Here is a 144,179-nt window from a genome sequence, read left to right on the forward strand (position 1 = left end):
ATAAAATAATTTTTTTTTTCTTTTTAAACTTGTACAATACCGCGTTGAAGCTTTTCCACAACATTGTGCACAGGCAAGTTCTCTGTCCATTTTCCGCATAATTCAGTTCTAGTATAGATTGCAATGGAGTATTGTCGTGTATGTTCGTTTTTGTGTGGTTATTATTTTGTTTCTATTTGTTTGATTATCTTCATTTATTTATTTATTTATTTATTTATTTGGTTATCTGTCGTGTAGTGTTAGTGGGATCGGGAGAAAAACAGTTTCCATCTATACGGTATAGGCCCTTGGATCTGGGCTTCTGGGGATATTGTAAACGTGATTACAAGCAAAATATAACAATGTGAAACTAACAACAAAACAATTATCAAATATTTGTTAAAGCCGAGAACAGACGGCAATAAATATAATTTAGGCAGACAGGACGACCTATTCAGTATCTACCCTGACCATGTTGAGCAAGCAAAAAACAATCATGTTTTACGTGCTAAAATCACCTTTGATCATGTTAGAAAACTACCCCCAAGATATTTTAGTCATTTTTATCATTTTGTTTCCACTTTACCCTTACTACCTATTACATTCACATCCATCCCAGTTCATCCACATGGTGACCCAACCCCATTCACCTTCTGAAAATATACTTAATATAATTGCATAAAGACTATAAGAGTACAGAAATTTATTCAAATACCTTGTTTTGTAGCATAGTAATATTAATTTTGCTATCGTTTACCATAAAGGAATCAGAAAGCTACAGTGAATATTTTAAAAATTATGAAGGAAAGAGTTCCAACATCGGCCCGGGTTCCCCTTATACTGCCAAAATGAATGAGTAAAAAATTGGTCAGCTAAAATTAATACATTGATTTCGTCGAATACCGTGCAAAACATTGCACTGCTATCATTTGCCATATAAAAAAAGAATTAAAAAGTTACAGTGAATATTTTAGAAGTTATGAAGCAAAGAGTGCCAATATTGTTTTTTTTTTCGGTCCAACTTCAATCTACGCTCCCCTTATTCTGCCGAAATGAATGAAAAAGAAATTTCGCAGCTAAAATACAGGAATTCCTTCGAATATATACATTGGTTCATAGCATTGCATCATTTACTGTCATTTACCACAAAAGAATTAGAAAGCTAGATTGAATATTTTTGAAAATATGAATCTAATAGTGCCAATATGTGGGACTTTTCCTTCCAACTTCTCCCCCATGCACACTTCCCGAATTGCGAAAAAAAATGAATGAAAACAATAGGTGCAGCTGAGATTCAGTGTCTTTTGTTGCTTCTTCAGGTATTATGGACAGCTGGGGGTCCATTGGACAAAGAAAATATTAGATTAATATTTTCTTTGTCCAATGGACCCCTTTTGTATTACAATCAACCTTGATGCAATTTTATTCTGCATTCTATTGTTAGATCATACATCCCAAGGGGTCAAACTATGTTCATGTCTATTATTAATACAAAAAAAAACTTCTAGACTGGGGTTCTAATAGACAAAAAAATGAAGCAGATGTCCATTTCTAAAAATGAATGCACAGAAGAAACTATGGCTTCATCGCTGCCTTTGATGCTGGCACATAAGCTGGTAGTTTTGTGGGAAAACCGACAAATTATATTTTGGAATGATTTTCTTTGGGGTAAATGATTGTTATGAATAGTACATCCTTAATGTTGATAATAAACTAGATTTTGACCACTTGGTTAAAACAAAGCCTCATTGCGCCAAGATATTTGCTTGTCAGATTTTATTATTAAAGGGCCCCTACAACCACAATTCAATTTGATGCACAGTACTGAGTACATCTTGGGTGTTTCTATTTAAATCTCCAGAACTGTCTCTTAGATACATGTAATTGATGTAAAATGTAACTTCGGAACAAATACTTTCAAACTTGATTACGAAGACGTCTCTAGGCCTACGATGTTTCTGATAGACGTGTCCTCAGTCTCGACACGATCTCTGTAACGTTTTCTTGTATAGTGCACAACATTGTCTCTGTAATGTAATAATCTCTGCACCTGATGGAGATGTCGAGGACTGGAAGCTGCTCGAAAATAGCCTCCGAAAAAAATTCGAACATGTTTGAATTTCTTGCTACTACTCGGATACCCCGTAATTACCAAGGGAAGTCTCGGACACTTCGTGGAGGCATCTCTGCACTCTAAAAAAAGTTTACCCAATATTTGGTACAATGTGTGAAAATGCATGTTTGTTGGGTGAAAAGATACCAAATATTTTGTAAATTTTACGCAATGTTGCGTTGAAATTTACCCTTCAAACATGCATTTTCCCCAATATTGAGGGAAAAAATTACTCACCAAACATGCATGTTCCCTTTCTATACCCAATATTGGGTAAATATTTACTCTCTGTTTTTAGAGTGTGTGAAACAGTTTCAACCCCTTTGAGATATACAATTTTAGACGAAAGTACAGAGGGAAATTGGAAAAAAAAATCCTGAAACATTCCTTTATATCCGATCATGTCGATGAAGGATTTGTAGTTATCGGCCTAAATGTGAAAAATAGATTTGTATTAAACTTAAAAAACATCAGTCACAGATCTGCGCTTTAGACAAAAGCAAGTAAAAAGTGAGTTGCAAATTAGGATGTTATTGCTTGGTCGCTCCAAAAAAGATGTGGAAGAATGTAATGTGCATCCATTTTGCTTTTATTTGAATATTGTTGGGATTTTTGTCCAGGGATGTTATTTCCACGCCTCTAAAAAAAAAAAAAATGCCTGAATAATCATGGGTGCCAGTGCTAGACCCCATCTCAACATGACTGTAATGCACTCAATGATGTAATGCACTCAAAGGACCCCATGGAAGAACAGCGGCATTATGTTAATGCCGCTGAAATGGGCAATCCTCCATATTTCATTTGACGATTTTTCTTTTTCTTCTTGTAATTTGATTATGTATATAATTTTGTTTTATATGGAAATAAATACAAACAAACAAACAACTCATGTATAGGTTCACATCCAAGATAGATGGATTAAAAAAAATGTGGAATTGCATTTTCTGCTTACAAAAAAATATAAAATCTCAGGTCTAAATTCTTGTCAAAGTACAAAGCAAGCAATCTCTCATCCCAAAATTAACACAGAAATGGGTAAGCAAATTTATTTTCTTTTTATGGTACAGCAATTTAGGCTATTTTAGGGCCTACTTATTTTATAAGAAAATGCACAGTCAGACTCAGGAAGGGAAGCCAGACGTATCTACAGAGGAAAGATAATTTAGATCATTAGACATTATGTTTAATATTTAGAGGCAACTCTCTGTAATATCCGTATCTCATTACCCATGTTAACCATTTGTCTATAATATAATATCAAACTTGAAAATGGTTTTTAACAATAAGATTCGCCAGACCTCCACCCAAACGTATTTAAGCCATTGAATGGCACGATGCAGTGGCTCATAAATTTACCAGCCTGCCTTTAGAAATTGGCAACACTAAATTTCTGACAAAATGCATATTAGAGCCAAGTCCGGGCGGTGGAGATGATGGAGTAATAACATGCATGCATCCAAATCCACCAAAATATGTTATTAACATGATAACGTTTTTTTTCTACGTCCATAATGATATTCATAATTGTGCTACTTTTTATTTAAGAAAGAAGGAACATTAAAAACTATTATTTATTTATTTATTTATTTATTTATGTATTCGTGTCTCCCCCTTTGTTTTACTCTCCTACTCTTTTTGTCATATTGATATTCGTACGAGACTCTCGCTGCATATTCATAGGAGCCTTCAACCAACAAGCTTTGCCTTTTCTTTGGTCTCCCTTATATCTACATCTCTCATTTTCTTTTTGTCATTATATTTTAGAACCAACTACAAGCATGACAAGAATACTTTCTAGTTCTTTTTTATCGCTATTTAATTATGTATACATTTCATATCTTACAAGGATATTTATACGTGTTTTTTTATGAAAATCTGCATCATCTATTATTACTGTTTGTATTGAGTTGTTGATTTCTGAAAATGCAAAATGTTGATATGAATAAACCTTGAACTTTGAACCTTGATATTTCTTAGAAAAGAGAAGAAATGCAATTAGTTTTCCTTTATATAATTTTGTTTGTTTCTGGTCATTGGTCATTTCTGGTTGTTCTTGTCTCTTCTGATTTTTAAATAATTTCCCTTTTCATGCATTTTCTTACATTTTCTTGTAAATTGTTATAAGTTATTAGAAATTAAATATGAATTGACAACTATAACGATTTTATTTCACAATTATTTACCATGAAATTATCCTATCTAACCCTTATCTTTTAGTCCATCTTACCATGTTTACTGATATACAAATTAAATGCAAACTCCTTTACAAACAAAATGTTTTTTAGTTGCTTGTTTATCATAAGTAAACCAAGCCTATAAAAAATTATAGCAGGCCGCCAATGAAAGTCTTGAATAATAATTTCAATGTTGTCAAATTCTAAAAAATTTAACCAACTAGCAAATAGATTTATATGATCAACGAATTAAGAAATAAATCTGCCAAACATCAATGCCAGCGGGAGAGTGAAGGTATTGAGCAAAATATGTTTTTGTGCAAGTTGGAGAAATGATCTTGAGTCTGTGTGTGACCAGAGTGAAATGACAAATTTCTATTACCAAACTTGATTGATTCATTTATTAAAAGTACGAAAATTGACTAATCTAACCGATTTTAGAAAAATTGTTTGAAGTTATAATATAAAGAAATGCATATGACAATTTCTATAATTTCTTTTTTAGTGAACATTCTAATACCCCAGTTCTGGCCCCTAGTAAGCCACTGAGTACAATGAAGTATAATATTATTTGTGTTAACATATTCTGTCGTTCTCGTAATATTTATGGTAAATGAAATATCGCATTGTGTGATATTGTTTAAAATCACTATTGTCACGCAAGGTCGGAATTCTACTTAGGCGCGAAATAAATCAAAATGTTCTTCAACTTGTTAACGGTTTCTGAATAAGGAAAATAGAACACATAGAAGGTCGACCTTTCACTGGCCATGAGCTGAATGATGGGCGTATGCGGTCATTTGGAAGCTAGAAAAGTCGATCTAGACAATAGAGTCAATTCGGTCTATGATTTCTATATATGTATGCCAGATACCAGCTTATTGACAAACCTCACACGATAGAACATGTAGAAGAACTAGGTATATGAGTCATCATGCATGAGTCATAACTTTCAGCTTAGCACGTTCAACGCGTCTCTTGCGGTTACTTGACTTTATTAATGCAAACAGATTTTGTTTGGGAATTCTGCGTAAAAATGATATTTAACCCTGGGAATTCACAAGAAAATATGTTATTATTTTTTAAATAAGCAAATGGTATAATCGGAGAAGGCACCACAATGACACTCCCAGGAGTGCCTAAGCCCATAAATGAATAAGATATGTGAGACCTAACATTTGGAATTTACTACTCTTAAATATAACAATATTTTATCATTCAAGAAGAATATGAAGGATTTGTGACTCTCCAAATACTGTTATGATATTTCTCTAAATTACTCTCGTGATTGAGGTGCATGATGATTGTTTATGCTATTTTATTTAGATGTGAATGATGTCTATATCCTAATATGCTATAGGGGCATTAATATAGTTATTATATTAATCTAATTTTTGTTCTGGTTTTTATTAATGCTTATTTGGAGCCATGTTTTAGTCAAATGAGTTACATACATACGATGTTATATAAGGGACTCTGCACCTCAAACATTTTTGTTTATGCTTAGTTCCTACTGTGTATTATTATTATCAATGTAACATTATATTTTTCAATTTATTTCTTGTTATGCATGGTGAAAAATAAACAAACAAACAAACAATAGGGGTGCCGCTATGATTTTTCACATGTGGTAAAAAGTCGAGGTAAAGAGAAGAAAGGAGATTATTGAAAAAAGAGGGACGTGTATATATAGTCAAAATACGATTTCCGATCTTTTTCACTGAGGGAAAAATGACGTCACTTATATGACCTAGTGCCCATAAACACGGGGACAAAAAAAATAGGCCTACGTTTACGCTGGCTTTTCACACTGCATTTCCTTAACCCCATACTATCCTTAACCCCATACCATCTTTTTTTCGATTCACACTGTCTTTCTTAACCCCGTACTATTTGCTTAGCCGGGGTTAACGCCTTAACCCCGGGCAATCACACAGCTCATAAATATTAATGATTTTACCATACAGAGCGCGATTAACGTGCAATTTCGACTTCTGTGATTGGCTAATGCTTAGCCCCACTTTTGCTTAGCCCTGTTTCGTTTTACACTGCATCTCTTAGCACCACAATAATCCGGCTAACCCTGCTTTTTTGCAGGGCCAGATAGTACCGTACTATTTACCGTGCTAGCCCACTTTGCTAAAACGTAGTGTGAAAACGAAGTGGGTTAAGGGAAAAAAGTGCAGTGTGAATAGCATATCAAGACAGTGAAAACAAAAATATGGCAGGCGTTATCATTTTGTCTATAATCGTTATAAAATGACAGACATAATGCTGAGATGATAGTCGTTAGATATATTCCGTATTTTCTTTGATACTATGTGATGTTCTTTGTTGAAAAATATATTTAGAGCAAGAATTAGATATATATATATCTATATTTGTTTGTATCAATTATTCCTATATTGCCAACATGCAGTATTCAATTAGATATAAGTACAGGGAATTTCATGATTATAACGAATCACCAGGAATGAAAAAAGGCCCAATTTTTAACCATCACTGGGCAACCTATTGTCCACACAACTATTGGTTAGAATCTGGCCAAATTGGGTAATAAAAACTAATATTGGGTAATAAATTTGCTCAATTGGATAATAATTGCCCAGAATATATATATATATATTTTACCAACATGCATTACCCAACACAGTGGACAGTATATTGCCCAACATTCTAAATGTGTAATGAACAATGTCGAACAGGCGATTTCTAAAGTAGTAACACAATTAAAATAATCTGAGAATCACCTGGCAGTTGCAGTATAAACATAGTACTGAAAATATACTATAAAACAGCATATTGTACATATTTTCTCAATATTCATTAATTAATAAATTTATCAGGCTTGTTAGCAAGTACTCTATGTGCTTAAACTTATTTTTTATTTTTTGTTTTAATTGTCTTCAAATAAGGTACACAAAGCTGGCATTTGAGATGATATAATTGGGGTAACCTTAAACACACAAGGCAGTGCACTGTCGCGAAATATTGATAGTAAAAATACAGATGAGAATTATTGGCTGATTTAACGAAAATCACATAACGTATTTTACAATTAACACACAGTTACGTTTAAAAAATTTAGTATTCATGCATGGTAGTGGACTGCACTCTTAAAAAAAGGTTTGGTGACATACTGTCCACACAATTTGTTAAAACTTTTTCCAATTCTGGGTAGGGTGAAAACTACACAGTATGGACATGATGTTGCCCTGCCATTTAAGTGTGCGAAACGGATTTTGAAAGTGGGGGCTGAGCCAATATTTGGGGCGGGGCTGACCATGCTTTTTTTTTCTGTTTTGTAAACATTTCTTTAAAGAAGCAGGGGTGGTTCCCGGGGTGGTTAAAGTCCCCACAGCCCCCAGCCCGGCTTCACGTTACCTGACAATGACAGATAAATATGCATTACAAACACGCATTATAATTTACCCCCGAATTTTTATTCATATGCAGTTGTTTTTAAGACAACATGCCATACACATGATACAGTAGGTAGATTAGGGCCTACTATATTAAGCCAGATTGGTTTAGACTGTGGTATTACTATCCATCTTGGCAAAAAGAAAATAAGGCTTAACCATGCATTCATGTGCTTTTGGTTTTGATTTGAAATCTGACCACCCACTTCCAATTCCCGGCACTAGTGTGGAAATTATATTGGTGGAAAATTCCCAAGGATGGAAATATTGCGCAATGTACATTTTCAAGTGCTTGAAACGATATAGGCCCAGATGCAAAGCAAATTACACGTCGCACTTGTAGACGTCATTCATTTTCTTCCATTCATCACTGCATGCTCTGTTTATACTGCCAGCAGTTATACTTTAGTTTAAGTCCACTTCAATCAATCACACTGATTCCTATAAAAATGGGGGTGGGGGAAATAATCTAAATATTTGATATATCAAATTTGAAATTAACCTAAATGATTTTAACACTCTAAAAAAGGGTTTACCCAATATTGGGTAAAAAACCTTTAAAACATGCATTTAACCCAATATGGTGTAAGAAAAATACCCAGCAAACATGCATGTTCCATTTCTACTCAATAATGAGTAAAATTTTTTTCAGTGTTTTTAGAGTGAAACAGGGACCAAGCAAAATCAGATTATCATGATGATTATTGAAAATGTAATACATGCCTATTGAATAATTAATTGCTCTCATAGTACAGTTTATTCATCTGAATTTTTGTTTGGTCCACAAATTCACAATTTACTCTTATAAATATAGACTTTTGTCAATGATGAAAACGATGCTCTATTGAGTTTACTAATCATATATCCCAATTGAACCTACCACCAGGATATTGCTAGAGAGATTCTTTGATTTAACATATAGAAGTATTGAAATTTAGGTTAACCTAACAGCAAATGTATCTTTTTAAACAAATTTTATTGGTGGAGCCTGGAGGAATCAATAATTAAAGAATACATAATATGTGTAGGCCTAATTATCACCCTCTTTCACATAGACAAGCGTGCATGGTCAAATTAGGTGATCAATCGCCGAACTTAAAAAATGTCCTGCCTTGTCTCTGAATATTGTAGGCCTGTCTACGACACTGTTATAGAGTGGGTGGGTGGGGTGGGGGGCGCTGCTACCCTCTCAAGAGTTCCAACACCAATAGGCCTACCCCCCACACACACACATACGCACATATACCCTATTAAGAAACGAAAAGGGGGGAAAAATCTAATGATTTTGAAAGAGTTAAATGATTTATTTTTCGATCAGATTTTCATCTTGGAAATTGAATATGTTATCTTTGAACAATTTTTGTATCAGTGATAATTCTGATTTTAAATGTTATTGAATTCATTCATTCCGAGTACAGAACCTAAGTTACACTTTTATCTTTTATGTATATATTGTTATTTTATGTTAACAGGACCATGCTGAAAAACAGTCAATCTGAGCTTGTTATCCTGTATAAAGATATTTTAATAAATAATTAAATAAATAAATAAATAAATATCAAAATTACATTAGATTTTGGATGATATTTCGCTCGCTCGCGATATACCTTTTTTTTTAATTCATATCCATCCGAAAGGAAATGTAGGCCTACGTCAGGCTATGTCTCCTCAAAATTTGTGGCTTATAGTGCCACTGATTTGCAATTCACAAGTTTGCACCGAGCGCTTCCCCCGAGCCACTCCCGACAAAAGTCATCAAGTTCCAGATGAAAGGGCACCACAAGTTAGCATGAAATAAATTATGCTGATCGGTGCGCACTCTTGAGCCGCCCGCTTTTTTCGGCAGAGAACACTTTCAGTGTCCGTACTGCTGTCCGTTGCTGCATTAGAACATCGTCATGATCGTATAATTATTTCCATTAAAAAAGGACTGTCTTTTGAACTTTAAATGAAAGGCCCCCGTCAGTGGACTTATTATATAATAATATATGTTCATTCATATTGTTTTATTCATTATGTATGCCTGCATGATTTGTATGATTTATAGGGAAATCATAAAATGCTTTTCGAAGGCACTCTGCAGATAAATTTCCACCATTATTTTATCATGGACCCTGCGACTAATGGACCCTGCTACTAAATAATTTATACAGGCCTTCATGAAGATACAAAATACATTTAACGATAAGGTAAAATAAAAACAACGCGGACAACAAACATTGAGAATGGACAAGTGTTAGTATAAAAAGTATAAACATTGAATCAGATATGTAGGCCTAGAAACTGAATAAATATGACTTTGCATATTGTTTTTTTAATTAAATGAAAATAAGGGATGAGGAATTTTTGACATTAAACAGGGAGTATGCAAAAACTGGCTATATGCAAACTGCTTTAGTTTTTTCAATCAATTTCTTGAAATATCAAGAAAAAAATAGAGAGGCATGGGTCGTATTTTCTTTAATCTTGTATAGTCCTACTTTACAAGGCAAAACATAGTCAATAAAATAACAGGCTCGATCACAGAATTCAATATATAGTGACTTGTTGGAATCTTTCATAGTCAATGGTTACAAATACATCCATTAACTATTGCGATTTTGTTTGACGGTGTATATTTTCGCTCCCTTTTCAAACCACGTTTTCATCTCATTATTCCTCCACCCCCCGCCATGAAACCCCTTCAGCGAACAGTTCTCGTGTGCATGGTACGGCTCCTACATTAGGTAGGTTTTTTTAAATATATATTTTCTTTGTATTTTCAATTTGTATTACGTAATTTACTCTTCATTTTGTGAATATTTATCTTTTTATTTATTATGGGAATATCATAGGGAAAGGTTGAAATCATCTTTCTATTACTAGTATAATAAATAAACAACAACATGTGTGGTGGAGGGCGGGGCTTAAAGAAAAAAAAAACAAGAAAATTTCCTTTTACCAATGGTTGGTACTCGCTTTTAGAAATCTAAAAACTCTTTAAAAAAAGCTATTCGAATAATAACTCGTTCAGAATATAACGCTCATAGTAATAATTTCAATCTATAAAAACAAACATTCTTCCAGCTTAGGAGCCTGTAACACTAAATACACTTATATTCATGTTTAATTTTCATATTGGTAATATCCCGAAAATCTTTAAAAATATGTTTGTAAACAATTCTCTCATGCATATGTAGAATTCAAGGCAAAGATTTCTATTACATAAACCTCGCGTACGCACTACCAAAACATTGAATTCATTTTAATATTGTAGGTTTAAGCAAATGGAATCGGGTCAAGTTCTACTTGGTCAAGGGAACTTTTCAGAAGTAGTCATTGTCAATGATTATATTTTCTGTTATGTACAATGTTTGATTTATTTTCTCTCTCTCTCTCTCTCTCTCACACACACACCCACACACACACACACACACCTTTTCTGTCTTTTTCTATCTCACTTTCTTTCTTTTCCTCCGTTCGTTCTCTCATATTACGTTTTCTCTTAATTTCCGTTATCCCTTTTCTGCATGATTTGAGGTTGATGTGAATGTGTGCAAGACAGGCTGTGTGCTTAATGGACGCGCGCGCGCGCGTGTGTGTAAAATTATGGCCAGCAAAGTTTACTTTTCACCCTTTATTTGGTATATGTTTTGTAATGCAAATTCGAGAAGCATTGCTTCTCGATCAGGGGCCCAAACTTTTCATTTATTTGTATTGCATTTGTGTAAATATTTTGTTGCATTTTTTATATGATTGGTTGAATAAACTTAAACTTGAAACTTGAAGTTCTCTTTGTCATTTTAAAACATTTTTTTTCACTCATCATCCATTGATAAAGTGTTCGAATATATTTAAATGAACAATGGTTATTAACTCAAATCGATAAATCCACTTTTTACTACCGACTTATGATGCCCGTATTCTAGAATACATTTATGAAACACAATATATATATATATATATATATATATATATAATATATGTATATATACAGTAATGGAAGGAATTTTCCTAGAGCCATAGCCAATAAACACTAATTAAATCACTAACCTTTATGCATGTATGCCTACATAATTGTAAGTAATTAATTTGGGCCGCGTGTCATATTGTACACTTACCTGCTTACAGTCATGATGAAGATCGTAGATAGAAAGCTTGACAACCAAAAAAGGAGGACATTAGAATCTACGACCGTCTCATAGCACATTTATTATCATGATTATACTGTATGCAAAACGATTGAAATAAAATGTAAAGATACAAAATGCCCATTTAGGACTTGTCGATATTTTATAAATTTATCTTAATCTTGATCTGTATAGGTCCTATCAATAAACAACCAATTCTTGAACGATTTTGTCATTAATAGTGCTCGAATTACCCTTGATGATGATATTCAGCATTAATTCTGGTAAACTATCCCAAATGCACTTGTTCAGCGCAACCACCCTAATGAATCTACATGTAGATCTATGCAACATCCAACACATGAAAATTCGGTAAAATATCATTTTTGTAACCAAAAATACTCAGTTTCATACAGTTATGATTTTTTTTGTTTCATTGGTAACGAAGGGATCATTTTTATTCACCAGAGCACTCACAAACATTAATTTTTAGCATATTTCTGTGTGGCCCTCTATTGGTAGAAAATAAAGTTCGTCTGAATTTTTATTAAACAGTCTCCCTTTTTAATTTAGATAAAATAATTTGTGTACACGGTTTTGGGAAAGAGTGGGGGGGGGGGGGGGGAGGGGGCTGAAGCCCCTCCTCGCTTCCGCGGCCCCTGTATAGTGTACTGCAACTTATCATTGTATAGCATATTGGCACGTCTACTTTGATATTTTCAGTAGGTTTGGATAATTGATAGGGTTAGGCCTACATTTTTAGGACCCGATTTTAATGCAATAATATTTATTTTTTTATACAGAACAATTATTGATACAATTTATCATAGTTCTAGAGTTCTAGATTTACACTCACTACCAAATGCAATGAAAACATTTTAGTGAAACTTGACCGTTTCCTTATAGGAGCCTTAACCCAAACAAACAAAACAAAAACCCAAGACATGTCTGGACTTGTCTGTATGAAGTTTACATGATTAGTCTGCAAACAAGACATTAATTGACACCATTCGTGTAGAGCTAGTTACGCTTCGCATTTTGTTTTTTGGTTACACTGTCACATTTTTTTATCCATTCTCAATGATCATATCCCATTCTCATATTGGCTCGGTGCCAAAATTCAGCCTTCCGGCTATCACCGAAACATGTATGATCACGTGATTGACAATGGCGCGCTTTTCGCAAAGGATGCATGACTCGATTTTTGTGCAAAATGTGGGCGTGGTCACATGTTAATCATAGGTGTGTGTGGGTGTGTGTACATGTGAAAGGAAAAAATACAGTTCGATCGAGGGAAGAAAAACTTAAAGAAAAATGAAAGGTACATCGAAATGGAGACAGACCCGGCCATATGCCCCTCTCGCGTGTGGAATGATATCTCCTCATACTATACGAGTTTCATTCGTTATAGAAATAGACGCCGTGTGTACAGCTGCTCCCCCAGGGAAGATGAACGTAAGATCGAGAAGACAGGTAAGTTTAATCATCAGTCTTTCGTATCGAGGCACTCTTTGAATAAAACAAAGGCATTTTTAGACAAGGTAGATCTGTTTCATTTTGCCTGTTTCGTCGTTAAAATGCTCAATTGGGATGTACACACTATATTAACAGTGGATGGTGTTAACAGCTAGCCCCATCTTACGTTCCCTTCGCGTGTCGTGAACCCAACTAGAATCCTTCCGTCAGCTCACGGTCTTATCTGGAGAAGGCCAGGGACCAGAGGCATGCAGCATGCCAGTCCTAAGCGAAAAAAAAACAACGAATAAACATTCATCAAAATTAGTTGAAAAAAATGTAATATTTGTACAAAATAGGCTAAGTTACGCTTCATGATTGAGGAGATAGTGGGCCTGGGAAGCCGCCGTGCCGGGTGTTGGGGGTTTTGCCTGTCAAACTTATCTTGGATGAAATGTCTACAATTCTGGATTGGTGGCCCCCTTTTTTGGTTGTCATTTTTTTGTTTATTTATTTATTTTTTTTTTTTTATTAAAACCATCTTCATTTAGGAGTGAAAACTTTTTTTTTGCTTGTAAAAAAAATGTCACCCCTCTTTTAAAATAGTTCTGTCTCTGCCTATTATACAAGAGTTAGGATTGCTCCCATTATGCATGCTTCAAGAATGCAAGAAATACGATGACTACTGATTAAATCCGTGTAAGACCAAAAAATTATAGGCCCAAATCATTACAAGAGAAATGTCTATAAGCATAGAAAGTAAAATGTTATTCTAAAGAAGTAAGGGGGAAGTTTGAATGTTACATTTTCAATTAAATAATTGCATATTCATATTCATGATGACCTGCATGCATAATTCCCTAAATTAATGCATAGCTTTAATAAATCACTGACTTTTTTATCCTCATGTATAAGGCCGCTTATTCAATGTTTGCTTGTTTAAATTTGCAGTTTTGTAAAAAATGCATTCTCAGTTTTTCAGCCCAAATTAGTCATATCTAGGTTTTGAATATCACCATTCAATGCCATTGTTTTATTAATTCTATATTCCAGTAAGACTTGCCCGTTTTACTATAGAACACAGTAACGAATTCCGAATTAAATGAGGTGTTTATGATGAAAGCAAAGTGAAAAAAAGTTACTGAGTACACAATATTTTTATTATAATATAGGGTATTTATATTGCGCACATATCCACCTTGTTAGGTGCTCAAGGCGATCCTATATTACCCGGCTAAGCTAGGCGTTCATAGCGCACACAGCTTCTTGAGGAATAACTTCCTACCGGTTTATTATTAATATATTCCGATTCATGTTATTGATTTCTTCATCGCAATGACTTTATCTTTTTTATTTATTTCAGAGTTTACTCAATATTTTATTCATTTAATTGTGCAAATTATTTTAGCAATCTCAAGTCAATTTTCACATTTGTTTGATTTAAAATGTTAAACACTCTCTAAAGCTAAGAAACTTAATTTATCTTACTGGTTTGGTAGGTTTCCTATACTCTATAAATTTCCAGAAGTTTAAATTTAAGGGCACTTTTTGACTTCCACTTCACATAATTATATGGGAGCTGAGACTTCATTTCCGCCGAGGATTGCAATTAAACTTTGTAAAATCTGAAATAATTTTAGTTTTACTCCAATGATTTTGTCAATTAAACCAACCCTGTAAGACGTTTAAAATAAGTGTCTTTGGGCTTAAAATAAGTCCTAAAATTATTAGGAATTAAGATAGCATTGTTTCACTTTTTATTTAGACATTTTGGGGCAAGTCCAAGGTAATGTTCCCTCAGATGTCAAAAATTCATCTTGACTTCATGTACATATCATTGCTATGATCTGATGATATTGTAGCCAAAGAATTAAAGGCTCTTTTTCCAGAGATGCAATATTTAAATTATACAAATTTATGCAAAAATTGATGCCCTCAATTGCATATTTTTTTTTTATTACGTGTAACATTGGAACCGTTGTCCAGATTCTCGTGAATTTGTTTTTAAAAATTGTGCAACCCTTTGAAGAAAAAAAAAATGAAATGTCACAGTGAAAGCTTTTTGAAATGCAAACTTATCTCGTGAAATGTTGAAGGGTGCACACATACAATATGAGCGTAAGATAAGATTTTAATTGTTTGTTAATTAATTCTTTAAAAATGGCTTCAATTTGGTTCCATAAATTGGAAGGTGACCACTCATAAGTTCATTTATTTCTTGCAAAGTATCATTTCATTATTTTGTAGAACTGGATATAAAGCTATAAAGAAATTCATCATTACATTCATGAGCGTACCAGCTCATTGGGAACAACCGTCCCATACATAAGGTGTACTTTTTGTAATAAAATATACATCAACAAAACATGCCTTATTCTTTTTTAACTAAAACTTTACTGAAATATAGCACAGTATTGTACCTTCACATCATTCTGAACAAAGTACACTTTCAGAGAATTTTTAAATTGAAATCTATTTTCGAAAATCTTATTTTTTCTGGTCCCATACGTAAGTTGGTACATTTTTGTTGATAAAATATTTAATCGACGGTCAAATGTCATCCAATTGTAAAACAGTACTCTATGGAGTTACACTCTAAATTCCAAGGATTTGAAATAAATCCAGATCAGCTGTGAATAGTGACCAGCCGAATTTTGAATTTATTTTAAATCTAATGGATTAACTTTTAAATCTCAAAAGATTTAAATTAAAATCCTTTAGATTTGTGACATAGAAAAGCCAAATGCTCTTTAAATATTTTTCAGAGCTTGAAAATCTCTCAATGTCCCATGCGTAATCTGCGCGATATCTTGGACTTACCCTTTTTGTAATAATTTCAATGGAGCGAGACTCGATAAGATTTAATTACCTTTTATATTATTTATGTTGAATAACTAATATAATTGTATAAGTTTTATGTCATAATCCCTCATTGTTGGGGAATCTTGTGATTTGTACTCACTATGTTGTAATTGTTTTTACGTGTATTTTTATCAAATTGAACTAAAAGGAAGAGTGGTGAAAAAAAAACTTAGATCATTTGATTTGCAAAATCATGTGAAATTAATGTTTAATGTGTAGTTTATCATGCATTTCATTATGCTATTTTAGATGGTTGTAACAATTTTTTCTAAACTTATTATTTTTTTCACATATAAATTTTTTCAAGAACTATATTTTCAAGGAGATGCATAATTAGTTGTGAGTAGCATCCCAGTCATGTTGATAATTGCGTATTTCATGTGCATAAGCCTATTATCACGATTATTGAGAAATACGATATTGAATATCACACTCTTAAAACATATTTCCGAAATGAATAGAAGAAGGGGTCAGTTTGTTCGGAGCTATTGTTTTAGTTATGGATATTTGAGTATTTTAGTCACATTATTTTGACGAAAGCAGTCATCCTGCATGCTTATGAATAGAATACAGTACGCAATATAAATAGACATATCAGTTGCATCCAGCTGGCTATACTGATCGAGATATTTTAACTAGTTTGAGTTTTTTTTTGATAGAGTAGAATTGCCATGTATCTTATCTCTTACATATAAATCGTGATGCATATAACTATGAAGAATATTTTAGGTTGATTAGGCAACAGCATTTCGAGAAAATAAAAATGGGTTGGGTCCTTTTATATGATCGATGACATATGAGTGATAATTGAAATTCTCATGTGCATTTGATCATATTTAAGGCAAATCTATATCAGCTCAGCATCAATTATTTTGAAAAAAACTGATTAAAAAAAAATCCAGCAGAAGGTGACACAGGTTTGTATCCATGTTTTTTTTTATCAAATGCAAATAAACATTTATTTTCTTCCATTTCACAGATTTCTACATTTTTCGTAAACATGAATTCATACAAAAATCAGTTTTGTATCCATACTAGAGATTTAACACAATTATTTCTGATTTGCAAGTTTTACTCGAGATTCACTCTGATGAGACTTGGATTTAAGATAAATCCAGGTTGGCTATGAATATTGACCAGTCATGGGGATTTGATTTGTTTGCTAAAGATTTGTTTTAAATTTTAAGCGATTTTTAACATTCAAATCATAATTGCGGCTAAGGCTGCATTCATAAATTCGTATTTTACAGATTCGTTCTAAATCCAATATTCGGCTGGTCACTCTTACAAAATTTATTCATTTTAAATCCATGAAATCTACAGCGTAATCGTAAGTGATTTAGTAGTGGATCAATATATTGTGACTGAGAGTCACGATAAAAAAAAACCAATAGACAAACATCTGCGCAGTTCCCGCGTTGACAAAATTTAACATGTTTAAGTCATGTAAGTGAAAAATTCGACGACTGAGAGTGATGATTGGTGTTGAAAGACTTTTCTCTCTTTATAACTTGTTCCTAATTTCCTACACTCTAAAAAAAATATTGGGTACAAGCGCTACATGAGGGTAAGTATGTGTCCAACCAACATTTGGTGTTTTTATTCATCCAGTGTGGTGAACATTTTGCCCATTCTGAAGTAATTGCTGCTTATTTTTTTAACCTTACTGGACAATATGCTTCCCGCATTGGGTAAAATACTGCCCCAAATTGGTTGGACACGTAATTCATTACCCTCGTGGTGGTAAAAATTTTACCCAATATACCCAATCGTGCCATAGTCTTATACAATTAAACTTAGGCTTACAGGATATCGGCTTTGGCAGAACATGAAGAACATAATGTAGAAAATTCGACAATAGAGAAAAAAAATTAGGGGAACGTATTGGTCACTAATAATAATTGACACAATCATATTAATTTTTTTATATTGGAATTAATGTGTTTTTCCATTCCTGTTGGTTCGCATGGTTCTTGTAATTCTTCTAAATCCCTCTGATATAATTTAAATCTACCATCATGTAATAGGTTTTTCATGAAAAATCAGGAAAATATGGTTGGATTTCGATCGGTCATATAAGTTAAACGGGTTTACTCTCCAGGCAGATAATTACATGATTTCAACAAAAGTTTTTAATGGATTAAATAGGTTAATAAATAAAATGCCGAAGAAAGGGCGAGGAGATTACACTACCAGCTCGCCTATTGCACGTGCATTATAACATGAAAGAATAAAAAAATGCAACATTTTAAATGCCACATCTAACTTTTGTCTGATTTTTAAGATGTCATTTTCATGTTTTTATTTAATTTTCAGAAATAAATTTCATTCAACAAGCAAACTCTTTATTCAAATCATATAATTTTCAGCGTGCCCGTTGAGAGTTGAAAGAGTCACCGCATGCAGATCTCTCCCTCTCACGTGCCTGATTTCAAGTGACCGGCACCGCTCAGATCGGTTGATTGTACCATTTGTAGTATATAGGTCCATGATTGTACCAGGGAGCTAGCTATAATAGCTCCATGATTGTACCAGGGACTTAGCGCACACCGGTGCACACCCTGGGTCTCCTTTCATTAAGAATTTTGTAATAATTATCAGCCAATTAAATTGGATAATTTCAATAGCTTATAACTGTAAGCGCTGATTTTGGTACAATAACAAGTTATGTGAAACGGGCCCCGTTCATGCCTCTGCCTGCAATCAGGTGCCAGTTTGTGTTTTATTTATTTATGACAGAAGATTATAGGCCTACATCAGATACGAACCAGGGGTTCCGGAATGCTTTTGAAAATATGTGTGTGTGTGTGTGGGGGGGGGGGGCTGAACATGCCTAAAATCCCATTTTGATCATGTTGATAGTAATTTCCACGTTTTTGAAATATCTTCTTTTTTTTTTTTTACAGTACCAGAAATGTAATATGCGGCGGGGTCGTCGGTTGAAGCCGCCCCCGATTCATCTGCCTGTGAGATATTTACTGTGAACGGCTCCGTTAGGTCATCACTCTTTCAATTGTTTTTGAATTGTTATATCAGTTGCACAATAGTGCCAACCCAACAGGCCTATATTTAAGCCCCTGTCTATTTAACGAAATAAAAAAGAACAATTTTCACCCTGGGATCGAGTCTGTTTAATACCTTGGTCACATTTGCTCTACGGCGGCCGTACGGCGAGTCGAAATCAGCCGTTTTATTGTCTCGCCTGCATAGCAGAGCGAGACTATAGGCGCCGCTTTTTCGACGGCGGCGGCGGCGGCGGCGACGGCGACGGCGTCGTCGTCGCAAACATTGAAATCTTAACCAAGGTTAAAGTTTTGAAATGTCATCATAACTTAGAAAGTATATGGACCTATAGTTCATTAAACTTGGACATAAGGGTAATCAAGTATTACTGAACATCCTGCTTGAGTTTCAGGTCACATGACCAAGGTCAAAGGTCATTTAGGGTCCATGAACTTAGACCATGTTGGGGGAATCAATTTCGAAATCTTAACCAAGGTTAAGTTTTTGAAATGTCGTCATAACATCTAAAGTATATGGACCTAGTTCATGAAACTTGGACATAAGGGTGATAGTGTATAACTGGAGATCCTACCTGAGTTTCAAGTCACATGACTAAGGTCAAAGGTTACTTAGGGTCAACGAATTTGACCATGTTGGGGGTATTTGAGGAATTGTCATCATAACTTTGACATTTTATGGATCTAGTTCATGAAACTTAGACGTAAGAGCAATTAAGTATCCCTGAACATCTTCTGCAAGTTTCATATCACATGATCTAGGTCAAAGGTCATTTAGGGTCAATGAACTTTGATAATGTGGGGGGGGGGGTATTGGTGGAATTATCTTAACTTTAAAGTTTATAGATCTAGTTCATGAAACTTGGGACATTAGAGTAACCATGTATCACTGAATAACCTGTGCTTGTTTCTGGTCACATGACCAAAATCAAAGGTCATTTAGGGTCAATGAACTTTGGTTGTGTTGGGTGTATTTGTTGAATTTGCATCATAACTTAGAAAGTGTATGGATCTACACATGTAGTTCATGAAACATAGACATAAGGGTAATCAAGTATAAGTGATTGTTTTGAACATGTCTTAGGTCACATGATCATGGTCATAGGTCATCTCGGGTCAATGGACATAGTATTCTTTTGTGAATAATTATTTAATAGCTGTTTTCAAAGTCAGCACTGCTGCTATTTCGAATTGCGTAATGCAGGCGAGACTGTCAGAGGCGTTCCACTTGTTGATTTTTATTCAAACCACCTATATGTAGTTGGACAAAAAAATGTTAAAACGGCTGTTTTCGACTCGCCGTACGGCCACCGTTGAGCAAATGTGACCAAGGTATAAATAACAGCAGCGAAATAAGAGAAACGTACATGCCTGAATGGAGGTTTGTAGTATATGGTAATATCAGATATTATAGATCAAATCCATGACGTCATCAGGTGGAACCCCCCCCCCCCACTCGTTTGTCGTGATATGTATTTCATCAAATGAAATTTTCTCAGAAACAAAAATAATTTTACCGACGTATTCAAATCAGGTGCAATATTTCATTTACGCCTCTCTAACAAAATTAATTTCAGTCATTAACCATTAAAAAGCAGGAATTTGTGTGTGCCAGAAATTATTTATCATGGGGCATCTGCTCGTATGTAACGTCACGAAGTAAAAATAATTCCAAATTCTGTTAGAATCTGGTGGGTTCATTTTTTTTTTCATTTTGTCTGATTTAGAATTCCGAATTTGCCTATGAGGGGTCGCATGAAATACGGAAGGTCTATATAATTGTCAACCTGTGTTTTTTTACAAAGGATTTCTTTGTTAATCATGAATCATTAAAAAGTTGCGGCGGACAATCGGTCATTAAACCGAAAAAAGTAGCTTATACGTATTAACATACAGATACATATTTTTTTGTTGTTTCTTTCTGCACAAAGTGATTTGACATGATAGATAACATCCGAGAATACAACGAAATCTGTTATAAGTCAGTCAACTGTAACTTGAATCGACAATCCTTGAAATTGAAATATTTCTTTTTAAGCGATGATAATTACACTTCCAAAATTCCTTCGATTCATGAATTTGATGGTATGCCCTTTGTGAACGCCATTAAATAAACAGGTAATCTGATAATGGACAGCATTTAAAGGGGAAGTTCACCGTGATGAAAAGTTTGTTGTGAAAATACCAGAAAAATAATAATAAATATTAATAAAGGTTTGCGGAAAATCCACCAAAGCTTAATAAATATATTGGAATTTGAGGCTTTTGATTTGTGACGTTGTGAACGAGCAGCTGCCCCATATTATGTAATATAAAGTTCATAAATTTGCATTTATGGTGACTATTTTCTTCCCATTTCTTTCACGAGGGCTTGTTGCTATACTGAAGGTACAATAAAAACCATTTTCTTTTGTTGAGAAAATGTAATTTTATTGATTTTTACTGCACTAAATGGGGAAGCAATTGCACATGACGTCACAAATAAGGAAACGAAGATTATAAAAACTGTTAAAAATCTTTGATGGATTTCTGCACACCTTCACCAATATTTTTTCTATTATATTTTGTTGTTGCTATTTTTTCAATAATTTTGTCAAGGTGAGCTTCCCCTTTAAAGGGAGGGGGTGTTGGTTATGTCGCTTTCATACATAGTTGTATTTCCGCTCCTCACTTTCTCTCCCTCCCTTTCTCCCTTAAATATCTCTCATCCCTTCTCTTGCAGGTTGTGAGATTGATGATATTCGCAGAATGTGTTTTTAATGGTTATGATATGATTATAAAATACAGACTTCATAACATTTAAAATATACTGTGAAATATATTGTCTCAATATTGAGTGAAGAGGGAACGTAAAATCACGCCAAATGATGAGATGAGCAACATTTTTTCAACCAAATTTTTAACTAAAACAGTTAGCCTACAATCCGACAAATTGCAAGTTTTCTTTTACCTAATGGTAGATAATTTTGATACTAGACTTTACAAAATTATATCACCGATGATAGATTTATGAATATACCCTTCATACAGGTACAATGGAAGTATGAAGTTCAATGTTTACTAACATGACAGTGAATTGGAAAACACTATTACAATTAAATCATGGAAAAGTGGAATCAAACATATACTAAATTTACTGACAGTATACGTACCTAGTTTACACTTTCTTGACACCAATGTGTACTGCATGCTATAAGAAACACATGAGAATAGCGCATGAGAAATAGGGGCAATCTGGTGAGGCATATTAAATGAATACTAATTTTGTATCCAGGTGGGTGTTTCACAAAGCTGTTCTTAAGTCAAGAAGTTAAGAATGACTTTACACACGTCTGGTGATCCTTCCTTGGGCTAAACTTTATATCCGTATGTAACTAATTCAGCACCGAAGAACATGTTCCAATCGTGCGTTAAGTTGTGCGTAACTTTAAGAACAGTTTTATGAAATACCCAGCTGGATACAAAATTAGTATTCATTTAATATGTGATGGTATAATGTGATACCTAGATATTACCACGTGACATTTGGGTATAAGCAGTATGTATCAATGTTGGAACTCGACTCGAGCTCTGATTGGGAAAGGCGAATGTGTATGGTTTTATTCCTGTTTAGAAATGTTAAAATGCTATATATATATATATATATATATAAGAAAATTGACCTTGTTACACCTTTGGGTGCCTGATAAATTTGAGTCTATATTTATGTTGTGATCATATAGAAAACGATAGAGTGAATTGAAAATATGTTAAAATGTATTACATTCCAACTACACTCTATAAAAGGTTTACCCAATATTGGGTAAACAAGGAAAATGTATGTTTTTTGGGCAAAATGAAACCAAATATTGTGTAAAATTTACCCAAATGTTTCATTGAAATTTACCCATAAACATTGCATTTCGCATAATATGGGGCAAAATCTTATCCAGCAAACATGCATGTTCCCTTTTAACACAATATTGGGTCAATTTTTTCCAGTCCAGAGTTTTAGGATTACAAAATTCATTCCATACTTGCATGTTGCGTTCTTTTTGTTGTTGTAAGCGCTTTGGGCCATTTTGGGGAAAGCGCAGTATAAATAATAGTAGAAGTAATAATAATAATGATAATAATAATTTGTACCCAATCTTTTTTTTAGAGTGTAAATGCTTTATTGTCACATTATTATTATTTTCTACAAATTTGTTTTTGGTTCTGAGTTCCATGACATCGCTTTTCCGACGTGATTAAAGCATTCTTTGTGTTAATGGAAATAGAATTAGGACTAATGATACTCGAGAGAGTATGATAATTACTGTAAATGTAAGGAAACGGATGATGTTAGTCGAAGTTCCGACCCGAGGTTCAAGAACAACAGTTCTCGATTGACGATAGGCAGACATGTCACATGTCACAGACCAGACTTCACAACTCAACATCATGCATGGAAAATTCTATTCTAATTCTATCTCGGTCAGGTTTTATGATTGAGGAAGCAGATGTAGCTTTTCCAGAAACACCTGCACTCCGTCATAAAGCCTGAAAGAGTTCCTATAACAACCGGTGTGATCGGCGGCATACATCAAAGCGGAGGACGAAGCTACCTGCATGCCCCAGACGAAAATGCCATCATCGTCATCATCTCGCTCCAATGTCAAAGGTCACCGTTTCTTTTAGAATGACATCATCATACCGGAAGAGGTGCAGGATCAGTTGAGATCATAAGAAAATTTGGATTGTCTGATTGAGATCTGTTACTCAAATCAATGTATTATTGAAATATATGTCTGCATTTACAACAAATTAATTGTTTATCAACATTTAAGTAACACGACTTATTTACACATTATTTCTGGTATGACATTTTAATGTTGGTAATCTGTTTTTTTTTAATCTTGAATCCAAATGATAATTATGATGCTATGCAGGCCCTTATGATTAAATGACGGCAATAAGAATAGTAAGCTTGTAATTAACCCTGACTCGCCACGTGTTTATATCTTTTTTTCTCTTAAAAAAAAAAAAAAAAAACAAGAATGAGGGATTATGTTCAAATTTGGTATGGCCAAGCATGAAAATGATGGCGATTTACTTTTTTAAATTTTATTTATGAGATGATGGTGATTTACTTGTAAATTGAATTAGAATTTTGATTCAATTTTTGAAGAGCAACAAAACAGTTTGTGTGTGTTTAGGATGCAGAGAAATTGATAAGAGCACACAGCTGATCAATATATTAAGTATGTATAGGGTCATTTCTTTTGCTCATGTGTCGACCAGAGTCGACAAAAGTGAGTCTGTGACCATGGTGACGGTGCACGGTTGTTGATCGTCGCTGTGAAATCAATTGTCGAGCACGTGATTATAATTGCCTTATGGATAAAGGTCAAAATGCTGTCAGCCCATTATCATAATTCAGAAGTTATGCTTTTCCTCCATGAGAAGGCTGTTCAGTTAAGTTATTCTTTTTAAAAGTTAGTGTGCCATGTCATGACATAACAAATGTCCATTTAACGATTAGGCCATATGATAAGGCCTATGTAATTATGATTATCCAACTACTTTGATATAATTAGAATTTTTATTCTTTCGCAATGATTTTGAGATCAATATTTATTTTCTTATTGTGGAAATAATTAAATGAATATTAATTATATTCCGAAATTTAAGAGGCATTGCAAAACCAAAATTGTAATTAATTACAGTTCCATATTCAGCTGGAAACATAATATTTGATAAAAAAAACAATTATGGAACTGTCGTTTCAAGTTTTAGATAGAAAATAACTTATATATATTTACGTAAAATAAAAACAAATCAATGTATAACTAATAAACAAAGCTATAAAATCTCCTATAATTAGAATGAATTATGGCCCTTACAATACAAGGAAATGTAGTTGTCACATTATTTAACAAATTATTGGATTTTTCTTCTATATTTGAATTATATCAAATTGATTTTTTTTGTGAGACGAAATTCATAAACTGCATTGATTGTACCTTAAATGTAATTTGATTGGAATAGGAACCCATTATAATGTAATACGTTGATTTTACAACTAGTATATGCCATAATTGTAGTTTCTTTCATGATAGAAAATAATACAAAAGGTGATTTGAAAATGGTTGGTGATATCGCAAAACTATACTGCTATTTCGATCGAATTGTTTTAGAGAGTGGCCGAGTAGTCAAAGGCGCCCGACTACATTGTGGAAGTCCGGGGTTCGATTCCCGACAGGGCCCTTGAGCAAAGTATTTTATCATGGCCATTTTATCTTGCATCAAATAAATTGGAATGCTTTTATTATTACCAACGTTAACCAGTGATTATTTATAACAGAATGTAAATTGGGCTTTTGCCTTTATCAAAATCGAAAGTATTATTATGTGATTTTTTTTTTCGCAAAAGTATCTACAAAAATGATTATTCACTTCTCTCTAAATAGAATATGAAAGCTACCAAAATTAGATGTCCACCAAAGTCATAATACATGTAGTTCAGCCTTCCATAGATTTTGAATGCTCTCTTTATAACTTCGTGTCCTCGACGTTCACTATTTTCTCCGATATATATATATACTGTATATATATAATTGTATCTATATTTATATATGTATATATATATATATTATATATATATTATATATATATTATAATATATATAATATATATATTATATTATATATATACAGTATATATATATATATATATATATATATATATATATATATATATATATAATTGTATCTTATTATTTGTTTTTTTTTAGGGGGGATAAATGCATACAATTTTGGGAATTTCTTCTTATTCAAATTGCATGTTTTTTCATCTGCAATAAATACATTGTGGTCTTCTCGAAGTATAAATTACTCAGAAATTTTACATATCGTGTACACAGCTGACTGCGATCGTGCAGATCGGAGGCCTAGCTGTTCAGAGTATTCCGCAAACGCATATTCGAGTGCCGAGGAAATTCAGACTGGCTTTTTATTTGTTGAGACTCACGTTTAGCTGGCGCTATCTCCGTTTGAAATACCTTATGATCAATTAAGGAAAATCATGAACTAGGATGTTCAAACACGAAAATTCTGTACGTAAGCAGATGCAGTACCGCGCAAGGAAATTTGTTTGAAATGAAGAAGAATAAATTCAATCAATCAAGGCCCGTGGGAAAACTGATTTCATGTATTTCCCTACAATCGTCTCTTTATTTCCATGTCATGTCAAACAAAGGGCGATTTATAAAGACTATTGTGATGGATAGGAATACGAATTTTGAAAAATGAGGTTTACCTTGTTGGGGGTATAAGCTCGCAGGGAAAGATAACGAAAGCGAAAATTGGAAATATTGTTTAGAGAAAACAATAGTGTTCCACGTGTGACCATCCAGGGTAGATGGTAATTATTCACAATGTTATGACATCTCAGTTTCATCTCAGTCTTTACTGTTTTATTCTATTGAATTCGAACGGTCGTGAAATGAAAATTATGTTCTTTATCAATAGAAATATATGAATGCATCACGACCATTATTAGCGAAACAGAACAATCCTGAGGTCAGCGCATGATCCAAGCATTGACAAATAGGTCGCTCCCCAAAGGGGGATAGATTTTTTCCTTTTATTCTGAAATTTTCTGACAACCCCCCCCCCCCAAATAGATGTATACTAGTTTCTTAAATTTTTATTTTTTATTTGAAAATATCTGATGATGATACGAAAAAACTGGGTCAGAAAAATAGCACTAGCCTAAAGAAACTGCCGTCCTAGTTCGAAGTCATGAATAGAAATTAGTTGAGTACCCAAGAGGAAAACTATGAAAATAAAAATGGGGAGAAATTAACCCCCCCCCAAAAATGAATAAATACAAAGTAAATTTTAAAAAATAAGAGAAAGGTAATACGCTGTAAATGAAATGATAGCATGTATAGATAATCGTTAGACTAAAACATTCCTAAAAATAAAACTGTCGTTAATGAAGAAGTTCATAAGCCACATCAGTGAACAATTTTCTAGCATGATTTTCAGTTTTAAAGAAATTGTTTTACTGCTCCCACTAGTTGCCGGTAAATTGCCAATTCGTCTACTGCCATTCCGTCCACTCACCACATGGTCTACCTTCATTTTGTCTAATGCCATTTCGTCTTTCAACATTTCGTCTACCACCCATTTCGTCCAATATCAATTTCGTCTGATCATCAGTTCGCCTATAACCACTTCGTCTACAACCATTTTGTCTACCACCCGTTTAGTCTAATCCCATTTAGGCTAATGCCAACTCGTCCATTAATCAGTTCGTCCAATGTTCATTTAGTCCAATAGCCATGTTGGCTAATATCAGTTGGTCCAATATCCAAATCGTCTACTTATCAACTCATCCAATTGCCATTTCGTCTGATTATCACTTTGTCCACCACCCATTAGGTCCAATAATCAGTTCGTCTTACAACCAAATCGTCCGATAACCATTTCGTCCAATTCCCAAATCGTCCAATAGTCATTTAGTCTAATAGCCAATTGGTCAAATAGCCATTTTGTCTAACACAAATACGTTGCGTTATCCGAGCGGGGGCGGTGAATTAATTATACCTTGAAATTATCGTAAATAAAATAAATGATTAAGAAAAAATGCAATTAGACCAGATGGCTATTAGACCAAATGATAATAGACGAAATGGTTATTATACCAACTGGCTATTGGACAAAATGGTATTTGGACGAAATGGTAATTGGACGATGTGGATAGTGGACCAACTGATGGTAGACGAAATGACATTAGACCATATGGTGAGTGGTCAAAATGGCATTAGACGAAATGGCAATAAACCGTCGTAAACTATTTTAACTCATTCAAATTCATATTTGTAGAAAGGAATTAACGTTTCTTTTGCATGGATTCCTTTACACGGCAAAATTAACAGTAATGTTGTCGTTTATACGGATGGGGTATGTCGCCTAAAAATAATGTACTTTAATGTCTTTCTATTAATTTGAGTATAAGTTGTTTTATTTTGAAATTCATTTATGCAAATACATAAACTCTTGCATCACTTTTCATAATAATACGAATAAATTAATAAATTTGTCTTGTATGGAGAAAGAAAAAAATATTTCACTTTTTTGTTTTTAATTTTTATTGATTCATGTAAGTTAATTGGTTGTACTATTATTCTACATTTTGATTGGCGAATACATCCATGTATATTTCGATATTGTTATTTCAATTGATTAATAGGTAATATATATTTATTGTACTATATTCTAATAAAAGAAATAATAAACAGGGGGTGCATATTAGAAGTAACCATTTTTGTCTCACCTGCATAGCAGAGTGAGACTATAGGCGCCGCTTTTCCGACGGCGGCGGCGGCGGCGGCGGCGTCAACACCAAATCTTAACCTGAGGTTAAGTTTTTGAAATGACAGCATAACTTAGAAAGTATATGGACCTAGTTCATGAAACTTGGCCATAAGGTTAATCAAGTATTACTGAACATCCTGCCTGAGTTTCATGTCACATGACCAAGGTCAAAGGTCATTTAGGGTCAATGAACTTAGACCATGTTGGGGGAATCAACATCAAAATCTTAACCTAAGGTTAAGTTTTTGAAATGTCATCATAACTTAGAAAATATATGGACCTAGTTCATGAAACTTATACATAAGGTTAATCAAGTATCACTGAACATCCTGCATGAGTTTCACATCACATGACCAAGGTCAAAGGTCATTTAGGGTCAATGAACTTTGGGCGAATTGGGGGTATCTGTTGAATTACCATCATAACTTTGAAAGTTTATGGATCTGATTCGTGAAACTTGGACATAATAGTAATCAAGTATTACTAAACATCCTGTGCAAGTTTCAGGACACATGATCAAGGTCAAAGGTCATTTAGGGTCAATGAACTTTGGCCAAATTGGGGTATTTGTTGAATTACAGCCATAAATTTGAAAGTGTGTTGGTCTAGTTCATAAAACTTGGACATAATAGTAATCAAGTATCACTGAACATCCTGTGCGAGTTTCAGGTCACATGATCAAGGTCAAAGGTCATGTAAGGTCAAAGAACTTTGGCCACGTTGGGGGTATTTGTTGAATTGCCATCATATCTCTATAAGTGTATTGGTCTAGTTCATAAAACGTGGAAATAAGAGTAACCAAGTATCACTGAACATCTTGTGCGAGTTATAGTAGTTTTCAAAATCAGCACTGCTGCTATATTGAATCGCGTGATGCAGGTGAGACGGCCAGAGGCATTCCACTTGTTGTATATAGCTAGCATACCTAAAACAGGAAATGAAGAAAAAACAAAACATGGTGATACTTTTGCAAATATTGGTAAACCACAAATACCCATTTTTTTAATAAACAGGGGGTGCATATTAGAAGTTAGCATTTTTGTCTCGCCTGCGTAGCGGAGCGAGACATAGGTATCACTATTTCCGGCGTCGGTGTCGGCGTCGTCGTCGTCAACAATTGTGTTGTACACCCAATAACTTTCTATAGCTTCGAGGTGGGATCACCAAATTCATACCAGAGGTCCATCTCCTGAAGGCACAGGTCAAGTTCGAATATGAGTCAAATTGGAATAAGGTCAAAGGTCAAAGGTCAATGAACTTTCCATGACTGGCACTGTGCTGTGTTGTACACATAATAACTTTGTACACCCAATAACTTTCTATAGCTTCGGGGTGGGATCACCAAATTCATAACAGAGGTCCATCTCCTAACGGCACAGGTCAAGTTCGAACATGAGTCAAATTTGAATAAGGTCAAAGGTCAAAGGTCAATGAACTTTCCATGACTGGCACTGTGCTGTGTTGTACACATAATAACTTTCTATATCTTCGAGGTGGGATCACCAAATTCATACCAGAGGTCCATCTACTGAAGGCACAGGTCAAGTTCGAATATGATTCGAATTTGAAAAAGGTCAAAGGTCAATGAACTTTCCATGACTGGCACTGTGCTGTGTTATACACACAATAACTTTCTATAGCTTCGAGGTGAGATCGCCAAATTCATAACAGACGTCCATCTCTTGAAGGTACAGGTCAAGTTCGAATATGAGTCGAATTTGAATAAGGTCAAATGTCAATGAACTTTCCATGACTGGCACTGTGCTGTGTTGTACACACAATAACTTTCTATAGCTTCGAGGTAAGATCGCCAAATTCATTCAAGAGGTCCATCTCTTAAAGGTGCAGGCCAAGTTCAAATGTGAGCCGAATTTGAATAAGGTCAAAGGTCAATGAACTTTCCATGACTGGCACTGTGCTGTGCTGTACACACAATAACTTTCTATATCTTCGAGTTAGGATTGCCAAATTCATACAAGAGGTCCATCGTTTGAAGGTGCAGGTCAAGTTCAAATGTGAGTTGAATTTGATTAAGGTCAAAGGTCAATGAACTTTCCATGACTGACACTGTGCTTTGTTGTACACATAATAACTTTTATATCTTCGAGGTAGGATTGCCAAATTCAAACAAGAGGTCCATCTCTTGAAGGTGCAGGTCAAGTTCGAATGTGAGTTGAATTTGATTAAGGTCAAAGGTCAATGAACTTTCCATGACTGGCACTGCTGTGTTGTACACACAATAACTTTCTATAGCTTCGAGGTGGGATCGCCAAACTCGTAACAGAGGTCAATCTAAGTCATATAGCATACATGTAGTTTTGACACGCAGTCTCTTCATGACTGCAATATGCAGGCGAGACAACGCTTGGCGTTTGCCTTGTTGTATATAGCTAGCATACCTAAAAACAGGAAATGAAGAAAAAACAAAACATGGTGATACTTTTGCAAATATTGGTAAACCACAAATATCCATCTTTTTAAATGGTGTTAGTAATGTTCAAAAAGTAAAAATAAAAGGCGATGTTAATTTCATAGAGTGACGTAACCAAAATGAAGGATATAGTACTTCATTTATCCCCCCCCCCCCGTTCTGATTTTCCACACATTGTCATAATACATAATTACAAAAGTGAAATATAATTAAAACAAAACATAAAAATATAAATTTGCTATATATAACATGCAATCTAAATGAAGATTTTATAACAAAAACAGAAAGCGAAAGTTGAAAATATGAATGAAGGACTACTGCTTAAAAATATATACATCACGTCCAAAAGAATAAAATCCATATATAATTTAATCACTCAATAGCACGAACACTTGATGAATAACTCAGCGCCATCTATCTACGCTTTGTATATCATTTTATACCACGTGATCCTCTGCTGATTATGTGCTACACGATCACCCCGATGAAACACTTCAAACCAGTCAAAGCTGAGCTATGTACAATGGCATACAATCGATCGACTTTGAATAAGTTTTGTTGGTGTGAATTAGCATCATGCTTCGCGCATAAAATGCCAGTACACCACAGTGGCGTAAAAAAATCAAAAATATTTGAGGGGAAAGACGTAGTGTATGGGGGTAAATTCTACAAAGCTAGAAGCGAGGGAGGCGAGCGAGCAAAACTTTTCACCATTTTGATACAAAATCGTTTTTTTTTTTGCGATAGATTTTGACATGTTATTTGGAAGTAGATGTCATGTATCACCATTTACCCCACCCTTTCTTTTTTTCTCTTTTTTTTTCTTGGTCGTGAAACTTTTTTTTTTTTGGGGGGGGGGGGGCATGCCCCCAAACCTCCCCATCTGTTCGCATGCGTTTTTCAATTCAATTCAATATGTTTTATTTCATTTTCAACAGAACAAAGTAAAGTGGTCGTAAATGATTACAATGACAATCGCAAATAAGACTTGTACAAACAATAGAATTTTAGGTACGTATATGGTATTTTCCATAAGTATCATATATAAGCAAATTATCATAAACATTATGAAGATCTGAGAAAATGGAGGGATCCACTAAAACACCAAATGCTTGGAGTGTGTGGACCCTTCTAAATAATTATTATAGAATTGCCTACGAAGACGGACACAGAGCTAGAGGTGACAGAACAGAGGACAGCGGAAAAACAAGAAAAAGGGGAAACACACGAGCGATACGAAAACAAAAAGGAAAAGAAATAAAGATAGGAGCAGGACTTCACTGAACGCTGAAAACAAAATGAAAATGATTTAAGTAGGCATGAAATGGTGTCCGATTATTCAAAATTGAAGAAGTTATGACATGTATGATTAAGAATAGGCATACCGGTTGACATATCTAAATGCTGAAGTTTATTTTTTTCTTAAGTTTGACTAAGGAAGCTGATAAATCAGATTTATACTTGTTTCCAGTAATGGTTTATATATCGTATTATGAGCGTCACACATATTTGCATGCAGACACTTGATATTTTTTTCACCACATATCTCTCCTATAACAAAAGCATTCTTTCGTGCCAGGCTTGCCTGCTTTCTTTCTAATGGTTTGCTGGGGATTAAAGTCTAGTTCATGTGAAGTTCAAGTCTGAATAATGAAAGCACTGGCAGATAACAGATAAACATCAATTAAGCATGATTTATATAAAAACATAATTGAGTGACGTGGTTGCTGTTTTCAAATTTCAAAGAAGGGTTAGTCTTATAAGGGCCTCCCTCCCTGTATTTTCGAAAATATCGTGGAAACAAATTGAAGTCAATTAAAAAAGTACTGTAGTGACAATGCTTGTTCTTTGTTTTAGGTTATACCCACTTGGTTTACAAGCATTTGGTCTGTTTCTCAGGTAGTAGATGACCACATGCATGGTTGACACCCCCGAGAAAAAAAAAGAGAAAAGGAAAGAGAGAAGGATGAAATATATATTTTATAAATATTGCGTCAAAATCTATCACAAAATTTGATTTTTTTAATGAAAATGTCAAAATTTTGGCTCGCTCGCAACTTTTTATAAAATTTACGCGATATTCACACCAACTATATAAAAAAAAATGGGGTGCCGGGATTTTGACCTTCGGCACGGACACCGGCATTGATTCCACCAACAAATAATATGAAAATACGCTCATAATGCTTTTACACAACTGAATGACCTCAAAAAGAAAAAAAAACCAAGATGAATTGTCATTTGAAACCTCATTTTTATCTTGTGAATTGACCCGTCTCTTCCTTTTCACTTTGGGTAATGAAGTTTATGAATAGACAAATGCCTGCACCACCATGTCGATATTCCAGAATTCCCAAGCAACCGCTTGAGAACTAGTTCACTATCTCACATACACACCCATACCCCATGATTAAACTTTTATCTGTAATATTTTTACACAGAGTAAAATGATTTACTTATCCGTACAGTGAAACACTAGGTTCTAAAATTAGTCAAGGTGATGCATTTTGAGTCAAAGTGTTTCAATCTGTTTCACACGGACAGATTGACTGGCTTTTACGCAAGTGACCCAGTGTTTGTTTTTTGTGTTTGCCTTCCAATGATATCTTATAAAGCCTGAAAATTTACGCAAAAATTATTAAATCTAAGGGAATGTGTACTTTTTTTTCTATTTTTGATAATGTAACTTAGCTGTTGACGATTTGAGTTTGTGAACTTTGCGAAATTGTTACGATATATTTGAAAGAACAAGTTTACTTATATGTACGCACATATTGTAATACTAAGGTTTTCTTGGAAATATAATAAACTTACAATTATTGAGAATGTTTTGATCATTAAGTAAGATAATTTGACAGTTTTTTTTTAATTCTAGTACAACATCCTTGGAATGAATATACAGTATTGCTAGAGAATTTGCATTCTTATAACAAGTATGATAAGCTTCTGCAAATAACGCTAGAATTATATTCAAAAGGTTTCAATATATTCATGAAATGACTATTAGAACATTCATCTTGGTATAAACTTAAAGTACCCCCTAAATCACAGTGCCTCCTAACAAGACCAAAGCAAATATGACGCATGCAGATTTTATTAGTTTTGTGGCTGGGAAAGATTACAAAAGACCTATTGTATAAACTCTGTTGGTTTATACAATGCATGGAAAGTAAAGACCCAGCGTCAATAAAACGTCACAATAGATCTGCTTCTCACGAGAGTCCTTATCATTAGAGGGTGGGGGAGCTGCATGCATAATCACACAATATTAATGAAAGTGTATGAATGCGAGCACTTGTACAAGGTTATTTGAGTACTGAACGTGCATTATCATACAAACCCCTTTACTAGGAATAAATAATGTCTTATATAATGTTTCATCCGCACTTTAACTACAACATTACAATGTGTTGATTTTATTATTATTATATTTTTTCAAAATCAAATTTCATTTCTTCCTCATATATATGAGAAAATAATGTATAACATGAAATTATTAACATAATTGATTAAGAATTCATACACGCAAACATTTTAATTTGATTAGTTAAAAAGTAAACTTAGAAACAATCTGCACACATTTATTTAATAGTTTATAATCACAAAGGGAACATGCAACAGAATTTTCTAGCAATCTCTATGAATAAAATTACAAAACGCAAACATACTTATAATATATGCATAAATCTCAAGTTTAACATGATTTTTTTTCTATTCACAATATCATTAAATCAAAATAATTCAAGGAAGTTATGATAATAAAAAACAAAAACAAAACATTTAAAAATCACACTGCACTCTCAGCCACGCTTCACACACCCACCCCCCTTCCCCGATAAACGATGCGGCATAAAAAGAAAAAGAAAGAAAAGACTGAGAGAAAAGGAAAAAGAAAAAAACATTATAAGACTATGTTTATAAATTAAATGTATTGTGCCCGTCATTATGACTGGTTGTATCATAATAATACACGTTGCACTGACTTGTCGGCAACAGAGAAGAGAATTGACTTCTACTCTATAAATCTATGCAAAAAAAGAATTCGTTAAGAAAAATCTATGAAATGCTTGTGATTTCATTTCTATTCATAGCATACATTATCTGCGTATTATGTTAAGTGGAATCAAACCCAAATGAAACATCTTTTTAAAATGAAAATGAAAATTCAGAGAAGTAGATTGCTCTTTAAAAAAAGACTCAGACAGCATCCCACAAGCATGATAGAAAATTGATGAGTTTATAAAAGTTGGAAAAAGCAATATTCGGGGTTACTCCTAAATGTTCTCCGAAATTAACGCACATGCATAATGTTATCTCTGAAATAATTGGAATACTTCTTTTCTTCTAGGATGACTTTGTAAAATTATGTTATCTATTTCATTTGGATAATTGCCTTGTAAAATATAGGTGCGGGGGAATGAAAGAAACCTGATAAGAACATCTTCGTACATGACAAAATGGGATAATTTTCCCTAACACGTATTACAATATACTCACCAAATTACCAATTTAAGATTTTACATAGTCCTTTCGTAATTCCTTATCCGTTTATGTCAACATTTAAAAATCATATTTGTATCATTTCCCGCCGTTTAAAAAACGTCGCAGGGTGTAGATTCCCCTTTAAATGATAAAGGAAATAGTTTTGTGCTACCATTGACATACAAAAAAAAAATGATTATAATAATTTGACACTATTTCCAACGTGGTATTTGCATCGCCTTTGGGGATTTACCATGCCCTATAGGTTTACACATCATGATTTATTTGATATTGTATATTTATTTCTCCTTTTCTTTTTAATTTGGAAAGAGTATCATTGCATTTACCTTCAATTGTTATGATCAATAAGACATTCAAATAACTGATTTTTGTTTATAGTTTAATCGAAACTAAAGGGCGTTCTGTGGTTATTTTCATTTCAGTATATGGTCATGATGGTAGTATGAAGTACACAGAGTTGGAATGAAACATTTTCGGACTTGCACAAACGATCAATCAAGGAATGGGAAATTAATGTGTTGTGTTCATACATTTTTTGTATTAAGTGTCATTATTCCGTATCGGTCGTAAAATAATTAAACTCTTAATTTTCGAAAATAAGTAAAAATCGGGACAATGGCCTTTAAAAAAAGTAGACAAGACTGTTTTCAAGATCACCGAGTGCTTTCTTGAACAGAATTGAATGAGTTCATGGCAAGAAAACTAAGCTTTAATGTTTTAAAGGGCATTCCCGGCTGAAAATAATCTGATTTGAATAGATTAAGAAAAATCACACAAACAAAACACTGAAAAATTGATCAAAACCGGACATGGAATCATAAAATAGTTCTATGCATGTCTTCAATGAGCAAAGTGATAATGTCGTATCCCTATACTTGTTCTTTTATATTAAATTTTTATTATATGAAATTAGTCCTCCAAGAATTATAAAAACTGGATAGACAACTGATTTAATGCATTAGACATTCATTGCTGCAACTTATTCTATTATAAGGGAGACGTACCATTAGAAACATGAATATATGGAATATTAACATCATTTAATGACACAAGAAAAAGGAAAGTGGGGACATGGCATCATCAGCTCTGCTAATTAATAGTCATGACCATGTGCAAATAACTCTTTTCACAATATATTTCTTAACTATAAATGTAGGCTTATTTGCTCAGTGAATTTTACTCTTTTTAGATTTAATTACTTTTTGGCCCGGAATATCCCTTTAACTTCAAACCATTTTAATGCTTAAATTTTTCATATTACTATCTTGAAGAAGGGTAAATGAATTTTGAAAGAAACAGGAACGGGGAAGAAAAATAACTTTAGTATCATTCTAGCTATTCTTTAATGAACGTTATCTGGTTATCGCGCAATCTGCTATTCACAAACAACAAAATGGTTTCAAGCCTTTCAGATTCTCTGCCATGAATAGAGTGCATTTTCCTGGCGTTCAAGTTCAGTGATCCTAATTGGTAGAAATTTGCATAATTTCTAAGACCCCATATCGGCCTACGCGTAATTTCTTTTCACTATACACCTGCTTATTGGAGGGCGTATTGGCGTTAATAACAATGAAACGCTCGGTGACGGTACGAATTCCAGACGCATTATCAATCCGCCATAAAAATCGCCGTGCGTTGTGCGTTGTAAGTGAGTGTGTGCGTTATATAACTGTGTGCTTATGACTGTGTGTATAAAGCCGCGCCCATTCCCCAAAGTAGAAAAGAAAGAACTTCGACAAAGTTATTCGTCGAAGTTTGTGCGAGTGTGCGGACATTGGTAAAAGCACACATTATCCGTTGGTATATTACGCCGAACGGCCAGTATCGATTTAGAAGGGAACTAGTCATCTTTGATCTTACTTTTACTGTCGTGGAAAAGTGCCAAAATATGGGGAAACCGGACGAAGAGGTATGTCGATATTCATTTCTTTCAAAATTCCAAGATAAATTCCTTCGCATGCTCGGGACTCTGGAGTATTTTGTTGTTGATTTGAGTTGAGCAGACATCTATTCTGTTCTTCAAAACCTATCTGAAGTTAATCCCGTTATAGCCATAATAAATCAATAAATTCAAATTGATCTGCAGACATTTCCCCTCTCGTTCACGGAAAAAATGTTGTGAATGCTATACGTATAAAGTAAAGAGGAGAAGCAAAATGTACTTGTCGCCAAATGCGATTTTAGAAATAGTTTATACGGTCTGAGGACCGAAAATACCATATACGATAAGTGTTAGCGAGACAGGCAAAAATTTTATTTAACGAAAATGAATAGGCCTATAATACCTTACACTGTACTGTAGCTTCTTGAAAATCGATTTCTATGAAAGTGTGTCCAACCTCAATATTAATGATTTGTGTGGAAGGTTTTTAAAACAGTACGCTGAGGATTTGAAATGAAACGTACAAGGAGTACTTGTGTATGTCTCAGTTACCACTGAAGATGCCGATGATCTCCGAACTTAGCATAGGAAAATTACAAGAGAGTTAGAGAGAGAGAGAGAGAGAGAGAGAGAGAGGGGGGGGGGGGTGGTTGAAGCGTAAAAAAGCACCAAGACAAGAAAGGTCTCAATATGGGAAGAGCCTAACAATCAAACATGTATGGCTCACCATGTGGTTAGAAAAACGACTCTTTGGATGTTTGAATGAAGAACATTTCATGAGAAGTGAAAGTGAAAAGGATGGAGAGGGAATTGAAAGGCTGCCGGCTGGTGGAAAAACAGGTGTATTTAGATACGATTTAGAATCTCCGCATGTTTGACACTAAAGACAAAAATACATCTTGATGAGTTAATGCATTAAGCGCCAACAAATTAGGTTAATTCAAATGAAATCCAAGCTTTTCGACGGAACACGTCTTCAGGGATACACGATAAACGAACATATTAATCTGTAGAAGACGTATTACGTCGAAAATTTGGATTTCATTTAAATAAAATAGCTTTGTTGGAGCTAAATGCATATTATCCCGTCATGGATACATTATCTATTCAAGAAATGAATATAGAGAACAATTGTGTTCTATATTACTTCAATTTTATATTTAGAAAAAGAGTTGCCAAAGCTGTATACATGCATAATATATGAGATGGGAAAAATATTTTGTGTGAAAATGCATTCAAAATCAAGTCATCAAAAGGACTGTAAACCAGCGGCCCGTTGCATAAAACTTTTGCTATAAAAAACTCTGGCAAATTTTTGCCAGTTTTAAAATATGTAATTTTCAATGGCACAATTTTGTTTGTCAGAGTTTTTGTTATTTGCCAGAGTTGTTTCATGGCACAAGTTTTATGCAACGGGCCCCATGTGAGATGTGATGAGTTAATTGGAGCAGGAGGAGAAAAGTAGATCAGATTACGTCTCTAATTATTGTAACTTTACGATGCGTCGTAAAAGACGCCCTTTGAAAACAGCCTCATTTATCTACCCATTTTAGTGAACAAAAACCATACAAGTATTATTATACTATTACATTAATCGAACTTTAAAGTGAACTACAATGATAGAATATGGAATTACTAAACGGCATCTCATGTCATGCATTTGGTTCGTCATTTTTATATCGGTGACATGGAATATGGTCCTTGTAATGGCAGTCTCATGGACCCCCTTCTCTGAAAGTCGAAAATTTTCAGCTTTTGAGCAACGTGGAAGAGGCCTAGAATGAACAACAACAATGGCTGCATTCTTTTGATTCTCTGTAACGTTTTTGTCATGTCTGTATTGCGCCTTTCTCCCCTTTCCATGAATTTTGAAAGGATTTTTGTCCTCCCCCTCGAACAATGGTTATTGGTGAATCACAAAATGTAATCCCAACTAATCACAGCCTAGTAGGTCTTATTTCTTTCTCTCCATAGTATGGAAAGAAAGTGGAATCCTCCTCAAAAGGCTCAGTTCACGAACAGATCGATTTCCAGGTACACCAAAAAAAAAATGATTAGTCTAAATAAAAAATCTGTTGATGTATGTGTATGTCCGACTGATAAAATGGTTAATATCAAATGAAAAATGTTGTTACATTCTGAGCAATAATTTGGTTTGTTTTGACCAGTTTTGTCAGTCGGTTGGACGCATTCACCAACAGATTTGTTACTTCATTTTTAAGATTATAGTTGGTGCAACGATAGGCCTAAACTTTTATTCAACTTTAAAGATTTTAATAAAAATCTGTTATTTGCCCATACATTCTTAAAGTAAACACCCAACCCAAGAGCTTCCAGTGATTTTTATTGGTTGATCAACATATACATTTTATGAATATGAATGCAATTATTAACTCAATCACATGATTCTGCAACCAACAAAAGCACGAAATCATAAATCACAACATCGATGACGGCTCGATATTGGCAGCTTTCCAATATACATCTCCGATTCTTTAACCGTCCTTTTATATTTCTATTATTTTGGGAGGGTGTTTGGCACTGTTTGCATTACAAGAGCTCTCCATACTGATATATTGAATAAAACCCCTGTAACAGTAGTTCAACTCGTGTGTAGGCTAAGACCCAAACACCTGAAGCAGTGGACGACATAAAATAGATGTAGAATTTCTAGTACACATACATCATTCTCTGGGATCATTCTGCTTTGATGTGTTTATGATTTATTATGATAATATCATTGATATCAAAATGTGTATGTATATATGATTAGAAATTAAGTTCTAGATTAAAAAAAAATTGTTAAATTATTAAATCCCTTTTGGAAAATGTGTAAAGGTTCTTGAACATGCACAATCGTGAGTTTCCTACTTCAGTGCTCTCCCCATGCCACTCAATTTGGTACTACATGTAACCAACTCTGGGATGCAGAGGGGCAAATAAATTATAATTCTATGTGTAATTCAAAGTTAAATCTAAGGTAAATTATTTTCTACATCACATGAAAGGGTTGTAATATTAATTTCTGCTGATGATCGAACTCGAAGAATCGGAACAACAAATTACAGATTACATCAGTCTCAAATGCCATGAATACGGATGTATTTTTTTTGCTTTATCTTTAAAGTTCACCTTTTTAAAATCTATTTAAAAAGTGCCATTAAGAATTGGCATAGTTAACCAATTACTACCAATCGTTTACAAATGTTTGAGATCATAATTCTTCCTCATGAAAGTGTATTATTTGCTGTACAAATTATACATTCGTGTCCTCCAATATCTGTAGGTGAACGAAAATCCGGGGCGGTGAAATGACAATATTTGACATCTTGGAGTGTTTAATATTGATCTTCAATAAACTTTCGTAGTACTTTTCCACGAAGTATAATTTGCATACATTCGCCTGCACAAATGCGTGGTTACGGGATGTACAGTAGGCGTATATGACTGTATTGGAACATTTGGAAGACACTAAACCATGTAAACGATGGGGACTTGCGTTTTACAATCTTATCTGGTATAAGCAATCAAAAACTTGAGTTCACATTTACAAAACATTGGCCCCGGGTAACTCAGGCAGCAGTTAATTGTAATCAAATATATTAAGGCTTGCGGAACTAGGCAGCCCATAGGATCATTGATTTCAGAGAAGACGTTTTATTGCTTTCAAGTAAAATGTTTTTCGTATTTTCAGACTTAGACTTTGTTCCTTCACTACCATGCGTATTGTTTGAATACATGCACCTAATTCGTGATCATGTAAGCTAGTTATTACATCCCTTTGAATTCGGATGAGATTAGCCATCTGAATGACTTCTTAAATTTGACCCTTGTATGTATCCATGAATTTACGTAACCGAAGACATATCACAAGGCGAGCAGTGGTAACTGTATTGGTGTAAAAAGGCATACCACAGCCTATCCCTCTCTTCTGCATACGCTCCCGACATGAAAATTTCCTAACATGGCATCGAGATGCACACTAAGGAATGTTTATATTATGAATAATGTATCGCTAGGTCACCATGAAATAAATATCTTTTCAACTTAGGATAGTTCAGTAATTGATAAACAAATATCAAATTGCTTTTCAGATAAAAGTCGGTTTTTAAAATTTGGAATCACACGCTAGCCATTAGCACCGCTTTTGACAATGACCGTTATCCACAAGTACTTCTAGTAGTTAACTGTTGATAACAGGACACAGGCTCACTATTCTTGAGAGCCGCTATTTCTAAAACAAGGAGTGTTAATACATGAAAAGTTGTGTCACGGTTAATCATAAGGTCCTCTACATTAACGGAAAATGGTCGTTATCCATATTTTCAAAATATCGATTAAGGTTGCTTTTCATAATGGAATAAGGGACATGTTGTGTTAAAGTTACCATTACGGTAACTTTTGACATCCAATGATAACTACCATGGTAACGTGTCTCAACAGCCAATCAAAATCAAGACTTCTGTGAAAGTTATCATGGAAAGGCAAAGTTACTATCATAGTAAATTTTAAGCAATGTGACCCAAGTCGTCTTTATTAAGCGGAAAATGGTCGTTATCTACATTTCTTTTGTATCAAGGTTACTATTCATAATGGAATAGGAGGGTCATTTTTATCAAGTGTATAAACTCAACCACGAAGCGATCCTCTTCATGGACTATGACAAGCGATTCTTTTCTCCCATTAGGAACAAAGACCCCTTTTCACAATAACAACAAGCGAATCCTTTATCAATTAATACTTGTGACCCTCTTCTCCCATGATGCACAGCTGTCAACCCTCGTCCGTATTATGAATAGTGATCCTTATGGTTAGTTATCCTCAATGTATACTGTGGTTAGCTGCCCTCATCTCATATTATGAATAGCGGGCCTGATGATTAATGGTCGTTATTACCGTCATCTGTTTTATGAATAAAGACCGATTTGATTAATGATTATCAGTGTATAAGATTAGCTGACCTCATCTTATATTATGAATAGCGGACTTAATGAGCAATTTTCCTTATGACTTGACGAAACAATAACTTTTCTGTTTATGATTGACGCGGCAGTACTTCGGATGTATAGGAAATTACACGTCATGATCAGCGGTCCTAATAAAAATTACTATATGTATAGCAAACTTGCCAAAAAAAATTGTCAGTCTTCCATTAACGTCATCCAACTACTTTTCGTCTAAAAATTGTAGTTTTTTAAATATTTTTAAAAAATCTTGGTGTTGAAGTGAACAGGTCGTCAATTTATAGCAATTGATCTTCCAAAATTAATTAGACCTGAAAAACTGGCACACCGGAGTGTGGTGTACCGTACCTTTCTTTTCATGTGCAAACTTTATTTTCTCGTTTCCTAGATGTTGATATAGAGGTACCGTAGAACGGAATCCTATCAATCCTATTATAAAATGGCTACCATTAAACTAGAAGCAAACAAATTGGACTTTATGAGAGGCAATAAATGAAGGACGTTAAGAAAAGAACTACGGAATTATAGGCCTTTATGAACAACAAAGTCTCCGTGCATTGGCACTAGAATCGCAAAATATTGCCCTGCTTGCCTTTCACTAAAGGAAAACTTCAGTGTGGTATAATTGGCAGTTTTGTATGGGCAATGGTTATTGCAAAAAGATCTGGATCCCCTTATTCAACGAATGGACCTGCTTATTATTTTTTTTTAATTTGATTTGACTTACAATACCCCCTCGATCGAGATCAAGAAATGAAACATCTTTTTAACTATTGATGATAAATCTTCTCAAGATAGAATGCACTGTGACATTTTTATTTAGAACATCCTCAGCTCAAATCACCGCATGTTTTTTTCTCAATTTTACATAAAAAACAACTTTCAGATATGATAATGGGTTCAGAATAATTAACCAGAAAAGCTTTATCTTCCGATTCTGGACTATATCAGACTGGCGAACATGCTTGGCTGACAAAATGATATCTTGCGTCCTCATCATAAATGATATTTGGACAGATCGTATGAAAATGTGAAAACAAATTGAAATTTCAAACAAAGTTGGCGAATGAACGATGGTTTTATTTTCGCTTCGATATCACCAAACTTTCATAAAAATCTTAAAGGCGCCTCCCGTAGCTGAGATGGCGATCATTGGCAGTAACACTCTGAACCCCTCCGGACAGATTCTTACTCTAATGAGTCCAAGAAGGACTGTTTGAGGACTTATGTTAACGAGACATTCCCTCTATACATGCATGTGTACCTATGTTATAGTATTAAAGGATAATATTTGTTGAAGGCAATGCCATTATGTACCCTATCAACTGTTGCGCAACGGGCATATTGTCTCCCCTATTGTGGATGGTATAAAAGGAGGCATGGAAAAGAGGGCAAACCAGAATGGCGTTGCAAATGAAAGCATTTTCGTGGCCGATCGACAAACGTACCCTGACCTCGCAAACTATTCCACTATTTTTTTTCTCGGTCAGCACCTAATGGAAAACCAGTGTGTACTCTCACTACCTGGCTAAAACTGGTGCTATTGTCACACCAGTGAAACCGACCCCAAATCGACCGATGGTATGCCATTGAAAAAAAAAACCCGTAATATTTGGTCGGTATGGAGGCACTTTCACCGGTGTGACTGTATCATAACTATTGACTAGAGGTGAGCAAGCGATGACTATAACTTTTTGTGACCCCGCCCCTTTGCTTTTGTCATGCAGATTCGATAAGTCATTGGTACCGGCTTAGTTTTTTTTCCGTGGTATTATTGTTACGGATTCATTTTGCGTTCTCGGATATTGGAGCTCATAAGGCACGCCCAGATTCAGAAGAGGGCTTAACCGTTTCTTGATTATTACCAAGAAAATATTATTTGTATGAAATTTACAATTGTATACTGAATCATAAACATCAATTAAGATTAAATAGATTAGAATAGAATAATTCGCATGAATAGGCCTATCTAAAAAATGAAGGAAGGACGGTAACTCATTCAACCCCTTTTATTCCAGAACAAGATTACTAGTTTGTGCGATGTGCATATAAAATCGTTTATATAGCTCGAATTTTTTTTGCGCTTTCTAACGAACAGTACAGTATAATGCCCATTCGATATTACGGAAAATAATGGTATACCATAGTAAATAATAAAATACAATATTAAGTACCACTTATACAAATAGCATATAATCTCTAAGATAGAATGAATATAAACCAAATGTTATTGTTATTTTTTAACTTAAAAAAAAAAGAAAGTTGGAAAAGTGAAAAATGCCAATATCAGCAGCTAAATCATAAATCTCGCCATCGAACTACCAGAATGAGAGCCCGATGATAAGAACCTTTCTTGCTTTTATCGGTAACAGGGGGCGGGGTCGGCGTCGACCACCCATTTTGATTTTTCAAGTGGTAAAAATAACGAAAAATAAAAGAAAAAGGGTAGAAGGTAAGTAAAAAGAAGAGTATAAAAATAGAGGTTCAGATCGCGTAATTCGAATCCCTTATTTTTCACCACCAATCTAAATACCCTACCATCGTCTGTGACATGTGATATATTTACCTTCAATAACTGAGAATACTGGTGATTAGGTGCAAGCATCAGATGCATCATTATAGCCAACTAAGATTTGCTACTTATCTGGTCTAAGGGCCTGAGAAAGCCGCTTAAGTTCCCCATTTGTAGGTGATTGTTCGGAACAGGGGGTAGTATTGTCCCCATTGTATCTTGGTGAAGGGGTGTCCTCAGTGCTCTCACCAATTCCCATAATGGACATTCAAGGATCAGACGGTGCACTGCCACAGTCGACAGGCTTCTGTAACCGACGCCATTAGCCCATATAGGTTATTGTGTAAATCTTCATGGGGAACGTATTCTGAAATAAACGAGGCCTAGTCAGTGGTTTTGACAATTTTGATCTGGGCCAATCAGCTAGGATTTTAGTAGCTTATAACAAATAGTCGATCGATGAAAATCATTGAAAAGCATTTGTTTATGAAAATGCTCCCCTGGTTTGCAGTATTTTCCGTCGGCCTTGCATAAGTGATTAAAACGAGGACCCTTGCACTTGCAAATGCACTTGTCTTGAAATTTGCCAACGATAGTGAAAACACTTGACGTAATTTCGGCAGATTTACCCGCCCCGGTTTAAATGTTTGATCAAGATAATATTCCTGCTCTGTAACACTGTTTGTTAGGTTCTAAAATATTCAAGATAATCATGATTAAATGGTTATTTCCTTGATGTGCAACTTTAACAAATATAATATTGATACACTTTAAAAAACGCACCAATAAATTTTACAATGGAATTATGTCAATTTGAGAAAGTTGTAAACTCTAATATTTGAATAAGAATAGAACACTATACCGACTGGCAAGATTGTTCAAAATGCAATTATTTTTTATTTTTTATTTTTTTATTATCTAAATCAAAATTACGGTATAATAAGTCATTACGGTAAATTTCGCTTGATAACCACAACAGAAAATCATTATATTTCTAAAATTGTTTTCATTTTAGGCCGCCGTTGAGGTGCAGGAGTTTGAAGGAGATGAGAATCCCGAGAGGGGTAACTGGGGTAACAAGTTGGACTTCATCCTCTCCTGTGTGGGGTACGCCGTGGGTCTTGGTAATGTCTGGAGATTCCCATACCTCGCATATGAGAATGGAGGAGGTAAGTTTCTTCTGGTCTCTCTAACAATATTCCCATCCCCCTCTTTTTATTTCCATCAGAAGAAAATATTCCCCCCGTCAGTTTCTTAACTTTTTTTCTGTCTAGCATTTTCTGCAGTGTCGAGCTGCATCATATGCCCCTCGGCGGGTCTTCCATGGAATCCTTGATTAGATTGGCTATTTAACCATTTTACCATGGTAGTAACCAAATGATGTCAACGTAAATTTTATGCAACGGGCCCTGTTTTGTCTCTACCCTATATAATCTGGCCGAAATATAATATAATATAAATAATAGTTGAACATAATGTGAAATCATCTTCAAACTGATGAATTTGGGAATTTTAACTCTGAATAAAATCTTCGCAATGTCAATTGACCCACAGGCCCGTATTCTGAAGTCGGGTTTAACTTAAACTCAGGTTTAAAGTTGTAGTTTAAGTATGGGAAGCCAAAAGTATCAACATTTTTATTAAGTTGTATGTTTCTTATGTTTACTGTGCTCTTTCCTGATTCATCGATGGTGAAGACAATCATCTATTTATACTTCCTACACAATTATGAATGATTTGAGAGCCAAATGAGCTGAAGTATGATATCTCTACTGTTAGTGATTTATGTAGCAATTGGCTCTCCATACTTAAACCACAACTTTAAACCTGACTTCAGAATACGGGCCACTGTGTTTTCTTGCAATTTATCAGGTATACCCATAATCATCCATAAGACCAGAATACAGGTTCCCCATGTTCTCCGTCGCTTACCAATTTCGTATCAGACATTCTCCGATGTATACAAATATATTAATTCCATTCGTATATCGACGCCTGTCTCAGAATGACTGTTAAAAGCCGTCAATGAAATTTTACAAAATGCATTGTCAATAATTGTTCCAAAAAATCAATCCATACATTAAATTTCCACTCTTAATTTGATTAACTTTAAACTTATTTCAAACGTCAAACACGTTCATTCAAACGGAACAATTATCTAAAGTTCGCGTCAGAATTAACATATTCTACTATTTAACATAGTATACTAGTCTTTTTGATAAACTTTTGATTGTTGACACACATGGCATTAATGTCCCTGCGATAAATTATCTATTTAAATTTGGTATGTGTTTGGAGAATGGCGCTCTTTCCTAAATTCCAGTGATGTTTTTATGACTCAAAAACTTAGGATGATGTTATAAAAATGAACTTTAAGAAAACAATTTGTTTTATTCGTGTCATATCTTAAATTGTTAAAGTGACAATAATGGATTTTGACCTGGTTTTATTGGATGCTATACGTATTTATAATTGGCATCACGTGTTGCTTTTTGCCCTCTCTAACAATACACACTTTTATCAACTTAAGTTTAGTAGGAACAGTTTCGGCATTTGTGAGTATACAAAATGGATATATATATATATATATATATATATATACACATATGATAATGTCAACACGTTTATAATCGGAAGTAGTTTATACTGAAGCGAGGGAAAGAAAGAGGGGTGGGGGTGACGGGGTCAAAGATGAAGGAAGATCAGGACAAGAGTGAAAGAAAATACAGATAGAGAAAAGGTAAATATTTTCAGAAATGAGCAGCGGTGATCTATACTAACAAACCTTATCATTATGGAATGGCGATGATATGATACCGTGAGAGTTATGATAATTTGTAATGATGATAACAGTATCATTGATGATAATGCTAGTAATGATAGACCATCATCACATCATTAGTATTTCCAGTGATATGGTAGGGATTAGTCAGTGATTGATGAGATGATATTGTTATCTGCTTCTTGTATCATAGGTGCTTTCCTCATCCCGTACATTGTTATGTTGGTGTTTGCTGGTCTTCCACTCTTCTTCATGGAGGTGTCATTTGGCCAGTACTGCAGTCAAGGACCCATCACCTGCTGGAGAGCTATTCCAATGTTCAGAGGTAAGAATACAATGAATCGGAAAACGAATGTTCCACAAGGATCAGTCTTGGGACCATTAATTGTTTTTTGTTTCTTTTTTTTCAATGGCATTCTGTTAATATGAAAACTTTTTTTTAAACCTTAATCATTGACATATATACACATTCTTATTTGTATCGTGGCCATAGTTCATAGTTTTATGTCAAATAAACTAATATCAACATAATTAATTGATTGCGGTGGTTGTAGAAGCAGTAGTGACATTAGTAGAAGCAAAAAAAAACATGAACATATATTTTTGTTCCTTTCACCTTCAATTACTGACCCACTGTTCAGATGTGAGATAGAGTACAAACTAGGCAACTTTTTGTTATTTAGCATTTGATATGTATATTCAGACCCCCCCCTTCAGAAACGAAATATCTATTTACAAATTTCGAATTTTAGCATTTACTTTATATTGTATTCAGATTAGGAGTTGTACAACATGTACATAAAACAAATGTTAAAAAGTTTTCTCCTCTTGTCTTAATTTTAGAGCACGACAAGCACTAATGGGAATTGTTAAATGGCGAGTCATGTTTATGTATATATTGTGAAAGAAATGAATGATGAGATCAATGAGAACAAGAGAACATATTTAAATAAAAGAGTTGTCAAAGCTGTTGTACATGTATACTTTCTTATATATACATACATAGAACATATTCAACAGAGCTACAAGCCTTGATAAAGGCATTCTAATTTATCTTTTTAGAATTTGAAAAACATTACTACCGATGCTAATATCTTGCAAACCGTTTACCGCACACAGTTAAGTTGGTAATATAAAAGAAAATGAAAAAAGGCAAAATGTCAAACCACAGTACCCTTTTATGAATCCATAGATCGTGAAATCAAATTGAAACACATCGCATAATATGAATCACAATGCGTTAATAAAGAGAAGGTAGATAGAGAAAAGAAGAGATTTGTTTGTTAAAATGGGTGTTTACAGATACCTATCCTTTTGAAGAGGCGTGGGTGGACTGTCATTCTTTGTGAATTTTTGTTGAAAATTACAGGTCTCTTGGTACATTGTCTTATTGTTTCATAACTATATTGTCCTTTTGTGTTTGATAAAACACAAACACCCGCGCACGTATATACATGTACACCCCATACACCACCATCATGACTACAGATGCACAGTAGGGCTCTCAACCTTTACAGGGGGGGGGGGGACATGCGGAACAAATATACTCTTCAGACATACGTTCTAAAGGGCAACAAAAAGTGGATAAAAATGAAATTCGAACAATCATTATGCTGAAGATGTCATCGAAATACGTGTAGATAAAGAAGTTATGACATGTCAAAGTGTAAATTAGCTTGTTTTGCACGAAGCACTCAACACAGTGATCTGCAAATGAGAGACAAGATGATTGATATCACTCTCTAGAGAGTTAAATCTGCAGAACAGTAAATCTTATTCATTGCCGGAAAATGAAATTGTCTTTTTTGATTTGTTTTTTGTTATCCGGTTTCCACTTCTTTCAAATAATCTTTATCGTGCATGTGTTGCCTCTGATAGTGGAATTAGGACCAAGAACATGTTCGGCTATTTTCTTAAAATCAAGAACGAGTGGGGCAGATATAGTAGTAATGGTAGTGACATAATTGGGGGTTAATATAAATTTTATTTTTGTTTTTTAATTAAAGAGGGAGAGAAGTAGAAGAGATTAAATTTTTGCTAAAAATTGGTTAAAGCGTTAATGATGAATTATCAATATCGAGATTTCTGTGGAGTTTTGCATAGTTTCCAAATTCAAAAGTCGGTACAACTATTAAGAATTTTCATTTGAGATCCCCATACACATCCATTCATCATTTCATGATGCCTATGTATGTGTTTGAATGCATATTTTTATACCTGCACCTCACTCACAAAAGAATTCATGTCCACGTGAAGAAGGTAGTCCCACGTGTGAATGTAGATGGTATTTGCTTACACTATTCATGGAGCTGGTGATGTGTCCGCGTTTTGTGCGAACTCCTCGAAGAAGGGGTATTATGTGATCGAAAATATGTTTCTAAAGATATCGATCAACAATCACCCATTGTGTGATGTCGCGTTCTGATGCACAGAGCATCGCCTATATATGCGCGTCTGCGTGTCCAACAATATATGCTAAATTGGAGTGTGCCTGGCTATAGTGTTACACAGTTTGCCTTCTTGAATTATGTAGGCTACATAAGCAAAGAAACAAATGGAGTGAATATCCTAATGGTAATAAATTGAATTAATTCCTCGTGGATCCATAATGAGGAATTTATCAAATATTGAAGACCGAGACCCTAAATAAAACACAATAACAAATGTCGAACCGTATAGCAATAGACAGGAACTTTTTATACATTCCAAGCGTCCCCTTACTCATGTGTGTTTTGTTTGTTTGCATTTGTTTCCATGTAACAAAAAAAAAAATCACTATTCAAAATTAAATCATTAAAAAAAGGCGAATTGCCCATTTCAGTGTCATTTTACACGATGCGACTGTTCGTCTTTGGGTTATTTAGATATAAAGTAAATACATGCATTTCGATCGCGAAAACATAAACCTTACGATGAAAGATCGCATTCTTTTTGTTTACTTCGTTATTTCTGCTCAATGCTATTAATATTGGGGCTATTGTGTGGTTTTGGGTGTGTATTGAGATTCTTGCTTTCACGGAGTACATGAGTAATCCTTTGTCACAGGTGCTTATAATGTGTTTGAAAGAAAAAAGCGTTTGAGTTGGTTTTATATCTAAAGGATGTCAAATATCGGCCGCGCCCCTATTTTAGCAGAGATCGCATTACTCGAAAATTGGGAAAGTATGACTTCTCGTACAATCTATAGAGTAAACGTGCTATTTTTTTTCTGTCCTAAATACAAAAACGATTTTGGGGCATGATTCCTGATTATTATCGAGGCTTCATCATTCCACTCTTTTGAGGAATAGTAGACCCACCTGAATATATGAATCCAATATCTGAGATACATTTACAAATGAAGGTATTTTTGTTTTACCTGACAGGTACAATTAAAAGGGTACTTATGGTTTACGTCAATAATTGGATACATCTGCCTGATTTATGCTAATTAACAGTAAGCATGGACACGGTGTTGATTTCAACACCGAAGGATAAAATACAATTGAATCGTCACACGAGATTGCTTAAACGTCTTAATAATGTAATTTCACAAAACAGTATTTCCCCAAAAAAGTTATACCGCTTTCAGTAACTCGCTGGTCCAGACCAGGCCCATCCCAAGTCGTAAATTTTTTAGTTTATGAATGGCGCAGGATAAAATAGCCCGCGCCAGGCCCGGGCTATTATCATGATTATAGTGCTGCTTATATATTAGCATGTACCTACTATCAGCACCAGGGGTCCGTTTCATAAAGAGTTACAACTGTTGTAACTTTGCCATTATGGCAACTACCATGGCAACAGGGCTTAGCAGCCAATGAAAATCAAGGTTACCGTGGTAGTTGCCATAATGACAAAGTTACAACAGTTGTAACTCTTAATGAAACGGGCCCCAGATCAGTGCCATTATAAAAGTAGCGTAATAAGTAGCGCGACTCTGCTATGGTTACCGAACGCTTGTGATGCGGACCAAAAAATCACGAGTCACTGAAAATGGTAGGCCTATTTAGTTACTCATTTTCATTAAGCTAAATCCAATCTTTGAATAATATCAAATTCTGCACTCAGATTTTTTTAACAAACCGAAAAAAATAGTTAAGATATGAATATCAACTGACCTACAGGTAAAAATATATCCAATTCATTCCGCATACAATTGTGTTTTAACCAACAGTTGCTAGTTTCATATTCGTACCCATGTAGGTTGGTTAAAAATTTCTGAGAGTGAACAAAATGAAGTTTGACATTAAAAGCACAAGTTATCTATAAACTGTGGCAATCCGCGGCCCTTTCCAAATAACGCTATAAATTTTCAGTTCTTAATTATAGTTGCGAGTTGGATATCGCTGCAAATGGAATTAGATATTTATCATTGATAATTTTATACGAATAGTAAGTTAGTGTACAGGTTTTAAGCACTCTGTTGTACTATTGAGTTCAGGACAAATTATTTGCTGAAATGCGATTAAATACTCGTCTAGAAATCAAATAAAAGTCCCTAAATGCGTGCTTCTCATTCGATGAAGAGGAAAACGATGCTTTTAAATTTTGATTTATGTTAAATAGAACGTTTAATTTCAATTCCCACTAGAACGGTCCCAGGGTTTTCTTTTCCAGAAAAAAAATCAATAAAAAATCAGCCATCTCGCACTCGACTGACATGAAAAAAAAATACATAAATATACCAGTTCCTTTTCCCATTCGCTGTACAAAGTAGTTGTATATGTTTTCTTTTATGCGACTACATAAACATTCGTGTGCTAAAGTGCAAACGAATCGACCAGAAAAATTCAACATCTAGATGTCTTTTACTGAGTAGACATTTTAATGGTTGGACGGTAAATTCGTTTTGAAGTTGGCCGAGGGTCGTATCATCCTCGCGTTTTGAATTTATCATTCGTCGTGCAAAATGTAAATGTGGGAATTAAAAAAAAACTCACTAAGTGGGCAAAACGTTTCTGTGTTCAGAGTCAGCTTCTAGGAGATTGGAATTTAGAAATATTCATAATCAACTGTACTTTGGCTGATTTAGATTTAAAGACAGTATCATTTGTTAACGTATCTTGGAAATATGTCGGAAAAAAGGACTCGTATCATACTAACCGAGGTAAAGCTTTTGGATAATTTTCTAACTTTCAGATCTGCTAGCATTCATCATCGAATTACGCTTTTGTGAATTTCCTTTTGAGAATTTCCTTTTGAAATTTAGTACACACGTTAATCGCTGGATTAAATGATTTTGACGTCACACATCGCATACTCATCCTCATCACTCTCTTCCCAAACCCTAAACACTTATTTACAGCACAGACCTAAAGGAGGACCCACGGTTGATCATTTTATATCGGTATGGCGGTAAAACCTATCGTGATATACAACGAAACAAATCGTGGCTGGCCTGATAAAAAAAATCTTATCTCAAATCTAAAAAAAAAATGAGGGCAGCCGAGAAAAGGCAGTATTTTATATAAAAATATAGCAATGGTGGCACTCTCATATAAAGAACCCTTTCGAGGCAAATGAAGGTTGCTACCCATTTCTACCAAAATCTAGCTTATTCTGAGCCGTCATCATAATATTCAGATTTTGAGATACGATGTTGTATCAGCCCATGCAGCCACGATATATGATTTACTCTTAATTTAATCAAAAATACCTCCTAGGACACACAATAGAGATTTGTTCACTCGATTTCAACATTTGCTTGCAGCAAACCAAGCGTGCTGCGTGAAAATTCTATGTATGAAAATGATAATAAATATTATTTACAGAGGAACGGCCCACTTTTATATCGATCCGAAGCAAAGGTAACTTTATGTGCCAAAAAAGGTATTTGGGTAGTCCTATTTAAAACGGAATATCTTGTGTTCATCTGGTGCAAGCAAAATGTTGTTACTGTATCAAGATATATTGGTCCTATACAAAACTCCATAGGCAATCCCGGCCTGTTATAACAAATTTAAATCCTAACAATATGTTAGAATGGGGCAAAGTTAATTATCCCAATTGAGTAAATGTAACTGCACATGTTTCTGGTGAATTATAACACTTTAATATAAAGTACCCACTTTAATGCTCACTTTTTTCTCTTGTTAGGGTTGTATAAAGTTATAAACAAAATGGTTGATGAAAGTGGGTTTCAGAAATTAATAGTGAAATCTTAATAAACACAAGTTTTTTAATATTATATAGTGTATGATTTAAGCGTATATTGTCAATGAAATATCTTTTCTCATCGTTCGATCTGGTTGCTAAATCAAGGTAAATTTCGGCAGGAAATATGTCCCAACAAAAACTAAAACATGGATTGATGGCACATACTAATTTAAAAAATTCAAAACAATTTGAAATTGTGAAGATGTTATTAAAAAGCTAAAAGGAAAACATTTCTGAACCGTTATTCTAAACTATGGCAATGTTATTCGTATGATTGATAGACCGTGTTAGACTGTGAAAGATTACAGTATTGTGACCAGAAAGAGGGAATAGAAGGGACAAGTAAAGATGAATAAATGTAGGGTGTGTGTTTGTGTGTTGTGAAAGAGAGATAGAGAGGGGGGGGGGGGGGGTCGAAAAAGAACTTCGGAGAGACAGGGTGTGAGTTATAAAGGTAAAGATTAATTTTGAAAAGTTTATTAAACAAGACAGAATACATACATGCACACCCCGTACTCACCCTTTCACGCACACTTGCTTTCCCTCTCACACACAATAACTAACACGCAAATAAACACACGCTTACCCCCACACGTAGCCTACATTTTTAAAATCCTCATCCTCCCCCTCTTTCCCACACACACGTATGCCCAACTTTTTCAACATTTTTAACGCTCGCACACTCCATCACACAAACATACACCCGCACTCTCAAGCACCCCAATTAATATACACGCACCCACGCACACCCTCGCCTCACAGCCGCCCTCCATCCTACACACACACACACACAAGCGCAAACATCTCAATCGGACTTGTTGAACTGCGTTTACCCAATGCTACTTTTATTCCGACGTGATTGTATTGATGGCAAAGTTGTCATTCATGCCTACTTTAGTTCCAGTTGACAGTAAAGTACATTTTAAGACAACATTCACTTCTCATTTCATTTTACTAAGCCCAAGATTCATATCACTCGATAAGTATTTACACATACAGTACAAAATCGCATTTTCACACGGTTTCCTAAAAAGCAAGTGTTTTTACACAAAACCGTACTTCAAATATCATACAAGGCTACCCTGACAATCGGTGTTATTGTGAAGCAGTCAGCTGCGACGACTTATACAATAAAAAATATTTCACAATGAATCAGAAATCTGGATGAAAATATTTCGAAACCAGAATGCGAACTTCATTCGAAGTTATTCAACCGAATCCTCTTTGTACCCGGTTACATGCAGGCTCCCATAATCTTCCATACTTCTACGTATTGGGCACATAATACTCAACATAATTTGAAAGTCACGCCCACGGAATAACCGGTACTTCTCAGAAAAAAAAAAAAGATTTATCGGACCAAGGAACAAATTAACTATCCAAAACTGTCATATATCAATTTTCAAGCCGGTCAGGTTTAACTTTTTATATACAAGCTAGATATATTTATATCATGTTACAACATGTTTCTATCTTCTGATGATTGACATGTATTCCATGTGTTTCATCAAAACAACAGGTAATCTCGGTGCTGGTCTGTGTGAAAATTTTTCAACAGATCACCTGTATTTTACTAAGACAAAGAAGAAATTTATGAACATTTACAATGTATGAGCAAGGATGGGGTGGTGGGGGTATCTGTAGAACATAATCGCACATGTTAATCGTTCTAATAGATTATGAATCTGTAACACATTTTATAATCTTGGATTAGGTATTTGTCGGAATGATTATACTAGGCTCATTAATGCAATGCCACATTCACTTCGACGAAACAAACTGAAGAACGACCAGGGGCCCCGTTGCATAAAATACACTATTATGGTAACTATGCCATGCAATGGTAACTTGCATGGAATTCTTGATTCTGATTGGCTGTTGATCAACGTTACCATGGTAGTTACCATTGAATGTCAAAGTTACCACAATAGTAACTTTTATGCAACGGGGCCCAGATCTATTATGATATTTCCATTGACACACCGTCGCTCGATTTGGCGTCTGTTTCGTAAAATAGTGTGACCACAGAGTGGTACCGCCTTGGTCTGAATACAAGGAGCATTGTGTCCACTTTAATAATCATTCAAGCAAAGTGGGGCAGCAGGACACGGTAGTGTTTGGGAGTGATATGAGCCAAACAACCGATAGAATATGGAAATGATTGCAAGTCGTCATTCTTTACAACCATGCGCCATATATTAGTTGGTGCTTTTCGCCGTAGATGTGTAATATGAATTGGCGCCTCCAAAAAAGCTCTTGCTTCCCCCTTTCTCTCCCTCTCTCTCTCTCGATCCCCTCTTTCTCTAAAGCAATCATTTTAGTTATTTAACTCGTAAACACGAAACATTAGTAAGCAAGGACAAACTTCTGAACAAATTATGATGTAGCTGTTGTAAAAACTTATCTCTCTCTCTCTCTGTTTTCCCCTCTCGTCTGTATTTCTTTTAACTGTTTTATTCCACTTTCCCTCTCTCCATCTTTCCTCCCTCTCCCCCTACCTTTGTATGACTCTTGCTTGGTCAGGTGTTGGATACGGTATGGTAATTGCCTCAGCCTACGTCGGTATCTACTACAATGTCATCATCATGTACACCATCTACTACATGTTTGCTTCCTTCACAAGCGACCTCCCGTGGAGCCACTGTGACAGGGATTGGAACACCGTGTATTGCAGTAGTATTTATACGGATTGTGTTGAAAACAGTACATATTCATCGACGGTAAGTAAGAGTTGGTGCAACGGGATTGACTTGCTCTCGGTCAAGATGCAACAATATCAGAATTTAATAGTCGATGAAAAACCCTTTTTTTTTCTTCTGAATACTCCCATTATGGCAACTATGCTATTATGGAGACTAGCATGGAAACATTGCATTTTGATTGGCTGTGCAATATCATTTTGAACATTGAATTTTAATTGGCTGTACTGCAATAACCATGGTAGCTACCATAAAGAGAAAGTTACCATAATCCGAAGTTCGTAATGATACGGAAACCTGAAATTCTGATTGGCATTCATCCCAATTTCTAAAACAATGATGAAGTAATGTTATTTTCCAAGTAGTTATAACATAAACAGTGGCATGAAACTCATTGATTAATATAATATATCTTAAGCTGTATTAGTAATTAAAGCTTCTGGCCAACGTCAATGGTTTTTAACTAGTTTGAGCCTTAGTACATACTCAACGATTACTTACGGTCCGCAACCATCGCTTCTTAGATCATTATACAGCATCCCCAATAGTTTAAGATTTACTTCTACCATTCAGTAAATTCATGCAGTTGTCTCTTGAACTAAACAAGATTTGTATCATGAGAATTTATGTCTCTTTGGACATTCCCGGACCGCTCTCTTTGAAATCTTCAAAAATCACCCACTAAAAATGCAAGAAACATTATGACCTCATTGAGTCCAACGGAAAAAGAAGACTTGATTCGATAATCCTTTGATCTATTTCTTTTGCGAATGCAGATCATCATCAATAATGGGTCTTGTGTTAACATCTCCGACCTTACCTCTGTTGAGATGTCCGAATACAACATAGCTGGATCTGCTCCTGATTTTGATATAACGGGATATACCGATCCCCTGGCAGATGATCGAACCCGACCAAGTGAGGAGTACTGGGAGTAAGTATATCACATCTTTAAAAAAAAATAGATTTCATTCCATACCATTTAAAATGGTCCACACTACAAGCGTTCAGGAACTGTAGCAGATCCGCGCAACTTTTTAAGCTACTTTTATGATGGCGCTGGACTGGTGCTGATAAAAGCAGCACCAAAATAGCTCTGGCATGGCGCGGGCTTTTTTAGAACACGCCATTAAAAAACAAAATAATTTACGAATTAGCCCAGGCCTTGTCTGGACCAGCGAGTTACTGAAAGCGGTATAAAAAGACCAAAGTTTTGCCCCATTCGCCATGTTTAACCCTCTCAAGTTTTTTTTAAACTCATCACACCACTAATGGGTAACGGACTATTGATGAAATACTACCATGAGACTGTAAAATAGCTGACACATTTTGTAAAAGACACCTCGCAAGACAGATCAGCTTGATAGACAGAAGACTGGAAGTCTGGTACTAGAGTAGAAAATGACATAAGTGCAATTGATAGTCCTATTAACGTCTCTGGATCTGGATCTTGATCTATATAGCCTCAAAACGAGTCTCTCCTAAAGCTCCTAAACGATGGTACACGTCAGTTCTTTAACAAAAAGTATGAAAAATGATAGGTTGCTGGACTGATTTCGTCCCCCCATCATTCGTGATGTTATTATTTCTGCAATACATATCATATCTTAATATTATTTCCATTTATTCCCTATATGCATCTTCTTACAGGCAGCGTGTGCTTCGTCAATCTGAGACTATGAGTGATACCGGGACAGTCAGCTGGGAATTAGCTCTTTGCCTCCTCCTTGCCTGGATCATCGTCTTCCTCTGTCTCGTCAAGGGTGTCAAGTCATCTGGAAAGGTGAGCTCAAAGTCTGATCGTTACCAGGGGCTCTTTCACATAGAATAAAGTGTGACCTATAGAGTGTTGCAAGAAGCTTGCAATCATTGCAAGTCAATTTTGGGTCACGAAATCAGCTATAAGTCTTCAATTAATTGCAAATTTGCACTAAATTTCTAGTCTACTTTTTAAATCAAGAAGTTTGAATTAATTTGCTACGATCAAAATTGATCTATCATCTGTAAATTTGCAAGAAAAAATTTGAAATTGTAAATATTTTCTTGCAACACCCCATTAGATTCACACTTAAATTCCTAGTTACGCATGGTATAGGCATAACTGCATTGGTCAAATCATACTTGGAGGACGTCACGCGCACTATACAATAGTGTTCTTTATATGTCCTGTACGTGTCAGCATTGAAGCTCGACTGCAATTCACACTGATATCTTTGTAAAACCCCCCCCCCCCACAGTTCTTGTTTTACACTTCATGTGTGACAGTGGAAGACCTTGAACGATCCTAAAAGTAACTGTGCTTCAAGAAATGTTAGAGAGGGTCTAGGGAATTTCGTCAATCCTTTTTCTCAAATATAACTGGAAGCGAATCTGCACATTTTTCATCTTCAACCATAATCAGAACATGGAGAGCTTCCTGAAAGCACCTTTGTGCAATAGAACATATATGAATAGATGAATGCATCCAAAATTTGGAGACTCGTGGAGAGCAACATTGGAAGTGAGACTTCCTACTCCACGCTATAGAACTAAGATGATGTGATGAGGAGGAAGATTATACATACTTTCTATTCTTGAATAATCGGATTTATTTCTCATTTATTCAGGTGGTATACTTCACTGCTACCTTCCCATATGTTGTTTTGGTTATCCTGTTGGTCCGTGGGGTGACTCTACCTGGGTACTATGAAGGTATTCTCTTCTTCATCGTTCCTGAGTGGTCTACTCTCAGCAACCCCCAGGTAAGTTCTTTCTCTTAATTTTTGCTAATAACCAATTTAAATACTAGAATGGGAACCTTTCCAGTAATGACTCTACATTGGAAACGAATAGAGCACGATTCCTTGCAATAATTGCCATTCAATATAAGGTTGCCTGGCCACATGTTGATGATAAGAAACTGAATCTGAATTGTCATAAGAGCAATTAGTAAAGAGTGAGGTAGCATTCCTGCATGGCTTGGTTAAATCTTTTCTATTTCTCCAGGCTCCAATAAGAAAGGATCATAGATTCCTCATAATGGAGCAACTACAGTAGTTTTGGGGTAACACTGACACTGTAATTAGCTGCAAAAATTTAAGCAAGTCTTGTGGTTAAGAAGTACTAAGGTGTTTGAATCATAGTTGCAATTGTTACTTCATTATAACCACCACACGCAAGTTCATTAGAGCATACTTCACTGCTCAAATGACCATTTTGTCCTTTGAGTAATTCCACTCTTGTCTATTGCTCTTCGTTAATATAGGTATGGCTTGATGCTGCTGTGCAGATCTTCTTCTCTCTCAGTGCTGCCTGGGGAGGTCTCATCACCCTCTCATCCTACAACAAGTTCCACAACAACTGCTACTTGTAAGTTCTAGGATTTGTGTTTAAGAAACAGGTTAATGTTACAGCCACACTACCAAACCCGATCCAAGACTGATCAAAGCTATTATATTTATTCGAATGGCATATGGTTTTATTGGTGTGACCTTAGGCATGGGAATTGAGAGGTGAATGAAAATGAAAATCCAGATAAAGGAAAGAAAAAACAATAGAATTTTCACATTCTTATCAAGCGTTTCAGTGATATTTTGCAGGTTCAACGATATCTAAGTTTAATAACAGTGGCGTAATGAGCCATAAATATGTAGGGGGCAAGATATGACGTATCAAACAAAATTTTAATATTTTTATTACAAAAATTCTATTTTGTGACAGAATTTGACATAATCAGAAAATGATATATTTCACCCTTCTCTCTTTCCTTCTTTCATTTTCTCTTATTGGTCGATGAATTAAAAAACAACAACTGTATATTCATTTATTTATTTTTATTTTCATTTTCATTATTAATTTTTTTTTTGGGGGGATGGGCAAGCGCTTCCAAGCCCCCCCCCCTCCATCTGTACGCCAATGTTTCACATTGAATGATTGTTTTCTTCTTCTAGTGATGCTGTATTGGTAGCAACCCTGAACTGCTTGACCAGTATCTTCGCAGGTTTTGTGATCTTCTCCATCGTGGGATTTATGGCAAATGCTCAAGGAAAAGAAGTTGCTGACGTTATCGATTCAGGTATACCATAGAAGACTGTTTTACAAATTTAAGAAATAAATCGTATTATCGTGAAACAGATCTACCTAATAAAAATATGCAGCAGTTACGACGATTTTGTATTTTCATGTCAGCCTAATTTAACACCATCAGAGCGAATATTTGATATTTCATTTTCATTTCACTTTCGTCTAGGATATAAGTATAATACGGAGTTTTGAAACAATGCAAATTTAAAACATGCTGAAACTTACCAACAATATCGGAATTCCATCGTTTAACCTTGTAGTGGATCACAACTTAATACTGTATTCTTTCCGTTTTTATTTCAAATAATTATCCCGTACCCTCACAAAAGAAAAGGCATTATAATACAGGTAGCACCAACATTTTACATGTGATAATTAATGTATGTACTCTGATCTTTAAAAAATAGGGTTTACAAAAAAAAATTAAATTTAAATTTCTGCATTTCCATTACCAATCATGAAATCCCTTATAAAAAGAAATCAATGTGACAATCTTCGCACCCTCTCGTTTGTAAAGTAACACTTTTTCTTGATGTTTATACAAAGGCCCCTTTATACTATTGGTAGCGAAATGTGAAAAAAAAAACTTGCCTTGACACAAGGCAAGGATTGCAAGGATTCTACCCCCACTATGTTATCAAAGTGACAATCTTCAGATATCCCCTATTTTAGAACAGGATATATAGGCTTCCCCATAACTCGTGGATGGGTATTTTCAATACACATCTCTGTAAGATTCATATAAGTTACTCCATTCCTACAGGGGTAGCACCACTCTGTTATAGGGATGAAGCAATTTCAAGATATCCCTTGCTGCTAAACAAAAGATACTCCTGACACAAATCGTTGATACAGAACCCTCTTGTTTATAAGATTTCCAGTTTTTGTTACCCATGTTAGATACTCTTGTAAGTTAATCCATTGTACTAGGATACTCTACAGCATACCAACGACTATGTCTATATTCCATATCCCTTTAACCTTGGAAACTGTATGAATCGTCTGGTAAATTTTATCTGATTTCTGGCTCATTAATCACTGACATTTTATTCCTGGTAGGATTACAGTTAAGGAACATAATATCCTGTTAATTTCAAAGTTGCCACTTTACTGATGATCATTAATTGCTAGTCATATGTAGGCTTATAACCACTTGAAAGTTTTGAAATGTTTTTCTTTTCAATATGGTGTACATCAGAACGATAAAGGCATACACCTTTCAATTCTTTTGATGTCGTTGATGGGTTTCCAGAGGTGAAATATTATTGTTCGTATTGTCATTCTGCACAGGATTTGGTCTTGCTTTCATCGCTTACCCCGAGGCCGTCTCCCTCTTGCCTGTCTCGCCTCTCTGGGCCATCCTCTTCTTCTTCATGTTGCTCACTCTCGGTCTCGACTCCCAGTTCACCATCATGGAGACTGTGGTTACCGCCATCGTTGACGAGTTCCCAGGTGCCCTCCGCAAGAAGAAGACAATTGTCATGTTGATCGCCTGTTCAATCATGTACCTGCTTGGCCTCACCTGTGTCACTGAGGTATCTGAGTCTCAAAAGCAAACATTTTGTTCATATTCTCTAATTAATTCAGATACATAAAAAACTAGTGTGTAAGTCACTCAACAAAATGCAAACATTTTTTGTATAAATGTACACCATTCGTTATAAAAATATATATCCATGTTATTGATATTATCCTGCTTTGAAATTAAGATTTTTTTGGGTTATACTACCGGTTATAACCTCCCTTAAATAAGAAATCTCCAACGACAATTTGGAAATGAACATCCTGTAGAGACCCCTTTTATAGGTTTTAACTTCAGGTAAATAATTTTGTCCACATTTATTTTGAGCACTTTATTCTCTCCTGTCATTAGGCCGGACCATACTGGATCAGTTTGATGGACTCGTACGGAGCCGGTTTTGCCCTCATCCTCTTTGGCCTCTGTGAGACAATCGGTCTGTCCTGGTTTTATGGTGTCAAACGTTTCAGCAATGATATCCGTACTATGATTGGCAATGGCACCGTCGACTTTTTCCTCTTTTACTGGTGGCCTCTTATGTGGAGCGCTGTCACCCCAGGACTTCTTCTGGTAAGTAAATGCTCAATGAGGAGGTTTTAATTTTTAGATCCAACAATGGGACATTCTAAGCACCCCTAGTAATTATGGTCAGAATTAGTATAACTAAAAAACTAATGCGAATGCAAAGTAAAAAAAAAAATAATAATAATAATTGATATACCCATACTGACCTGAAAGTGGATATTTTTAAAGATTTTCAGTTGGAATTTAGGAATGGGATATATATCTCACTAATAAAATAATGTGAGCGCGAGTGTATAAGTGTACTTGCACTGAATCAAAGTAATGATACTTGAATCATAATCAGAATAATTTATGCATATATTTTATTCATATTCATATGCATTTATTTCGTTCATATATTAAAAATAACATTTACAAACATATTGGAATGCACAAGAAATAGAAATAATTCATGAAACGAGGAGACAGCTTAGAAGGCAGAGAAGCCTTATTGGCGCTGCCACCAATAGAACAAAATACAAAAAAAAACCTAAATACTAACATACATGTAAACAAACGATAAAGCCTGTAATATAGATAATGAATTAAGTAGTGCAATTGTCAATTAATATGATTTTAGTCTCCTTTTGAAAACGGAAAGGGAAGGGCTATCTTTTATATATAAAGGAAGGTTAATCCAAATGATTGGACCTTTGAAAAAAATAGATTTTTCAGCAACATTAGTTCTCGTCAATGGTAAGTGAAAATATCGACTTGAAAACGGGATAGTTTCATTCACTTTTCTTTTGTTTCTTTTATTCCTTTGCTACTCTCATTCATTTTGATTTTCGTTCTTTCTTTTGTTGTTTGAAAGCAGTTGGGTTTAGCGGAACCCAGGGACCCCCCCCCCCTCTGATTATGGGCCTGCTCCATGAAATCACATAGTTGACAGCAGTAAAAAAAAAATGAGGGTGGTATGATTATTCAGTCAGAGCTTTCAAAATAATATCTTAATCAATTATTCAATTCATATTATTGAAATAAGTTTTCGCAAGGAGCAAACGACTGTTGTAGGTAAGAAATAATATTTTATGAAATTATCCTCTTTGGTATGGGTTGTCACCCTAACATTCCAACATTTCACTATAGCCCCTGCCATTGGCACACTGATCATGCCAGGGTTCGAATCCCACCGCGGCACTCAAGTCTTTTATCTACGCATTAGCAACTATCCACCAAGGTGTAGTAAATGGGTATCTGGTAGGAAGGAGTTCCTTGAATGCTGGAGCATCTGATCAGGGTAGTCGGGCTCGTGGCCGAGGTAATACATATGTATAGTATGCAGCGCTTAGAGTTATTGTACTAAGCTCTTTATAAATGTTACATATTATTATCGTATTTTATTCAACCTGTCATTTCCCCCCCCCCCAGTTTGTGTTAATATTCAACTGGATGAACTGGTCTGAGCCCGAGTACAACGGACCCTACCCAACCTGGGGTCGTATCATTGGCTGGCTGATGATCACATCGTCCATCATCTGGATCCCATTCGTCATGATCTTCGAGTTCCTCCGTGCTGAAGGAAACCTTGCTGACGTAAGTCCTGGGATTCATTGCTTAAAGTTAATATTAATGACCAGCCACCCAAAAACAAACAATAAGTCACCAGGTGGGTGTTTCATAAAGATGTTCTTAAGTTCTTAAATTTACCCCTTTTCGGACTCGAATATGAAGTATTTTTAGCCCGCGCTTCGCTCTCGCTTTATATTTGTATGCTTTTTCAGTTCTGATTTGCTTTGCAAAGTGTACATCGATAATTATTACTATTATTGTTTTTACTATTATATACGAAGTTATATTTATGCATGTGTGTAAAATTAGGTAATGAAACTCTGTTTTGGGGCTGGCCTCACATACAAGCATTGCTTATTTTCGGCAGCCCCTCCGTTTTACTCTAAAATACAAAAAAAAAATCATTTAAGGCAGCTAAATGTTATAAATTGTGTTATCAAACCTATAGGCCTTATTATGTTTTATAACATGTTATGTTTTGTTATATTCTTTATTTTTATGATATGTTCATTTTATACAACATTGTGAAACGGAAAACAGTAAATAAAATGATTAAAACATGTATTCAAAACGCCTAAATTCTAGGTCTAAATCTTAAAAAAAAAACGCGCACTCAAGTTTATTGAGATACGCAGCTTGTTCTATATATTTATAACGTGCTTGAATTATCCAGTTTCAGATCAGAATATCAAAAAACTTCTGCTCGCATTATTAACATTAATGTAGGAAGATACCTAGTTACCCATCCATTTTACAATTTACAAAACATTAAAAGAGTGTCCTGTTCTTAGATCCGAAATCTATTTTTTCGGCTCGCACTGCCGTCAATTGTTTAGTTATGTAACTCGAGTCCTGAAGAAAATACCGGTGATTGGACCCATGGCAACGATACCAAATGATTGTTAGCCGCGAATGGGTTTAGACAAAGTGATAGCGAACCAACTGAAGTAAGACCAAATGGAACATGGACGAAATGAGAGTGGACCAAGTGGTTATTAGACTAATTGGCTATTAGACCAATTGGCTATTAGACCAATTGGCGATTAGGCCAAATGGTAATAGACGTAATGACATTGGACAAAGTGGATATTGGACGAATAGAAAAAAATACAATTCAATTCAATTCAATTCAATTCATTTTATTGTCATGCATAAAAAACACAAAAATTGTCCTCGGACTCCTTTCTTAACAAAAAGTGCATGAAAAAAATAATAATCATTCACAAACTATAAATACAATACATCAAAATAATACATACATGTAGTATAAATATATCAATAAAATAAATATACATAAATATACCCTGTCTGCATGCTTGAGCACCCACGACACGACACCAACCACTGACCCACTGTATGAAACAAAGTGTCACCACAGTGTCACCACAGTGGAACAATGCGATCTAAGGTGGGTACTCAAGCATGCAGACAGGTACCAGGAGCTATTAAGTGGATACATGATTACATTAAGTGAATAAATTAGATTAAATTAGATTAAATTAGACTAAATGATAATAAACAAAACGGCTATTAGACCAACTGGCTATTAGACGAGATGGTAATTAGACGCAATGGTTATTGGACTATGTTGATAGTTGACTAAATAATGGTAGACGAAATGATATCAGACCATGCGATAGTGGGGAAAAAGGCAGTAGACGAAATGGCAATAAACCGATAAATATCCATACAAAGAGTAATCCTGATTTCCAAATCACTTAATTCTTTTTCTCGTGTCTCAAAATACTTAGTGGAAGCATATTTTATATCTTATCTGTAGCTCGAGTCCTGAAGAAAATACCGCTGTGACATTATCCGTTGCGACATGTGACGTTATGCGTTAGAAATTTGCTGCGACATTATGCGTTAGAAAAACTACATTATGCGTTGGCTGCGACATTATGCGTCGGACGCTCTTGGCATAATGTCGCAATCTGCGACATTATGCGTTGGTGCGACATTATCGGTTCAACAACATTTACTTCGCAGCAAGAGGCTGAATTGTAAATCTTTTGCAAGACAAGTAAGGAATATGATACTGAGTTTAAGCAAATTTGTCCTCTATGGATTATCCTTAAATGCCACATTCACTCAGTCATACAACCTGTTGACTAAATCATTTAATCTTTATTCAACAGCGTTGGAGATCCATGTCCAACCCACGTGAGACCTGGGGTCCCGCCCTCAAGAAACACCGTATCGAGGCAGCTGAAGTGCACCAGAGCCATGGCACCAGCATGGGAGGTTCTACTAAGTTTGGCACAGTGACAGAGCCATCAGTGGCCTACGCAGCTGCTGCTAACAACGCTTATGAACAACCACTTTAAACGGTCCCAAGACTTGCAACCTCCAAGCTATAAAGCCCTCAGCATCAGTACCCTCATTTACCAGTAAACTTTCCTGCATATAGATACTATAAAACTCAGAGTTTGTTCTGGCTTGCACAAAGATGTTTAAATTCATGTTTTTTTGTCAAATTCATGATTCGATTTAATACCTCAAATATCAGAGGATTTTTTGAAAGTTTTATAATGTCATTATTGAGGTCTACCAGTATACTGAGGACGTTGATGCATAAAGGTGTCTTGTTGCAAAATAAGTACCAAGTACTAAGCAATTGGGATTATTGGAGCTATATATTGAGGGGCTAACTTTGATAATACGTCTTGAACAGACTAAAATAAGTATGTGTATCCCCATATCATTTCTCATTTGAAGTAATATTCTCAGCATATGCTATGTCATTTTTTTATATCTCTCTTTTTTAAATCACTGTAAATTTAATAACATTTGAATGTTTTAAAACGCACAATCACAATAGCTGTGTAAATAAAAAATTCTCTTCAATTCTATAACATCAGTGAATCGCCATTTCGGAACGAATTAATTATTTTTATAAAGCTGACAAAAAAATGTATATTACCCTCTTTCACTTGAATTCTTCAAATGATTTTTGTCTCAGATTTTATGTAGTTGTCTACTTTGGGTTCATTCTTGTAGTTAATGTGTCAATGATGTATGTATGAAATTGTAGAATTAGGCTTTTTTTTCTTCAAATTTATTATTTTTTTGCCTATTATTTTGTGTTGTATGAAATTGTTAGATTAGTTCACCAAGTAAAATCGAAGGTGCTCTACACATCGGGTGTGGATATAAGGTCATTTATAACAATAGTGGCGGGATTTATTTATGGGGTGTATGCAAGGGGAGGATTATTGTTTCATACAGTACATCATCACCTCTTACAAGATTGCAAGTTTTCATCCCCAGACTACAGAAGCGGTACAATATATAAATTACGTTTACACAGTTAAATTTGATAAGTCTGTGCACTTCTCTCCTGTACATATTATAAATATCATAGCCTCATTGTCACATCATGTTTGTTATATTACTCATAACTCAAAAAGGTGTATATTGATGCGAAAGCAGTTTCCACATTTACAACATGTTTAGCAGATAACATTACCTCCGTTTTTTCCTCCGTTTTAAATATTTTGTTACAACCTTGTTGCAAGTGGAGTTTATTGATCATTGGGTGGTGTTATATATATTCTGGTGTTAGTGTGAAAGGAATACCATCCACAAAAACCCCACCTGATGGCCTAAGACTGGTGTTAGAATTGACACCACTCTGTCTGTATATGGTTCTCGTTGTACACGTGGTTTGCTGTAATTTTAGTAACACCTGTGAAAAGACATGATGAATATCAAATATCAATTGTCCCGAAATTGTCTTTCAAACAAAATTTATTAAGAGATTTATCAGATTTTTACATCAGATTTTATCAGGTCAAGTTTCAAAATAATATATTCATGAATGAAATCTTAACAGAATACAATACAAGAGGATTTTAGATATGCAGGAATTATATTGTTTGTATATATTGAAGTGTGAATTTTATATTTTATATGGAAATTTAGAGAAATACCATGGTCATAAACAAGATTAAATCACAAGGGTGATATGTCTATCTTAAGAATTTTACTAAAGCATATTTTGTCTTAATATGTCATGAAAAATAAATGTACTGGGGAAACGTGTGTAAATAGCACAAGAGAAAGCAAATTTTTTAATAGGTCACATGAGGATTGTCATAACCACTTAAAAATTTTACATCTATATCTTAAAACTCTTTCATCTCATATGAAAAATCAATCTAGAATTAGTTTACTCGTAGTTAAACGATTTTTTAAAGAGTTGCCTTTCTTAAGATCAGTTGGGGTAGTAGTGATTTTAACAAGGAATTTTAACTTTAAGAAATTTTAATGTAATAAATGTCAATTTTTACTATTTCACAATAAATTGAGGATGATTGGGTACGAAATGTGTACTTTGTGTTTTCTATGCGTCTTTGAGCTCTAAGGGACAACATGTTAAAGGAAACCATTATACAAGGAGAAAATCCATCTTATCAGAAAGAATAAAGGAGAGGAGCAATCTAAAACTTATTTTATCAAAATCGGTTATAGAATAAGCGAGTTATGGAAGTTTGAAAAATCTTGTACTTCCTATGTATATTTTTCTCTTCCCCCATGTTTTTTTTCTCTTCTTTCTCCCCTTCATATTCTATTTATTCCCTCCTATTTCCCATCCACATCCTATCCTCTTTATTCCCATCCAAAGGCTTTTCTCCTCCCCCCATCTTACAAACAATGGCAACAAGTTGCAATGCTCTCCAATTTCTCATCTTAACTCGATCAGCCTTTTGAAACAATGTCCTTGCTACCACAATACTGCATTTTATACATAATGAACATACACACTTTAATCATTTGATAAGCTCTTCCTCCCATTCTGTGTCTCTGACCTTTCTCCAATCCCTTCCCTCTCTGGAGTGAATCGAACCAATATTATTTCTCCTTTTTTCTGTCTTATATTTTGTTCTTTAGATATTCTTTAGATGGACCTCGAAACACAAAGCAAGAGACAAATCTGACAAAGTCCGTAACAAAAAAAAGCAGCTTTCATGCTTTATTACACATTCTAATTTCCTTTGACACAAAACTGACTGACCATGGATCAAGCCATATGAAACATGCGTCTGCCCAGCCAAAAACCTGATATAAACAGATCACAATGTAATTTGAGAAAGAGTTTTGAATTTAAGCATAAAGGGACTTTTTAGCCAGAGCATACAAAAGTATATGCAGCAAGCTGTCTTACATAAACTCATATTTCAAATATTAACCATTTACTTATCAACAAAGACAATCTGTTCTTTTTATTACAAGAATTTAATTTCTTGATATCAGATTATATGAAGAAAATGGCTAAATAAGTGCTGAGGTGCATAGGTACCTATCAGGATTAATTCCTTAAATGCACCGAGCCTTGGAATGCAGCTTGAGCTAAAGCCAGGGTAATATATAACAATTCGCCTCGGAATAAATTATTTCTAGATAGATGGCACAATAAAAATGCCTATTAGATTCATATGCTGGCTAAAATATTCCTGGTGTGTCAGTCCCTTCTCAAAATCATTTGACATTTCAACATTGGGCAGGAAGAGAACCACTCTACCAGATGAATTTCAACAATAATAAAGTCGAAATGACTACTCTAATTTATATAACAGAGGACCTAGCATGTGATTTCTTGTGGGTTTTCAGCTGGGGCTGCTACACACGATTAACCATGAAATCAGAAAATCATGATCAGGCATCAATTCAATTGATGTAATAAATAAGTACAAGCACACAATGAAAGTGTTTGTTTTACAATAACATTAAAGCAGCCTCAATATTTAAAACCTACATGTATAAACAGTCTCAAACTGTTCAAAGCACACACATGCACAGAGAGTATCCATTTACAGACACAGGGATTATGAATGGAACCAACGAAATAAAAATATTTGTCATTTGAATGATGGCAGGATTAAGAAAGTGAGGGGAAAAATGGGATCCATATAATTTTGTTGCAATATTAGGGATATATGATGAGTCTTATAGACCCCTACTCTAAAAAGAGGTTTCAATTGTACCATGGTACGAAACCATGGATTATGCAGATTTCTTGTATTAACGTGCATGAATTTAGCACCCTTTACCCAAAGTATACAATTATAATCAAACTTTTTTTTAGTGTACGCGATGAAATAAGCGTAATTATGTACACAGAATCGGCGTAGTCCACGGTTGAGTACCATTGTACACCTGGAACCTCTTTTGAAAATACGGGCCTTCTAGTCATGTGTTCACAACTTCAGACTGCCACCACTTCTCCTATTGAAGTGTTTCACAAGGGGCCAGGCCCAGATGTGTTTTGTTTGACAGGTCTTGCAGAAGCCAAAGAAACATTCAGGGATGCTTGACCTGTTGAGTTCAGGAGATGGAGAGCTTCAGGGGACAAAAGCGTCTCTACCGAAACTCCTCCAACTAGAGGGATAGAGGATGGGATGCTCTCCTCGTTACCTTGCATCATCCGGCTTGTATCCTCCACTTCGTTCACAACAAGATCCCCCATGTTGCCTGGTGATGTGTGCTGGCTGCTACACAGGTTCTCAATGCTCATGGTCGTGGCTGGACGGGTGGCAGTGGAATCCGAGGAGTGGCTTACCAGTTGATTCAGATTCTGAGAGTGTTGTTGGATGGTGCCTTGAAGGATTGTGGGAAGGTGGTGCTGTTGCTGGCGCGGTAGGACCATGTTGCAAGCTTCAGCATCCTGGGTGGAGAGAGGCATAATGATTTCCTGGAGTTGGACGTTGACTTCTTCCACGTTGGCTGCTTCTTCTGCTGCAGTGTGGCCATCAGGTCGATGGAGAGTGATAGGAACCATGACCTGAGTATTATCACCTGCTTTGAGATGAGCAATTGGCTCGCTTGTTGAAGCATTGACGTACTGTGGCATATTGCTGCTACAAGGTACGCCATGTCCATTGCTACTCAGCAGCAAATTAGGCTGCAAGCTTGGTAAGGTCTGTATGATGATCTGTGTTTGTTGTGAACCATCTTTCTGTGTCTTCTGTTGTGGTGGTTGAGGGTGTGGTGCTTGCATCACCTGGGAGTGGTTTGTGGCTGCAACTGCAGTGCTGTAGCTTGGGGGCTGGTTGCTACCACTCGGACCTTGTTGCATCCCGCAGTTCATCAGCTGCTGCTGGAACTGCTGTGTCACCATCTGATTCTGCAGTTCAGCAAGTATCTGCTGCAAGTTCTGCTGCAACAGCTTGGCAGCAATGGCATCTATACCTGGCACTGAAGCTGTCAAGGGTTGCTGCTGTTGCGGTTGCTGTTGTTGCTGCTGTTGTTGCGACTGTTGTTGCTCTACATTCACACCTATAATAGTAGGTACTTGTGGATTAGATGGCTGCTGCTGTGTTGATGCAGCCCGAGCTTCTTGTGTTACAGATACAGAAGGCTGCACGTGAACACGGCCAACCTGATCAGGTCCAAAGGGTTGCATTGACAGAGTAGATGAATTTGTTGCTCTGTTTGTAGACATGTTCTGTTAAAGAAAAAACACCCAAAGGAAACATCAATAAATAGGATAGGACAGAAAATATTTCTCATAGGAGTGCACAGTAAAACTACCCCCTAAAACAGGAAAATCATATCATAACAGGAGCTCTGAAAGGGAAAATTTCAGATCATATCCTCCAAATTTACAATGGTTGAGAGATCTGGTGGGTGTTTCATAAAGCTGTTTGTAAGTTAAGAGCAACTTTAAGAACCACTGGTGAACATTTCTTACGCGCTTAGTAATCAACAATGAACCTATCATTTACAACAAGAAAGGATCACCAGTCATTCTTAAAGTTGCTCTAATCTTACAAACAGCTTTATGAAACAGTCCCCTGGAATAGATGTAATGACATGATGTAAAATGTCTAAATATAATCACAGAAAAAAATGCTCTGATTGAATGTTTGTCGTTTTCAGAAAATACTGAAAGACTTACATAGAAATTATAACATATTTATTTCAAAGAAGTACATGTTCTTTTTTGTCAACTAAAATATCAACGATCCTTTTAATGTCAATTACACATTTGGTCAATACAAACCAATTAATCTAAGTACCATGAAAATCTTTAAAGCTTTAAAGAACACTTTTTTACTACCTTTCTTTATCCAAAGATCCAAACAAGCATAATTGATAAAATTTATTCTGATTAGTTTTTTGACCTGTTGGCCCCATTACAAATCATTTCAAATTCAATTATTTTTTTATCAAAAAGACTACTAATTAACCCAAAATTACATTCAATCTTAATTATGTGTTTTATGTGAGTACTTGTTTGAATGGAGGGGAAGAGTGACTTATAGTTACACTTGAATTCCAAGTTGCGTGGGATATATCACGCATCACCGCATTGGTCAGATCTTGCGTACAGGACGAGCACTACTGGGTATCCATCAATTAGATTACTTGTTAATTAACATGTGTGCGTTGGCGTTTAAGCATGACTCGAAGTTACACCCCCTGGTATTGTAATGGCCTGGTCCCACTGGCCGACGGACACAAAACGTACTCATAACGGATACAGCAGACAAGCAAAATTTTGGGGTGGCTCCATCCGTTTTTCAACTGCTCCAGACAATGGACAAAATGGTGAAAAAAAAAAGTGGACGGATGCTCGATGGAGATAGAGCGTATGAAACATGTATGCAAAGAGTTCACAATGGATATATATAATGTTTTCCAAAGGATGGCAAGATTCTTTTCCGTTTTGCATCCTCTCTGCATCCGTAAGTGCAGTGGGACCAAGCCTTAAGAGAATTAAATTCTATCTGACCAGAGGGTCATTCCTCACCTGTGCAGTAGGTGGAGTAGTGGTAGTATTGGATGCACTTGTCTTAGAGCTACCTGGCATGTTTCCAGCCCTTCTTTGAAGTGAAACCTTCCTTTGTGCTTCAGTCAGTACAGTCTGGCGGGGGGGGGGGGGGGGGGTGAGGAGGAATGTGGGGGAGTGGGGGGATGAGGTAAAGCAGAATGAAAAAATAGAATAACTGAATATTTTGGGTTTTTTTATATATAAAACCAATGTTAGAGCGTCTACTGGACTGGAAATTTCACATTATATACTTTGTATGTACATGTAGCTTTCTGAGATCCAATGACTAAACTTCTAAGTGTTGAAGAGCAATTTTCAAGAAAAATGAGAACACTGGAAGGGGGATTGATAAGAAAAGAAATCAAAATTCAAATTGTCATAAAGAATTAAGGGCTGATAGATTCAACAGCCACTGCACTTTGTAAGATCAGAGTTTAAATGATACTTGAGTATAGATAATACTATTGACACTTTCACAGCTATTTAGAAAGGGTTTCAATCCGAGTAACATGAAATATTCAGTGATAACTCCCACTTTAATCAACTTTTTGTCCTATTAGTGCAAAGCTCCAAGATCGAGTGGCCAACATTACTATGGTGGTGGCATATATATAAATCAAATATAAACAATGATTTATAGAGAAGTCAGTCAAATTCCTGTGTTAAGAGAATATAATTAGAGCATAAATCTGATCAATACAATCACAGAGGCACTGATTCTCTTTTTTGCCTGGAGTATTGACCTGAGTCCACAGAATGGTTTATTTCCAATTGGCCTAATACCGATTTGTCCAATTACCAACCTGTCTACTATCATTTGGTCTACCATCAGTCCGTCCATAAATCCACATGGTTTATTCCCATTTCGTCCACTCACCATTTTGTCTAATAACCAGGTGGTCCAATAGCCATTTAGTCCACATACCAATTAGACTATGTGTTGATTGGGCGAAATGAATGAAAAGAAAATGGGTAATATACCAACTGGTTATGAGACAAAAAGGTCAAATACGAACTGGTGATTAGACAAAGTGATTATTGGACAAAATGGTTACTGGACCAAATAGCTGTTAAGAAAAAATGTTGATGGACAGAATGGCGCTTGACTAAATGAAGGTAGAACATGTGGCAAGTAGACGAATCGGCAGTTTACCCACAGAAGCAAATCAGTATTGGTGATGGTAAACAATCGTAGAGGGGAAAAGGTTTTAATGGCAACATACCTGTTGTTTCAATTGCCTGCTACTCTGCCTCAGTTGGTGTTGAACTAACTGTTGCTCTACAACTCTCTGCTGTTGTCTGACTTGTTGTTGTTGCTCCTCCAGCTGTTGCTGCAGTCTTTTCAGCTGATCTTGTTGCTCTATGAGTTGCGCCTGCAAATAAATAATAGTCCCACCAATGACAATCAAAGTTCTTTTATTTCTTTTATTTCTTATAGCTACAATGCAAATATATTATCTTGTACTTTAAGGGGAAATTTGCCCTTGCATATAAGTTGGTAAAATTAAAATCATAAATTGAAAAGAAACACATTAGTAAATCTTTGGCGAAAATCTGTTATGGAATGGAGGTATGGAATTTCAAAGTTTTGATTTTGTGGCGTCACATGTGAGAAGCTTCCTCATACCATGTGACAAAAATGTTCTTAAAATGCAATTTTCTGAGAAAATAGAAGATGCTTCATATTGTGCATTTAATATATCATCTGACACATCACTTCATACCCGCTTCTATTAGACAAACAATTGTCATTCATCATAGATCATTACAAGATGGAAATTTATTGAATTATATGACACAACGGATCAGCTGCTCCCTACCCATTTATACCATTTTTCTTTTCTAATTATATTTCAAGGTAAAAGCCTGTAGAAGCAAAAAGATATCTAATAAGTATTTAAAATCAAGGCTGAATGTAACCATATCACAATAACAATAATAATGTCATATTTCACCCAGGTAGCCACTTCAGTTCTGAAAACTGTTCTCCCAGCGGGCCCTGCTTATCATGATAATGTTATTATTACTCTGGCTTTAGCATGGCTACCTTGATTGGGTGCTCAAGCATTCAAGGAATTCATCCTACCGGGTACCCATTCACCTCACCAGGGTCGAGTGCAGCACAATGTGGGTAAATTTCTTGCTGAAGGAAAACATGACATGGTTGGGAATCAAACCCTCGTCCCTCAAGTTGAAAGACGAGTGTCTTAACCACTAGACCACGACGTCCCCACGGTAGATCTAGTTTATTTACATAAACCAAGCTCTATGTAATCATGGAATCTCGGCTGTGAAATGACGATACTGATTATCATCAACACAGATAAGAACACATGTAGAACAGTGTATTAATGTTGCTTGGGAAAAGACCTGATATCAGGCTGGAATGACATGCTTATTTCTTCTAGAATTATTTGAAACATATTTTCTATTTCTACAAACGCTTGTAAAGACTTTATTGTTCAAACTCATTTTAAGATTGTTACCACAAGAGATACCTTACCACCGTCATAAGAGATCCCTGGGCTCCTGCCTGCCCAGCTCCAGCTGACCCTGTCCTGGAGCCCGTCATCCCTCCTCCATCCTCCGCTAGCAGACTGCTTTTACTCTTGGGATGGTTCTTCCAGTACTTCTTGAGGCCATGCTGAGGGGGCTCCCGGTCTCCGCCAGTCTTCGTCATCTGCTCCTTCACCCTCGCAATGGTGGTGATGCTGCTCCCCGTTACCATGGAGATGAAACGGGCGCAGTTGGATCCATGACCTACGGAATCAGGTTTATGTAGACTGGATGACAATACTTACTAGTTTTCTAGTTCAAAATTTATAGATTGCAATGCATCACACAGAAATTGTTCATTAACAAAGTGTGATCTGGTACCTTAAAAAAAAAAGGGGAATGTGATGAATGGTAAAATGGATATGGTATAATCAAGATCACTGTAGCATGCAGGCTTGTATAAATACTAACAAGTAACCAACCATGTAACCAGTTTATATACACTTTATGCAATATGTATTGGATGCCCCATTCATTGAATTAATACTTTCACGGGCATTGTCATAATCAACTGCATTTACAACCATCTAAGAAGTACAGTGGAGGGAGAAAAAAAATGACCCTTTCCCTCTCTTTTGCATAAATTGTTCATTTGTGTATGGCTCACGTAAAATTACATGAAGGAGTATAAAACATTTTGAAAATCAATATCCTGTTTGGGATAAGGGATTTTGTGTTAATTTAAAAGCAACGAGTTCCATCTATGTTTTATATGATCTTTATTTCGTCAATGTAAGTCTTTGTAGCCATACCTGAAGGAGTAAGCATTTCAGCAAGAACTTTCCTGGCCTCCAGCTGCCCGGAGATTGCCCGCTCTCTCCATTGCTTCAACAGCAATTTGTGTGTACGCGCCAACTAAAGAGTTAATGAATGAGAACAGAGACCAACGTTATGATTGCTTGCAACCAAATCATGTTGCTTTCAAAGGCCACATCCACTCTAAAATGTAAGTTGAATTGAATCAATAGGATTTAACAAGAAATACAATTCATTACAAACATTGGTAAAATTTCATTAAGAGGTTTTTTTTCCTATTTTTGCACACAATATTTACAATGAATCTCCACAATTTATAAAGATAGATAAGGGACAAATGAGATGATCTTACACATACCATGAGCTCAAACATCATAAAAATTTTATCAACAACTTCCAGCATTTTCAATGTTTTTGCATAATTTGTGGAAACAGTTGCTGTCTGAAGCTCACTTTTTCTGTCAGAATTAACAATATCAATTATTTCATTTTTGTAACCGTATGTGTACCAATTCTCTGCACTTTTTGTAATTACAACTAAAATAAGTCCACACATGTTTTGATTACTCATATCATATAAAACTTGAAGCAGGAAACATTGAAAATTAATATTTAATAAATATGAAAGAAAAAAAGAAGAAAGCTAATGAAATTGATAGCTTACATATCCATGATTGTCTTGCTTTTGTATTTATATTGTGATAATGTATACAAATTATGTTCATATATTCACATACAAGGTATACAGTATATCTATCAAAAAGGCATTCAGGAAGTCTGAACACATACCAGCACACACTTCTCAGAACAGCAAGTTTGCTCATGCAGTTCGGATATGTCAACAAGTTTGCCCAGTGCAGCCTGCCCCTTGGTTCTCTGCAGCCTTTGTGTGCGATTCTGGGGGTCCGTTTTCAAGCGCTTGTGCAGGAAGTTGTTGGAGTAGAGGAGGATACGCTGCGTCGCCCGCTCACACATCCGTAAATCCCCACGTAGTACCTTTCGATTTGACAACACAAAGTCCTCATATTCCTTGGCTTTGCGATGACCATTACCTAGGCCCACCTTCCGCTGTCTAATTTAAAAAAAAATTAAATATAACAAAAATTTATATAAAAAGAAGAAATGAATGTAATGCTTTCTCCATCTACATAAATTACAATTTAAATACGATGGCATTCTTTTTCAATGGAAAAAAAGGAATATTTTTCAGGTATACTATTACTACACAGAATAATAAAAAAATAAAAGAGGAGTCATTGCTGTTTGGTCTACTATCTAATTGCAGTTTGGTCTACTATCTAATTGCTGTTTGGTCTACTATCTAATTGCTGTTTGGTCTACTATCTAATTGCAGTTTGGTCTACTATCTAATTGCTGTTTGGTCTACTATCTAATTGCTGTTTGGTCTACTATCTAATTGCTGGTTGGTCTACTATCTAATTGCTGTTTGGTCTACTATCTAATTGCTGTTTGGTATACTATCTAATTGCTGTTTGGTCTACTATCTAATTGCTGTTTGGTCTACTATCTAATTGCTGTTTGGTCTACTATCTAATTGCTGTTTGGTCTACTATATAATTGCTGTTTGGGCTGCACTACAGTGAGTCTAACACCAACTTAGTCCAATTCTCATTTAGTCTAATGCCCAGCTGGTCATTGAAAACATGGGTCATACACAGTTCAGCTATAAACCATATAGACCTAGTGGTGCTAGACCAATGGGTGATTTCAAGTCCGATGTTGGTCTTGGTATTGGTGTTGAAATTTGGATTGCTTCCCCTAGCCCCAAAACTTATTCAGAGTTTGTAAAACTGATCCAGATCACATTATTGACATCTCAACAACTAGTGAGTGAATTTTCGGGACCATCTTCATTTTATGTTTGGTGTTATACTCATGTAAAAATTGACCTAACACCAACACCAAAAGGTCATAACTGAACTTGAAATCACCCAGTGTGATCGAAATAGGTATAGCCTAACTGGAAATAACACAAAATGGAAAATGGGCTCAATAGCAGTTAGACTAAATGGGTTAGTAGATTAACTGGTTGAAGACGAAGCAGGATTAGACCATTTGGATCACGACAAAGCAGAAACTAGATGATGCTGGTGTAGACCAATCTCCTATTTACTCCACAACAAGTGGTGGGTCACATATAATACTCATTTCAACCCCAGGGCCCCGTCTTACAAAGAGTTGCATGATCCGATCAATCACAACTATGGATGGCCAGTAACATCAACATCTAACCTGCAAATTTCTTCAAAATATCTCCTAGATATGATGTATATTCATACATTCATCTTTCTTCTTGAAGGCTCAGTGTGATTCTCTTTGATAATTAAGAAAACTGTACAAATTTCCTGTATCAAAAATTAAGGCATGGATGGATTTCCATACAGTTGCGATTGATCCGATCATTCACAACTATGGAAAGCCAGCAACATCTATTATGCATGTTTGTTCAAAATATTTCCTAAGTATGAGGTATATTCATGCATTCATTGTTTTCTTGAAAATTTGCTGTGATTCACTTTGTTTACAAAAGACATTGTGCAAATTTCCTGTAGAAAAAATTAAGACACTGATGGATTTCCATAGTTACGATTGATTGGATCAACCGTAACTCTTTGTAAGACAGGCCCACATCTAACAGTTGGCAGTGAACGAACTGAGTCTCCATTGTTAGAATGAACCTACCCTTTTCCTTTGCGTAGAACCTCTTCTCTATTGTAGAACTTCTTCTCTCGAAGACGTTTTGCATCTTTCAGAATGCTCAGCAGATGAAGGGCTCGCTTCTTGGATTGTTCCCTGTCACCTAGTCAATCAAAATGTGTAGTTGCTGAGAAATGAGCACAATAATCATGGAATTCTAGCAAGATATCATGTCAATTTCCAAGGAATAATAATACACTGTCCCACGTGTGCTTATCTGTGTTAGAAATCTTCAGTGCGACTGTTCATCACGATTTTGGCTTTATGTTGATGGTCCATTGAAAGCCATCGTTTTGGCTGATGCAAAATTTAAATTTGATTAACTTCAACCAATCAATAGTCCTGAATATTTGACTTTCTTCAAATGTATATCGTTGTGTCAGACAACCGACCATAAACTTATATTTCTTTTGTAGAATAGAATAACCAAGGAAATAAGTAGTTGACTTAAGATTAATTTAAAAAAAAAAGTTATTTTTACTAGATACATACCCTCTCCAATGATGAACTTTTGAATACAGCCACAGGGTTTGGAGTTGTAGACAGGGCATGTTAACTTTTCAGCTAAAATCAATGGAAACATAATGTCAACATCTATAACAACCAACAGAAGCATTTACACTACACACGAGTAAACCTGAAAGGTGAAATAATTGTGCCATTTTTGTTTACATTATTATACGATCTAGTTTTCTCCTTTACAGTGATACCAAATTGGCATAAAAGTGCATAAATAGATTAACAAGAGTTTGGAATATTAATGTCAATTTCAAGTGAGCAGAAAAATTGGTAAGGATTCGATAAGGACATGATGGCCATCTGCAAGAGAAGGATGGCTCGTTTGTATTCTTTTTGTGGTTTTTTAAAAATGTTTTATTCACTCATCTGACGGTGTGAATCCAGAACTCACTAAAGAAAGAGTTGCTGTAAAAATAACTGATGGGCCTCAGCTGTAATCTTCCATGCATGGAAAATTTGCTAAGAGTTTGTTTTCAAATCTAATAATAGTTTTGCTCTTATTATCATTGGTTCCAAATTGGTAATCATAACATATTAGTTGATTGTGATTTCTGAAAACCGGTTTCTTTTTTTTCTTAGACACATGGGCCTGTATTCTGAAGTCAGGTTTAACTTAGACCATGGTCTAACTCTGTGCTAAAATTATGGGGAGCCAAAAACTAAAAAAATCTGCTAATATTGTATATTTCTTATATTTGCTATTTAGTTTCCCATTGCTTTCATAATGAAGAAAATATTTCAGTTATCATTCTGACAGTTGTGAATAATTTCAGTGTCATTAGAGTAAATGTACTTTTAAGAGAGATTTGCGCCCCAATCGGCTCTCCATAGTTAAACAACTTTAAACCAGAGTTCAGAATACGGGCCATGGTGTATGTAATTAATAGCCTACCTTCTAAAAAGTGTAAGATAAGTGTGACCAGTATTCTGAAGTCTGGTGTAAGTTAAACGATGGTCTGAAGTTGTGGATTAACTATGGGGAGCCAAATGTAATGCAAATCTAACATCTAGATTATCAACTTATCATTACTTTAGTGCTCACAACATTACAAACCATGGGTCAAATTACAGGGGGCTCTGGCGATTTTGCCCCTGAAATGCTCAAAAGAGCCCTGGGGGGGGGGGGGGAGGGCTGAAAAATCCCCATAAACTGCAATGTTAAAGCTTACATGTATTTAATGTTGCAGATTTAGGCAACCAGTTTTGAAAAGCAGCCCCGGCCCCAAAATCAGATATATATCATTATATTATATATTTTGCCCTTTACGAACTACATGTTCCTTGAATTTGAGAAAAACAATAGTTTTCTTGACCATTGGAAATACCCTAGTAACTCACCAGCAGCATACAGTGTATGTTTGATGTTTATATCGCTTCAATATTCTTAGCCCAGACTTTAATAGACCATGAATAAAATGGATTTCAAGATATTTGCTTGTAGAATTACTGAAAGGGTGAGTAAAGACAGGATTTCATCATGAAAGATTTTGGAACAACATACCATCTGGCTCTCCAAGCCCTTCGACCAATGACGCTGCAAAGTGTTCTGCACTCTCGTAGTAACGCTTTTTATCATCTGCTGTAGGAGGGGGATCGCGAGGAGTCATCTTGCTCTTTCTCTCCATCTTAAGGCCTACATATTTAAAACAAGAAGAAATGTGAAAGTGTCTAAAAGATAAATGTTGGAGAGTCTAAATCATAACTGCCATTTTACTGCTGCTGCTGCTACTGCTACTGCTACTGCTACTACTACTACTACTACTTCTCTTCTTGGTCATACTACTACATGTACAGACTACTATTATCACCAGCTACTATATTTACAATTTCTGAAGAATTACATGCACAAGTACAATCAACTAGCTGAATTGAACACTCATTCTTGCCCTCATATACAAACAAAACCTAAAAATTATTACCGTATTGCTAAACCTTTACAAGACTTGCTATTGTATAAAATCAAGGAAAAAATAGATTTACCACATGCATTGCAGAGTGTGAGAAGTTTCTGGCTTTCAGGCTCCTTGACATAACGAGGGGTTGCCTTGCCCTTGGTTTTCTGTCCAGGTTTACGTCTCAGAGGATTCACAACAAATCGGGAACTGCACTTGTCGCAACAAAAGGGTTTTCCTGAGAAAAAATGGGGAGGAGAATCTAAGATTGACAATTTTTAGTCCTTTCCTTATAACATAAACACAGTTCACAAACATCTCCTACTTTGTTTGTAGTACTTGATATGAAAAAGATAAAAGAGGATTATGCTAAGTTTTACATTTGACTGTTGACATAACTGTTTTTTTTCTGTATGATATTACAGGTGCCATAGATGACTACAGTCTACAAATGCCTTTTAAGTAATTTCCTTTCAGGGAAAGGTGTCTTTATAAGGGAAAAAGTCTGAGGGAGAAATCATTGACATTTAGCAATTTTTACAGATATACTTTTATTTAGGGGTAGTTTAAAAATACAAAAATATTCTCAAAACAATCGTGAAATCTAGGGGATACTTTTGTTAGCATTCTTTCCAAATTCCTGTGATAAGGGTTATGGCTTTGATGGCTAACTCTCCAAAGTCAATAAAAGGGAAGGGGCTAAATAATGCTAACACATTCCCCTCCTTAAAGCAGATACGAACCAATAGCGCCATCTTGAGTCCTCAACTACTCATACCTGGCCAGTTTCCTGACCCATAATGCTAGTGTAGTCTAGTAATATAGACCCACTTGAATGATAACAAGCTACTTACATGTAACTACCCAATACATTTACACTGCAATAATTATGTTACCAAGTAGCAAAACAATTACTTTTCTTCTCAAAATATTTTAGTTTCTCTATAGATATACAATTATAGGTCAATCTATTCTCTGTAGTATTAAATATCTGAAAACGTATACATGAATTTTAAGACTATGTATTTATAACAAACAGTCAATGAGAGACCACACACAGTTCACTCCCCCTTTAAAGGGAGTAGCTCCAAGAATCTGGAACAATAATGCATATAATGGTTGACCACTTGAGTGGGGGAGGGGGGCAGGGTCTGGTCCTCTCTCATCTCATCACTTCTCTCCTCCACCTTTGCAATGCACTCTTTATGAGCCTGCCTGTATGTCTTTGTTTTCTCCTTCTTCAAATTACCTGTTGTGTTTTTCATCTTCTTGGGCTTTAGTTGGGGAGGGATCTCTGCATCACTGTCATCACGAGTAATGACCTTTCTCTTCCTGGTGCTCTTTCGCCCGACCTGGGGGGGGGGGGGGGGAGGGGAGAAAGAAAATTAAATAATCTTTCTATTTCACATGTAGTATCTGCATTGCTTGTTTATACTTAGTAGTGATCAGTATTTGAGTGCAAAATTGCTTACTGCTAAAAAGCTAAGAATATGGAGATCTAAATCACTAACTTCTGTTCATTATAGAAAAATCTACATGTATAGTGAAGACCCTGTCTCAGAATATGAGGGACAGGGATAACGTGGACGTTACCGTTTACATTAGGACATGGTTTTCCATACCGTTTGCAGGTGTTTTGGGACTTGCATTTTCGTAAAAACAAAAGCCAGACTGCTGATTTGGAATGTAACCTCGCCTTAGCAGATGATTTTTACTCTGTTCAAATGCCTCCTGCAGTGGCTGTACTTGTAACTGTGCCCCCTCAACAATTTTGGCTCATTTTGGCCATAGCTAGGAATTGTTGCTAATGCAATGTGCAAAAACAGGGATAGCAAGGAGTGAAATATAATCAGGAACAAAAACCTGGGATTGGTTGATTCATAGTAATTACCATACCTAACCTTTAACAGTAGAGGCGCCGGTCTGAAAGTGAGGATCGTTCCTAATTACAAGGAATGTCTTCAATTACTTCTCAACATAAGAAGTCTAGGAAAGTTCATTCACCTGTCAATATCAAATGCCGACACCAATCAAGTGCGCCAGCGCTAGTCAATTTGATGTAAAGGTCAGGTTTCATAACAAGATTGTGGGAGGACAGCATGGCAAGTCATAAAATATAGACAGTGAACAGGGGGAGTTGAGGTAACAGAAACTTATTTTAGGCACCGTCTTACTTACCTTAATTCTGTTAAATTTGTGTCTATGTCCCACAGGGGGAATGTCAAAGACATTTAAAAAACATAATTAAAAAAAAAAACTTTCCTCCTAAAAACAAAGACAATCTTAATTTTGACATGATTTGTCTTGGTTTATCTCGGGTAATGAGGATGTCCCGATCCTCGTTTTGGACAAGCCCCTTGAATTGGGCCTCAGCCTTGATTTGGGCCTTGGCCTTCATTGTCAAGGCTTACTGTATTGCCATTGCCCAGCCAGTCATGACAGTCGCTCACTAATGTCACTTCTTTTCCAGTCCAAACGTACATGGGAATGGGTGACATTGATTTTACACAGAGTTTACTACAGTCCAGGGCTGCGAAGATGATTTGGACCTCGCCCCTAGATTATTAATCTAGATTTTTTTTAAGTTGGATCAAAAGAACAAGGAAAAAATTGTGTTCATGACATGATCATGAAATCACAATTTACATCATCATTGATTGCATAAGATCAACATTTAAGGAGACCAGGCCAAGCCAAGCTAAGGCTTAGATCCACTAAAGCTTAGGCCAATATAGGGCAAGAATAGGCCTTGACAGCTAGCAGCCGTCTGTTTAGACCAAAAGCTTCAGTCTCTGTATTTTGGTTGTTCCGCTGAACTGCGTTGGCTCACTCACCAATACATAGACTGAAGAGCTTGGAGGCCCGTACGTACAGACAACGTATTTTAGCAGTTACGTTAGATCTAACAGCGGAAACCCGATTTTCCGATCGTTTTTATGTACATAAAATGTCACATTATGAAAAAGAAATCACATCCATATTTACGAAAAAATGTTTAAAATTCAGAAATATTGTACCTTAAACCGCAGTTACCGCTAATTCCTTTCAAACGATGATCAAAACATCGTCATCTTCGATCCTTTCGTTGGTCAACGTAAGTTGCCATCTTGGATGACGTCATCATCCTTACAGACGTATTTACCAGTCGCTATATATCGCGATTTGTGCCGCTGCTTTGCGCTTGTATATGTAGATGTGCATGCGTTCGGAACTTGTCGCTCGCATTGATTGGCCAAGATATCGAAAATTTAATCGGAAAGCCTTGATAAAAGCACAACTCGTTGACGGCTGCCATATTTTCCTCTCCTGCAGAAAATTAAAAAATAAGGAATAACCCGGGGAATAACTCATCGGTAACGTATATTTTCGATATTTTATAGATTTTACATCGTATCAATAGAAAGATTAGAGTCTAAAGAAAATAGTGGGCCTTCGTTCAAGATAATATGATGTCATTTAGAATCTAAAAGTTTTTAAAAGAAATGAAAAATCTGGACAAAACCCACCCTCCGAATTGTCGAGCCAGATTACACATGCAGGCTCGCAGTCGCACTAACACACTACCGTCGGTAAATGGGGATTATAGTAAAATGTCAGAAATTGTTGAATAAATCCCCAGAAACGACGGTTATTCCTGTCTACCGTCTGTTTTGAGGAATTTTTAAAACATTTTCAATTTTTTTTAATTTCTCCTCGTACACAGCCGGCTCGCGATCGTGCAGCCGCTAATAGGGGGTTAACAATGCAAAATCCCCCCCACGGGGCTCATCGATTTTTGTCTTTATTTAAAAATATATAAAAAGAACCAAAATAAAGATTATTATTCCGTTTTCTTTTTAGCCTGAAAAGTGAAATACACCAAACCGGGAAAAAATAAACTGAAAAGGACAAAAAACAGTGACTTAAAATCACTTACTTTGGCTGTCACGCAACTCCCACTTCCCTGGCTTATCCGAACTTGGATAAACACATAGATTCCCTGTACAGATCGAGTTAGAACTTCGGTCTCTGACTCTGTACTGGTGAGTGGAGCCAACATTAAATAACAACACATCACGAACGGAACGGAACTGAGTTCAGCGGAATTAAAACGGAGACCAAAGGCAAAGCTTTTGGTCTAGAATTATTTAAGAATAGGACTAGCTTTACAGGTCAGATCGCTGGAAAACCAAACTCTTATATTAATCCGATGTGTTCAAAGCAGAAGTTCAGCCTTTACTTATTACTAGACTCTATTAAAATATTAACCTTTCATTTCGATACGAAATTTTCGTCTTCCGAAAAGCGAGCGAGATTTACCGGGGCGACTCAGGCGTAGTGCGCAGCCGTTTGCCGTTGGCCCGTTAATTTGTGTCGCGGCCGCGGCCAAGCTGAAGTGACTGTCTGTCTGAGCAATTGTTTGGGTGAAATTAATGAATTAACAATACGAACTCGAAAGTTGAAACGTACCACAATATCTCTGGAAGTTGATGGGCATCCTTCGTCTGTTGGGGCTTCCATTCCAATTCCAAAGCAAGCAGCGTGTACCGAATGAATTTAAATTAAAATCCCAACAAGTTCCGAGGGTGATTTCTCTCGGCGTACTCGCCTATGTCAAGTCGTACGTACCGTACTGTAAAGTGCTGTAATTAATTGGTCGGATCGGATATGTCGGATCAGCTCGTACTGGAAGCGCGCGTACTGGAAGGGGGGGGGGGGGGGGATTTTTTTTTTTTTTTTTAGAGCTGGCCTGAACTACAAATTACCAGGGTATGCTAGTTGCCCTGCCTTCCCAGTTGCCAACACTCAATGAACCAAAATATGAGTTTACAAAATGATTCAAAAGGATTTTTACTAGGCCTATAGCAACAATCATTTTCAAATTTTCTGGCCGGGGGCACTCGCGAGAAGGGGGGGGGGGGCCGGGCAAATTATGTGCCTGCAACTTGGTGCCGACCATTTTTGCTACTTTAAATTTCGTGCTGCTGTAATATAAAAAAATTAAACAACCTCTAGCTGACAAACGTAAACAAATAAGAAAATTGTTGACGTCTGAAATAATTAAACTTTTGTTTGCATTGTTTCATTTTTATCCTCTGATCTTGCTGGCACAAACAGTAAAAGTTTATGTTTACCTATGCTTAAAATGTTCAATCACGTACGGAGAAATTAAGGTTATAAAAAAAAATGTTTTATTCCATTGACCCAGAAGGGCGCCTTTTCCCAATTAAGAATACCATCATTTCTGTGCAAACCAATTTCTGCGAGCTTTACAAGGATCGATGGACAGTACGGTTCTGTCCATGCAAAAATACACTTTCATCATTCTGGTAGATGAGACCAAAGTCTAAGAATGTGAATATATTGTATTTTATTAAAGAAGGACTTAATTTCAAAGTATAAATTTTTTATTGATACGCACTGAAGAGAGCTGTGTTAATTAGTACCACTAATGAATGATCAATATAGGCCTAATTATACCACAAGTCCAATTCATAAAGGAGATTTTTGTCTGTCTGCAGAGAACGTGTACTATATGTCATAAAAGGACGATTTTGTATAGCGTTGCCACTTATCATATTATCATTATTATTATCATTAAATTCGTTATCATCATTACATGTTATTATTATTATTATCATTGTTATTATCATTATCATGCATTATCATCATTATTATTATGATCATTATTTTATTTTCATTACCATTATTATTATCATTATTATTATTCAAATCAAATCAAATTATTATAGATAAAGAAAATTTCGGTGTATTAATCTATTTTAGATTTCTATCAGTTGATGTATTTTAACATAATTTGTGTCTCAATTAAAGGCCACATGCTTCAGTTTTTTATTTCTCATCTCGGAGGAGACAATTGCATGTGCCATCATAGTCAGTGAAATTGTGTTTGTATATATGCAGACATGCATGGATCCACTGGATTTTTTTTCAAGTGGCTTTGAATTTTTTCCCCAAAATATATGACAATCAAGCGCCCCACCAAAAAATGTTATTACTCAAACAAGGAAGGAATTTAGTCTCAGAAAAAAAATCACGAAGAATCTAATGAAGATACTTAATTTGCGATATTTCTCTTTATATTTTCCTCGATTTCGCTGTTCAGGTCCTGGAACCACGGACGCCTGTTAAATATTGTGCAAGAAAACATTAATTTGATTAATTCAATTTAAAAAAAACCCAATATTATTTATCATGTTCTTTTTTCAATGAGAGTCTAACATTGTGACAAATATTAACCCAACTAATAGCTATAGGAAATTATTTCGTATATATATTTTTATATAGGATATACCTTTCATTTGAAATCATTGTCGTTTTTTTTTCTCTATTATACCATGGAACGGCCAATCTGAACGAATATTATCTCCATTTGGTCACATTTAAGAGAGTTTAATTGGAAGTCTACAAATTGTGTTTTTATCTAGAATTCTTTCTGGAATAAAGTATAGCGTATATATATTTTAACGACACAGCAGAAATATGCAGAAATTTGGAGCATTCTAGAAATTGAGGATACCATATTACGGTATAACGCAATTGAAAAGTGGCCTTCTTGCTGCAGTTGCGTCGTGAGTGGAATGAACCAAGTAAATTTGACATCATGTATCCATCCTTGAATCCCTTGAAAGAAAAGATTCATCTATTTTCACCATTGTGCGCTAAAAGAATTTTAAGGTCGAATTATCTGTACTTATCTCGATATGTATCAAATACAAGGGACGGGGAACCGTGCGATGCGAAGGCCCAGCCACAGGTAAGTGCCCCACATATTAATTTCAATGTTAGTTAACTGTATGACATGAAAATGATGAAATTGGGCGGGTTGCGTCTTGTCTCACCCAGTCTCGAGTCAAGGCAAGGGTTCATTCATACTAATACTAATACTAACCTCGCAATACGTGTGAGTGGGGTTCATTACCATCCTGCCTGTAGGGCAATCTAAAGCCAAGGTCACTCACACGTATTGCGAGGTTAGTATTACTACTAACCTCGCACCACGAACCGCGTTTGGCAGTGGATTTCTAACTAGTGGGTCGCGCGTGCTGGGATCTCACTTCTTGGGCCTGGGTCCACAACACACGACTTCAATGGCTTGATTTTTCTGTGCGCGGCGGCATGTAATGAACCCTTGGGTGTCTAAAGGTAGGACTATGGTCACTCACACAACATGCGAGGTTAGTATACTAACCTCGCACAACACATGTGATTTCATAGTGCATTTTGACGTTTTCATTCATCACACGAATGTGAGGGACTAAACTACGCCAAACCTTTCAATATTTGTCCACTATGTTAATCTTGATCGTATGATTTAAGTTTATATGAAAAAGGAATTATAAATTATTTATTAAAGTGTTTTTATCGCTTACCTCCAAATCTCAACCAGGATACTTCGCTCCGTCCATCCTTAGTCATCCTTCATACTGCGGTGGAAATTACGCAAACAAAAATCGAAATACAGATTTTTCCTATCGAACATTCTCGATTCAAGTCGTCGGCGCATAATAGGAAATTGTACCAAAAATCAACAGGTTGCATCTCATGTATATACTTAAAGAGGGTCCTATTTGGTCAAAGTCGTGAGAATTGAAATATTGTATAATTCGAACAATAAAAGAGAAATAGTGAGTGACATTATTGACTCTCATTTAGATATCAATGAATTGTGCATGTAACTATTTTGTGATAAATAAGCGAAAATTGAATATGTCATAACTTTCTTATTTTACATCCGATTTTGATGAAGTTTTCAGCGTTAGTCTTGTTTCATAATTCTCTATTTATTCAAACATTTTTTTTCTGGGGTGCACTTGACCTTTAAGAGATTTTCCAATGAAAATACTACATGGAACTTGGAAAGACAAATCATAATTTGGTTAAACAAAATGTTTTCTGTTAAAGTATAAAACAGAAGAGGAACATTTCCTTCACGTATTTTTATATCCAAAATATGTTGCCTTAGTATGGAATAATCACAATGACATAAAATGAAAATGGGTAAAGTACCTTCCTAATGATCATTGAGATTTCGCCTATGGAATCGTTGTTTATTAATTTTCAAAGCTTTAAATTGATGAAAATATACATATATATATATATATATATATATATATATATATATGAACAAATGAAAATGTCCCGATTGTTTCGCATTACGTGTGTTAGATTGCTGGCGTTTGTGTGTGTGTGTGTAGGAAGCAAGATTTTCGTGTTAATGTTTGCACAAAAAAGGAGAGGGAAAGGGAAAGGAAAAGGGGAGGGGGAAAGGTAGAGGAGAGAGAGGGAAAAGGAGACCATAAAATAGAAAGAAAACAAAGGAAAGGAAGAGGGGAAAGAAGAGGGAAAGGGAGGGGAAAAGAAAAATGGAAAGAGCGAGAAAACAGTAGGGGAGGGAGAAAGGAAAGAAAAGAAGGGAAAGGAAAAGCGAAAGAGGGAAGGGAAAGGGAGAGAAGAAAAGAAGGGAGAACGAAAATGGGGAAAGGGAGAAGGAGAGGGGATGATGAAGGGGATAGGAAAATGTCAAGTTTGAAGATCTGAATATTAACACTAAAACAAAATTAGACTCCCATGTTTTATTTATAAAAATACCATCTTTTTCATGATTATGAAGGTTCAACGTCCCTGTTCTAGGTCTAAACTTCAACATAAATCTACTGGCGCTTCGCGCTTGAATTCTGGAGGTCATTCCTCTTTTAAAAGTATAGGTAATCTGTCGGACTTTTCAAATCCCAAATTTAAATCTTAAGCGCAAATGCCCTCGCATTATTTTTCATTTAGATACAGTCCTGTCATCAATATCAAAAACTCTAAGCGCGAGCTTCGCGCTGGCATCATTTTTGTAAGTGACATTTATGATGTTGTTCATATTTTAAAAATGTCCATTTGTTGAGGTTTAAATGTCCAAAAGTTCAGCGCTCGCATAATTTGTAAGGTAAATAGGCCTACCCTTTTAATTGTTATACAAAGGCGCTTATACAACGTCCAGAATGCAGTTCGGAATATTGAAAATAATTATTGGTCCCGCTATTTCTGCCCGTGCGACAAGCATTTATCATTTTGAATCATGAGATTCACCTTTAAAATATTATGAAAAAGTATCGTTAAGACTGAATTAAGAAAAAAAGAAGCTCACGTTTCACGCTCGCATTTTGATCCGTTAGCTTGTGATAATAATGGTGACTTCGTTAATATATCTTAGCGGACATGTCCACCTTTTGGTGCTTCAAGAAAAATAAACACAACACACAAATAATAATAGAAAACGAACAAGAATAGAATAGATAGTTACCTATCCCACTCATGAATTCTTATTTAACAGTCCCCAAAACGTCTTTTTTTCGTGTTAGCTTATTTCATATACATATATTTATATATATATATATATATATATATATATATATATAGGTCTCCTCATCATGGTTATAAAAAGTGCTCAGAATGTTCTATTTTCAAGTCCTTGTATCAGAATTTTCAGCTCGGGCAGCTCTATCGCATTTTGATTACTATCCTGTTGATTTATTTACTTGAACAAAATATTTAAAATGTCCAGCTTTTAGAACAGATATCAAAAAAAGGTATTCACCTTTGATCATAGATGAGGAAGAAGAAAAAAGTGCAAAAAAATAGGAAACAAACTAAGGAATTAATGTGACATAATTTTTCTTCATTTCAAGGCGACTCTTTACATTTCATCATCGCTGATGGCGCTACAATAGAAAATACCGCTTGACAGCCAAAAAAAAAACAGAAAGAGGAAAATAATGCTGAGCGTCTAAAATGCAGCTAGCAGTACAAGCTGCAGAACCGTAAACAAACATCTTGTGAATAATATCGCGCGCCCTCTCTAAGCAAAAGTTTACAACCACGATGACCCTGCGGTATCTACGTGAAGATCACGAGAAAATGCTTTTTTTTTCTTAAAAACACACCAAAGAGAAGTCAAGAAACGATCCATATGGTTTGGTAAGTGTCATAGCACAATTAGAAACATTATTTTAAAAGGAATGGCATAGTTATTTTAGTAAAAAGGGTGTGAAAAATTCGCGTGCACCATGTGCATATGAATCCTTCGCACGCGAGATGCATTGATCCCATGAGTGGACTATGGTATGCCAATGCTGTACACAGCACAATTTAAAAAATCATAAACAAATGAAATATCACTTTTGTGACCAAAAATACTAATTTCCATACAAATAATTGCAATTTATTTTTCATTAGTAATTTGGCCTTTTGGGAGCAAATTTGTATTCACCAGAGCACTCGAAAACTTGAATTTTGGGCATATTTTTGTGTATGCCCTCTATTGGTGGAAAGTAATATGGCAAGACAATTGTCATTTTTCAATCTCTATTTTTAATTAAGAAAAAATAATTTAAAGACTTCATTTGACTAAACTAAAGAACCAAGTTTTATGACGAATAATTGCAATGGAAACTGGCAGTGTAAAAAAATCAAGCATTTGTCCCCCAAAACAAGAGAAAATAAGCCAAACATTGCCAACCTTATTTTGCCACACAGGGAATAGTAACAGAGAACAAGGTTATAATCTTGTTCATTGAATGAGTGTATACAATCAAGGCAGCTATCCAATGTAGTGGAAATTTCTTCTTACTGTATGCTAATGATGTTAACATAGGCCTATATTGTCTTTAATTTTTCAGCATGTGTCCCTTTTGCAACCTGAAAATTCAAGACGAGATAAGAGCATCAACTCTAAACCCATCAGACTTGGAATATGTCGTCTGGCAAGTGGAAAGCTACAAGTCATAACCAGTGCATCTACTCTTGGTGACCAGGAAAGAGGGAGTCGATCATGGAGCTGGAGTAAGTCATATCTTCAAAAAAGAGAGAACTCTTTGATGTTGGCATCAGTTAGCAAACCATCAAGCCTTGTTGTGTTAGATGATGCAGGTCATTGCTCTGTAGATAAAGATGTCTCACCTTACACAGAAAACAACCACAATAGGGAAGAGCAATCCAACGCTGATCATGAAGAGCTCCCTCTACTGTTCCTACATGAAAACAACAACTATGAAGAAGCTTTAAAGACTATTGGAGCAGCTGGAGAGTCAGGGAGTCTGTGCCAGTCTGCAGCTGCACAACTTAAAGACCTTTGCCATCATCTTCACGTGGAGGATGCAATTTGGGCTGCAGCCAAACCTTGTAAAGACAGAGTTGATGACATCATCATTAGGAAGGATTATTCTGCAGGCGAATCGTACAAACATGACTACTCGTTCTTCTTTCAAAGCACTGATACTGGCATTCAGTCCCTCTCAGAAAAAGAAACTGGTAAAAAACTAAATCCATGCACTGCTAATCTTCCAGAACGTGTCGAACCTAGTATGAAGCATCCATACACGTTGCCTCCCGATAAACTAATCCCTCATGATGCAGGAAGTTTTTCAACTGCATCTGACATACCTGTAGTAGGTAGCGCAAGTTATGAGGACATGTTGTCAGTGCTGCAATGTGTCGGAGAGAGTGAAAAGAAGACTGATGATCCCGCCCCGTCAGATGGGCCTAGTAAGGAGCAGTTGTCTTACATGCACCATCGTCTGTCAGAGGAAGTAAGTAGGTCTGGGGAGCATTTCATGAAACAACTAGTCAGTGATTTTACACTGACAAAAGTTATAAGCTGCTGAAATGCTTGCATCTGATTTGCTCAGAACAAATTAGTCAGGACAAAAAGTTTAGTGAAACGCTCCTTTGATATTCATCAGATGCTCACTCTTTATATGCATATATATGGGTTAGGTTTGTGATATAGCCTTTATATTTAGAACAATTTGAAGACAGGTCTAAGTTTGAATTGAAACTTTGGTGAAGATTAGCTAGTTCAAAACTTGGTTTAATGTGAAGATTTCCGGGGGGGGGGGCGGGGGGATGGGGGTGGGTGCATTGTAATTCAAGCTACAATTGGCAAAGATATAAACTGATGCATAGGTTCAAAATTCGAGTACAGTGTCAGGCTGCACAAATAATGTGAGATTTTGCATTTATTTCATATGTCTATAATAAGGAACTATCACATATGCTGAACCTGTTTCATCAGTTCAGGCAGACTTACATGATGAGATAGATTTTTTTCCCTTAGCAAGTTAGCATCTCTACTTTACTCTACTGATTTAACTTTTTAGTCATAAGAGAAATAGATTGGAATTTTGGAATTTTAAGATTCAGAAAATGTGTAGTTTTCTTGAGATATTGTTTGTGAGTAAATGAAGACTGATTTGGATAATACTCTGCTTGAGTTAACACTCTGTAAGACAAATTAAATAAGTTGAGTCATTTTTTTTCTGAGAAGAATATGCATACATGTATATGTGTTATTTAATCTTCCAATTCAATTTTTTGCATTTAAGTTGACCAGTGTTCTGTGGTCTCAAAGGTTTTGACTACAGTGAATTCACCTGTATTTATATGCGACATCGCTTTAATATTTTCCCCAATTTCTTTTTATTCATCTCTTCAGATGCCAAAATTCTTTGAGCAATCTCATGACTATGGATTGTATGCAGACACTGTACATTTTGATAATCGTATCATGAAAGTCAGTACGAGGTTAGTCTACATTTCCAGTCTCTATTTGAATTTTGAATACAGTATATCCTTGGAGGTATTTTCCAAAACTATGTCATAATGAACTTATGTATGATTGGAATTGCATACCAAAATCTGAGCCCAGTTTTTTCCTGATGTATTAGATATGGCGTCATTTCAAATAATTTTGTTTATAATGTTATCTTGAAAAAGCTGGTTCTCCATCTGTGTATTTCAACTTTGGTCATTGCCCTCCCTCATCATCATGACTGCCAATATATATCTTCTCATTATCAACCCAATCCTTGCTACCACCTCCCATCATTATCTTCATCATCATCATCATCCTCATCGTCATCACTGCAAGCACCTATACCACAACATCTTCACCTCCTATTATTGTCATCATTGTTTTAATCATGATCATTATCACCACTTCCATAAAATTGCCATCATAATCAACATCTGATCATCAGTCAGTAATCATCATAACCACCACCACCACCACCACCACATCATCATCATCATCATCTCCGTCGTTACCATCATCATCCCATCACCATCATCATCACCACCACCATCATCATTGTCATCACATCATAATCGTTATAACCACCACCATCATCAACTCATAGTTATCATTTTCATCATCATCCTCTCCGTCATCATCAATCATCATCCTTAACATCATCATCATCGTTATCATTGTTATTGTTATACCCCTCGTCGTCCTTATCATCATCATCTATAGTCTGTTTGACTTGTTTTTTTTTAATCCACTGCTAGAGGCCTAGCTGCTTACAAAGCCACTGTGCAATCCTTGAAGTATTTGAGTACGGCCTATCTGACCAGCTCCCAGATGGAGCTCCTCCGTATCACCATGGAAACCGAGCAGCATTGCATCCAGGCACGATGGCGAATAAAAGGAGTGCCCTTGCATAGCTACCTCTTGAGGCCTTGGGGGAAGAAACATAAGTATAGGTCAGTGCTTTTTTGTCTCGCCCACCAGAGGTGAAGGCGAGACTTAGGGATCCAAATGTTGTCTGTCCGTCACAAACCTTATGACACATAAATCCACAACCGTAAGTCGCTTTTCAATCAAACTTGGATGGTAGATGGACTTGGGAGACCTGCATGTTATGCTGCAGTCGGAGGTCACATGGTATAAAGGTCAAAGGTCATTTTCAAGTTAAAGTTATGACACCTAACTCCGCAACCGTAATTCACTTTTCAACCAAACTTGGATGGTAGATGGACTTGGGGAACCTGCATGTTAGGCTGCAGTCGGAGGTCACATGGTAAGGTCAAAGGTCATTTTAAGGTCAATGTTATAGTTTACATGCAAGTCTCTCTTATGACACCTAACTCCGCAACCGTAAGTCACTTTTCAACCAAACTTTGATGGTGGATTGACTTTGGGGACCTGCATGTTAGGCTGCAGTAGGAGGTCACATGGTAAGGTCAAAGTTCATTTTCAGGTCAACGTTAAAGTTTACATGCAAGTCTCTCTTATGACACCTAACTCCGCAACCGTAAGTCACTGTTCAACCAAACTTGGATGGTAGATGGACTTGGGGGACCTGCATTATATGCTGCAGTCGGAGGTCACATGGTAAGATCAAAGGTCGTTTTCAGGTCAACATTAAAGTTTATGTGCAAGGCTCTTATGACAAGTGTTATTCCATCCCAGTCATTTCACAATGAAGTTTCGATACATTTCTTTTGCGTACCCTTTCAAATCACGATATTTCTGGTTATTTTCATAAGTGGGCGAGACATGAAATCGCTTTTGCCTTGTTTGTAAATATTGACCTTAGTTATTGATGATTATTATGAAAATAAGTAAAATGAAAATAAATTGAATATGTTGGGTTCATGTAACAATTTACTGACTTGATTTACCTTGGGACAATTACCCCTGTAATATATGATTTGGGTTTGTTTGTATTTCCTCATTACAGTTGAGAAACCAGAGGACTGATGGCTCCAAGTTTTATCTTTTGTCACTTGGCCATAGACTTTATAAAGGCATTAAAATATCTCATGATTGATACATGTTATCTTTATCATCAATAGCCTGCTTGTTTATTTTCATTTTACAAAATACTTTTGATCTTAAACTTTTCAACAAAATATTAGTCTCATTTCATTTGTTCATCTCCAACAAATATACACATACCTATGAATTAAATATTTTAATGAAGACTGAAATGTCCTTTGTATTATTCAAATTAAGATCTAATAAAGGATTTTTAATGATGTTTTATTATCTCTGGATGTACATTGACATATAGGTAATTTCTACAGTAAATTTCTAGATAAAGTTTTATGTTTTTTTCTTACAGATACTTTGATGCATTTTCAACATTTTATGTTGGTAGTGATGGATTGATTCACAGCCATGTCCTTGATAAGGTAAGACATCAGGGTTCAAAGGTCATCAAAATCCATGGCTGTGGATGCTCTGTTGACTGGCCTTGTTGCCCTTTCCGTTTGCCTTGGAGATCTGGGCCCCGTCTTACAAAGAGTTACGATTGGTCCGATCAATCATAACTCTGGAAATCCATCAGTGTCATAATTTTTTTCTACGAATAATTTGCTCAATGTCCTTTGTATGCAAAGAGAAGTGCAGTGATCTTTTCAAGGAAACAATGAATGCATGAATATACATCATAGCTAGAAAATATTTTGAACAAACATGCATAATAGATGCTGACGTTGCTGGCCGTCCATAGTTGCGATTGATCGGATCAATGGTAACCCTTTGTAAGACAGGGGCCCTGTTGTGCCATTTCCATTTATTCTCAGTTTATGATGTAGTATTGAAGTGAGCCCTACTAAAAATGGCCTTGTCCTAAAAATAGCAAAAATTTAAGGCTGTGTGAGAAAATCAGAGATTTATGAAAGAAATAGGATAAAAGCATAAGATGATCTCTGTAGTTGGTTCAAATTCATCATTTTCCCAATAAATTAACTTAAAAAAAACCCAATAAATTTGTTCTTCATTTTCCGATTTGACTCGATCGATTTGATTCAGGTTCTCTTATGATTTCCCATAATTGATAGTTATTTTTGAAACCCCTATTTTGAATTTATGTCAACCCCTCCTTCAATTAGAGGTGTTTAAGTTCCAGGTACATGTATATTGTGCTTGTGTAGTGTTACACATTGTTTTTAACTGTTGGCTAGTCTATCTAAGAAATATTCCAAGTACAAAAGTGGAAATATATATACATTTTGCCTTTTTAACTGGTATTTATGTATATTAGGGTACATTTTCTTTAATAAAAACAAAAAATTCATTTTTGGTGTGCTCATGTTCTCTTATTATTATTTTTAGTTTGATTATAGAAATTTATCGAAATAAAGTGCAATATCCAGATAAGTATTTTCAAAACATTCAAAATCTTCAAATTGATAATGAAATAATGTAAAAACCAATGACACTTGCAGGTAATAGATTGAATCAGTTTTGATGGATTTTGTTTCCTTGCTGTTTTAGGTGATGCCAAGTTCTGAAGGCAAGGTTGTTGCAGCGTCTTGGGCCGTTAGGTTAGGGATCATGATGGGCGTGGTGAGACCTCCGGCCTATGAACCAGACATCATGAAAGCTATTACTCTAATGAAGGCTCTCCTGGGCAAGTAGCAGTGTACGTGGATCATAATTCTGAAAAATTGATATTTAGAAAGCTTTTGCTCGCATGAAGTTTTTCGGCCAGTGGCAAGTCCCTGGAGAGTCATCAGGCCTTGGGCTGGCGTAATGATGCCCGTCAGTCAGCTTTCAAAAAATAAGTCATGGATGAATTTTCATCCTGTGAAGTCGACATGATTAAACCTGTATGAGGTCTCTTCTTGCCAAACACCCGTTTGAGAGATATTAATCATGATCCGTACACTCAGACATTGTGAAACTTCTCTTGGCATTGATGCCCATGATCATAAGAATCAATTACTATAGCAAGCTCAAGCTCATCGCTCTTTATATATATTTCTCGGCAAAGTAACCTCTTAAAGGTATTGTTTAACTTTGTGAGCAGCCGATTTAAAAATTTATCAAACCAAGATGAAACATGTGTACAAGTGCATGTATTAGAACTAATAAACCCTGAAAACGACCATTATTGAGAATGAAAAACTACAAGGCAAACCCCGATTTTGTAAATAGGCGTCTTATAGACGCCTAAATAGTACACATAAGTGTATGGGATGAAATTAAGATGGTGTTTTTGGTCACTTTATATTTCAATTTTTGAAGCACTAAATAATTATATTCCAACGCAATTTTTTCTGGGCTTCATTTTTGTAACATATCACAGACACGGGTGACAAGTGTGACCTTCTAGCTCAGATTTTTTAAAAGTCAACCAATGTTAACCAATCACTTAAAGTATTATTATTTGTGATATGGATTGGAGGCAATGCTTAGGGGGTGGGGCAAGTAGGTGTTAATAATATTGATCATTGAAGTGAGAGTGCCATCATTTAAGCTAGTGGGCTATTCCACGGTTACTCACGTTACATTTAGAGACACCTTGACTCATACTTGGAGCTGTAACTCCATTATTATTGATAGGAACTAAACATCTCTTTATCACAACATAGTACGCAGTCTGACTATCCTTTGTATAAAAACAAAACTTGGGAAATTTCATTATGCTCCTGGCAAATCTTTGAAATGTGTCGGTTACTCATGTTACATGATTTGGACATGCATAAAATGAAAAGTGGACATAAGTGAAAAGTGTCCTCATGCAAGGCTTTTATGAAAGTTGATTATATCCATTTCAAAGAAGTATATTAGGGAGACAAATTTGTATATAATTAAAAAAATAAAGAACACATGGTTTTTACAATGGGTGCAGATAAAGTCGTTACTCACGTTACGGTTCAGATGGGCTATATGTACAAAGACACATTGAGCTCATGTCCACCAACCTATGGAATTGCCCTATTGCAAATGAGTTCCCATCTTGATAAGTATTCCTAAAAAAAAAATTTCAAGACCCTCTTCATAAAATTCATTACTTTTGTATTCCCTACTTCTTGAGCAAGCAATGCTTCATTAATCTGATCAACTGAATTCATTTATCATCTGTGCATATATCTTCAAAATTTGTCTGCTACTGATTACTAAATTCAAACTTGGTCTTTGTTAAAACAATTTGTTATGAAAGTGATATTTATTTACTCCATGTTATTTATACTGGTTTTTATCCATTTGATATTCGTGCAGACGGCCTAATTCTGTTTATTTACTATCTGTATGGATACTGGTTTAATAATATCCACTTGGCCTACAAGCAGATGGTCCCCAATTCTCAGATCATCAAACACCATCGTGGCTAAATCTTCATGGTCTACCATCAATTTGGTATCATTACTATTTGGTCAAACCACCTTTTGGTCTAATTTTGCCATACGCCAAGAATGTGTAATTCAATTCAATTCAATTCAAGTTTATTTTGCTCTCTGCATAAAAATGAACACAAATGTGGTAAAATACATAGGAACAAAAGTTTACATAACATCAAAGACATAAAAAAGCATTGAGAGGGAAGCAGCCAAAAAGAAAAAGAATATCCTTATAAAAAGGCCGACCCAACTTACTTTAAAAAGAATAATAATTATTGACAATATCAAAAGTAAAAAAAAAACAATTAGAAGACAATACAAAGGCATAGATACACAAATGGTAAGATTTAGATTATATATATATATAAATATTTACAAACAGGTTTAATTATCAAATATAAAGTTTCTGAAGTTACGTTTGAAAATATTAAATGAACAAGATGTTTTCAAATTAACCGGCAAAGAATTCCAAAGTAGTGGGCCACGACTTATTCTTCTACTTATTATTTGGCAAACTTTCCTCATGGAGATTTGGTCATTACAGGTTCATCTAATCATGTAGACCAAGTGGTGTTTCATTGAGGGGATATTAGACGACATTGGCTTAGCCAACAGGAAATTAGACAAAATGATAAATGGGCGTAAAACTGAAGTAATTATTCCAAATGGTTTCATTGGCGGACAAGCTGGTCATAGAGAAACAAGGATTAGCCATATGGGATGAGACCAAAGGGAAAGTAGAAAAACTGATTATAGACCAAGTGGCGCTTTGTTTCTTAGCAAAAGAATTAGGCAGTACTTAAATCTAAATACCGTTAGACGTTGTTGAGGGTACCGCTGGATGGCATGATACTGTGTGACATCTTTATTACAAGTATTGTCGATATAAAGCTATTATTCATAGTTGTCTGTAGATACGTTGCATGGTTGTTCTTTTCTACACATGTACATGCGCATGTGGATACAGTATATGGGATCGGCATGTATGCATGCAATTGTGCATGTTAATATTCTCTGTGTGTTTGTGTGCCATACACAGAGATTGGTTGCATATTCCGTAGATGGAGCCACCTTCATAGCACTGTAACTAATATCTGGGAGGGGGGGGGGGAGATTTCCAAAAAAGAACAAAGACATTCTTATTGGATTGTGCATTTAGCCAGATATATGTTGCTTTGTCAGCATATACAGTGCGTATCAAAAAAAAGTTTACACTTTGAAAAAGCCCTGGGAATTCATAAATATACAACATGTGGGTAATTTTTTCACATATCATCTTAGGTTTGGGTCTCATCTATCCAATGAAAGTAAAAGTTTTAACAGAATGTTATACTTGAGTGAGCACTGTCCATTTTTGTAAAGCTCGCAGAAATCTTTTTGCGCAGAAATGCTAGTTTTCACGCTGTGTCAAGGGGAAAGGGCGAAATCAAACTTACCCTGTGAAACATTTCTCATACATTTCCCTTGCACTTTTAGTCAATTGAAATAAAACGGACACATTCAAGCATTTTGTAACAATTTTGCCACCCAAATTGAAATTTTAACATTTAGTAAGCACAACCTTTACCCTTTTTGTGCCAGCTGGATCTGAGGACATAACTGAACCTGAACAAAAGTTTATATCAGACATCTCCAGCATTTTTTCACTGAGTTTTTATCATTTAAAGTGGGTTTACATTTAATTTTTTATGTAATACTTGTTTGTCCACACTTTTGCCAAGCTTGACAATGATTAACAAAATTAAAATCAAGCCTAAGCCATTTCATGTAAATCACAGCTCAGTGCAAAGCAAATATCGTCTCGATGGCCTCGGTGTGTGGGGGAGTGGGGTGGGGTGCAATGCACTCTTCGAAGTGTTTTGGGCAAGGAAACAAGTTTAAAAAGGTAAAAGATATCTTCAAATCAATTTTACTAGCTAAATTTCATGTTTTCTTCATGATTAAGGTCTACTTTTATTTGTATAACTATTTCAAAGTTATGCGCAAATAATTTTTCACTACATTTTCAAAAGTAAGTGGTGCTCGCTCAAGCGGAAATATTTTTCTACAGTTATATCGTCATTTGCTTGAATGGATCTGTACCAATGTTGAAATGTGGAAAAATCTTCAAGATATTACAAATGTATAATTCTACAGGATTTTTTCAAAGTGTAAACTTTTTTTTGATACGCACTGTATATATATATATCATTTTTGTTAGGTATACTTTTAAGTCTCCCCCAGTTAGAAATTACCATGAAAAGCAGCACCCAAACTGAATTGGTCCATGTACAATACAAACATTGTTTATGAAGTATTGCTTCACGATCATTTAACCTTGTTTATGTTGGACAAAGTCTTGATTTAAAGTGCTCATAATATGGTACACACCTATCGCCAAAATAATATCGAAATGTCAATTTATCAGTTTGGGACTGACACTGCCCTATCTGGCATGCCTTAAGAATGACCAGGTTTTACAAATAGTTACATTCAAAATGTGACTTAAAATCATAACTTCATGGTATGTAATGCAAAATTGCATTGGGCTGTTCATGCTCTGAAGAGTCACACTACTGCATGTACTTATAATGCAATCAACATATTTGTGTTATTTTTTATTTCATCAAAAAGTATGGTATGAATATGCATTAAAAATGTGTAGTTGTTTGAATATTTTTGGTGTTCCTCAGGTAAAGGTTTATTGGCCCTATTTATTTAGAAATATGTTTTTACGGCATGGGTTTGATATATAGTGGTTCGATACTTAGATTTGTGTGAAAAAAAATCATTAAAAGGAAGCATATAGTCTGCAGGCACAGATCTTTGTGTTTGTGTAATTCGAATAGTCACATAATACAGAGTTTGAACTATGGGACTATATTCTGTATGCACTGTGGCTGCCTCTACTGAACACAGACAGAAGATTTAGTGTCTAGTCTTCATTCTAGCCTTGGTATAATTGGCTTAAGTGTTAGATTTGAGTCTGTTCCTACAGACTAGCTTATAGCGTGGTGTATCTAGTATCCTTTCCTGCTTAATGTTGTAGACCTCATCGATTTTCATTTTGTGTGTTTCCGCATTTTCACAATTCTGAACTCATTTTCATAGTTTGATCGAGCATGATGAAAAACCGCTTCACTCTGAATTTGACTTGAATTGGTATATGGTGGCCCAAGGAATGGCCGAATGAATACTTTTTACACTATTATGTAGGCCCCATTGATAATTGGTGTATATTTGCTGGGTTCAAAACTGTTCGGAAGTGGAACCAGGCCAATCAACACTCATTTCAATAGAGCTAACTCTGCACGGACGCATTCAGAATATGATGAATCTTAATCGTCCTTGAGGAATATGGTTACAGCATAAATGTACATGGCGACTGATCTGTCACAAAGTTATCAAACTACATCCAGATTCTGGGCAGATCTTAACAATTTTTTTCACAACATACAGCACACTTGTGCAAGCAGACAAAGTTGGTTACTCAAATAAAGTTCATTTTTAGTATGCATATTTTTATATTATTTTGTGAAGTAGCAATTTGGGAATAGAACATTCATTCTTGGGTATGCAGTAAGTTGAGAAGGAGATAGCCAAATCAATGGTGTGGAGATCATTGATAAAGATATATATTTATTACACATAATAGAGTGATGACTGGTGATTTTTTCTCCTTTGTATTGAAGTGTATATGCTATTTACACATTAACACTACCTGTAACATATATACATGTACAGCGCCTTGAAGATTGTATTTCACAATATTATTGTTGAATATTTATAGAAGTATTCTGAGTTCTGACTATTTTTGTAGGCTTTGAGTGTCTGTATTTGAAAGAAATTACTTTTGCTAATCACATCACATCTGCAGTGAATATGATACTGAAACTGTGTTAAAGGAAACCATATACATAATTGCAGAGATATAATGTTAAATAGTATTAATAATGTATATCAGTAATGCAAAAGTAATTGAACAAAATGATACAGTGGTGTTGTGGGCTAGTTGTTACATTTTGTGATATATTATGCAGAACTTATATAAGAGTCGTTTTGAGAACATAATTTTACACTGACAAGACACTGCTTATTATAAACATTTGTTGGGATTTAAATTGGAGCAGTATGTAATAAGAATTCAGAAATGCTTTATTAATGCTAAATTGTTATAACAATATATGTAATGCAGAGAAAAATTTCCTTCCTGAAGGGCATTAATATTTGATGCGAAAATCAAATTCAAATGTATTTTACAGAATACTGAGTAGCTTGCCTGAAAAATATATATCCAGTTATTAATTTGCAATAACTGAATTAGAATTCATCATCTAATGATATATCTCTTGGTGTAAATTGTTATCCCCTCACCTTTTCCTTCTCTTTAAGTGAACACAAGGTAACAAATAATTTTTACTGCCAAAATAATATTGATAAATTATTAACAATTCTCATTTTCTTGCTCATCAAATGAGTAAGTGTATAATGAGCCTGCCCAACCAAAATAAAAATAAATAAATATAAGAAATAATCACACAAAAATTAACTAAAAAAAGGGAACAAAATTCAAATTACCCTGAATATCTGGGGTCTCCTGATTCCCTACAATTCTTATAGTGATTTATAAGGTATTGACCTGATATAAATGTTATGTTATATTCAAATTTACTTGTATCATTTATCTGATTTAGTTTTGTGATAAACACATGTAACCCAACAGAAAATATGGAAGCCAAAGAGTAAACATAATGACAAAAGCTCTCATATTTTGAATCTATGAAAAAGTGTTTTTCAATCTATCAAATCTATTTTGAAACATTTGAAAAGAGAATTGTCCGAAAGGGATGTCAAAAACCGTACAGGGACAGATCAAGGCAGATTAATAAAATAAAAAAATGTGTTGTGTGGTCTAGTGGTTCTGATTCTAGACTTAATCAGTGGGTCGTGGATTCACATCCCAGACATGGCATGTTTCCCTTCAGCAAGATTTTTACTCACATTATGCTGCACTCAACCCAGGTGAGCGGATGGGTACCTGGCAGGATCAATTTCTTCAATGTACTGTATAAGCGCTGGAAACGGTAGCTCCTGCCAAAGGTGGGGGTAATAAATAATAACAGTGTGGAAGAGATCAAATATCTGTATACACGTAGATGGTGCTATGTAGTTGATCATTATATTGTCATATGTTTACAATACCCATAGTAATCCAACTGTTATTAATTGAACTGATCATAACTTTTCATATTCAAAATTATTCTCCCTAGATTCTCACTTCAAGCTTTTGTCATGCCTCGCTTGAGGATTGCATCTTCAGGGGGGTGTTTCACAAATATTTAAGTATGACTTAGAGTCGCACTTAAATACCGAGTTGCGTACGATATGAAAGGCTTGACCGCATCGGTCAGATCGTGTCATGAGGACGCGCACTACTGCGTGTCTATCAATAAGATCGCGTGTTACATATCATGTACGCATCAGCATTTAAGTGCGAATTAAGTCATACTTTAATCTTTGTGAAATACCCCCCAGATCTCCACTTTTCAACTCTTCAGAATAATTTATGATGCAATCCAGAGCAAAAAGTTGAAATTTCCAGAATATACTGATTACTGCACCATCTTTAACCTTAAAATGTCATGAAGTAGGCTAAACAGGGAGTAACAGAGATTACATGTACATATTTTAATTTTACATGTATCTGTAAATCGGTCACATTTGAATCAGTGTGAGTGATATGCTTGTGCTTTTTGTAAAAGTGTGTGATTATGTTTATTTGGAGAAAAATAAGGGAAGTAAACAATAAAATAGATTTATTATTATTGAAATTGCATAACTTTTTGTTGGGTTCATTTTTAATCTTCCTTTAGTCAATGGTCATTTTTTTAGAAAGAAATTGTATTGTTAGCCATCATATATGCATTGGTGCTCAAAAGTCGTGAACCCCAGCAGAAATTGAAGTTTTTAAAGTGTTCAAGTTCTTCCATGTTTTATCTATTTAATTGTGAAGTCAGGTAATAAAATATTAGATTCAACAAAGTTTATCTTCCCTGGGGAACGATTTAACAGGGGGTGCTAGTTTAAATTTGACAAGCAAAAAAATAAAAATAAAAAGAAAAGGTTTCCACAACAAACTGGAGGTGACTTTGTTACAGGAAACATTCGAGAGAGAAGCGCAAAAAAAGAGAAGTTTTCCACAAAATGAAGGTGATTTTGTTTTATTTCTGCTATTTAGCATATGAAACCAAATCATCTTCCTACCAAATTTCCAGCGGGTGCTGTCTCTGGGGAATAATACACGCAGCATCCCCAGCAAAACCTTGGGGGTTGCAGAAAGGGGAGGGGGCTTCAGCCCCCAATTTTTTTTTCCAAAACTGTAAACAAAAACTTAAAAATGATCATTCTGATTGTGATTTTTTGCATGGTCAGCCCCCCACTTTCAAAACCATTCCGCGGCCCCTGCTCCCAGCACCCCCGATGTGAGATGATACTCGCCACTTTTTGTAATCATAAAGCAACACGATGCATATGCCACTGGAAAAAAATAATGAAAACTTTATGCGCGAGCTGAAGTGTTTTGTGTATATTAACTTGAGAACGGGGTATCTTATTCGACATGATTTTAATTCTCTTGAAAATAACAGGTAGCTCAGCACCGCACATGCAGTGTGAGTTTGTAACGCGAGGAGCTTTTCATCACAATCTATGGTGACCTGAATTCTTTATTATTTGCCTATTCTTCCCCTCCCTTACCCTTTTTACTTTCTTTCTCTTACTTTAGCTCCTTTATTTCCTTTCCTTCTATTTTCCTTTTCTCTCTTTCTCTTCTTTTCTCCCTCTTTATGCCGCCAAGAAAGGATCACGGCTGCTTGATCTAGCTCCCCTGGGGAGCGTTTCATGAAAGGAGTTGTATGTTTTATCTGACAAGTCCTGTTTTGTCCGACAGCTATTACATCGTAATATTGCTTCTAAACCGATACAAATCAATGAAAATTTTCAAATCTGGCAACATGTCGGAAGAAAGATGTTGATTAAACGCTCCACAGGATTTGCCTATATGCAATATAACTCATGGACCCTACTGGCAGGAGCGCCGATCCTAGAGGGGGGGGGGGGGGGCAGGGGCACAGTGCCACCCCCACTTTTGAAGCACTGAAAAGTACCCTTTTTTAAGCAACAACAATGCCCCTCATGAACATACACTGTGCCCTTATCACCTGAGGAGGACCCGTTTTAGGTGTTGCCAAGTGCCCTTTCTCGTATAAGTGCCAATTTCTTACCAAAAAATGTCCCCTCTCGAACGTGTTCTCTGCTCCTTTCACCTGAGCAAGTGCCTTGCCTTGCCCTTGCCTTCTTGTAAGTGCCCTTTTTCGAATCAGTGCCCCTTTATTAATCAAGAAAAACGCACCTCACAAACGTATTCTGAGCCCAGCGGCGTAACAGGGGTCGGTGGCCAGGGGGGCAAGAGCCAAAATTTTCCCGGTCATATCAGGGTATGAACAGGTGTAATGAGGCGACGATTTTGAGAGGGCCAGATATTACGTATCGGGCAAAATTTATCTTTTAAGAAAAGTTGCGAGTGAGCGAAGCGAGCGAGCAAAATTTTTTACATTTTTATTTAAAAAATCCAATTTTGTGATAGATTTTGACATGATATCCAGAAAATAATATATTTCACTCTTTTCATTCCTTTTTTTGGTGGTCTGTGAACAGGATTCTTTGCGGCAGTAGCGTGAAGAGTACAAAAAACGAGGGGCGCAGTATGGCGCATGTGCTAAAAAGCTGTTTAATATAAGTCCTGAGCGAGCGAAGCGAGCGAGAAAAAAAATCACCTTTCATGAGAATCCAACTTTGATATATTTTTTGACATTATATTCAGTGAATAAAATCATACCCTACTCTTTTCCTTCGCTTTTTTTTTCTCCTTTTTTTTTCTTGCTGTAGAACTTTTGGGGCCATGGCCCAACCCTTCCATATATGGCAGCAGGGGCGTCGATCCATTTTTCAGATTGGGGGGGCAAAATCATTAACGTTCCAAAGGCGCTCGAACGTATAAGACACCCATCCACCCCCCCCCCCACTCACACACACATATATATATATATATATAAATATGACTCATGAGACACACACACGTATCTCACCAACAATGCGAGCGCGAAGCGCGAGCTGATTTTTTTTTTACTGACAGGAAAAGCGTGCCTGTTTAGGGTTGTTTGTAACTCATGAGGAGGATACATATCTCACTACACAGATAGTACGAGTGCCGAGAGTGAGCTGAAATTTCTTTATAATCTGACCTGAAAGCTTGATATTCTAAGCATTTTTGGTAGTAATGATTAAGATTGGTATCTAAAAGAATAGATGCGAGCGCGAAGCGCGAGCTGAAATTTTTGATATTTCGATCTGAAAAAATGACAGTTTAATGGAAGTTTTTGATAAAGAACAAGATATATATCCAAGAAAAGATTATTGCAAATCGAAGCAGGAGTTCTTTGAAGCTTAAAACTGAAAATGGGACATTTACATTCACCTATTCAATCATGAAAAGTATGGGTTTTTGCTACAGAAATGATGCGAGCGCGAAGCGCGAGCTAAAAAAATTTATATTCCAATCTGAAAAGCGGACATTTTGAGCACGATTTTAAATAAAGAACGAGTTGTGAATCTCAATCTCGCTTGCTGAACATTACAATCTTGTTTTTTTTGTGGTATATCCGGAATCATTGGGGGGGGGGGGCAAAAAATATGTTTGCCCCCCCAATATTTTCATTGGTGGGGCGATCGCCCCCCTGCCCCCCCCCCCCCCCCAGGATCGACGCCTCTGTATGGCAGTTCAGGGCGGAGCCCCCGGAACTTCTTGATATCAAAGCCATTTAAACCTCGCAGATTGCCGCTATTTTTAATCAAATCACGGGTATATACAGAATATAGCTTTTACACAACACATTTATTCAACCCAGTTGCGTAATGAACCAAATATTTTGAGGGGGCAAAACATAGCAATGTAGGAAAATTTGCATTAAAAAAAATCGCCAGCGAGCAAACCGAGCTGGAAAAAAAATTGCCTATTAAAATTAAATTCTAATTATGTGATATATTTTTCCATTATATTCAGCAAATAACACATTTCATTGTTTCCATTCATTTCATTATACGTTGTCTCTAATTTCTTTTATTTCCTCTTGGGTGTGGATTCTGTGGAACCAGGAACCAAGAACCCCCCCCCCGCCTGTACGCCAGTGTTTGAACTTAAAGTTTAATTAATGTAGGAAGGGTCCCTACATTGGGACGTTATAGAGCCATTTGAAAGTTATAGATGTAGAGCCCCTACTGCGTGGGGTCTGGGGCAAAGCCCCGGTAGCTTATATTTGCATAAAATTTAGCAAGCTTATAGCACAATGTTGTATGCTGTCCACCTTTCTACCCGCTCTTTATTTTCAATCATCGGCGGCCCGGTCGTGTTATTAAGTTTTTTTTTCTTGTCCCTTTTCTTTGTTTTCCAATTTAGTTTTTGACTAATTCCATTTTACCTTCGTTTCCCGCTATTGTTTGCCACTTTGTCATCTTTTAATTTATTTCCCATCATGCTATTGCATTACATAGGCCTATTTCGGAATGATTTCTTCTTTCTCAAATGTTCTCTTTGAAAGTTTATTGGTCTAGTTCATAAAACTTGGACATAAGAGTAATAAAGTATCACTAAACATCCTGTGCGAATTTCAGGTCACATGACCAACGTCAAAGGTCAATGAACTTTGGCCATGTTTTTTTTTTTTTTTTTTTTTTTTTTTTTTTTTGGGGGGGGTATCTGTTAAATTACCATCATAACCTTGAAAGTTTATGGATCTGATTCATGAAACTTGGACATAAGAGTAATCAAGTATCATTGAACATCCCGTCCGAGTTTCAGGTCACATATAAACAAGGTCAAAGGTCATTTAAGGTCAATGGACTTTGGCCATGTTGGGGGTATTTGTTGAATTACCATCATAACTCTGTAAGTATATTGGTCTAGTTCATAAAACGTGGACATAAGAGCCATCAAGTATCACTGAACATCTCATATGCGAGTTTCAGGTCACATGACCAAAGTCAAAGGTCATTTAAGGTTATTGAACTTTGGCAATTTTAGAGGTAATTATTAGATTGCTGTCATAACTTTCATAGTTTATAGATATAGTGTATAAAATGTGGATATAGGGGTAATCAAGTATCACTGAAAAGTTTTAGGTCACATGATCAAGGTCAAATGTCAATGAACGTAGTATTGTATCATTATATGAATGGTGTTTTTTGTGAATAATTATTTTGCCTCCGACGAAGATTCTGCTAGGATCGAAAGCTTAGGCCCCTTTTTTACTTTATAATTATTTCAAAGTAGTTTTCAAAGTCAGCACTGCAGCTGCTATTGAATCGCGTGATGCAGGTGAGACCGCCAGAGGCATTCCGCTTGTTTTTATAAATCACCTTTTATTGATAAAAAGGGAAACAATTACAATAAGCCCAGGTTATCTGTTCTAGACGAACAGTAAACAGGGCAACATAAAATAAACAAACTTAATAATAATAATACATGGATTATAACGAGTCAGTTCAATTCATTACAAAATTCATGGTAAAGTTATGAGAAGGGAGAGGAGGGGATATGCTAACGCGTGGTTTAACTTAAGTTGTTCTGATTTTTTTTTTACATGAATTCATAAGTGTACTAACGTATTGGTATGACAAAAAATACATAAATTATGCAAATACAAGTATATGAAAAAAGCAAGAATCGTTGGAATTGAGTATTCATATCTTAAAGAAGAACCTTTGGGGCAAATGGGAGCTTGAAAAGAGATCACGATGGGGAGAATGAGGAACATTGACTGATGGGGAGAAAGGGTATCGAACATAACAAAGGCGAATCAAGGGGGCCCGGGCCCCCTTACTGGCGGAGCAAAAAAAATAAAAAGGGGAAAGAAAGAAAAAAAAAAAAAAAGAAGGGAAAGAAAAGAGGAAAAAGAAGAGGAAAAATACGAGGAGGGAGACAAGTGAATGAAATAAGGTCATTGGAAGTCTTGGAAAATGATTTTTAAAAAAATATTTCATGTCACTATACTAAATTTTCGCTCGCGCTCAGCACTCGCATTGCCTGTTCGATGAGATACACATCTTGCTCGATAGGCTGATATGTAGGTTAAAATATCAAGTTTTGAAGTCAATATACATAGCATATTTCAGCTCAGACATCGAGTATTCAATATTTTGTTTGATATACAAATTTAGTTTTTTAAGTGCTCTGTAAAATGTCCGTTTTATGTTGTGAATATCATTTGCAGCTGTTTGCGCTGTGCGCTAGCATTATTTGATTTGCCAAGTAGGCCTCCATATTGTCTTTGTTTATTCCATGAGATTCTTTATATATTAATTATATAACAACAAACTATTTAAAATCCCCCTTTAATGACAGTGTATCAAAAATATATCAACTCATGAATCCTATTCATGATTACTAAGTGCTTAAAATATCAATTTTCAGGCCTCAATGTCAACAAATTTCACTAACTCATTAGGCTTATTACATTTAATAAATGTGATAATAAACCTTTCATGAATTCCTCATAACTAAATTGTCCCTTTTTCAGAAAGATATATCGACAAGTTTCCTATCGCGCTTGGGAAGAGAAATAGGAAGATAGTCATCATTTTCATATGATGACAAAATGTCCTTCGGCCTAGAATGTCCAGGTCCTAGGTCAAAATAATAATCAAAATATCAGCTCGCGCTTCGCACTCGCATCACTTATTAAGTGCTATCCACATCCACTTCACAATTCCCCTACACAATGCTTAAATTCACCCTTTTCATACCGGATCAAATATTTTCCGCTTAAGCTTCGCGCTCGCGTTATTGATATTCATGATAAAAAATGAAATGTATTCAGAATGCAGAGATTCTGGCTAACTCTAAAACACGCGCACACATGTTTATTGAAATACGCATTTTGATCTTTATTCAAAACGTGCTAAAATTATCCAGTTTAAGGTCAGAACATCAAAAATTTTCTGCTCGCGCTTTGCGCTCGCATTATTAATGTAGGAAAATACCAAATTTCCTACACTTTTTTATGATTTACAAAACAAAACGGGATTGTTTGGTTATTTACCTATACCGTAAATGATTATAAAAAATGCTTAGAATGTCAAAAATTTTCAGCTCGCATTATTTAATAGTTGAAATATGCATCGTCTTAATGGCTAACTGCAAAACGTCCTTAAACAGGTCCCTTTTCGTTCAAGCCGGGACCCATATTAAAAATTTATGCTCGCGCTTCGCGCTCACATTAATTATCTAGTTACGTACGCATCTTGTTCAGGTTTACAAACATTGCCCAGAATGTTCACTTTTCAGGACAAAATACATGAAATTCACAAAATGTTTAGCTAGCGCTTCGCGCTCGCACTATTTAAAAAGGGTTTATGAGCTGATTACACTTGTATGTTGTTTTATAAGAATAAAGCTAGGAACTGACTGTTAGGAAATGGGCGTTTTGCCCACCCCCCCCCCCAATTTTTCACGACCAAGATAAAAAAAGAAAAAAGGAAAGGGATAAGGGTGAAATAAAGGCCTATTTTTTCTAAGTGTTATGTAAAAATCTATCACAAACTTTGATTTTTGTAATTAAAATGTCAATTATTTTTGCGTAATACGCCGCATCGAGCCCCCTCAAATTTTTTGACTCATTACGCCACTGGGACAACCCCTTTAAAGAAACAAACAAAATCAACTTTGATTTGGGAAAATATGGGTGAAAAAAATGTGGGCCCCCCTATTGGCGGAAGCTGGATCCGCCCCTGCATAATAAGATAGAAAAGAGGAAAAAGGTTGAGGGGAATAAAGATAAAGAAGAGAGAGAAACAGATGGAGAGGGAGAGAGGGGGAGGGCAAAAGAGAAGGGAAAAGAAATCAGTCATTATGCTCCAATAACCTTAACAGCGTATAATGCCAGGAAAATTAATTTTAATTTCTAAAAGTCCAACAATCATACTGGGGGAAATTCAAAAGGAGAATTATTGAAGGAGTGTCATGTCGGTCTACTGTGGTTCACTCCTTGCGTTATAGATCACGTATAATCAAATAAGTGCCAATTTAGTTACTCATTGTAAGGATAACATCTTTGTTTTTCCTTGAACCGACGTGGTGAAGATTTGTCTTAATGTGCTGTTTATTGTATAACCACCCGTCCACCCCTCCACTTCTGACTTCAAAGCATATTAGATGCGACTCACAATTCTGAGATATGTCCCTATTCAATTGAACTTACCTCACTTCTTTTCGTTCCCTCGCCTAATTACGAATATTAGGTTCAAAAGGAACTGTCAACTCAATAACCACAGTCTTTGTCGGGGTAGATTCTGGGGGAAAAAAGAGTATTATATGATATTGTAATGCGTGAACGATCATGATTCACTAAAGGCCCTGGCCATGTATCAAAGTTTTGGTGATTGAGCATAGTGAATGGACCATATCATTTTGATCCTACGTTGAATAAAATATTTCATAAATACTGAGGAATCAATAGGTCTATATATGCGTATGGCGAGTCACCTATGCCAAGGTAAGTAGTTACGATACGGAATATTTAACATATGATATGTGTTCAGTGTAGGATTATGTAGGCCTAATATCTAAATGTACATATTACCTATTGGTTTATAAGGTTTAGGTGTACATTTAATGCTACACAGCTTGACTGCACCTTGATCATGAATCCATGATGATGTGTATGTTCATTCGATAAGTTACGTAATTTAGATGTAGGCCTAGTAATCTCACAGAAGGAAAAACCAGTTCCACTGGACCAGTAAGACCAATAGAATTTTAACTGGTAACTCTGGAAATTGGAACATCGGTTTACTGGTCTAACTGGTCATACTGGTCCAGTTAAAGTTATACTGGTCCAGTTAAAAATTAAACTGGTCTTGAATTACTGGAATTTTATTCTGGTCTTGTTTCTGGTGGTTGTTACTGGTCTTCATACTGGTTTCCAATTTAAGCTGGTCTTTACTGGTATTTTCTACTGGTCTGGAATTGGTCGAACTGGTCCTCGTACTGGTCTTACTGGATCAATTTATTATTACATGCATTTGGTTTCTTATATACCATGGTCAGTGAAATGTGATGGAAAAGATGGTGAGTAAATTAATCTTTCTGCTGTTATTTGAAATGTGATATATGAATTACACATTTTTATTGTGAATTAGTTCACACACTTATTTAGAAAGTTTTTAAACAACGATGAGTGTCATTGCAAGGATACTCCATTCTAAATCCTGATTTTTCTTTTAAAAACAGGAACTATGCAAATGAGGTAAACCACGTGATCAGCATCATCAGAATTACTGGTATTACTGGTCTTGACCAGTTCAATTTCAAACAATGAATTAATTTAGATCAGTTGACTATATCAGAGGAATATAACTTGCTCTTAATCATAATCAAATGAAATAATTATTTTAATGATAATGTTAATTTTTGATAATTATGATAATATTAATAATAATAATTACAATATCAATAACAATGATAACAGTAATAAGAATGATAACAACAATCATCAAAATAATCATAATAATAATAATTATGATAATTATAAGAAGAATGGTGATAACAATCGATAACGATAATAACTTTCTCTGAATTGCAAGATTCATTTTCCATAATTCGTCAAATGATCTGACTTGAAATAAAGTCATTATTTATTGGACCAGTAACACCAGTTTGATGAAAAACAATTTAAATGGAATGCAATTGTTTGAACTGGTCTCCAGTTGATTTTTACTGGTCCAGTTAAAAATCAACTGGTCCAGTAAACATATACGGGAAACCAGTAAAAATCTACTGGAAACCATTTATTGGACCAGTTTGATGAAAAACAATTTAACTGGTATTACTAATTGCTTCAACTGGAATGCAATTGTTGGAACTGGTCTCCAGTTGATTTTTACTGGTCCAGTTAAAAATCAACTGGCCCAGTAAAAATATACTGGAAACCAGTAAAATTCTACTGGAAACCAGTAACAATTTTTACTGGTCTTTCTGGTTTTTCCTTCTGGGCTATAAAGATGGACATGTAATAAAAGGAGAAAAACCTTTGAAACCAGTTGGATTTGTATCAAAGAAGTGAATCAAAGAACCATATATAACTGAAAGTTTGAGCGGGAGTTTGAGGAAGATTGAATGAATTATGGGGAAGTTATGAGCATTTGAATAATGAGATCACTTATGCAATTTACAGGTATCACTAATATTCGTCATGGCTGTGAAGAGGGTTGCTGTTATTGGGGCCGGGATAAGCGGTCTGGTTTCTACCAAAACCTGTCTCGAAGAGGGAATCGAACCTGTGTGCTTCGAACAGACAGAACAAATAGGCATGTTGATATCATTATTATTCCATCAAATCTAAGATTTTTTTTCGTGCATGGCTGTGATGTATTCCAACAATTATTGCAACAACTTACTGTTTATTAACGCATGAAATCATAGTATGATTTTTAGAAAAAAAACATGTAAGTTTATTCAAAATGATTAGAGTTAATCGTTGGAAAAGCATGTGAGATGTTTGAAACTGAAATAGAGACGCGTCAGGTATACCTTTCACAAAATTATCTACAATGTATTTTAGTTTTACACAGTATTGCAGTACTTGTCGTAGTTTATATTTTTTGTTACAATATGTTAATGTTTTATACTAACTATAGGACCCCATTGGAAATAAGCCTTTCGGCTTTCATGGGCTATCCTGTCAAGGTATTCTTCAATTTCATTGTAATCTCCTGTGATATTCTTGACGAATAAAATCAATCAATCAAACAATGTGTTTGTACACCACTGTAGGCCTACCCTTTTTTCAATAGCCAGTAAAGACAACATTGGTCCACGGAAAAAATATGGAGATTGACGTTTCGGCATCTTTGAGAAAAAAGCATTTTAATTAGTAGATGCCAAGGCCTCATGCTTCACAAGCCGGAGATCATCTTGCATAAAGGCTATAAGTAAAAGGTCCATGCTCCTCGGTGCTGTGAATGTTGTGGGCAAATTGGTGCGAAGGATGGTTTGATTTGGAATGATGATAATAATAAACAATTAGACTTCTGATAATTTCTAAAAGAAACATCTCACAATGGCTAGAAATGCATTGGTGTTTGAGAGTCCCAGTGAAGGGTTGAAAACATAGATGTTTCACTAATAGCCGGATTCTCTGTACATCATGGACAAACCAATTATCCTGACACTGAATGTTCCGACCTATGAATCTTTTAATCTTTTCTTTCAGTTTGTTTTTCCCCTTCATTGTCTATGTCTCGGTGCACTCGTCACAAGCACTGCTTACAGAGTTGCTACCTCCTGTGTGTCCAACGTCTTTTTGTTGTTGTTGTTGTTGTTGTATAATCTATCTTCGCTCCTACTCATCTCCCATTTAATTGATTAATGTACAGATTGCAGATCTGGACATCATCATGAATATGACGAATGGATATAAGTCTCCGAGTGGGTTGAATAGCGATTTGGTAAAAATTGAGAACAATATAATATTTACCAGTTTAGTTTTGGCATCCCATTTTGATCATTTCGTAAAAAAAAACTTCAATGTTTTCGCTGTGGAAAATTAAGCCTAATCAAACTAATTCTTTGTGAATGTGATGTGATCATTTTTTTTAAATCAAGGCGGTATTTGGGTCACCAGCGACCGAAGGGTCCCTGGGACAGAGAAGAGGGGCGCCATCTACGACTGCCTCATCACAAACTCGAGCAAGGAGATGATGTGTTTTAGTGACTACCCATTCGATCCATCGGTTCCACCATACATCCGGGGCAATCAGGTTCTGAGCTATTACCAGGGTTATGCCAAACAGTTTGATCTTGAGCCACGAATACGATTCAACACGAGGGTTATCCGCGTGGAGCCCACGAAAGACTTTGATAAGACCGGTTAGTTTCTTCTTTAAAAAAAAATATTAATTTTAAAGACTAAAGTTAGTATATGATATCATGTATATCTTGTATACATTCTAATTCATTGAGTTACAACAATTTTTACAGACTCTGAGAGGCATTGAAATTTATCTGAAGGTGACATTATATCATGATTGCCCTGAAATTAAGTGTCATACCTGAGTACAAACATATATATTTTTGAAAGGTAAACTTTACCATGTTTACAAAATACAGGATCTCTTGTAAAAACTTGTTATGATACATAATGCACAATTTTTAGAACAAGTTTACCATCAGTCAATCAAATTGAATGATTTTAGTAGCATTAAACTGTAAATTTGTTATTACAACAAATGTTATGAAACGGGTACAATGCAGCCAGTTCGTAGTTCCACTCTGCGCATGATCAGAAGATACTGCGCATGATCAGAGGAAGGTCATTTGTACTAAAGTGACATGGTGGTTTATAATTTAATGAGATAAGCACCATCTTTAAGGTCTTGATTATTCATTATATTCTTTTGAATTGTGTTTTTCATTTACATTCACACAAAAAAAAACCCAATGCGTCCACGAACGACTGGTATTTCAGTTTGCCAAGTACATTGTACAACATGCTATATGCATTCAAAGTAGAAATGCAACAAATACCTTCATAGAGTGTTCAATGGTGTGCTATTCTAGTCACCTGATGGGTGTTTCATAAAGATGTTTGTAAGTTAAGAGCGACTTTAAGAACGACTGGTGATCCTTTCTTGTGGTAAATGATATTCATTGGCGATGGTTAAGCGCGTAAGTAAGGATCACCAGTCATTCTTAAAGTCGCTCTTAACTTACGAACAGCTTTATGAAACGGCCCCCAGGTCTATTCAAATTCTTCATCCTGCTATGTAAGGCATCCTTACATAATATCTTGCATTGAAATCTGCCTATCTCAGTGAAAGAAATGAAAGGTCATTTGACCAAAGTTGTCCATGAGGTAACTACGAACTGGTCTATTGGTAACTTTACCTCTTAATACCCTTTTGCATTCATTACTAAGGCATTCATTTTGTTCGCCGCTGAGCCGTTATACTATGCATGGATAAAATAAAAATCCTGTTCATGATCTCAACCCGGGATCGGAAAAACTGTTTAGAATAAAATCAGTATATGTTTTGTTCCCACCGTTTGAATCCGATGCGTGAAGCTATAAGATACACAGGCATATATAAATAAATCCAACTCACGTACGTTTCTCGCATGCATTATTAAGTTAGCAGGATATACATAAATCATGCTCATAAATTCAAAAGGTGCTAATATATTTATGTTTCTCCTTGAATAAATGCAAAGAGATAAAAGAAAATAGTATGGTATCGTAAGTATACGCCACTTTTTATGTAATGTCCCCCCATAGGTCGATGGCACGTGAAGAGTCAAGGCCCGAGCGGTGAGGTCGATGAGGAGGTGTTCGATGCGGTGATGGTGTGCTCAGGGCTTCATAACAAGAGTTATATTCCCTCTATTCCCGGAATGGATGACTTTAAGGGCGACATCATTCACAGTTGTGACTTCAGAAACGGAATGAAATACGCTGGCAAAACCGTCGTCGTCGTCGGTATGGTCTTATTCTACTGGATTGAACACATTTTCACACAGTGTATTCTATACTGTGTTCACATAGTGGAGTTTGTGAAAAGTGGTTCATCCGCTCATATTCTCTGGTATTACATTTCCACACTAGCACTTTTACAGTGTGATTGTCCAAAATGTGTTTACCTCGGGAACTCTGTGAAAATGTGATTCGCACTGTTCAAATACTCAAATGTAACAGTGTGACGACACTCTCACCGTGTTCGATACTGTGATCGCACTGTGACCAACTGTTACCAAACTGTGAATATGCTGTGAACACATTGTGACCACAATGCGACCCCACTGTGACTAAGCTGTGAACACACTGTGACTATGCTGTGAACACACTGTGACTACGCTGTGACCACACTGTGACTACGCTGTGAACACACTTTGAACACACTGTGACAACACTGTGACTACGCTGTGAACAGAATTTGAACACACTGTGACTACACTGTGAACAGACTGTGAACACACTGTGACAACACTATGACTACGCTGTGAACACACTGTGACCACGCTGTGAACACACTGTGACCACACTATGACTACGCTGTGAACACACTATGACCACGCTGTGAACACACTGTGACCACACTGTGACTACGCTGTGAACACACTGTGACCACGCTGTGAACACACTGTCGGGCACGCTGTGGGACACCGTACCAGCAGTGAAATGTTCACTTTCAAAATATTGCATTCATATGTACACTTTGGAAACAAATGAAAGTGAAGTATAATAATAAAACATTCATCTTCTTCATTTGATTTCTTATTAGAATTGCATATGAATAAGTATTTATATTCGAGTACTTCTTCTATGAGATTTAGATTATGGTCAGATGGTTCAAAGGGGAGGCCGGCCGGTCACCCTGACAAAATGTTTATTGTAAAAATAGCAGAAAAATAATAAAAAGATATTGGTGAAGGTTTGAGGAAAATCCATCAAATATTTTAAAAGTTATCAGATTTTTTTTTATTTGTAACGTCATATGCGAGTGCAGCTTCCTTTGTAATAGTGAAAAAAAAAAGTAATTGGAATGTCATTTCCTAAAAAAAAGAAAATTTGTGTAATTGTACCTTCAGTATATCAACAAATTATTCCGCACCCGCTCCTGAAAGAAATTTTTTAGTCATTAAACCATTAAACATGTTAAAATAATTCAAATTTATGCATTCTATTTTACATAATATACGTGACAGCTGCTCGTATGTGATATCACGAATCAAAAACTTAAAATTGAAATAATCTTCTCAAACTTTAATGGATTTTCCTCAAACTTTAGTTAATGTAATTGTCACAGCCAAAGGGAGGTATGATAGCTTGTTGGTCCAGTGGCAACTTCTTAAATAGAGAACCCAGAAAAAAGTCATTGGCATAACTACGGGGGGGGGGGGGGCATGGGGGGCACGCCCCCCCCCCCCATCGGCTGGCAAAAAAAAGCGGGGAAAAGGAGTAAAAGAGAGAGAAAGAACGAAAAACGTAGTGGGGGTGAAGAAATTAGGTTATATTATACTATGTTAAATTATATATTACATTACAATATTACATAAGAATATTTTTTTCATAACTTTGTAAAACATAATTTGCTAAGGGCCTATGTGTTCATCATTCATGTTGCTTGCATTGTCTGTTTAATTCCTATTGTACTAAAACATCCCGTTTTCAAGTCAATATACACCAAATAGGCCTATTAATTCAAGTTATTATTGTTTTATGTAGTGGCATAATGTTATGCTTCTTTTCATGATTACCTAAAGTGATTGTCCCTTTTTAAGATCTGAATATTAAATATTTCTAAATCCGTTCTTACGTTCGCATTAGTGGATTGGTAAGATAATTATGTTAACTCTTCATGAATTCCTAAAAACTATTCTTAAAATGTCCCTTTTTCTAGTCTGAATACCGAAAATTTTCAGCTCGCGCTTCGCGCTCGCATTTTTTGTATAGTGAAATACTTATGGTATTAGTGAATTCCTACACTGCAAAAACTCCGGTGTTGATTTAACACCAGTCCGGAATCTATATATGTCCACACCAGAGAAGTGTTAAGCAATACCAGTTTCGTTTTGGTCTAACACCAGAAAGGTGTTTATACAACACAAATTAGTATTAAAACAGCATCGGTTTGATTCCAAACTGGTGTTGTTTCAATACTCTGGTGTGGATGTATATAGATTCCGGGCTGGTGTTAAATTAATACCGGAGTTTTTTGCAGTGTACGAGCAAGCATTAGAATTCCCCTCTTCGGGTTTGAATTTAAAAAAATGTCAGCTCGCGCTTCGCGCTCGCATTATTTGATTAGTGATATACGTATCATGTTCATGATCACAATGATTACAAAAGTGTTTCATGTGTTTCAATTTAACTCTAACAAAATAAGCAAGCGCTTGCATTAGATGGCTATGGTGAGATATGTATGCTCTTTATGACTTTCTTTAAAAAGTCCTCAAATTGTCCCTGTTTGGGTCAATATGTGCAAACAAAATATTAGCTCGCACTTCGCGCTCTCATTGTTTGTTTAGTGAGTCAGGTACGTATCATGCTTATAAAAAATTGCTTATAATGTTCCTTTTTACGTCTGAATAAAAAAAATCAGCATTAATGGATCGGTGAGATACATATCCGTTTAATGGCACAGTCCATACAATTTATGGTATTCTGAAAGCTCAATTAGCGCTCAATTAGCTTACCTGGCAATTATACGCGCTTCGCGTGCCCACTAAGAGGCTCAAATTTGTTGATGGTGCCCTCCCCCCAAATGCCGTGACCCACGGTACGCCACTAGACAAAGTAACAGTTGACACAATATTTTATGGGAATTAGATTTTAATTCCAATCTCCAAATTCAAATGTCCCTCGAAACAATGGCTAAATCAGATCAAATTCAGAACATAAAATATGGATAAGAGCATTCAATACAAACCATATGAGTATAAACTGATCATCAAATTCAACAAGGATCAAATATTCAATATCATTAATCCAACTTGCTAACAATCCAGTAACGTATTATCTCCTGATCAGTGCACTTTTAAATTATGTTATATGCACTTTGTTATATTTTCATACTTAAATAATTCTTTATAATAAAGAATTATTTAAGTATGAGAATATAACAAAACAGTTTACTGTGTTACTGCTTTAATATTCAGTCCGAAGGTTCTTTCATTTCTATTTCTTGATTTCTTTATTAAAGGAGAACTCCAGGCTGAAAAAATATGATTTGAAGAGATTAAAAATCGGGCAAAAAAAAAACATTGAAAATTTGATCAAACTCGGCCAAGGAATAACAAAGTTTCTGCACTTTAATTTTACTTTCGGATACTTGTTTCTTCTTTCCTAATAGGTGGCGCCCATTCGGCAGGCGATGTAGCGGTCGACACCAGTATGCATGCGAAAATGGTAAGAGGCCTATACTACTGTAAATATCTCTCTTCAGATCGAAAAGTTGGACTGTTCATGGCCGTATTCACAGAACTCAAACATTGAAAAGAACACACCTTCACACACACACGCACACCCCCCCACACACACCATCACAGCGTCGTGTGTCCCGCAGTGTGAAACACAATGATAAACCACATTCACATGCAGTTTTCTATATTTTTCCACATATTGAAGCATTTGAACACATTGACACTCAGATGTCCACAATGTGGAAGCATTTTAACAGTGTGAACAATATTTTCACATAGACTATGAACAACAACGCTGTAGAGGTGTCCACAGAGCGAAAACATACATCGTCACACTTTTAAGTTTGAGCACTTTGACAGTGCAATTAAACGAAAGCACCTTTCTATATATCTATCTATTCCACTGTATGTGAACAGACAGTGAACACTTACACAGTGTGGAATTATCTTCACACTGTTAAGATATGAGTATGCATGTAAATAGTGTGGATAACATCTTCATATGATCCACACCGTAAATGTGGAAGCGTCGTGGTGTAGCGGTTCTGACTCTCGCCTTGTAATCAGAGGGTCGTGTGTTCGAATCCCACCATGGCCTAGCGTCCTTTGGCAAAGCGTTAATCCACACGTTGCCACTCTCCACCCAGGCGTTAAATGGGTACCTGGTAGGATGTGAAAGCCTACATGTAGTATGCCTAGCAATTGAGTCTTGGAACTCTTGTTGGAATGCTCCCCAGGGAGTGGAGAAGGTGCGTACATTGTATGCGGACATGCAAGGATCCGATGACCGGGGTAATAATATGTCTGTAAAGCGCTTATAGAGACGTCGTTCCGATGTATTAAGCGCTATATAAATGCGGAATATTATTATTATTATTAAACACACAGTTTGAACACATGCAGTGTGTGTCAATGTGTTTCTCAGGCATGAACACCATTCTGATGCCATTCCTTACATGCGGCCACGTTCATGTTTGAGTTTCTTAACAATAATGTTCATAGAAGCAGTCAGTTTGTGTCAAATTGGAGTTGTCAGGAGTGTTGCAGCAATGGGTTTTTTAGCAACTACTAAGCAGACGATTTCGGTATCGGTGAGAATCTATTGTCAAAAGCCCTTCATGCAAAGCAGCCTTTATCAAAAATCGGTAAATCAAAACAGCAGAGTCATGTCGACAAACAATACCAACAATTCTTCGTCCGGCCCGAATCTTCAGATATGATGTCCTGGTCCATCAACTTTCGACAAACACCTCTCAGGCTGTTCATTGTAATTTGACTTGCTTTTTCAAATGAATTGATGCGTTGTAGGAAGCATCTGCGTAGTGATTGCGAAAGTACGCTAATATTAACAATGATATTTTGATGGGAGGGCGCGCAAGATGACCTATTTTTTTCAATAGAATTACTACAGGGGTAGTAAGAACTTAATGGCATATACCAGTACAGCTTTTCTTTTCATGCGTTTCTTTTCTCTATCCTTCCCTTTTTTCACTCCTAAAAACTCGAGAGCTAGGGGATGCGTTTTCCGCCATGCCCCCATGTAGGTCGATCCTTAGTGTAAGCAGGCACCGCATTTGCATGGCGGTACGTTTGCACGGACTCGGAATACATAAGCGGACACAAAATTTGGCAAGGAGGCACGGAAAAATGAATATAGTAAGCAAGCATCTATAGGCGAGTACGCACGGAAATATAGATTATAAAAAGGAGCGGAATAATTATGCAAGCTGGCATGGGACAATACCCGGTTCCTGTTTAATCATGTTAATCAGAAAGTGTATGCAGACCCTAATTTCAAAATATTGTTCACTTCTTGTATACCGACGCCCCTGAATTTAAGGCCTCTCAAACATCAATCCTTGTATCTTGTAATATTTATCTCTTATACCAGACCTATCTTTCGATGAAGAGTGGTACGACAGTATTACCCAGGGCGGGGCCAGGGGGTGTCCCCATCGATGCTTACATCATTCGTCGAGTCAGGGGCTTGGTGCCCCTCGCCTTGTGGAAGATGTGGATGCAGTCATTCATCTCTTACCGGCTAAATATGGAGAGCCTCGGTCTCAAATCCGAGCGACCACTCTTTTCTTCCACTAGCATCATGGTCAATGATCTCATTGGGGTAAGAAAATTTCCCTAGCCAAATTATCGAGGGGGGGGGGGGAACTGGGCAATAATCATTTACCCGAGCATAACAGGTAGGGGAAAGGCACATTTTAATGTTCGTTGCCAAGTCAGGCTCATGGAGCTGGCGAAATTTACAGATAATTTGTTTGCAATATCTTAAAGGTTTCACAGTATACCATTGTATTTTTTTATATGCAATTTTTAAAAGATTGATTTCAAAATACATTTTTAACTGTCATTTTGTTGTTATTGTATTTTCACTTACCCCCCCCCCAAAAAAAAAAAGAAGTACACAATACAAATAAAAGAAGGCCTACAGGGGAATTTTAGTAAATCAGATGAAAAAAAACCATTAAAAAATAAATTGAAAATACGTTAGGAGAATAAATATTCCTAATCTTGGTTTGAGGTTGTAACTCCAAACCTTCTTAATGCCTTCGAACAAGAGGTATTAAAAGCTGTTGTTACTCTTAGTACTACAAGCATAAATTAAATACATGTATCTAATGCATATAACGCAATACAATTACAAATATTTATGACACGATTTATAGATATAAATTACGGTTTAAAGATGTTCATATTTTCTCTTTTAATCACTTTAACTTTAATAATTGCAGCGAAAGAATACAATGTATTTAAGTTTTAATGTCAATATCATTTTTAATCTTGAGGTTCGCATCTGGTGCGGTGCTCTCCAAGCCAAACCTAACATCGCTCGCTTCACGGAAAGCGATGTCATCTTTTTCGACGGCACCGTGGTCGAGAACGTGGATGTGGTCATCTTCGCGACTGGTTATGAGTTCAAATTTCCATTCATCGACAGGTCTATTCTGCAAGGTTCGATTTTTAATCCTTTGCGTGTTTGGGCCGATACTTGAATTTCCCTTAGTGCAGTGTGGCGGTTGGGGCATACTTCAAAGAAACAAAGTATGTCACATTCACTTATCACACTTTTTGTTTTGTCTTATTTAGCTATAAGTCACTTTTGTTTTCAATTATTTCAATTATGTTCTATGAAGTGCATGTTTATTCAAAAAGTTGTTTTTCTATAGATCTATCATGTCTATATGCTTGCTTGTCACATGAGATTAGCGAATCATCGTCCAATTCTGTTTCCTTCCCTGTATCACCATCATTTCATATATTAAAATCATGTCATCACATGTTTTATAATTCTATATTAGAGTCTTATAAGGACTTGGAACTTTTTTGGCACATTTTCCCGCCGCGTCTTTCCCGCCAAACATTAGCCATGGTCGGTGCCACCAACTCAGCAGGTGCCCGAGGGCCCATCAATGAACTCCAGGCCCGTCTTGCGACGCGGGTCTTTGAAGGACTGGTCGAACTACCATGCCAAGAGAGAATGCTTGAGGATGTATCCAGGAGGAAAAATATTTTTAAGAAGCTCTACGACAATCATAAGATACGTGTACGTATACATCTTGGCCCCGTTGCAAAAAAGTCACTACTTCAGTAACTTTGCTTTCCATTGGTGACTTCACGAAATCCTTGATTTTGATTGGCGGTTTAAAACTATACCATGGCGAGTACCTCTGGTTGGCAAAGCTTTAATAGTTACTTCTATTATTAATATCAGGTCCCTGGAATAAGTCTTACTTAAACATCCGAATGATTCAATTAATCCCAAGTGTGGAAAGTAAAGTTCGTTCGTCTCGAAAATTCACTGTGCCTTCGCATGCATACTGAAGATTACTAACTGGTCATGTCAGTGATAAGTCGTGCAGGGATTATCAATTCCTGCACGACTATATCTTATAAGCATAGGCACAGGCACTTTAGATGATAATACTTTCCATGTGTAATATTGATTGAATCAATCACAACTCTTTGTAAGTTGAGGGCCGGGGCCCTATTTCACTTAACCTATACTGAATTCTGTAATACCCATTGCGCCATTGGCCACTGATTTTTTTTCAGTGACCCACGTGCAAGGCAAGTAATTTCTTGAACATGTTGAAAGACAATGGCAGATTCAGATGAGTATGCATTAGAGATGATTAAAAGGACATGCATGGGCCAATAGTGGTAGTGATTTTTCTCAATTATCTTAATTTCTTGAAGTATATGATTCTACATGTCGTCTTGTGTTAACCAAAATATTTTATCTCCAATAATTTGCGAATATGTAGACATAATACTGATGAAAGTAAAAATTCGAGGCATTTAATATCTTCTTCTTTTAACTGAATTGTCTAGTTTGCACCTATCCCATACTGTGATATGCTAGCTGCAAAAGTCGGATGCCTACCTCGGTTCATGGATCTTCTCAAGTCGGACCCAGTCCTTGCCTTCAAATTCCTTTTCGGTCCCAACTATCCGCCATTCTACCGGTTGGTCGGTCCACATGCATGGCCAGGGGCACGGGATGCAATCATGAAAGCAGAGTACAACACAGTCAACCCGACCAGAACCCGGATAGTTAAAAATCCAGGAACTGATCAATCGAGTCTATTTTTCATGTTTTTCATATTTTTCTTGGTTGTGTTTCCACTATGTATTTTCATGATGATATTTACGCAGTTGTCATGGTCATAGGAACTATAGTCATTGGTATTGGTATACCCATATTTAAGAAAGGGGATCCCCATATATTTTCTAACTATCGCCCTATAACTTTGCTCCCTTGTTTTTCTAAGATATTAGAAAAATTGATTTACAATAGGGTTTTTAATCATATAAATAAATATAATCTCCTTGATGACTCTCAGTACGGTTTTAGAAAACAATCCTCCTGTGCACATGCTTTAATTGACCTTCATGATTACACCCAAAATAAATTAACAAACAAAGTTCACACATAAGGGCTTATTTCTTGATCTATCTAAAGCGTTTGATGTCATCAACCATGATATTCTCCTCTGTAAATTACAGTTTTTTGGTATACGTGGTGTAGCCTTACAGTGGTTTAAGAATTATTTGAGTAATCGTTCCCATTTCACATGTTATAATAATTTTGTTTCCGATAGAAAGAGGATCCAGTGTGGAGTCCCACAGGGCTCTATACTGGGTCCTCTCCTTTTCTTGATCTATATAAATGATCTGAGCTCTTCTTCATCCTTTTTTCGTTTTATACTGTTTGCCGACGATACCAACTTAATTGCATGTCATAAAGATTTCAATAGATTAATATTACAGGTAAATAGAGAATTAGAAAATGTTATACAATGGTTTGATGCTAATGAATTAATCATAAACAATGACAAAACGTGTGTATTGTATTTTAATAGAAAATCCCACCCATATAATTGTAATAATATTAGAATACTTATAAACCATGTTAATTTGAATGTGTGCACTTCAGTTAAATTTTTAGGAATAATTCTTGATGATACTCTATCTTTCCAGGACCATCGTCAATATATTGCAAACAAAATATCTAAAAACATTGGTATCATCCGTAAATTACGTATATCCCTACCTCAAAATGTATTATTTATGTTGTATAACTGTTTAATTTTACCATACTTATATTATTGTACCATTACCTGGGCAGCAGTGGGTAAAACTAAATTAGAATCTTTATACAAACTGCAAAAGAAAGCTCTTAGAATATGTACAAATTCTCATTTTCAAGCTCACTCTCGTCCTTTATTTTTTAGGTTACAAACACTTACGATTTATGATATATATACATTCCAAATTGCCATAATGATGTTTAATGTTAATAATAGTATTGCACCTAAAATAATTTGTCAAATGTTTACTCTTAATAAATCTATCCATTCCCATAATACCCGCTCATGTATAAAATACCATTACCCAAATGTTTCGTCTCAGTCCTTACTCAACTCTTTTAGACACAACGGTCCCCGTATTTGGAACAATTTACCTAATAATTTTATGTCATGCACTACATTGTCATCTTTTAAGGTCTTATTGAAGAGACAGCTCGTCTCTTCCTATTCCTTGTAACTCTATTTTAAGTACCTATGTATCATGCGTGTCATGGTGTGTGTGTGTGTGTGATGGTGTGTGTGTGGTTTGTATTATATCGTAACATGTGTTGCTTTTCCCTGTTTTGGGGGACTATGACTCACAAGTTTTTTAAACTTTCATATTAGTCTCCAATTTCATTCATTAGATTAAATCTCGATTGTTGCATGTTACTTTGTATATATTTTATGATTTTATGATTGAAATAAAATTGAAATTGAAATTGAATTGAATTGTATCTAATGTTCTCCATGGTGTTACATTAAACTGTACATTTCGGTCTAGTATGACGCGCCTGATTGCATGATGCGCCAATTCTGGTGAATTCCCCATAAACTGTTAATGATCAATGATGAAATCTTACATCATGCATGGCGCCTGAATGACATCATATAATACATGGTCTCGAACAATTTAGTGCGTGGATTATGTAAAATGGAGATGGCCTGATATGAGTAGCTAACATGCAATGAGGCGTATTTACTCAATTCTAAAAAGTATAACTTATGATAAAAACAAAAATAACGATATCTTCGTATCGTTTTATTTTTTATGGGACGTACTGTGAAGACATGTGTTTCGACCGGCAGCAACCTAAACTTTGTCAAATATCAGGTGAGCAGATACGAACCAGCAGCCTTAACACCTCAAGTCCTCAACTACTCAAATCTGGCCACTTTTAATCCATAAAGCAACATTCTTAGCAGTGAAGTCTTTAAGGTCAAGTCCACCCAAGAAAAAATATTGATTTGGATAAATAGAGAAAACTCAAACTAGCATAACGCTGAAAATTTCACCAAAATCGGATGTAAAATAAGAAAGTTATGCTATTTTAAAGTTTCGCTTATTTTTCACAAAATTGTGATATGCACAACTCAGTGACATGCGAATGAGACAGTCAGCATGGTCAATGATGTCCCTCACTAACTCACTTTTTTTTAAATTATATAATATTTAATTTTTAACAGATTTGACAATAAGGACCAACTTGACTGAACCATGCTAATTCCACATGTTCATGTAGGTATTTATCATTGTTTTACTTGACAATTAGGAAAAAAATAGAACATTTCATATTTCTCACAATAAAATGCAAAAGAAATAGTGAGTTGATGATGTCATCAGTCTCCTCATTTGCATACCGTCCAGGATGTGCATATAACTGTTTTGTGAATTTAAGCAAAACTTTAAAATGCCATAACTTTCTTATTTTACATCCGATTTTGATGAACTTTTCAGTGTTCTGCTTGTTGGATTTCTCTATTTTTATTCAAATCAACTTTTTGTTAGGGTGGACTTGTCCTTTAATAATAAAGGCCTATATTTGAATGATAAAATGCTAATTAATACATTCATGTCGCAAATATTAGTGTTGACACGTCACAAAACAAATACTTTTCTCTCAAGAACATTTTAGAGTCTCTGTCCAAATACGATTACATTTCATTCTATGTAATATCAACAGTTATCTGTAATTAGAATGCACAATTCAATGAGAGATCACACACTATGTTATTGGTCATTTCATCCCCTTAAAAGCTTAATTGACTATAAATCAACGGGAATCGGGAGTATTGTCTAAGGCAGAAATGTACCACACAAAAACGAGGTCTAATATTGTGTTTCATGTGTATATTGTGTTTCATGTATTTGTATATGAATATATATGCGTATATTATATATATTTGGTCTTTTCTTTCAAATGTAACTCGCCAAAGTACCAGCTCCTGCTGCTTGCCTTCTCGTAGTACTCGCACTTCACTCCTCTCTCTACCCCCCCCCCACCTCTCCGTCTCTACACCCCTCTCTCCCCTCTCTCTGTATTGTTATTAATGTATATTTTTCACGCATTTTTTGAGATAATGTTTTTTTTGCAAAGTGCACGTAGACAATTATCACATTATTGATACGAAATTATTATGTGTATGTCATGTAACGAAACTAAGTTTAGGGGCCTGCCTTTCATACAAGCTTTGCTTTTTTGGTAAGCCCCTCCGTTTTACTCTAAAAAAAATCATCTGATCTAGCTTGATTTCTTCAACTGTGCTCATCAAATTTATTATCATGTTATTATGATACTATGCTTTGTAATATCACTTTATCATGTCCAACATTGTGAAACGGAAACCAATAAATGAAATATATTGATGAGGCATTGCATCATAAATCTTTCACAATATTTTGTATCTGTTTACCCATCAAAAAATGCATGTTTTGTTTGGAAGAATGTATGGGCAAAACAATATACATAATGGACTTCGTTATGAAATAAAAATGTGAATTAGATTGATTATAATGCGCCTGTCTGCCGATGTATTTCAATAATCGTACTAATTCCATTGTAGAACATATTTTCCGTACGCTTTGTATTCACATACTTGTCAATAGAAACCGTGATCTGCAACGAAATACATGAATTGGGATACATTGTCTTTTAATTGCCGTGCCGTTTACCGGGGTAGGGATATTTCCATTTTCACACATGCACGCCACGCATATCCCCACACCCATATACATGTATAAACAAACAAGTAGAAATTAGTTAAAAGTAAAAAACAAAAAAAAGTATTAAAAAAAGTATACATTTCATTGATTACATTTTACAATACAATGTTCAAGTTTGCAAAATAGAATGATAATTATATATATATCATGTGACTGTACACCATTGATCTTATGATATAATTAAAACTACTAAAATTACATTGTCAGGATCGAGAAAGACGTGGAAAGAAGAAAGTAAGGCAAGGGAGTTATCAGAGTTAGTGAAGATATATATTAAGAAAAAAACGTTCTATAGGGAGGGAAAGGTTGATCCTGACAAAAACGTGTAACAAAACTACATAAAAGAATTCGGGCAAGTTACGGGCAATAAACATGACAAATAATCTTGACAGTAATATACAATACGAAAAGCATAATCTTTCAAAGGTTCCACAAACGGATCAGACTGTTTACCTTTCTTGTCTTTCGTAAATTCACTGTTTGAATTGTTGTGGAATATTGTTTAAACTGTAATAATGTCTTTTTGACAGAAGAAGGTGACTTTCAAATCATTTTGACGTATTTCTAATTGTAACTCAGTTTGACAGAGTAAGATCAGGGAGTAATGTTATACTAGTATATAAGAAGAATTGTAAGGATATTCATAGCATAGAATGATTAAGAATATTCCAGAATCAGTAAGGCTCTATGGTAAGGCTTTGTTATGCATGTATATTTAATAGGCTGAATAATCTCTGTTATTTGTGGAATGTAGACAATAGACTGCAACACAAAGAGATTCCTAGTGGTAGTGGAAATGAACAATATAGGATTAGCTATTTTGTTTACAATTGTTCATTTCACTGAGGTCATTCAAGAGTCTTCTATAATTTGATTGCTTCTGAAAGAAGGGCCGGGAATGTTCTTTTCAAAGACAATACCAGAAGCTTCCAGAATAGTGAATACTAGAAACCTCTAGAATAGTGACTAATTTGTATATAAGCTGGCAGTTTTATATCACATCTCATCACATCAGATCAGAACTCAGAGTTTCACGCCAGACTTTATGTCAGAGCATAGCTTATTTCCAACTGGAATATAACATTTATCCTCTGTGGAATTATTTGCACGCCATCAATGAACTGTTTGCAGTTACTTTAAGAGAGGAATTCTCAGTTCTCATCGAGATCATTAACCTGTTTTAATGAACGCTTTTCAACCCATGGATTCCTGAAATTGACTGTTAATCATCATCAACATCGTCTTCACGGACATTTCAACTCGTTACAGTGACTCTTGTTATTCATCGTGCTTCAACATCAGTTTCATCATTGCCATCATTGTGAACTTTAATTTACGGAATTTTCGCCAGCCAACTTGGATCTTATCTGGACTATATACTGGATAAGCCCGTCAGTCATAAGGACCATAAGTCATAATACTAACTGGTCATAAGGACCACTAGTCATAACGTGTAAAATCCTATACCCAAAAGCTCGCTAGTCATAATAGGCAAAAGGGGTCACTAGTCATAAGGTCATAAGGACCATGAGTCATAAGGTCCGATTTTCATAATGCAAGATAAGGGTCGCTATTCATAATGGACCATAAGGGTAATTGATCATAAGGATCGCTAGTCATAATCAACAATGAGGGTCGGTATTCATAATACTAGATAAGGGTCGCTAGTCATAAAAAGGAAGAGGCTACATTAATCATAAGGGTCGCCAGTCATAATAGGGGATGAGGGTCGCCAGTCATAATAGTAGAAGGGGTTCGCCAGTCATAATAATACATAAGGGTCGCCAGTCATAATACTAAAAGGGGCTCGCCAGTCATAATAGTAGAAGGGGTTCGCCAGTCATAATAATACATAAGGGTCGCCAGTCATAATACTAAAAGGGGTTCGCCAGTCATAATAGTAGAAGGGGTTCGCCAGTCATAATGGTAGATGAGGGTCGCTAGTCATAATAGTAGATGGGGTTCGCCAGTCATAATAGTGGATGAGGGTCGCCAGTCATAATAGTGGATGAGGGTCGCCAGTCATAATAATGGATGAGGGTCGCCAGTCATAATACTAATAGGGGTTCGCCAGTCATAATAGTAGAAGGGGTTCGCCAGTCATAATGGTAGATGAGGGTCGCTATTCATAATAGTAGAAAGGGTTCGCCAGTCATAATAATGGATGAGGGTCGCCAGTCATAATAGTAGAAGGGGTTCGCCAGTCATAATAGTGGATGAGGGTCGCCAGTCATAATAGTAGAAAGGGTTCGCCAGTCGTAATAATGGATGAGGGTCGCTATTCATAATAGTAGAAAGGGTTCGCCAGTCATAATAATGGATGAGGGTCGCCAGTCATAATAGTAGAAGGGGTTCGCCAGTCATAATAGTGGATGAGGGTCGCCAGTCATAATAGTGGATGAGGGTCGCCAGTCATAATAGTGGATGAGGGTCGCCAGTCATAACAGTGGATGAGGGTCGCCAGTCATAATACGTATACTAAAAGGGGTTCGCCAGTCATAATAATAGAAGGGGTTCGCCAGTCATAATGGTAGATGAGTGTCGCTATTCATAATAGTAGAAAGGGTTCGTCAGTCATAATGGTAGATGAGTGTCGCTATTCATAATAGTAGAAAGGGTTCGCCAGTCATAATAATGGATGAGGGTCGCCAGTCATAATGAAATGACAGCATAACTCAGTAAGTATGTGGGCCTAGTTCATGAAACTTAGTTTCATGTCACATGACTAAGGTCAAAGGTCATTTAGGGTCAATGAACTTAGACCATGTTGGGGGAATCAAAATCAACATCTTAACCTAAGGTTAAGTTTTTGAAATGTCATCATAACTTATATATATGGACCTAGTTCATGAAACTTTGACATAAGGTTGATCAAGTATCACTAAACATCCTGCAAGAGTTTCATGTCACATGACCAAGGTCAAAGGTCATTTAGGGTCAATGAACTTTGGCCGAATGGGTTTATCTGTTGAATTACCATCATAACTTTAATAATTTATGGATCTGATTCATGAAACTTGGACATAATAGTACACAAGTATCACTGAACATCCTGTTCGCATTTTAGGTCACATGACCAAAATCAAAGGTCAATGAAATTTGGCCATAATGGGGGGTATCTGTTGTATTACCATCATAACTAAGTTTATGGATCTGACTCATGAAACTTGGACATAAGAGTAATCAAGTATCACTGAACATCCCGTGCAAGTTTCAGGTCATATGATCAAGGTCAAAGGTCATGTAAGGTCAATGAACTTTGACCATGTTGGAGGTATTTGTTGAATTACCATCATATCTCTGTAAGTGTATTGGTCTACTTCATAAAACATGGAAATAAGAGTAACCAAGTATCACTGAACATCTTGTGCGAGTTATAGTAGTTTTCAAAGTCAGCACTGCTGCTATATTGAATCGCGTGATGCAGGTGAGACTGCCAGAGGCATTCCACTTGTCTTATTTATGGGCCTATAAATGTAGAAAAACAAGGAGTAACCAGTCAAATATTGCTACATACTTTTTTTGTCTCGCCCACCAGAGGTAAAGGCGAGACTTAGGGATCCAAATGTCGTCTGTCATCATCCATCTGTCACAAACCTTATGACACCTAACTCTGCAACCGTAAGTCACTTTTCAACCAAACTTGGATGGTAGATGGACTTTGGGGACCTGCATGTTATACTGCAATCAGCGGTCACATGGTAAAGGTCAAAGGCCATTTTTAGGTCAACGTTAAAGTTTACATGCAAGACTCTTATGACACCTAACTCTGCAACCGTAAGTCACTTTTCAACAAAACTTGGATAGTAGATTAGGCGACCCGCATGTTATGCTGCAGTCGGAGGTCACATGGTAAGGTCAAGGGTTATTTTCAGGTCAGCATTAAAGTTTACGTGCAAGGCTCCTATGACAAGTGTTATTCCATCCCAGTCATTTCACAATGAAGTTTCGATACATCTGTTGCGTGCCCTCGCAAATCAAAATATTTCTGGTTATTTTTATAAGTGGGCGAGACACAAAATTGCTTTTGTTTTGTGTTAAATGAAACATGATGAATAAAATAATTTTCCTATAAAAAGAGATGTGACATGAGGTGTCTGATTATCTATTCCTGCTCAATTTAAACACTTTCCTTTTTGCGGAAAAAGTGCAATGACACAGCATAATGTATGTGCTGCTTGTCTGACGTCACAAAAAATTGAAATACATACATTTCTTTACATTTCTGCCTTAAAAAAAACTGTCTTATTATCAGGGTGATGAACTTCCCCTTCAATGCACTAATGCGAACTATAGCAGCCCTGTGTAACACCATCTCAAGTCTTCAACTATGACCTGGTGAGCGTGTGATAATCTGGACACAGTGTGTGTCTGTGTACATCTAACTCGGGCAGTCTATTCCCTGCTTACTAGGGGCCTGTTGCATAAAACTAGCTTTTACCTAAAAAAACTGGCAAATTTTTGGCCAGAGTTTTTTAATGTGTAATTTCCAATGGTATAATTTTGGATGCCAGAGATTTTGTTTGTTTACCAGAGTCTTTTTACGGCAAAATTTTTATGCAACAGGCCCTAGGGCATCCCTGGAGGATCTATATGTTGCTGTGTGATTTTTATTTTAATTAACTTCCGGTGCTTCTTTATGATCAAGCCATTTACTTAGAGTTAATTGTCTGTGAAGGAAGTATGTGATGAAGTGGGAAGTTTGTTTAATCCCAATTCATATTTTATGGATTCTGAATCAACTTCACGGACAGATCTAGTAATCCAGGGGGGGGGCAAATTTTCACAGGAAATATTTAAAAAGCCAAAAAAATAGGTTTTCAACCACAACAAATTGACAAGCAAAAAAAGTTCCCCACTTTCAAGGGGGGAGGGGCAAGTTTTCAGTCTCTTTGTCTTCTCTTAACCATTCAACAGATCTAGAAATGCCTTCATAGGAGTGTCAACGATTTTAAATAACATACCATAGTAGTATTGGCCCTAATAAGCTAATCAGCTTATAGCATTGTTTATTTTAAATACCCAGAAAACACAAGAAAATGCAAGGTTTTAAAGGATGCTGTGGTGGATCTGTCATATTTCCCATGTGAGATCTGTGAGGTTTTCTAGTCCAGAGTTTTAAATAAGATGAAAAGCATAGCAAACTTATTACCATTTGTTTCCAACATGGCTTTCATTTCGTATAAATGGCTACCATAAATTTGATATACAAGACAAAATCAGGATGACAGATATTGTCCTTTTATTTTGTTAAATAAGCTTTTACATGGTTTAGCATAAGCTTTCAATAAGTATTTGTTTAATATGTTGATTCATGGTTTTCACCATTTTATATTCTTAAACCTATCATCCTTTAGATTAACATTGATAATCATGAAAATTTTAGACATTAAAAACCTTAACATATGGGATGTTCATGACACCCAATATTGAAATAATTATGTTTTAATTTATCATATAAAATCACTTGTTACTTACAACATTTTGTTTGACATGTCCATATGATTTATTCTACAGTATATGCAGGGGGTGTAATGTATATATTAGAAAATGCAATTGGTTTTGTCTTGGGGAAAAAGGTGTAGATTGTGCATAATTCCAATATCAAGGAAATCTACTTTGAATATATGCATTTAGGATAGTGTGGACCTAAACCTGTACCACAGTATTTTCTAAAAGCCTTCTTTTTCAATAAAGATTTTTTAAAGAGAAAAATGTCTTTACTCTATATGTACCTTTTTTTAGTTGATCTTGAATATGATATGAGCAGAAATTATCAGCATGAGAGCTGTGATTGAGGGTGGGGTGTGTGTATGTGATCGAGGGAGAGGATATTTGTGTAGGAGATAGGGGGCTTTATTCAGAATTTTTGGTGGGGAAGGTTTGACAAGCTTATTCGGGGTAAAATTGTGCGCTGATTCCAAAAATGTCACTCTTATTGACCGTACTCACGCCATTTTGGCCAAATTTTGACAAAAAATGACAATTTTAACCACTCTTTGAAAAATGATCCCTTAACAGAATGCTTTTGTAGCTACATGCAATTAAAAGGGTCTATCTTAAGTAAAAATGCACCCAGATTCAAAATAAAGTGGTTTCATTTGCCAAATCACTATAGCAGTGGTCATTCGGGCCTTATTTAGGCCTAAAATGAACAATTTCATGACCTTTTTGTCCGAAATATGCTACAAATACTGATCAGAGGTACGATTGGATGTCTTTAGAAATCCATATTTATTTTCAAAATGTGCGCTGGATCATAACAATCAACCTTATGTAATTCATTCCGTCAGTTATGACAGGCAACCCTCATCCATTATTATGACTAGCGAACTCTTTCTCCTATTATGACTGGCGACCCTTATCCATTATTATGACTGGCGACCCTCATCTATTATTATAACTGGCGACCCTCATCAATTATTATGACTGGCGACCCTCATCTATTATTATGACTGGCGACCCTCATCAATTATTATGACTGGCGAACCCTTTCTACTATTATGACTCGAGACCCTCATCCATTATTATGACTGGCGAACCCTTTCTACTATTATGACTGGCGAACCCCTTTTAGTATTATGACTGGCGACCCTCATCCACTGTTATGACTGGCGACCCTCATCCACTATTATGACTGGCGACCCTCATCCATTATTATGACTGACGAACCCTTTCTACCATTATGACTGGCGAACCCCTTCTACTATTATGAATAGCGACCCTCATCTACCATTATGACTGGTGAACCCCTTCTACTATTTTGACTGGCGAACCCCTTTTAGTATTATGACTGGCGACCCTCATCCAATGTTATGACTGGCGAACCCTTTCTACTATTATGACTGGCGACCCTCATCCATTATTATGACTGACGAACCCTTTCTACTATCATGACTGGCGACCCTCATCCACTATAATGACTGGCGAACCCCTTCTACTATTATGACTGGCGACCCTCATCCATTATTATGACTGGCGAACCCTTTCTACTATTATGACTCGAGACCCTCATCCATTATTATGACTGGCGAACCCTTTCTCCTATTATGACTGGCGAACCCCTTTTAGTATTATGACTGGCGACCCTCATCCACTGTTATGACTGGCGACCCTCATCCACTATTATGACTGGCGACCCTCATCCATTATTATGACTGACGAACCCTTTCTACCATTATGACTGGCGAACCCCTTCTACTATTATGAATAGCGACCCTCATCTACCATTATGACTGGTGAACCCCTTCTACTATTTTGACTGGCGAACCCCTTTTAGTATTATGACTGGCGACCCTCATCCAATGTTATGACTGGCGAACCCTTTCTACTATTATGACTGGCGACCCTCATCCATTATTATGACTGACGAACCCTTTCTACTATCATGACTGGCGACCCTCATCCACTATAATGACTGGCGAACCCCTTCTACTATTATGACTGGCGACCCTCATCCATTATTATGACTGGCGAACCCTTTCTACTATTATGAATAGCGACCCTCATCTTCCATTATGACTGGCGAACCCCTTCTACTATTATGACTGGCGAACCCCTTTTAGTATTATGACTGGCGACCCTCATCCACTGTTATGACTGGCGACCCTCATCCACTATTATGACTGGCGACCCTCATCCACCATTATGACTTGCGAACCCCATCTACTATTATGACTGGCGACCCTCATCCATTATTATGACTGACGAACCCTTTCTTCTATTATGACTGGCGACTCTCATCCACTATTATGACTGGCGAACCCCTTCTACTATTATGACTGGCGACCCTCATCCACTATTATGAATGGCGACCCTTATGATCAACGAACCCTTTCCCTCCTTATGATTGGCGACCCTCTTCCTTTATTATGACTAGCGACCCTCTTGTTTGATTATGAATGGCGACCCCCATCGTTGATTATGACTAGCGACCTCTATGAACAAAGCCCTTATGAATAGCGACCCTTATGACTATTATGATTAGCGGTCCTTATAACTAGCGGGTATTATGACCAGTGGTCCTTATGACTGGCGGGTGGACCCCATACTGGACTATCATAATTGTGGACTATAATCAACACTTCAAGACAGTGGCGTACCGTGGGTCACGGCATTGGGGGGGGGGGGGGGGCACCAGCAAAAATTTTGAGTCACTTAAAGAGCGCGCGAAGTGCGCTCAGTTGCCAGGTATACTGACATAATAGAGACATTTTTAGGACAGTGTCATTAAACGGATATGTATCTCACTGATCACATAATGCGAGCGCGAAGCGCGAGCTGAATTTTTTTGAAATTCAGGCCTAAAAAGGACATTATAAGCAAATTCTTGTAATCATAATACATACCTGTCTCGCTAAACAAACCATGCGAGCGCGAAGCGCGAGCTGAAATTTTTGTATACAGTGTATATTGACCCCAAACAGGGACATTTTAAGGACTATATTTTAGGAATCCATTAAGAGTATACATATCTCACCATAGTCATCTATTGTGAGTGCCAATCTCTTGCTGATTTTGTTAGAATAATATACATCTAAACACATGAAGCACTTTTTGTAATCATTGTAATCATGGTTAACATACGCATCTCACTAATCAAATATTGCGAGCGCGAAGCGCGAGCTGAAAATTTAGGAAATTCAGACCTGAAGAGGGACATTTTAAGGCTTGTTTGTAGGAATTCACGAAGATCATACGTATTTCACTAACACAAATATGTGAGCGCGAAGCGCAAGCTTAAATTTTTGCATATCATTGACCCAAAACAGGGATATAAGGACATTTTTTTAAGGAATCCATTAAGAGTACATATCTCACCATAGTCATCTAATGCGAGTGCCAAACGCATGCTGATCTTGTTAGAATTACATGTAAATGACACATGAAGCACTTTTTGTAGTCATTATCATATACGCATCTCACTAACCAAATAATGCGAGCGCGAAGCGCAAGCTGAAAATTTTTGATATTCAGATCAGAAAAAGGGACATTTTAACGACTGATTTTGGGAATTCATGAAGAACAGACATATCTCACCAATCCACGAATGCGAACGTAAGCACGGACAGGAAATGGTTTATATTAAGACCTTAAAATGGGGCAATCACTTTAATTAGTCATGAAATAGAAGCATATGTCACTACATAAACAATAATAATTCGAAGTGCGAGGAAATATATTTGGTGTATATTGACTTGAAAACGGAAGGTTTTAGTGCAACAGGATTATATATCTTGTTAAACATACAATGCGAGCACCAGGAACAATGAAGACATAGGCCCTGCGCAAATTATGTTTCATAAAGTTATAAATTTTTTTTAATGTAATATAACATAACATAATATTATAACATAATATAACATTATAATTAACAATAATTTCTTCTTTCCCCACTACGTTTCCCCACTACGTTTCTTTCCCTTTCTCCCTCTTTTTCTCCTTTTCCCCGTTTTTTTTTTTGGCCAGCCGATTGGGGGGGGGGGGGGGCACGTGCCCCCCCATGCCCCCCCCCCCCCCGTAGTTACGCCACTGCTTCAAGAGATGTAAGACAATTATTATTGTTATATTTGTTTGTGTATAGTTAATTATTTCCTGTAATAAAAAAAATGAAAACAAATTTAAAATGAAATATTTATTGTTATTTGTTGCATTATCGTAACAGTAATATATATATAACAATCATAATCATCTTTAAAAGATAATTCTTATGGCGCGTTTTTGTATTCTTTCTTAACGTTGTCTTTGGGTAATTATCATTATGATTGTTATGCTCTTACAGATCTGTTTCGTATGAACAACAAACACGCTGCCCACTCTTCAGGCGGTAGAGTTGTAGTACTAGGTCCATGGGTAGACCTACGGTCTGTGACTAAGGGGGTGTTGCAAGAAAATAAGAGCTCCATCCATAGGCGGATCCAAGGGGTCCGAGGGGCCCGACCCCCCCTATTGTCGGAGCAAAAAATGAAAAAAAGGGGGAAATGAAGAAAAAAGAAGGAGAAAGAAAGGAGATAAAAGGACAGGTAAAATAAGAGGAGGGAGACGAGTGAAAAAAAAAGGTCGGGGAAGACTTGGAAAATGATAAAAAAATATATTTTATGTCACAATATTGAATTTTTCGCATAGCCTGTTCGATGAAATACATATCTTGCTAAATAGGCTGATATGTAGCTTAACATATCAGCTCGGACATTATTCATTTTTTTGTTTGATTTACAAACTTATTTTTTAAATGCTCTATTTGATGTCCGGTTTATGGTGTGAATATAACTTGCAGCTTGCGCTATGCGCTCGCATTATTTGATTTGCCAAATTATATAACAAACTACTTAAAACCCCCTTTTTATGACAGTTTACCAAAAATTTCGTCTCACGATTTGTGCTCGCATATTTGTTAAAAACATATCAACTCACAAATCCTATCCATGATTACAAAAGAGCTTAAAATATCCAGTTTTCAGGCCTCAGTGTCAACACATTTCACTCACTCTTTAGGCTTATTACATTAATAAATGTGATAATAAAATTTTCATGAATTCTTAATGACTAAATTGTTCCTTTTTAGAAAAAGAATATTGGCAATATCACAGTTTCATATGTTTCATATCGCGCTTAGGAAGAGGAATAAAAAAGATGTCATCATTTTCATTTGATGACAAAATGTCCTTAGACCTAGAATGTCCAGTTCATAGGTCAAAGTAATAATGAAGATATCAGCTCGCGCTTCACACTCGCAGGCCGGTTTTGCTCGATAGCGCACCTCAATAAAGTACATGCCGAAGCCGGAGAGGGAATTTTAAGGAAGTGTTTTAAAGTTGAATTAAGAAGGGGGTGAGTTTCCATAAATATAGGTTCTACACACAATATATAGTATATATAAGTTGTTCAAACAGATAGCATGTCACAAAAATCCTCTGCCTTCTCGATATTTTGCTTTGAAAGTCTATGAAATTAGCCACCTGTCAGAGCCCGAGAGACGAGTGTACAGAAAAGCCACTCGGAGTGTGACGTCACCGGGGGGAATTTAGTATAAGAGGTGCCTGAATGTCATACAGAAATGCTATGCAGAGAGAGAAAGATATTTTACAATTTTTTTTCAAAGCAACTCAAATCAAACAAATAGGACTGATATGTACAAATCTTTACTTTCCCTGTATAAAAAACAGTATGAATAACCATCATGAACTCTTCAATCATGATGTAAGATAGCAAACAGTGAGTTATTGAATGATATTTTCACTATTTCTCATTTATTTTATCACGATGTTCAATCAAGTGAATAGCTGGAAAGTAATTCCGGCGGCTAGCTCAGCTCTCGCTCAGCGCGCGCTGAACGCATAATAGTGGGTTTTCGCCCAGCGTCGTACGACGTAGAACGTACGTGTGCAAAAATCGCCAACTTTCATGGAAACAGAGGCCCGAGCGTTCTTGAGCTCAAATCACGGACGGTTCTTCCGCAAATTAGCGGGCGTCCGCATTAGAACGTAGGATTTGTCAACAGCCGTCAACAGCCAATCAGATCGCTTGTAGAGCGAGCAAGCTGAGCCGATCGATGTAAACACATTCGCCCATCGCGTGCATGCACATGTTGTACTCTACTCTGACTACACTGATAGCTGAAAGCTTCAAAACATGGACTCGAATGCGAGTTTTTCGGTGAGTACCATTTCAATTATACTAAAATCAAGCTAAGTATAATTTCAAAATGTTACAGTAGAAGTTTAAACGAGTATGATTATTGAAATATGATTGAAAAGCCGTTGCATGGCTCGGTCGACGACGCGACTGCAAGACACATGGCACTGCCAGTTGTGTGCACATAGTAGGAACATATACAATGCACATGTTGGCGTGTCAACATTACATGCCAACCATGCCAGCCGGTCGATCCGGCCGCGTTCAGCGATTTGCGAAACTGCTTACAAGCGAGAGTTGAGCGCGACGGACGCACGAACAAAGAGATCGTTCTACGTCGTAGATAGCGTCGTACGACGCTGGGCGAAAACCCACTAATACTAGTAGACACAACACCCAGGCATTGAGTGTACTGTTATGGTCTGGTACGTCGACTTAGTTCATGGCCGTGCAGCGATCCCCTGGCGTTTTTTCTTCTTTTCTTTTGTCTTTGACTCCACTTTTATATCCTCTGGATCATTTCCACTCATAGCTCATTCCACAGAACAATCTTGAACCAAACGTATTATTCTTTCTCGGCCTTCTGAGTTGTTTTCTATATTTAATTACGCTAGGGGTCACCGTCACACATACAAACGCAATTCGCAAGTGAGTTGAAGACAGAGGGATATTATAGTAATTAGTATACATATCTATGGTTGAAGACAACATAAAAGGTATGCGGTACGGTAGCTCGACAGCTAGCTGCGCCGGAGCGGGCGGCCGGTCGGCACAAAGCAATTCCGCAACCAACTGTGTTTTTTTGCAAGAGCCGCGTCACACGCGGATAAATATGTCATAATAACACGTCTGCTACGTTATCGATTGGTGAGAAGATCTCGATCAAATTTCATATTATTCACCTTGAAATTATTCCTTTAGGGTCTATGGTATCATTCTGAGGGAATTTACATATTTGGAATAATAGTACGGCCACAAATATTTTAATCATTTCCTCTTTGCAAGTTCTATGGCTCGCAGATACAACTTCAACTGCAGTTATTCCATATGAAGGCGTACGTGCATAGTACACAAAGCGGCACTGCCTTGTACTACACCGAGACCGAATACCCCCCGGTGACGTCACACTCAAAGAACACCCGTCTCGGTAGGCATTGCAGGAGCGAACTCAGGGAAAATGGGTAGGGATAAATCGTTCAAATTCACTATTTTGAAAAAAGAAAATGGGGGGTCGAATCACCTCTTAGTGTTTGGGGGGTTGTGAGGTTGCTATTAATGTAAATATCTCAATATTTGGAATCGTCTTCTTAATTCAACTTTAAGGAAACAGAAGACAAAATTATATCCCTGCCCCCTAGCTCTTTCTCTTCAAATTGGAGATAAAAAGACAATTGGTGTCTTTATATGCGTAGTGTAACCGTGCACAGCATGTGTATAAGTACACATGGTATACGGGTATGAAAGTCGAAGTGAAAATGGTGCCACTTTTGTCTTTTAAAGCAAATATCCGGCTATAAAGGCTTTATGCTTCTTTTCACAGCAACATTCCCGCATTCCACATTCTACTAATTGTCTATGGTGAAATGTAAGAATTGTTAATGAAAAGCAGCATGCATTTTTTTCCTGCCAGAAGAACGCTACTCTGACTTTTCACAAGGTTCCTACAATTTATTGTCGTTCCTACCAGCATACTAACACGATTCATTTGTCGTAAGAAGTTCGGAGGTTGCCAATTACAAAATATGTTTATTGAAATAAACAACACTGTAAACTTTCGATTCAGGACCACTTCATGGCATCTTTATTTAGAAATTTGACAAGTCGCATATAGTGTCCCATGCGGAGCTATAATATGCTCAGTTTGAGTATTGACAGATCATGCGGTGTACATCAAGGTCACTGATAGGCCCTCATTTACTTTTTCTCATTTTTAATTGAAAAGAATCATCATTACCATGGCATCTTTTTATCAATTTGGCAAGTCGTATATAGTGCCCGTGGCATGCGAAGGTATAATATGCTCAGTTTGAGTAGGCTTGCTGATAAATTATGTGGTGTACCACAAGGTCATGTATAAGCCCTCATTTTTTTACCTCATTCTTTTTATTGAAATTACTATTATTATTCATTATTGCCATACCTGCAATATCTATTATGAAAATACAAAACAAAAACAAATGAGGAAAATAACAAGTTATCATATGAAACTACTGAAACCAAATGACGCCAGTCGGATTTGAATACTCTTCTATGCAACGTATAAATGTGATTATAACATAGGGAATTCCGAATTTTACACCATGCATGCTATATCAAGTGATCTCAAATATGGATATTATAGTGCCAAATTAGATAACGTGAGACTTCTGTAGAGTCCGATTCTTGTCTGCTATCAAAATATTACTGTCGATGTGAGCTTTTGCACATAACGTTGCACCCCTATTCTTGGAGTATGAACATATGAACATTGGAGATCATGAGGTACAATATACATACATACACATTCTTCTGAATTCAATCGGGAGATCTGTATCATGGTTATTGATCTTTGATTTTCTTCCCTTTGATCAGGTATTTCATTCTTACTGACGTGGACCACCTTGGTGTCGTACCTGGGGACGGCCGTCCCTGCCGAGTGCATGACCACAGTACAGGGGATCCTCGGCGCGCTCTATTTCGGTCTTGGCGTCGGAGCAGGCTCCCTGGTCAGTGGCATCATCATCGACTATTTCAACGCCGTCAAAGCATTCTATGGATTCGCCGTGGCTAGTCTGGCGGTGATG

The 144,179-nt window shown here is 36.0% G+C and overlaps 4 protein-coding genes across 4 annotated transcripts; 3 read left to right on the forward strand and 1 right to left on the reverse strand.

The window, feature by feature from the left end:
• The first annotated feature begins 36,705 nt into the window (after positions 1–36,705).
• On the forward strand, positions 36,706–68,374 carry LOC129277837 (sodium- and chloride-dependent neutral and basic amino acid transporter B(0+)-like). Its single transcript, XM_054914013.2, has 13 exons — positions 36,706–37,321; positions 45,786–45,939; positions 47,746–47,877; positions 56,214–56,410; positions 57,166–57,323; positions 58,040–58,172; positions 58,996–59,130; positions 59,634–59,737; positions 60,319–60,443; positions 61,742–61,986; positions 62,325–62,540; positions 63,906–64,070; positions 66,185–68,374. Exons 1-13 carry the CDS (start codon positions 37,301–37,303, stop codon positions 66,371–66,373), a joined length of 1,974 nt encoding a protein of 657 aa, XP_054769988.2. The 5' UTR covers positions 36,706–37,300; the 3' UTR covers positions 66,374–68,374.
• LOC129277838 (uncharacterized) lies at positions 67,104–85,893 on the reverse strand. The gene is made up of 12 exons (XM_054914014.2): positions 85,713–85,893; positions 82,513–82,615; positions 81,352–81,501; positions 80,873–81,004; positions 79,345–79,416; positions 78,838–78,955; positions 76,924–77,206; positions 76,131–76,233; positions 75,326–75,582; positions 74,046–74,195; positions 72,802–72,915; positions 67,104–71,493 (listed from the first exon to the last, which is right to left on the reverse strand). Exons 1-12 carry the CDS (start codon positions 85,761–85,763, stop codon positions 70,288–70,290), a joined length of 2,739 nt encoding a protein of 912 aa, XP_054769989.2. The 5' UTR covers positions 85,764–85,893; the 3' UTR covers positions 67,104–70,287.
• A 1,893-nt stretch (positions 85,894–87,786) lies between these two features.
• Positions 87,787–99,450, forward strand: LOC129277839 (uncharacterized). The gene is made up of 6 exons (XM_054914016.2): positions 87,787–88,020; positions 91,931–92,839; positions 93,745–93,833; positions 94,599–94,793; positions 96,158–96,227; positions 97,315–99,450. The coding sequence occupies exons 1-6, from the start codon at positions 87,868–87,870 to the stop codon at positions 97,456–97,458; spliced, it is 1,560 nt and encodes a 519-aa protein (XP_054769991.2). The 5' UTR covers positions 87,787–87,867; the 3' UTR covers positions 97,459–99,450.
• A 13,195-nt stretch (positions 99,451–112,645) lies between these two features.
• On the forward strand, positions 112,646–127,451 carry LOC129277358 (dimethylaniline monooxygenase [N-oxide-forming] 2-like). The gene is made up of 9 exons (XM_064110295.1): positions 112,646–112,750; positions 114,431–114,563; positions 115,861–116,124; positions 117,530–117,730; positions 121,104–121,159; positions 123,065–123,295; positions 123,975–124,140; positions 124,488–124,732; positions 125,521–127,451. Exons 2-9 carry the CDS (start codon positions 114,449–114,451, stop codon positions 125,857–125,859), a joined length of 1,617 nt encoding a protein of 538 aa, XP_063966365.1. The 5' UTR covers positions 112,646–112,750; positions 114,431–114,448; the 3' UTR covers positions 125,860–127,451.
• The last annotated feature ends 16,728 nt before the right edge of the window (positions 127,452–144,179 follow it).

Source organism: Lytechinus pictus, chromosome 15 (assembly GCF_037042905.1).
Source record: "Lytechinus pictus isolate F3 Inbred chromosome 15, Lp3.0, whole genome shotgun sequence".
NCBI classification, from domain to species: domain Eukaryota; kingdom Metazoa; phylum Echinodermata; class Echinoidea; order Temnopleuroida; family Toxopneustidae; genus Lytechinus; species Lytechinus pictus.

Bases quoted from the DNA above. Each gene is read 5' to 3' on its own strand.
- LOC129277837 (XM_054914013.2), top strand. From the start codon at position 37,301: ATGGGGAAACCGGACGAAGAG. The intron at 37,322-45,785 runs GTATGTCGATAT...TTTTCATTTTAG, and splicing joins TGGGGAAACCGGACGAAGAG to GCCGCCGTTGAGGTGCAGGA. The intron at 47,878-56,213 runs GTAAGAATACAA...TTGCTTGGTCAG, and splicing joins AGCTATTCCAATGTTCAGAG to GTGTTGGATACGGTATGGTA.
- LOC129277838 (XM_054914014.2), bottom strand. From the start codon at position 85,763: ATGGAAGCCCCAACAGACGAAGGATGCCCATCAACTTCCAGAGATATT. The intron at 81,502-82,512 runs GTAATTTGAAGA...ATTTTTTCTCAG, and splicing joins GAAGATGAAAAACACAACAG to GAAAACCCTTTTGTTGCGAC. The intron at 79,417-80,872 runs GTATGTTGTTCC...CATTGATTTTAG, and splicing joins AGGGCTTGGAGAGCCAGATG to CTGAAAAGTTAACATGCCCT.
- LOC129277839 (XM_054914016.2), top strand. From the start codon at position 87,868: ATGTATCCATCCTTGAATCCCTTGAAAGAAAAGATTCATCTATTTTCA. The intron at 88,021-91,930 runs GTAAGTGCCCCA...TTAATTTTTCAG, and splicing joins ATGCGAAGGCCCAGCCACAG to CATGTGTCCCTTTTGCAACC. The intron at 94,794-96,157 runs GTCAGTGCTTTT...TTTTTCTTACAG, and splicing joins GGGAAGAAACATAAGTATAG to ATACTTTGATGCATTTTCAA.
- LOC129277358 (XM_064110295.1), top strand. From the start codon at position 114,449: ATGGCTGTGAAGAGGGTTGCTGTTATTGGGGCCGGGATAAGCGGTCTG. The intron at 116,125-117,529 runs GTTAGTTTCTTC...GTCCCCCCATAG, and splicing joins GAAAGACTTTGATAAGACCG to GTCGATGGCACGTGAAGAGT. The intron at 117,731-121,103 runs GTATGGTCTTAT...CTTTCCTAATAG, and splicing joins CAAAACCGTCGTCGTCGTCG to GTGGCGCCCATTCGGCAGGC.